The sequence below is a fragment of the Acomys russatus genome, chromosome 8, assembly GCF_903995435.1.
Source record: "Acomys russatus chromosome 8, mAcoRus1.1, whole genome shotgun sequence".
In the NCBI taxonomy this organism is placed as follows: Eukaryota; Metazoa; Chordata; class Mammalia; order Rodentia; family Muridae; genus Acomys; species Acomys russatus.
The window spans coordinates 70932001-71044222 of record NC_067144.1 but is presented as its reverse complement, the minus strand read 5'-3'; the positions used below and the strand labels follow the sequence as shown (position 1 = coordinate 71044222).

General features: G+C 48.9%; 1 protein-coding gene across 2 annotated transcripts; it reads left to right on the top strand.

Annotated features, from left to right (window-relative positions):
• The first annotated feature begins 30983 nt into the window (after window positions 1-30983).
• Rcan1 (regulator of calcineurin 1) lies at window positions 30984-104976 on the top strand. 2 transcript variants are annotated; one of them, XM_051150269.1, is made up of 4 exons: window positions 30984-31272; window positions 100376-100549; window positions 101556-101715; window positions 104375-104976. In XM_051150269.1, the coding sequence occupies exons 1-4, from the start codon at window positions 31030-31032 to the stop codon at window positions 104545-104547; spliced, it is 750 nt and encodes a 249-aa protein (XP_051006226.1). In that variant the 5' UTR covers window positions 30984-31029; the 3' UTR covers window positions 104548-104976. The 2 variants fall into 2 exon arrangements, with proteins under 2 accessions (XP_051006226.1, XP_051006227.1); XM_051150270.1 differs by lacking the exon at window positions 30984-31272 and adding an exon at window positions 97386-97574.
• The last annotated feature ends 7246 nt before the right edge of the window (window positions 104977-112222 follow it).

Here is a 112222-nt window from a genome sequence, read left to right as displayed (position 1 = left end):
GGATCACAGGTCTGAAAGGACAAACACCAAGTCTTCTCAAAACCATTCCTAGAATTGAAAGGTAGGGAGCTCTCCCAAACTTACTCTATTTCCCCCTTATGGAAGGACACGCCAGCTATTGACCAATATTCTTGAAGAATATAGAGACAAAACATCTTTTTAATTGATTTTTTATTTTTTACATATACATTTATATTATTAGATACAAAAACTCTTAACAACAGCATATCTAAAAGGTTATTCACTGCTGTCAAGTTGGCTTCCCTCCAGGTTTGCAATTATGATTCAACACATGCAAACCTATAGGTGTAATTCATCGTGTCAGCAAAATGAATGAGGTTTTATTACTATTATTATTATATGTGGAAGCTGGAGAGGTGTCTTAGAGGTTAACAGCACTGGCTGCTCATGCAAAGGTCCTGAGTTCAATTCCCAGCACCCACAAGGTAGCTCACAACCATCTGCAATGAGATCTGATGCCTCTTCGGTCTGATGCTCTCTTCTGTCATGCAGGCGTATGGGCGATAGAGAGCTTAGAAACATAAGATCGGTCTTTTTAAAATTACACATGGGCTGGAGAGAAGGCTCTGACATTAAGAGTGTCTAGTGCTCTTCCAGAGATCTGAGTGGGATTCCCAGCACCCACACCAGGTGGCTGACAACAACCTGCAGTTCAGGGGATCCAGTTCCCTCTTCTGGCTTCAAATGGCACCTGCAGTCACAGGCACAAGCCCTCACACAAAACTTACATACAAATTATTAAAAATAAAATATTTCTTTTTAAAAAAATATGTTCATCTCAGTAGTTGCAGGAAAAAAAGCATTTTATAATATTCAATATCCCTTCAAAGCCTTGACATTTTTACACAAAAGGATACTATCTCAACATAATAAAAGTTGGTTATTTGTGAGGCAGAGTCTCGTGTAGCCCAGGCTGGCCTCAAGCACACTATATAGCTAAGGATGACCCTGAGTTTGGACCTTCCTTCCTTTGCTGAGATTACAAACACTCATCACCTTGACAAGTCTTCATGAGATGCTAGAAATGGAATCCAAAATGTCCATGGTGCAAGCACCCGAAGGTGCTGCCTAAAAATGACGGGGCAGTGGGGATTCCAAACTAACCTGTCAGGGTCTTCCTGGTTTTCGGCATCACACACCCACAAAAGATTCTGTTGTCTTTCCAAGAGTGAGATAGAGCTTGAAATGGTCCCTTGGCCATTCACCTAAACTCTTCCTTCGGAATTGTTCATCGCTGGTGGATAACTAAGCTGTGGTTTGGATGCATCCCTGAAAAATCCATGTGTCAAAATTTTAATCTTTAACTTCAAATTTAATGGTATCTACAGGTGGACTTTGGGGAGTATTTACAGTTAGATGAGTGTGAAGTGAGGTACTTCATGGTGGCTTCAGTAGGAGGAAGGGGGACCTGTGTGTGTGTGTGTGTGTGTCTGTCTGTCTCTCTGCCTCTGTCTCTCTCTCCTCCTTTTTTTCTTTTAAAAAATATTTATTTATTTATTATGTATATAGTGTTCTGCCTGCACACCAGAAGAGGGCACCAGAACTCATTGCAGATGGTTGTGAGCCACCATATGGTTGCTGGGAATTGAACTCAGGACCTTTGGAAGAGCAATCAGTGCTCTTAACCTCTGAGCCATCTCTCCAGACACCTGTCCTCCTTTCTTGCCCTCTTAACCTTGCTTCCTATCTACGAAGCATCAAGAAAGCACTAATGAAACTCTGCCACTATGATATTGGCGTTTCCAGCCCCCAAACTGTAAGCAATAAATTTTTTGTCCTTATTAATTACTCAGTCTGTGATGTTCTGTGAAAGAAGCACAAAACCAAGACAATGGTACAGGAGCCCAGGGACACCCACATGTGCATGTCCTTTCTGTGAGAAACAGGACAGAAGCCACAGGCTTAGGTAGATGCCACAGAACAACTAGTCAACCACCTCACCCACACAGGTAAACGGACCTTCTGGGTTGACCCTATGTGGCTCTAGAAACCTAGAAAAGGAATCCCAAGGCATTCGACAGAGCCAGAAAGTGCCCATCCCTCATGTGTGTCTCTAAAAGGAGAGTGAAGGCAGCAGCGAGATCCTTGCAGCAAATAGCACATGTTCATATTCCTGTGTGTAAATATCTCAGACCAGATGTACCGCAGAGAACAGAATTCTGAGAAAAATGACTGTGTGATATATCATACACTGCTTGAGATGCATGACCAAATATGGACGTCGTTTCTCGGTATCACAGATGACTAGCACATTGTGTAAGGAAGGTGAGAACCAGGCAAGGTGTCTCAACATGTAAGAGTGTCTTCTGTGCAAGCATGAGGACCCGAGTTTGAATCCCCAGCGCCACTTAAAGTCAGGTGTGGTGGCCACACACGCACCTGTAAGCCCAGCTCTGTGGGAGACAGAGAAAAAAGAACTTCTACGGGTTGCAGGCCACCACACTAGCTTCTACTCAGTGAGACTCTGACACAAGAGAATAAGGAGGGAAGTGATGGGAGGGACGTGTGGGGTCCTTCTCTGGCCTCTGCATGTGTGTGCACACATGTGCATGCACACACATGCCTATACATTACATTGAACACACCATCACACACATGTAACACACACATGCATATGCACATATCCAAAAAGAAAAATAAATATAAAAACTACACATAACTTCAGATACACACACACTTTCAAGTTGACCCTAAAATGAGTTTCACTCAATTTTGTTTGCTTCAAGATTGAGTGCCCCCGACCTCCACCACCAAAGGCTTGCAGTGTTTGGGGCTGTTGGAGATTTCTGAGGGTACATAGGTACTGTGGATATGAGCCGCTGGACAACTGTAGCTAGGTTTCCTTGCACTGCGTTTTGAAACCTGTGAGCCTAAGAACATGGGAGGCTTCTTAATAACAAGCCAATATTCTCTGTGCCTTTCACAAGGCAAGGGAGTAAGGGTCCGTCCTCACATGAGGAATGGTAGCTAGTAAACCTTAGTTCCAGCAGCTGGCTGCACGTGTCCTGATAACAACAGGGCTAATACCTTAAGGGGACTGTTGGATTATTTGTGGAACTGGCTTGGCCCCGGGCGGGGCTGTTGCTGCCTGGATTAGTGTGAGTCTTGGCTGTGCCCGTGTAGAAAGGCAAAGTTAACGAAGCCCGTTCTGTTGAAGGAGATTGGCCCTGCTTTTACAGGGTACTTCAGCTCACAGACTTTGGCTTTGTTACTGCTGCTTTAGACAAGAGGTGTATAGCTCAACTCCTGTGCCCCAGCATCCTTCTCCACCGCACATCAACTCCTTCCGACCTACAGGCTATTCCACTTACTGTTCCATCCAGCCCATCTCACCCCAGTGGCACTGTCGCCATAACGATGAGGGGCTCTTATTTATCATTACCTAGACCAGAACTAGACACATATTAGGATCTTGGTAGAAATGTGCTGAATAGATAAATGAAGATGGATGAAAAGACACACGTGTCTCCAGATTTACGTGCATCAATCCAAACTAGCTTTAAAACCTTTTCTCCATTGGTTTCCACAATGCAGAGGACAAGATAAAGCGTGAAGTGTGCTAGCCAGAGAGATCTTTGCCTGTTAACTTTGGTGACTGCTTCAGCAAATATGCTAGTTATTTGCAAGGAACACGTGCTATAAGGGGCCACTAAAGAAACTCCAAAAACAGCCCTGGAGGTCATGTGGGTCCCCAGAAAGCCACTTGGTGATCTGGACACTGTTAATAAGTCGCCATCCCTAGATTAGCTATTTAAATACTAGGGAGCATTAGGCAAAGGTGGCAGTCTACCGAAGGGATAACGAGAGACAAAGTTCTGAGTCGCCATAGGGTCAGTAATCACAAGGCTACAGAGCTCCGAGATTACGAAGAAAACGTCACAGGCCTGGAAACAGGTCAGGGCTTGGTGGTTTCTGTTGTTTTTCCAGCAGGAACAGACGCAGTTTCATAAAAACTCCTTCCCCCCACCCCCTCTGTCACACACACACACACACACACACACACACACACACACACACACACACACACACACACACGAGACCTGCCCCTCTCATACATTATCTGTAATATTCAGCCACAAGGCTTCCTTATGGCTGAGCTAAAGTCCACCCCATGCTTTCTTCCCATTTCCCTCTCCTGCAGTGGCTCCCAAATCCCTTCTCTCTCTGCTCAGTTTGGCTCAGTGGTAGGAGACCTAGCATGCACAAAGCTGTGGGATCATCCCCTGCAGCAGCCGGTGGCAGTGCATAGGTGCATATCAGCACAGAACAGGCGTAAACTAGGAAGCAGGGATTGTAAAGGTGGCGAATCAGGAACGTCTGAATGAATTCTGCGATGTCATCTTGCAAGTTGATAAAACAAACAAACAAGCAAACATCAAGCAGAACAAACTGAAGTGATAACCGAGGCAAAATGGGTAGATTCTCTGGCAAGACTGCCTGGTCCGAATTACTACCTTCTTAGAAGCACCTCTCAGTCTTGATCCATCATTCCTCTGGGATGGAGGTAGTCCAGAAAGGATCGTTATCTTTGGGAGCTTTAAGTCTGATAACCTATCAGTTCTTTGCCTGGCACTTGCTATTGTTAGCGTTCTGACCTTCCTTAGTATTATCTCAGACAACAGAGCTATCACATCCTGACAGCGGTGTGTAATAAGTGCTAGGAAAGTCACATGGGACTAGGGTGACCCTTTGTCATTTACCCAGTAACACTCCTGGAAATGATGCCTGTAGCCTTGGCGACATGACTGCACTCTGTGTTCTTTGAGATGGTCACATGATCTTGTACTCCCCTCCCCTCAGAAGAGATCTAATTTTGAACAAAATTTTGGATGCTTACAAAGACGGGAAGAGGAGGGACAGAGAAAGATTCTTCTCCACAATTGTATTATACAACATTTCCTCGGAGTTCTTCTGGAAATACAACCTGCCACCTGGAGAGGAAAGAGATGGCTGCCACAGGCCGTACATGTAATGCAGCCAACAGCCCCAGGGAGAAGCGTGGGATGGAAACAGTGGACCCCTCATGCTGGACTGGTCCCTGCGGTCTGCAGTTGAAATCTCTCCTTCACACATCACCTTCCCTTTTGACACTGGAGCCAAGACTGACGACTCTTGTGCAAATTTTGCAGTACTAAAATTTAACAGGAACTCGGTTTAACCCTTCCACCCCCACCTGTGAATGAATATTTTGCTTCTATAACGATTCAGTTCTCTGACTTTCCTCCCTACTTCAGTTTCCTCAAAGTCTCCTTAAGCCCTTCCTGCTCCCTTCTCATTTTCCTGACAGGACTCTGGGATCCAGGCAGATGCTGACCTAATGAAGCTGCTGTGCGGCCATGTAAGAAACAGTCTTAGCCGGAGACACTTGATAATGTCTAGACACAGATTTTGGTTGTCCTAATTGGTAGGCACTACCGGTCCCTAGTGGGCAGAGGCCTGGAATGTTGTTAAATACCCTGAAATCCATAGACAGGCCAATCATCCACCAGATAAAAATGTCAATAGTTGTGCTAGAGCAAACCCTGCCCGCCTTTCAGGGCTCCCAGTAGAAATTGCCTTGATCTCACCAGCTTCAGAAATGTGAATGGAGGAGTTCATTTTGTGTGGGGAGGACCTGTCACCCATGAAACACCCGTTCTTATGAAACTCATATTTCTTGGAGAGCAGAGCAAAACACTGCTGCTCCTCATGGTAGGTTCTCTCATCCAAAATGAAAAGTAAAAAGGAAATACAGACACTTAAAGTTCATCTGCTCAGCCATTTATCAAACTTGCAAAATTTGGCCAAATGACTAGTTCATGCCCAGGTGGGACCGTGAAGTCACTCACCTTATGAACTGCATGTAACATCAAGATTTCAATACTGCCCCTTTGCTTAAAATATTTGCATATCTTTGCATGATATATTTGCATATCTTCCCTTTGGGTCTCCCCAGCAATGGTTTGCTCAGAACCGCAGGAGTTTCCTCAGGCAGAAACCACTGCCGCCCCCACCCACCCAAAGCCAATGTTCAAGTGATGAGTACGTTTCCTTTCTGCCGAGCTCGGAGTCCGCGCAGCTACAACCTGAAAGGGACATGTCACTGGCCTTTGCCTCCACATTGTCAGGAGGATGTTCCCTACAATTCAGCTTCAAGGACACCTGTCTTTGGGCTTCCTTCCTGCTGTCCTAACTGAGTCTGAAAGCCTCTCTTGATGAGGGACAGCTCCTTCATTGACACTCTATGTATTCATGGATAACAGCTTCTCTCATGAAAAATAAGTGTTCGTGTGTGTGTGTGTGTGTGTGTGTGTGTGTGTGTGTGTGTGTGGTGTGTGGTGTTTGTGTGTGTGTGATTAGTATTCAGCATACTGATCCTCTGAAAGGCTCACTATTTTTATTTATTTATTTTTTTTTTTGGTTTGGTTTTCTGAGACTGTTTCTCTGTGTAGCCTTGGCTGTCCTGGACTTAATTTCTAAACCAGGCTGGCCTCGAACTCATAAAGTTCATCCACCTGCCTCTGCCTTCTAAGTGCTGGCATTACAGCTGTGTGCCACCACACCTGGCTGCTATTCTTTACTTTATTATTTGTGCATGTATGTGTGTGTGGTATGTCCATGTGTGCATGCATATCTACGTGTGTAGGTGCATGTGTGTGTGTTCAGGTGTGTGCATGCTTACGGAGGGCAGAGGTTGATAACAGATGTCTTCCTTAATACGCCTTCTATATTGGGGCAGGATCTCTCACTGAACACGGGGCTTGTTCATTCATCTCATCCAGCTAGCCTGCTTGCCCTGGAGTTAGCCTTCCTCTGCCTCCCAAGAGCTGCAATTGCAGATGGGCCATCACAGCCACCTAGCTCTCTCATAGGTTCTGGGCACCGGAACTCTGGTGTTCACACTTGTGTGCCAAGAGCTTTACCCACCCAAAGAGCCATCTCCCAACCCAACTCCTGCCTGCATTTTCTTCATCTTCATCATCATCATCATCATTGGTTTTTCAAGACAGGGTTTTGTATGACCTTGGCTGTCCTGGACTTGCTTTGTAGACCAGGCTGGCCTTGAACTCACAGAGATCTGCCTGCTTGCCTGAGTACTAGGTTTACACTGTCCCAGGCTCAGACCGCATTTTTAAAAGCAGGCTATTTCCCATGCAAGCCCGTGCCTTTCGCTGACATTCACGGCACGTGCTAAGGCAGTGGATTGCTTTACTTGTCCACAACATTTCAGAAGAGGTCAAGGACAAGTGCAATCTCTCTTCTCTGTCATCTCTGAACTGCAGGCCTGGGCATCTTTGACTGACCCTTTAATACCTTCAGTCCTCAGTTTCCCAGCTTGTACTTGTTGGGGAAATGGTCCCTACAGTTGACCTCATATTTATTTAGGACCGAGCAAGAATTTGTGTGAGGAAAATCTAGACTGTGGACACACACAACGGGAAGGCATCGTTCACCAGACTGTTAGTGCTCAGAGGCAGGGCTGCCTAAAGCCAGCTGTACATCAGAATTGACAGGTGAGCACATCAGAATGGATGATGCCCAGGCCTAACCTGCAGGCACTCCTCCCCAGCTGGGCACCCTCAGGCCCTGAGGTATGTTTCCATGGGCTTTGTAGCAGTGTCCCATCCTCTTCCAAACTGAGGAAGACCACTCTAAGGACCAAACAGCCAACCATCCCTCCTTCACAGGAACTTCAGCCAATGGGAAACCACTCTGAATATTTGCACCTTTCTCTCTCTCTCTCTCTCTCTCTCTCTCTCTCTCTCTCTCTGATAAATAAAAGCTTCCACTAAAAACCTTAAGACATCTAAACATCCAGTGAACCAGTGAATTTTTTGTACATTGCCGGTGGCTGACAATATGCCATGCTTACAGAACGTACATGAGGTAAAAATCTTATCATTTATAATATAGAAATAACTAAGGCACCAGTACTCCTGAAAGTAACTTAATTATGTGATGAAAATATTTGGAAAAGCTCTCTTTTCTTGAAGAATGAGAAAGTAAGTGAATGAATATACTTTAAAACAATCCTACTTAGGTTAGAATTTGGTTGTTGTTGTTTTCAATGTATTTCTGCTTATAAGGTTGTGGTTCATAAGATGTTGCTGGCCTGTATATTTCTGGTGCTCTCCTATTCATGACATCTGAAGAAAATCCTGTTGGGCGAGTCTAGAGGCATTTGATACACATAGAACTCGACAGCTTTTTCTAAGCCCATCTGCAAAGCAGGAAGCTGAGTTTACCCAAAGCCAAATTGGCCCCTGTTTCAACAGAAACTCTGCATTCACAAATCATCACGTGTGGTTTCTACCCTTAGCTAAACGTCTTGCTTCTCACTCTTGCGGGTTGTGCCTTGGTGTGTGGGCACCGTGATAAACTTGGGCACCAGGTAGAGGTGAAGGTTCACATTCCACGCGCTAAGGAAAACCTCAGGGCTTTGTTCTTGTTTTCCTCCATTAGGGTTGAAGGCATCATTGTTGGGCTGTTGTAAGCTGAGCAGTTTCTGAGGTCACAGAAATAAGTAGGATTATGTATCTGCTCCAAATAGGCTGAGTCATACGGGTATGACTCAACAGACAAAAGGACCCCCATTCTATCCTCGGGGCATATACAGAAACCATCAAAAAGGAGTTTGAACTCCCCTTTAAGGTCATAACAAACGAATTATCTAAGTCATACCGCACAGAATATTTTTATTCAATTTTTTATAATGAATTTGACATCCATTCATGTTTTCACGTATATCAATAACTTACTTTTCATTTACCCATTATCACTGTCATTGATTGCTCTAGTTGCCATTGGGAAGTATTCTGTTATATGGATACGCCATGGCTTGTTTAATCACTCCCAGGTCCTAGGGCACTCAGGCTGTTTTCATTAACTCTATTATTTGGTAAGGCCAAGTTAACCCAACACCTGCTGGGTAACTGGGTCGTTTCCATTACACTTGAACCTGTGTGAGCCCAAGTCGGGATGATAGGATGGTCCATAGATCACTGCGAGCTCATAGATGCTGGCTCAAAAACCAGGGGAATGTCTTTGTTCTTGGTGTCTCCTCAGGCAATGAATTGTGTTCAGAAGTTTGGGGTCAGTTCCCCTCTGTGATGGTAGGAAAGAGAATGGCCCCATAGACTCATATATTTGAGTATTTGGTTCCTCGTCGGAAGGACTATGTTGGAAGGACTAGGAGGTGTGGTCTTGTTGGAGGCAGTGTGGCACTGGGGGTGGGATTTGGGGTTTCAAAAGCCCACAGCAACCCCCGTTCCCCATCCCCTCCCCAGCGTCTTGCCTATAGATCAGGATGTGAGGTCTTGGCCACTGTTTCGTGCTGTGCCTGAATGCCAGCCACCATGATGACCATGGACTGACCCTCTGAATCTGTAAGCGGGCCCCTAATTAAATGCTTTACTTTACAAACTGGCTTGGTCGTGGTGTCTCTTTCCAGCAATAGAACAGTAATTAAGATTCCCTCTCTACACAAAAATCCCAGAACAGACACCCCTGAGCCGACTTCTCTCTGGCTGAATGCAAGTAGAGGAGCTGGGATTTGTTTAATATCCTGTGGCTAAACATGGAATTAGAGATGTTTTCAACAGATTTAAATTTTCACTTCACCAAAATGCTTGGTGATGAGTCAAAATCATCCTGGTCTCACCTAACACACGGCCCCCTTTCCTAACGGATCCATCACAAGTCAGAGGGCTGGATCTTGAAATGCATGCTTCAACGAAGCAGTGACCAGATGCCTAGAACATTCTTAATGTGAGTCTTGATTAGAGAAAGGTCAGAAGAGGAGAAAAGAGAAGAAAGTACTGTACTCTCCTTTCATGGATCCAAAACTAATAATCCATCATAAATTCCTGTAAAATGATTGACTTTCCGAGATATTCTTACCTATGTCTCCATCTCTAAGGACCTGATGGTTTTTTAAATTCTATTATATATTTTCCAGTAATACATGGATGTATGGGTATCTTGCCTACATCTGTGTCTGTGCGCTGTGGCACTCAGTAGCCCTGAAGGCCAGAAGAGGGTATCGGGTTCTCTGGAACTGGAGTTTAAGACAGCTGGGAGTCACTTTGTGGGTGCTGGGAACTGAATCAGGGTCCACTGGAAGAGCAGCCAGTTCTCTCAGCCACTGAGTCGTCTCTCCAGCCCACTTCATGCCATTTGTGAGAATTCCAGGCTCTGGCTTTTATCTTTATCCTACTGAGGATGCCCAGCCTAGCCCGTTCCATTCCTTGCACCACCACAATCACCGATTATCTTTCCTCAAATCAAAAGCCTTGTTCTTACACCGAGGGTAATTTCTGTAAAGTATTTGGAAACTGTAACAAATTCTTTAAGCACATGGTGCTTAAAGTACTGTAAGTACACCAGCTCATGTGACTTTAATAATAATCTTTTACATGAATATTGTTATTGCTACCTTGCCACTAAAGACAAAGAACCAATGAGGTGGTTGTCCAAGGGCACCCAGTTGGAAAGCAACAGGGCCCAGGAACGTACCTAGACAGCCTGGCTCCAGAGTCTGTGCCCTAACCCTCCCTCACCTTTGAACAACAGCGCTCATTCCTGGCACTGAGATGTGTGTGCACACATTCAGAAGATATGCACGGGACCTGCTAGGGTACTTGTCACTATGCTGGGACTGAGGGCACAGGGTGACAAGCCCATATGGTTATTTCCTCATGAAGGCACATTCCTGGGAGACTTCACGCAGTTACATAAGTAGTAACAATATGTGGTAGTTAACTGTAGGGGCATGGAGGGCAGGGGCCCGACGGTGACCTGGAGCTGAGTACTTTGGAGGCTAATCAGATCCAGGGCCTGAGGCCTACATTAAGGAGGAAGAGTTTAACTGACACCCACACACACACCCCAAAATAAAAGGAGATAAGAGACAGCATTCGTTCTAGGTAGAAACAGAAACATACTTTGGAAAAATCCTTGCCACGCAAAAATATTTACCGCTCAGTTTGGCAGGAGCAAAGATGGAAGGGCCCAGGGGTTCCTGGAAAAAGGCAAGGTGTCACAAAAAGGTTGGCAGGATCTGAGGTCCACAGGCCCACTCAGAAAGTCTGGACTTTATCCAAACAGCGTTGAGACCCTGTGGTATTATCTGCAATGTATGGCACTTGAAAGAGATGAGCAAGAGGGATACAGCAGGGTCCCCGACAGTGGTGGTGACCACCTCCCTCTGAAAAGGCACGGAGAAGGTGGTGTCCGAAGCTGCCCACCCAGCTGCGGGTAGACCACTAGTTCTCAGCCAGGGTTGATTAGCCAAAGCCTGGAGGTATTTGGGGTTGTCACATCTAGGGGAAACCCAACCATCAACTTGGGGGTGCTGCTTAGCACTCTGTAATGCACAGGGAAGCTCCCGTTCCCAAACACCAGTAGTGCCCATGGCGAGATTCTCTGCACTCGACAGAGGCCCCAGGGAAGTACCGTGTTAGAAATTCTGAATAAGTTTCTGTGGGACAAAGAAGCAACAAGGCCCTCGGCAGTACATTAAACCCTTAAAGTAAAACAGGTGGGACCATCTTTCACAAACGGCTGAACAAGGGCTGGAAAGACGTTCCCAGCTCCTATGTCAGGTGACTCACAGCTCTCTTTACTTCCAGGTCCAGGAAATCTGATGCCCTCCTCTGGATTCCATGAGCACCTACATACACACGGGCACGGACCCACATATATGCACATGAATCAAAATAATCAATCAATAAATCCTTTAAAGTGCTACACAGTAAAACAAACAAAATAAGTCGAGATGTTGTCACACTTGTCTTCAAATCCACCCCTAGTTTCCTGACTCCCCACAGCAGGTCAGCAATGGCGGTCATAGCTGTCTGCAGCCACCAACCCACCTCGGATCCTCAGGTACTTGGGGTGATATGTCAGATGACCCCTGTGTTCAGGATATGAAGAGCTGAGAGTGAGTGCCTGGCTCATCACAGACACCCAGTTAGCACCTGCTCCTTGCACCCACTGCCTCCCTTAGCAATCTGCAACATCCAGTGATGGCCATCTGAGAAGATAAGGATCCAATCTAACATAGAACTTTACTCTCATGGATAGGGAATGTGGAGCAGTGGTCCCTGAAGGAATGAGGTACCCACAAGCCAAGAATCAGACCATGACCTTCTGAGAACATATTGAGACATCTTGGCTGCCAAACTCACTCTTACTACATTTTTTTTGTGTGTGTAATTCTATAGCACAAATGATATGCAAGCATAGAAACATCTTTACTAAAATATAAACCAAAACTAAAATAGATCTTAAGTATGTAAATATGTAGAGAAATTTGCTAATATATTTATAATAAATTGGGATACTGACAATACGTGCTTGATTTCTTTTCCCTGTTGATAACAGAGGCACTCAGTCAAAAGTTGTCGGCTCTGGAGGTATAGCCCTCCATGAAATCAATCCTACACACACACACACACACACACACACACACACACACACACACACATATACACATATACATACACACATACCCCCCCCCACACACACACACAACATCTACCTTGGCGAGGAAAACATCTTAAACACTGATTTGGGGATGACTAGATTGGAAAAGATTCTTCTATTTATTCCAGGGATTTAAAAACACTCAGACCAGCTGGCCATGGTGGCACGCACTTTTAATCCCAGCACCTGGGAGTTAGAGGCAGGTGGATCACTGTGAGTTCGAGGCCAGCCTGGTCTACAAAGAGAGTGCAGAATAGCCGAAGCTACACAGAGAAACTCTGTCCCAAAAAACCAAAAAACAAACAAAAACCAAAAACAAAACACTCAGACCAAAGGTTTCTAGCCTCCAAAAATTGGAAGTGGAAGGGACAGCACATAGCTGCTTCCTCGGAGAATTGTCTGTGGCTTCTGTTAACCAGAGCTTGAAGCAAATGTGTAGCTTTAACTTCCAACAACCACCGAGAGTTCTGGAACAGGCCCGCCTCTCCGTGGTGAGGGCGAGCCAGGTGGAAGGAACGGGGCCTGCCCTGAGCTGTTAATCCACGCGGGACTCTGACCAAGCCTGAACTCGGTCCACCTTTCCTTTTGCTCACCACAGGGGAAACCACAGTGATGAGCTTTCATGTTTCCCCAATGTAACCCTGGAAGAGCAGAGAAACCAGAGGAAGGTGTGAGGCTGGGAGTGAGCAGCCATTCTGACCGCCTTCTTAGTATGGCTTGACTTTGAAATCGTGTCATCGCCAACTGAATAATCATAATAACAATTAATCACTTAAAACGAGATGCGCAAGTCCAGTTTCCAAATTTCTATCTCCTTCTCAACTTCATATGTAGATCCTAGATTTTTCTAATGACCTTTCTTTTTCATGAGCCTGTGGCATCCTTGTTAAGATGCTACACTGACTATTTTGTACACTTCCTGAAACTGTCAAGTACACCCCGCTGATCTCCTATGGCATACCAAGCAGCTGAGCATCCTATGTCTTTAAAAAGGCTCCCTGTCCCTTTTAAACTCTCCTGGGCCAGCCACCTCGCTCTGGTTTCAGTGACCTCTGTTTTGTTCCGGCTTACCTGCTAAATGCATTTATTCCCCTGGGAAGCCTTTGAATGAGTCACCTGATCCTGCACTAGGACCCATAGGCTGTGGGAGGTCAAAGTTCCAGTTTTCTTCCTCGGCCACCATCCCATCTGAGGCCTTTTAAAGTGCTGGGCTGATGGTTAGGAGTGTGGATCATATGTCCAGGGTGTGTAAGTCCCCTTTCAGAATGCATTCACCTGGCAAAGAGATTTTGGCTGGTGATCAGCTTCCAGGAATATGAAGCCTTAACAGCTACCAACGCCCTAGATTATGGGCCCCAAGCTCCCTTATTTGGAGGACCAGCCTTTAGAATCTATGGCATGCCCAACTGTTCCAGGTACTTGGCACACCTCTGTACCTAGACCCCGATACCTCCTATGTTCCCAAGGGCTGGCCCTGTGTTGGCTGTCTTTGGAAGAGTTAAGGTCCTGGTAGGACCAGAGGGAAGACTTCATGCAGGGGAAATTGGACAGCTCAAGCAAGAAGGTATTTCCCCTCTCCATAGGGTTTAGAGGATGTGCAAGGCCATCGGAGGACATGTTAGTACCGGGTTCCTTCCCCCGATGACAGCATGAATCAGTTTGTCTGAAATAACTTTAGAGTGTGCAATAGTTTGTAGGTGTGCATATTTATGTGTGTACAGGTATATATGTATAGAAGAATGTGTCAATGTGTGAATTTGTGGAAGCTCCTTGTTAACCTCCGGCAGCATCCTAATGGATGCTGTCTCCTTGGGCTGCTGTTTGTTTGTTTGCTTGTTTGTTTGTTTTTTTCAGACAGGTTCTGGTTGTAGCCAGCAAGCACCAGGGCTCTTTTTCTCTTCACCTCCCCAGTGCTGAGATTCCAAGCCATACCTAGTTCTTAAACAAGGTCTCTATGGACTTTCACCTCAGCCCACTGTCTGTAAAGTTTTAATGAAATCAAAATAGCCAGCTGCGAATGATAGAAATACGGCATTATAGAGTCCTGTAAGGTAACTTGGTAGCCCAACTAGTCTGTTTCCATGCACCAATCAATGCTCCATCTCAAGGACACATTGAATAAAACTTGTGCTGAGAAGTGCCTTTATCTGTCAACATAAAGCTCTCCTGAAAGAGACCTATGCCAGAAAGTTAAAGATAAGTGTCTGGCTGAACAGTGTAAGAGAGAGACCAGCACACACTGTAAGCCAAACTATATTATTTAGGACACTCATATAACCATTTGCCCTTTGGCCCAGCAAACTTCCTTGTTTGAATCTGTCCCAAATATTATCCCAAAAATACAAAGGAGATACGTGCCCAAGACTAGTCAAAAGCATTTTATCACCACTGAGTGGGGACACGGATGCCCATCACCAGGAAACTGGGTGAATGAACTGCAGAGGTAAAGACGGCTGAGGACCTGTTCTGGACGGTACTAGGGGATGACTTCATGGATACGTACTAAGTAAGAGCTCAAAGAGAAAAGGACAGTGGGAGGGGGAAGACACGCCCACACACAGTGTTTGGAGTATACAGCCAAGGAGAAGTGTAAACCAGGAATGACAGTAAGACTGAAATTAAGCAGACCATTTTTATGTGGGGTGCAAAAGACTCACAGATAGGGAAAACAGAGGGACAGTTAGCAACCAGGTGAGTGCCCCACCTGGAGAAGCAAGCCCAAAGATTTCTAACCAAACAAGTGTCCCTCCAGGCATGCAGGCAGTCCTGAGGTTAACTCCAGCACTTGGAAACTGCTAACAAAAACACTAATACGATTTTCAAGTCTGTGGAATGATCCTATCAAGATGGCTAACTTAGTGTTTCTCAAACCTCGGGGAGTTACTGGTTCTGTTCACTGTCAACTTGGCAAATGCAACCACCCAAGAGACGGGTGACTAAGCATGCCTGTGGTGGGAGGGTATCGTGACTATATAAGCTGAGTTGGGAATGCATGCCCACTGTGGGTGGTGCCATTCCTAGGCCTGGGTCCTGGACTTTATAAACAGCAAGGAAGCAGAGCAGCAGCGCGAATTCACCTATCTCCTGTTTTGGATGCGATGTGACCAGTCACTTTACCTCCCTGCTGCCCTGACTTCCCTGCCTTGTTAGAGTGGACCCTGAACTGTGAGTCAAAATAAGCTCTCCCTCCTTCAAGTGTGACACAGTATTTTATCACAGCAACAGGAAAAGACACGAAGACAGGTTTCCTGACGTCATGTTTGTTGGCAACTCATCCTGTCACAAAAAATATCTAAGGCTCAAAAAGGGATTTTTTTCCTCTCTTTTGACTGCCTGAGATAATTTTGGTTTGGTGTTATCAGAGGGTTCTGGTCCCTGGCAGGTCCAAAGAAAGCACCAGAGTCTATCTACCTGAGTGGAGTTCTGGAGTTTCTGATATGGCCTTTTCCTGTGCTGTTTCCCAGACGCTGGGCTCCTTGACGGTCACCTACTTTGACCAGTGTGTCTGAGACTCTCTCATATCATTATTTATGTCACGGTGACATCATGCTGATCTTGGAGTATTGTAAAATGACCGTTGTCAGGCTTGTGAGAGGAAAGGATATGAACTGTTAACTGTTCAGGCTTGCTTGAGGTATATTTAAGAGATCCTAAGTGCTTGTGTAAAAGACACTCCAAAGATGAAATAAATGAATATAGGTAAAAATCCAGCCATTGTAACTTTGACACGGATTCACATGAGGCCAGGCTGGCCTCAAACTCCTTAGGCAGCCAAAGGGTGACCATGAACTTGGGATCCTCCTAAGTGCTGGGCTTAGAGGTATGCATCACCAAGCCTGGTTATGAGTTGCTGCCAATCAAACCCAAGACATCATCCAGCACACTAGGCCAGCTGCCAATCAAACCCAAGACATCCAGCGCACTAGGCCAGCTGCCAATCAAACCAAGACATCCAGCACACTAGGCCAGCTGCCAATCAAACCCAAGACATCCAGCACGCTAGGCCAGCACTCTCTTAGCTGGGTTTCATCCCCAGTGTCTGCTTTAGCTGCTGTTGAACACCCAACACTCATGTGGACATAAGTCCAATGCTTGCACTGACATCTCAGTATATTCTGCAGTCCCTGTGTCACCTCATATGACAAGGAGGCAGGAGGTGTTAAAACCTGGCTGAGCACAGAAGGCTCATGAGATGGGGGTTGGGGGTATCTGGTCCTTGGTCCTGTGTCTAGCAGTGAAACCTAGAACACCATATATCCATCTCATAGAAAGGCTGTGTCCAGAGTCTTATGGGAGGTAAGGCCGGAGCCCCAAGTTGGGATTTCTGGGATGCAGGGCTAAATGCATCCTGTTACAAGGACATCTTTGTGAACTTGATTCTTCTCTGGATGCTTGAAGTCCATTCGTGTCTCACCACAGATGATTCTTCTCAGCGGACCCACTGGGTGCGTCCATTACACTGAACCTTTGGGTCCCTCCATGTCTGTATGTCAAGTGGAGATGAACAAAGACGCAGAAGAGAACTCCCTCCTTTCCTCCGCCCTCTCCATGTTGCCCACTCTTGGAGCCCCTTTCTGGATCATCCATGCATTGATCACCTCCACCTGGGGGCTGAGCAGTCTGGTGACTGACATGTTTGCATCCATCTAGTGTGGTGGGCCAGGGCCAGGCTTTGCTATGACACTTCCTTTTTCCCTTGAGCCCCTTGGGGGTCCTCTACCACTGAAAGTATCTCATCCTTGGACTTTCATATCGATCCTGAGGTACCGTGGGCTGCATTTCAAGATGCTGTTTTCCTGTCTTCCAGGCACCTGGGAAGCAGGCATGTAAGCAGTGGGCAGCTTGGTAAATGTGGGTTCGGAGCAGAGAAAGACATTTATCATGGATCATTACTCCAGACCTAGAGGCTGGAGGAGCAGTGGCCTCAGCAGCCCCCACAGTCAAGATGTAGGTATCTGCCACCTACACACACACAACACAGACACACATAGGCATGCACACACAGAGACACAGAGGCACACACATACACAGAGACATACACAGGCACACACACATGCACACGGACACACACACATACTCATAGACATGTAAAGAGACATACACACAAAGACATACAAGCAGACACATGCACACACATACAGACCTACACACAAGATAGACACACAGTGATGCATATATAAACACATATAAATACATAGGTTTAACTAAAAGTTTTAAAAATAAGAAAATGAAGGGAGAACCCGACTTTTGTAAAATTGCCTATAGTTTTGGAGTAGGATGCCCTTGGGTTGAGCATGCCTAGGTTCCTGGGACCTATAAGGCGCTATGTGGCAAAGAAAAATTAAAGTTGTAAATAAAATGACCCATGCCAATCAGCTGACTTTAAAATGATCTGAACTCTCCTGGCAGGGGCTAATGTGATTATCTTAAATGTCCTTTAAAAATGAAAGAAGAGTCAGTATCTCTAGGGTGGGGGACCCTAAACCCGAGGGCGCAGGCAGCTCTTGGAAACAGGAGAGGCCAAGCGTGGCGGTGGCACAAGCAGAGGAGGCCGCTGAGCTAGACTGTCCACGAACACAATCCCACAGGGTTCTGCAGGTTAAATGCTGAAGAAAGAACTAATCCTTAATACCGGTGACTCTGACTTTTGTGACGTAATCAACTTAGACTGGGTCCTACTGATGAGAGGAGACTCGGAACCTAGTGCCTGGAATCCTTACGAAGAGTTGAAGCTCGGACACCAAGATAAATGGGGGAGATGGATAGAGACAGAGACAGAGATCAGAAGGATGGTCCGCAAATCAAGGAAAACCAGGGATGCCCCAAGCTGGAAGAGGCAGGGAGCAATTAGGCTTAGACCTCAAAAGGAGCCCCGTCCTGCTGAACTCTGACTTAAGACCGTCATCTCCAAAACTGGAGGGAAAAAATGTTCATTGATTTCAGCCTCCCCCACCCCCAGCTGGTGGTACGGGGTCTCCTGTAGCCTCAAGACACTCATATTGAGAGCTAGCTGCTTGGTCAGACCTCAGAGCTCAGGCTTAAGCCCTCTCAGAGTCCCTCTAAGACAGACAGCTTTGCTGGGCGTTGTGGCGCACACCTGTAATCTCAGTACTCGGGGAGGCAGAGGCAGACGGATCACTGTGAGTTCGAGGCCAGCCTGGTCTACAAAGTGAGTTCTGGATAGCCAAGGCTACACAGAGAAACCCTGTCTCAGAAAATCCAAAAGAAAAAATAAATACATAAATAAAAAATAAAATCCACCTGAGCTCCTAACAAAAGAGCCTGACTCAGAATAGTACCCGACAGACACCGCATCAGTCACCTCTTATGTGATCCCGCAGGGTATGTGGGCAGAACCACGTGACCAGACTCCAGCATTCTCTAGGGGTCACTCGGCTTCCTCTGCATTCAAAGCCCTCTTCTCCTTTACTCCTTCCTTCTCGCAGCTTTTCTAAAGGGACCGTGTGCATGAACCCAGTGTTAAAGATATTCTCACTGAAAATGAATGAGACAGAGGTAGAGAAACTACTTTCTTCTTTTGGAAGTCTTTCTTTTACCACTAGGGGGAGTGCTTGCACAGCTGGCTCAGCCCAACCCTGTAGTTCGCTGGTAAAGGATTTGAGTGAGGAATGAATTCGATTCTACACATATTTAAACGAAGAGAAAAGGCCACAGTTTGTGGCTGCAAGAGTAGAGTCGTTCTTTTGACAGACAGCCTGTGTGATCTGTGTGATCGTGAAGAGGTACACTTGGAGATTTAAAATGGTTAGAGCACGTCTCTTACCGGGCGTCCTCTGCTTGGTTTGTTCTCACCTGGGGAGCAAACCAGAGCAACTGCAGCTGTTGCCAGAATCCAGCAACCTCTGAATTTTAGATCTAAATCTTGTTAGAAAAATGCAGTAAGTTATGGGTCTCTCTCTGGCAGGTTGCTTTCCTGCATTGTTCTTGTGGGCACACTTTAAAGCTGCAGGCTATCTTTTAGAGCAGTTTGAGGTTGCAGAAAAACTGAATGAAGATACAGTGTTAACAACGGCTCGCCTACCTCCTCCCCCCCCCCAGCTTCCCCATAGTAACATTTTGCCTATGTTGATACACAATTATTAACTAAGCCGACAACTCACAATAAGGTTCACACACATACATACATATACACACACATGCATATGCACGCACACACACATTTGTATGCATGTGCATCTGCATGCACACACACAATCCAATTAAAACTTTAGAGTCACCTAAGACAACAAAACTATGACTTAAGGAGGAGAAATCCATGGGAAGTAACAGATGCTTTTACAAATTACACACAGACTGTTGCATTCATGTGTGAGAGGAGGAAACAGACCGATATATGTTAAGATATCTTTTATTTGCCTGATTTAATTGTCATCTCGGAGGCTTCCTGCCTCTGTCTGCTAACCTAGACCTAGTCTTGGAAGCTTCTAGCCTCTGTACAATCTTATCTAGGCCTAGAATGTTTTCAGCCTCTGAGACTGACTGCTGAATAAGCTCACTCTTTCTAGTTCTTTCTGAAATCTGGCTGGCTGGTTAAACTCAGCTGTTCTGGCTCAAACTCCTCTGCAAGCTGACTGATTCAAACTGGCTTCTCTCAGTTTCTGGGCTGCTCTGTGTGACCTCATAGATTCTAATCTTCTGGTTCCTTCTCATTCTCTGGCTCGTTCTGTCTTCACTTTGTTCTCTCTGCAACCTGTCTCTGTACAACTGTCCCGCTAAAACTGTCCCTCTTCTCTCTCTCTCTCTCTCTCTCTCTCTCTCTCTCTCTCTCTCTCCCCCCCCCCTTTTCCTCCCTTTTAAGTCACTTCTCCTCCCTCTCTGCTCTCTTGAGAGTTAAACGTATCCTATTCTGTCAAATCTTTCCCTGATTCATCACTTTATCTGCCTTTCAATTGGACAACATTTTCAAACATGGCTGTTTCCTTCTACCAACTAACTTTACTTTCATTGTTTGGGATTAAAGGTGTGTGCTAGGGGTGTGTTTATTCCAGACAGACTAGCGTCGTTGGTGGATTAACACCCCTCTACAGTGGTAGTTTGGGACTAGGTGGGAGCGCTGGTGGGTGAGGCATCTGAGGTGAGCTACGTGAGCAATGGTCCAGTCCAAAACTATCTCAAGTTCAAAAGGCCAAGAAGCAAGCCATCTTGCTCCTGTCTCAACATCCCTCCTGAGTGTGAGGAATAAGTGTATGCCACACCACACCCAGCTAAACTGTCTTAGATGCTTGGTGTCCAGATCATTCCTGTTGCCGGAATAAAGTCCCCAGCAAAGGACAACTCAGGAGAGGACGTGGGTATTTGGGTTACAAGTCCCTGAGCTACAGCCCATCACTGCAGGAAAGTCACAGCATGAACTTGAAGCTAGTCACCTCCACAGGAAGGAGGAAGGAGAACGGGTGCACGTGCGCATGCCCACTGCTCAGCTTGCTGCCTCTACTCTGCTCCTTTATAAACTCAGGGGACCACGTGGTCAGCTGGGCTTCCCACATCAATCAGTATGAAAAGAAAGTCCCCTGCGGACACACCCACTTGACACACCCACAGGCCTACCTGAGCCCTGCAGACACACCCACATGACACACCCACATGCCTCCCTGAGCTGGACAAGCCCTCACTGCCATCCTCTACATGACACACCCACATGCCTCCCTGAGCTGGACAAGCCCTCACTGCCATCCTCTTCCCAGGTGACCCTCCACTGTGCCCAGGTTGACAGCTACATCACAGTAAGTAAAGCACATTATCTCATTAATTTACTTAACAGTTGTTACCGGGACCCTATATGTGTCCAGAACATTCTAGGCTATACAGATAATAATTTGGACAATCATTGTATCTTCACCAAGCTTCCATGCTAGAGAACAGGGGACGTGCAAGAAATACTTAAATCTGTGGTCGTTGTCTTCCTTATGCTGTCAATACTATTATAATGTTTTATAGCAGGCATTAAATTTATCAATAGAGTGGAAGGGACAGAGATTGTTCATAATACATGTGTTAAAATTTTGCATTTTTAGTGTATACAACATAACAACATTATGATATGCTATCAACAAACTTCCATATGCCATATTGCATATAGTATATATAAGGTCCTCTAGGTAAAAACTGTTGTAAATATTACATATTGGTTCACTTCTATTAATGTGTGTATATATTACTGCTTTATGTATATAGTTACCTACTATATGTTAAATGCGCACATTTCCTAGTACACACAACTTATACCATATTTATGTGCATTAAAATGCTTGCTCCATTTACTATTTCAGGTTTCCAGAAGATTAACTACTTCACCATTTTTTCCTTCTCACTTTAAATACTCCAAACCCAATAATTTCTCCAAACTGAATTTATGACTGTGTTTCCCGTGAGTTAATCATATGATAGGAGATTATCAAAATTACCTGAGCTTTTAATGAGTTTTAAGAGTGACCCTGTGGTAGTTTGCATAAGAATGGCCTCCATGGACTCACGTGTTCGAGTGTCCATAGGGCGTGGCACTATCAGGGGGTGTGACCTCATTGGAGGACGTGTGTCACTGTGGGGGTGGGCTTTGAGGTCTTCTATGCTCAAGCTATGCCCAGTGTGTACACAGTCTCCTTCTGCTGCTGGTGGATCCAGATGCAGAGATCTTGGCTCCTTCTCCAGCACCGTGTCTCTCTGCGGACCATCATGCTTCCCGCCATGATGATAATGAACTAAACCTGTGAAACTGTAAAGCAGCAGGGAAATGTTTTCCTTATACGAGTTGCCTTGGTCATGATGTCTCTTCTCTTCACAGCAATAGAAAATTAACTAAGACAAACCTTAAGTAAGAAAAATGTTTCTATAAACTAAAGCAAGAAGCTGGGGACTTGGCTCAGGGCTTAAATTGCTTGAGTTGTAAGGATGCAGGCCAGATGTTGGGTCTCCAGAATCCACGAGTGGGCATGTGGCTACTCCAGCCTTGGAGAGGCAGCAGATCCCCAGAGAAAGCTGGCTATGGAGATTAGCAATATCTTCAACCTCTGGGTTTGATTGAGAGAACCTGCCTCAGAGAGTAGCCATACCTGCAAGCTCTGGGTTTGATTGAGAGCCCCTGTTTCAACAAATATGTGGAAGAACGATTGAGAAGGATTCCTAACATCAATCTTGGGACTCCACATGTATGGATTCCCGCATGCCTGTGGATCCATACAAATGTGTAGCTACACACATGTAACCTTCATATGTAGACACATGCACACTGCACATACTGCACACACACACACACACACACACACACACACACACACAGACTTGCTAGAGGCCAGCTCCAGCACATAGAGTAAACCAAGGCAGGTTGCAGCATCGGTAAATGACCAGCTGCTGGCTGATGTTTCTCTATATACTTTAACTCCTCATCTTTCAGGCTGGTAGCCTTGCTATTTACACCTTGTCAGACAAAGCAAGAAGAAACGCATGCACATGCACACACACACACACACACATACCACAATCAATAGATAAAACAAGGGAGGTCTCAAAGACACTATTCATCAGCATATACATTCATATCTGAACATTCAGATATATGCATACATACATATAGACTCTATACAGACAATCAGACATATAATCAGACAGACAGACACATTTTTTTTTTTTTTTGATGAAGCAGATGGCTTCAACAACTATTTAATTCTGTCTTGGGTTTTTTATATGATCTAATACAAAGTTTATGTATGGAAAAAATTACCTCATTCAAAAATAGATACAATCATTACATAAAAAGGAAGTTGCCATAGGAATGTTGATCCTAATATCTAACTAGATACTTTGTTTATTATAAGTTTAAAGCAGTAGTTTTATCTATATGCTCATTGTGAATTCAAAGCAAAAGTTTTATTTTTTTCTTATTTTAAATATATGTTATGTGTTCAAAGCAAGAGCTTTTTATGTCAATGTTTTTCTAAGGAACAGGTGTCTGTCTGGTCTTGCACAGATAACCATTTATTCATTGGTTCTGTATTCATGTGCTCGGTGTACACCTGGGCCTTATCCTTGGACTAAACCTAGAGCAAGTGTATTTCCTTGATTATTAATTTGTTTCAGCCTTGTTTTCCTTTTTGGTATAATTCACATGGAGATGGACAGAGCTCCTAACAGTTTTTGCTGTATTGCAGGAGGGTTTAAAGTTATTTGAATCAATTATAAATCATTGTCATGAATTATAAAATCATCTGTAGGAAATCTGTCCAACAGAGAGAGTGGCACCTGTGGAGGAATAGTATTATGCTACAGGCGGCAAGGGTCTCTGCCATGCCAGACGTATGAGACAAGCATTTTCTTGGGAAACAGGTAGTAGCCTAGCCTATATACATTAGGCACCATACAGCCTAAAAAAGGACATTTAGAACTATACAATATTGTTTTGATTTCAATAGGATGATAATTGTATGTTCATTGTTAATGGTGATGTAGTATTTCATCTTTGAAAGAGGTCAAAATAAAACAGACCTAAATAAAAAAGAGACGGCTAACTTAGGAAAGTCAGTGTTTACATGAATTCAACCCGCAGAACAAGCAGTTAACTTATCTTGCTAATCCCCCTGCATGGGAATAGCTCTGAGACTGGCTGAGACCTGTGCATCCTGCACACCTAATACATTCATAGGTTTAGGACTGTACAATGCTTGTGAGAAATTATATGTTTTCAGAATAAAAGAACCAGACACTGATGCTGGATCAGACCTGACAGGATCCATTCCTCTAGCATGCTGAGACGCTGCATCCTTCATGTTCCAGCCCCAAGTGCTTTGGTTACTGTTCCTCATCAGAAAAAGACAGCTTCAAAGAAGGCTCCTGATCCAAATTGGTCCAGCATCTCAGACCGTTCCACACAGGACTTAATATTAAGCCTGGAATTTCTCAACATTTAGAGACTGAACCACAAATACTATTGGTAGCTTGTTTAACCATTTTTTTTTTTCAGTTTTATATGGGCTCCTACATAGGTATTCTCTGCCCCAAATCAGCCTGAAGAAACTTTAAAAGAAAGACACCCCATTTCCCTTAAAGGCGGTTGGGTAGGTTTTCAGTTGTTTTCTTGGACTATAGATGTATATTGCCGTTGAGAGGTATGGTGATAGGGTTATAAAGAAATAAAGGGGTGTATAGAGATATGTAAGGATGATAAGGCAAAAAGTAGATTATTGAATCTACTCCTCAACTTAAGGCCTTGATTGTTCCTCACAAAGAAGGTTAATTTTAATTCATTGATATAGAATTTTGTATCTTGATACAAAATAAGTTTCATTTTGATACATTGAAATAGAATTCAAATTTAATATTATTCTTCACACATTGTATTTCTGCTCTGATATGAGCTATTGTACACATACAACTCAATTAATACATGGTTTGCTTCCAAGACTCTGACAGTGCCACTGTTGGCTGTTTAGAATAATTAAGTAATGCAAGTCTATTATTGGTCAATTCAAGGTCATGTCAAGCGTAGGAATATGCATGCTAGGGTTAACAGATATGATTCTATAGTTAAATAAGTTCTTCAAAAACTTCAGAGACCTACAAAATATGAAATGTAAAAAATTTTTTTTATTATTTTAAGGATTCTGTGACAATAAGACAGGTTAGCTCCTGGAAACACCCAGCCTACCATAAAGAAGATGATGAGCACTGAAGACCCTCCTTGTGGAGATGGCTTCAAGTGTGGCAAAACAGCCATGGGACAAAAATGTTCTCATTTCTCCCACAGACAGAGTTCTGCCTAAAAATGAGCAAACTGGGATGCGGGCAGAGTTGATTGCCAGCCTCTGCCAAGACAAGGTAAGCAAGTCCTCAATTGTTCCTGCTTCACAAATATGTCTGTCAGATATGCTGGACCAGAAGGCTGAAGATGATGCTCCAACGTTACAGAGAGTTTGGGGTGACTGTTCAGGCAGTAAACTTTCTATGTCATTTTTTTCATTTTGGAAGCTGCTAACCTGTACTTCCTGTTTACCCAGGTAATTAAATTTATTCCTTCTCAAGTCTCTGATGGGGTTGAAGACCAGTTAGTTTTAAAACTAAGCTTAATTGTTTAGGAGTTAAGAAGATACTTTTGGTCTAGAAAGATACTTTTAGGTTGATAGATTTCAGCTTTGATAGATATTGATTTAGTTCAAAACTTTATACTCACCAAGATAGAACAGATAATATTTTTTCAAAGTTGCCAAATACCTTTTGATTAGACATTATGTGCGTAAGTCTTACCTATTGGTTTTTATAATTTTTCATAATTGTTCTTACTGTATATTTTTAAAAAACCTTTTATTTAGACAGAAAAGGGGAATTGTTGGGGGGATGGTCTGATGTATTTTGATGCTAATTAATAAAAAGCCATCCCACCTGGGCAGGGCAGATGAGATAGGTGTGGCTAAGGGTCCTGAGAAGGAGAGAGAGGAATCCTGGGAGGAGGAAGAGGAAGAGGAAGAAAGACCGCCACTAGGAGGAAGGAGGAGACCTGAAGGGAAGAGAGCAGGCCATCATGGGTTAGATGAAGAGAAGCACATGGCCGGCGTGGATGGAGAATCCGGCCCAGATGAAGAACATTAGCAAGTATTTGGGATTATGGATGGGAGGTAGCGTGATAGAAATTGGTAGAAGCAGATGGCATGGGATTGGGGCAGGCATCCCATACCTGCCCCACTATGGGAGGCAATTCAGAGGATTAATGTCTGTTCTGCCCCAGGTTAACTAAGGCTGTATTAAAATATAACCGGTGTCAGTGTCTTACTTGATTGCTAGCTGGGCCTACTCACAATACAAGCATACATATGATTTTAAAATGACAGCAGTGTACAGCAATAAGCAATCCTGAGGCAAAAATCTCTGGGGCTTTGCCTAAACCAGGGATCCACCCATTTGTCAGCCGTGCACAAAAATGAATGGGCTGCCTCCAGGAAGCTCAGTCACTTGCTTGCTTTCGCCAATCCAGCCTGTGATTGCTCCTAACACGCAAACACACTGCGTGCTTGAGTACACACGCACACACAGACACACACAGACACACACACACACACACACACACACACACACACACACACACACACACGGAAGAAGAAAATGAATGAACAAAACAAAGCAAAATACAAACAAACCCACCTGCTATTTTGGCTTATTTCTGTGTAGGTACCAAACTAGGAAGCTCTGGTTGAGGTAGTTAAAAAGTCTGATCGTTTGAGCAACCTTTGGAACACCCAAAATGTCAGCAATTTACTGTAAGTAAAATTTGAAAACATTTGTAATTTTTTTTTTCGGACTGGGCAGGGTAGTGTCATCAGCTCGGTTAGCCAACATTCAACACGTGCCTTCCACACACAGCCCCCTCAGTTTCCAGAGCGGAGAGCACCTGAAAGTGTGGGAGGGTGAAACTTCTCACCTGGCAAAGGAGTGGTCTGGCTTAAGAAACGGGTGCTAGGAGCACATAAAACCAAACATGGCATCCTGATCCTCCTTCCTTTTACAGGGTAATTGTCATGGCTGGCATAAAGCAACATAGAGGGAGAAAAGAGTGGGAGGAACGGGGGAACATACTAATTAAAATACCCTCCACCCATCTGAATAAATGTGAACAGTTCTTCACTTCTTCTGGTTTCTCCCCCACCCCTGCCCCCCACCACCCACCCATCTGGATCAAATCCCCTGCAAGCACCAAGTCCCGGTGCCAACGAGAAAGGAAATCTCTACAGAGATCTACAGAGATCTCAGACACTAGATGGAGTTGAGGCTCTGTGGCTGCAGTCAGTAAAAGGCTACAGTTAACAAGACTTGAAGGGCACCCAGGGAGTCGTTCGTGATTTATGGTGGGTGGCACGCTCTCTACAAAGGTTGCCTCCGAGTTCAGTTGATTTCCCTTCAGAAATGGCTACAGTTCTATTTATTCCTTTCTGCCTGTGCTGTTGACAGCTTACGTTGTCTTTTTTTTTTTTGCCTCTTTGGGAGCAACTATTGATTGTTGCCACTGATAGTGTCACTGAAAGCATCAGGCACAGCTTAATTAAGCTTCGATTTAAAAGGCATGAAGGTTCCAGTGACTATAAAATGCTACAGTCTACGTGCAAAGAGAAATGGGGTATTTTATTATTCAACACGATGCCTGTGGTAGGCGTGGCGCTAATCCTATTTGTTCGCAGCGTTTTGACTTGGAATTTAGGAGGCTCTGACTTAACACACGCCCTGCCAGAGCTGGCTTAGGTGTGCCAGGGTGTGTCCTGTAGGGCAGCCCGCATGGAGAGAGGCTGTTTTCTCTTAGGATCATTACTCTCGCTCCCTACTTTCACTCACCCTCTGCTCTCTGTCTCTCCATCTTTTTTACCTTCTTTTTCTTTGCTCCGCTTCCTCCTTTCTCTACATGTTTTGCCATATTTCTTTGGACCCTTCCCGTTTTTCTTTTGCTGTGGAACCAAGGGCAAAGATAGCATGAAATTGGCCCGGCTCTGCCTTGCTGCCTGCTGCCTGTTTGCTTGTGGGAAAGTTGTTTGACAGATACATGGTGCCTCTGTTCTAAGAAACAGTGGGAGTGACTCCTGTCTTTGCAGCTGTGAGCTGGCTTACAGACACACCCATAAAACATTACATTTTATAAAATGCTGTTTGAGATTGAAGAGATTGCTTGGAGTTCAGATTCCTTGCGGCTTTTTCAAAGGACCCACGTTCAGTTCCCAGCACCTACACCAGGAGGCGCACAACCACCTGTCACTTCAGTTCCAGGAGGTCCAGCACCCATTTCCGGCCTTCTCAGGCATGCAAGCCACCCGTGGGACCACTGGAGAAATGGGCTTGGTTGAATCACCAGTCTCTCACTTCGCTTGGCCACCAGGGGAGGAGGAGGCAGTACTGACCCGCAGCACTCTAAAGTTAATTACAGATCACTTTGTCCTTGCCACTTGCCCTGAGGTTGTCCCTGATCCTCCTGCCTCAGAGCTGCCACAGAGAGCCAGCTGTGATGGTACGCTTGATCACGTCTTGGGTTTCTGTCTCCGTGGTGTGTTCTTTGCCCATCAGGCCCACTCTGTGTGCCACAAGTGGCTTAGAGTAAGCCAGCCATGAAACAGTGCCCCGTCCCGAGGATCAAAACAGCAGGCCCACCCAGCAACCGTTTGGCTGGGTGTCGTTTTTTCCAAAACTGGGCCTCACTCCCCCAGTTACCCTCTTCAGGGTGTCCAGCTGGGGCTTGACTCTGTGATGTCATCCTTCCTCTCTGCTGAACCTCATCTAATCCCCTATGGCCTTTATCAGATTCGATTCTAAAAATACTAGCTATGTCGAGGCAATCGCATGCTACATGACTTACCCTTTAAGGCACAACAAAGTGATTTTTCCAGTATACAAGGACTCAGGCAGACATCACCACAATCAGTTTTAGTTGTTCTTCTCTCCTCAAAGAAACATGACTCATATGCAGCCATTCCCTGCTTCCCTCCCTCCCCATCAGCCCTGGCAACTGCTTGTCTACTACTCTCTGTCTCTGTGTATTTGCCTAATCTGGACATTTCACATAAATGGAATATATGACATTTTGTGAGTGGCTTCTTTCACTGGCATCATGTCTCCAAGGTCCATGGTGGGGTTGACAGTATTAATACTTCTTTCACCTGTGTGCCAAACACTGTTTCGGGGTGCGGGGCCGCTCTTGGTGCACCCATTCACAGGGCACCATGAACTGTCGTGTGCAGGCCCTGTGGCTGTATGGTTTTATTTTTCTTAGGGTTATACCTAGAAAACGAACTTCTGGGTCCTGTGGTAACTCTAGATTTCCTTTTCCAGGAGACTGTCAAACTATTTACCAGAGTGGTTATGTCACTTCACAGATCCACCTGTAGCCCGAGGGTTCCTGTTTCTCACTATCATCACACGGTCTGGGATTTGTGAATTATTTCTGCATGAGCCCTCTTTCTTCTCTTGGACCCTTGGGGGGATCATAATGACAATCTCAGGGCCTTACGCAAGGCATACTTTGAATACATGTCAGCTCTTAGTTGGCTATACATTTTATGACAATGTGTGCGTACTTTAGGAGAAAACACAGTCCTAACCCAACATCCCCTTAAAGACCTAACTACAGGAGCAGAGGCGCCATTTACTGAGCTCATACTCAATTCTTCCCCCATATGATCTCATTTAATTAGAAATGAGGGGTCTGGGTTACTCTCTCAACCTTCCTAACGCTGCATAGTGTGGTGACGCCCCCAACCATAAAATTATTTTGTTGCTGCTTCATAACTGCATTTTTGCTACTTTATATGGTGTGCAGGCTATCTGATAGCAGACCCCTGTGAAAGGGTCGTTCGACCCCCATTGCTTGAGGTTTGAATGAGGAGTGTCCCCTATGGGTGGAGGCATCTGATGGTCCTCAGCTGGTGGCACTGCTTGGGGAAGGTGTAGAAGTTTGGCTTTACTGGAGGGAGGGCGGCAGGAGGGATGGGCTTTGCTAGTATACTGCCTCTCAATTTCTAGTTCAGGGTCCCTGCTTCACGCCTGCGCTTGAGACCAGATCTCTCAGCTTCCGGCTCCCGCTGTCACGCCTCTTACTTACTGCCGGTGGTCTTCCCACCACAATGGACTCTTATTCCTGTGAGGCTTATCTCAAACTCTAATAAACTGTTCTGTAAGTTGCCTTCATCATGATTTTTTTGATCACAGTAACAAAAGTAACTGATACGGTATTTTTTTTTTTTAAGACACCAAAGCAGGAAGTTCGTAGAGGAAAAAAAAGAAAAGAAAAGGGGCCAGGAGGATGGGGGAAGGGGGAGGGTAATGGGAAACAGCTGTGAGCAAAATACAGCATCTGTGTATACACACACATACACAATGTATGTATGAAAACACACGGTTGAAACCTATTATTTTGTGCTAAAATCCTTCTAATTATCTAAAAATTGGGCAGTGATATGATAACTAATAAGTTGAAGTATAAACATAAGACCATATCATGGTGTTACTCAAACCTTATTTATAATTCCGCGGTAATAAGTATCTAAGCACTGCAAACGGCCACCGAACGGAGCATCTAACTAGGTTTCGTTTAAGTCTTCCTTAGTTGGTATATGTGTTTTCAAACGTCGCCGCGTGGGAACCGCAGCCTCCTGGCTCAGCGTCCCACGGGCTAATACGGGGCGAGTGTCCTTCAACAGGCACCGCCAGCTGTCAGAAAAGCCAGAGGCCTCTGCCCCTAACAAATATGGCCGCCCTGAGGCTTCGGGTTTAGGGCGATGGAATAGGCCTCACGTGACAAAATCCTGCCCTGTTATTGGTCTAGTCTATGGGAAGGGCGGGACTTAGTGACCCGAGTAGGCCGACCTTAAAGGGAACGCACTTGGGCTCCGCGGGCTCTGCGACTGGAGGCCTGCGTGCGCGAGCCGGCCGCCCCTCCCGCGCGGGGCGGAGGCGTGCGGGGCGGGCGCTAGAAGGCGGCGTCCGGGCGGCGCGGTGACCCCCGAGAGGGTGAAGCGGGAGCCGGCGGCCGCGGAGCGGAGCAGGGCGAAGGAGGGCGCGCTGGGCATGGAGGACGGCGTGGCGGGGCCGCGGCTGGGAGAGGTGGCGGAGGCGGTCGAGAAGCGGGCGCCCACCCGGGTGACGCTGCGGCCCTTCGCGCCCTTCTCCGCTGCTGCCCAGGCGGAGGAGGGCGGCGGCGACTGGAGCTTCATCGACTGCGAGATGGAGGAGGTGGACCTGCAGGACCTGCCGAGCGCCACCATCGCCTGCCACCTGGACCCGCGCGTTTTCGTGGACGGCCTGTACCGGGTAAGGACCGGGCTGCAGTCCGGGCAGAGGGCGGACACTTGTTGCGGGGCGCGACCGGGGCGGGGACGGGCCGTAGCCCTGCTCCAGGGGTCGCTGGCTCTGGGGGCGGGTTTCCTTCTGCACCGCCTCCCCACTGCCACGGTTGGTTACTCACAGCGGCTCCGTCTACTTTCCAGAGTGTCAAAATTGTGTGGATTTGGTCGGGGAAGGAACAACTCCCAATGTACTGAGTGTCCCTGATGGTGGCATGTCACCCGTTTAAGGAACTAAATAGGTTAAAAAGCTTAGGAAAGGGTTCCTTTTCCCCTAACACCATTCAACCGCAAAACTGGCCAATCAACCGCAAGATAATGAGCAACCAGGAGTCTCACCCAAACACTGGCTTTTCTTCCAATAGTGCAGATTGAGAATGTAGATGGTAGCCCTATTTATGAACAGTGAGTCACGTCTGCTTCCTCCTTCCTCCCAATGAATGAGATGAACCCCTCCTCTACGGAGTAAGTGCAGAGCGCCAGGGGCCAGGCATATCACTCCAGGTGGTAATAGTTCCTGGAGCCTGGCACTTGCTTGTTAGCCCCTGAAGGCAACAATGCAATTTTAATCTCCGTTGAGTCCTCAGATCCCAGAACAGCCCCACAACAGAATCTTAATACATGTCGAAATGAGTCGCTGGCCAAATGGACAGAGCTGTAGACAATGCTGTTACGGGATCATTCCACAAAATGTATGAATTACCAGGCATCCAAACAAGTACAATCTCATGAACCGGATCTTGACTCAGGGAGGAGAGAGCCGGGGACCTCCTAAAAGAGGTTTGAGGTACTGACCAGAGCCTGCAAACATGAGGGGGCACTGGGCTGTGACAATTGTTGCTCTGCACAGGATGTCCGGAAGCTTACACGGCCGTTGTAAATCCTTTCTGAAAGTAAATGGGCGTATAAATTATAAATGACCAAGACACGGTGGTGTTTCTCTTGGCAGCAACCTTCAGCTACAGTTCATTGACGTATGGACCCAGCGCCAAGCGCTGAAAGCTTTACTGACATGTTTGATTGAGGGAAACAGAAAAGGCAAACATCAGATACAGCAGAAGGCGAGGATGCTGTGGGGAGGAGGGCGCAGGGACTAGTGGTCTGAGGGAGGGAGGAGTTGGCTGCTGTGCATCGAATGAACAGTGACAGTCTCTGGAGTGATAAGGAGGTTCTTGCTGATGGCGGGCGCTGGTTTCCAGACATGGTTTCAGGCTCAGAGGAAGGAGCGGTGAGCTTGCCACTTAAACAGAGCTTGGTCTCTTCAGGAAGTAAAGATGGACAGACCACGGGAGAGAAGCATGGGGATGAGATGTTTTAAAGCACCGCCATTCCTCCGTATCCGTGGTGGATTCTTGGTTCCAGGGTACCCCTCTGATACTAAAACCCATGCGTGGCAAAGTTTCCCATGTAAAACAATATGGTACTTGCACATATCAGATGCACATCCTCCTGTGTGCTTTAACTCATCGCTAGGCTGCTTATGATGCCCAGTAGGTTGTGAGTGCTATACATTTCTTATGTTAGTCTATATGGGTTTTTAAAAAATAATGACAAGAAAGGTGTGGGCCTATTCTTGTTGGTGCAATTTTTCTTTATGGGAAAAAATGTATTGTAAATTGCCCCAATATGTACCATGTGGCACCTGAGGGTATAGAGGGCTGGCAGAAGTGCTAGGTGCAATGCAAGACGTGAAACAGAAACAGGTAATAGTGACAGGTCGCAGGCTGAGTGACAGGCACCCACGTCCTTGCGGGGTTGCACACTGGTGCCTCAGGATGTTTGACCACACAACTGGCTAACTAGGCTGGCCTCCGGAGTGCCACAGGAGGTAGAAGCTATGAGCAGCCGCTAGAAGCTAGAGCTAGGAGGAAGCAGTGTGGTTGGAACCCCCGTGAGGCGCTGCCGGGCAGGTGCACTGCATATGAGGGTGCTAAAGCTCACAGGGAAGGAGCCTGGCCTTGGCATCGAGCCAGATCCATGGGCACAAGTCAGCCTTCCGGGGTCCAGAGAAGGGCTCTGGGGCCAGTGTGGGCATACAGATACTCCCTGAGGAGTCGGCTTGGGTGGCCTGGGTTGGCCCCTGCACAGGCTGACTGGCTCCCTGGGGAGAATTGTGTGTCTGGAATCCATGCAGAAGGAATAGCAGCGCTGATGTGCTGATGCCATGTTGAGCTAGGTGAAGGCCAGGAGGAGCTGGTGTACGTGGTGAAGGGGAGCGGGCCATGGGGCAGAGGTCTGAAGAGCAACCGGGAGAGGGTCCCCAGAGGGCTGGACTTCAAAGTGGGGTGGAAATGTCCCCTAGAGGAGGAGGGGGATGGGCAGGGGAGGATGCAGGGAGGCAGGCCAGGTAGGGGCAGATTGCAGTCATCTTCAGGGTTGTTGGAAAGGAACTCAGTGCAGAGGGATGGTACTGAAGAAGACACACAGAGCCTCTGGCCGATCCTCCCCTTTCTCTCCACCTTGAGACCTGGAGCTTGGGGACAGGGTGGGGAGTGTGATGCAGCATGGGTTGCCAGGTTGTGGGCCTGTGGATTCACAGGGATGCAGACATCATTCACCCTCTGGGCTAAGGGTACCACACCCCGGGCCTAACGACACTACATCATGGCAGGCCGGTGGAAGGCCTTCCGGCAAACTGATTGTCTCCCTGTTAGCTAGAACCATCCCTCTGAGTGGGAAAGTGTGGCTGTGGGGCTTCAACCTGCCCCCTGGGGTCACCCTTAGATGGTAGATTGAAAATGTGTCTGCTTCAGGTTGGTCATATCTACCCTGGGATGGGTGGGGTACTGACTGCAAAGCTGATGGAAGTCTTAGAGCTGGGATCCCCCTTTCTAGCCAATCCCCCTTTCTAGGGCCACGGCGGGGGGGGGGGGGGTGATAGCCTGCAGAAAAATACTTAGTACATGTGACTCTCCTGATCCAATAACCGTAATCAAAGTAGAAGAAACTGATCTGAACTAACTCATTTGTTTGAGAATTTCAGAAACATATACATTAAACATGTATATGTGTGTGTATATATATATATATATATATATATATATATATATATATATATATGTGTGATTTGCTTTTAGTGGGATATGTTAATTAAAGGTCTACATATACTATCATTGATGTAAAATAGTCTTACCAGAGAAATTCATACTGTTGCAAGTTAGCATAAATCTTTATTAAGATTATTTTCAATGTGGGCAAGTATTTGCCGGCACGCTCCATCTCACTAGCTGCTCCTTCTATGAACAGTTCTACTTAGAAAGCAGAGCTGTGCTTTGAACCAGTAATTACCTGTGCTTTGAGCTGTTGGCACTGGTTTGTTGTTCCCTTTGCTCAGTTGTCACCGACAGCTCCAGAGTTCCCATCCTCCTGCTGTGCGACAGAGCTCCAGATGGCAGCAGAAGGGCACACTTGCCTGACTGTCTCAAAGACCATCGTGTATTTGATGGACCGAGCTTCACCCGAAGGCTATTCCAGGAAGTCATGCAGAATCTTCTTGTTCCTACTGAAAACACGTTTCTTTACAAAATAATTACAATTCATGGCAGCCTTTCTGTGGTTTTCTTGTAATAACATGTACTCTGATCTGCATAAAAGGATCTTAAGCCAAGGTCCTAAACTCTTTACGTAAGTGCCCCTCCCTAAGCAGGGAGGCTCCAGCTGTCCCTGCACCTTGGAATCTGTTTTTTAAAATAGTGTGGATGCGTCTATGTGTGTGTGGGAGGGGTGCATGTGTGACGGGGTGCATTGTGTGTGGGTGCATGCATGTAGGTGCATGCATGTGAGGTCAGGACCACTTTTGGGAACCTGTTCTCTCTTTTCATCTTGTTTTTGAGGCAGAATCTCTCCCATCTCTTAGGTTCTGCAATTGGCCCGAGAACCTCTCTGTGCTCCTCCTGTAGGAGCCCTGGGCTGAGATGTGAGGCTCCGCATCTGTTTTCCTCACTAGGGCTCAGTGTTGACCATCAGACACGCATGTAACAAATGGTGGCCTGCTGAGCCACCTCATCTCTGCTCCCCGAGGCCCTGAGGTCCCAAGGGAGGTTTGAGACATTTTCTTGTCCTTAGGCACTCCACACCAATTCCATTCTCAGGTGTGGGGGCTGGGAATGGCCTGTGGGTGGGTCTTTGTCAAGACTGAGAAGCAAAGCCTCCTGCTTAGCTAGAAGGGGGTTAGTCTGTGCCAGATATGGTGGCTCGTGCTTGTTAGGTCAGTGCAAAGGCACCAAAGCACGAGGGTTGTCTTTCGCTTGAGACCTGGGTTACGTAGCTGTGCTCCAGGCTGAGTGAGACCCTGTGGAGAGAAAAGATGGCTGGGAGAAAGAGGCAATGCATAGTTTACAGAGAACATTGAGCAACTGGCCCCACACCTGCGCAGATACCCAGCCTGCCTGGGTCTTGGTTTCCTTGCCAGTTTGTGTGACTTTGAAGCCTAAGCAAGAGTATTGGCTATCAGCGGGAGAGCTGTGACTCAGTTTACTCTAAGGACAAGGTCCCCAAGGACAGATTGTGGACTTGTAGGCAAGTCCACATTCCATGGAAGTTTGATGGCTGAGATGTTTTGGGGATCTGGAGTGTCACAGCCAATGTCCACAGATTCCACTGTGAACACCCACAGCCATGTTTCTGCCTGTGTCCATCCCAAGTCAGTCTATGTAGTGCGCTGGAAACATGCGCTGGAGAGGAAGAGGTGGGCCCAGGTGGTCCTGAGTGGTTTTCACTCTTCAGCCTACTGCAGGGGCAAAGCCTGTGTTCTCTGAGACTTACATCTCGGGTGACAGTTTCCCCCTCCATGGTTTGGCTCAGGTGTGGTGGGTTCAGCTTGTTTGGACAAATTTGGAATGCTGTGTTAGCTTGTAAAAACCCACATTAAATAGGCACTAGGTTTGGCTTACAACTTACCAGCTATTTCCTTGGTTTTAGAGTGTCGGGTCCTTAACTAAATGAGATGCTTTTTATAGCCACATTGTTTTCCTCTTCAAATGTTCAGTCAGTCCACAATAGAGCTTACTTACTGGCTCTCTCCATAGCCTACAACTGCAGAGCTGTCAAGCCTCAGGACAGTTACGTAAGGTGACAGAAAAATAGGCTTCGTGATAGAGCAAGAGAGGGGAGGCTGTTGCCTCCTGTGTTTGTATTTCAGGCCGCGTCCTTTTCTCTGTGTTTCTTTCTGTTTTAAAACTGTCACCAGAAAACACAATAAGCTCGTAAGTACACATCCATGAGGGGCCGGGTTCCTTAGCCTCATGAATGCTTTGCTCCTACGCAGCGATGTGTGTGTGTGTGTGTGTGTGTGTGTGTGTGTGTGTGTGTCTGGTCTGTGTCTGTGTCTGTGTGTGTGTGCCTGAGTGTGTCTGTGTGTGTGTCTATGAGTCTATGTGTGTTTCTGTGTATATGTGTGTGTGTGTGTGTGCCCGCATGCTTGTGTGTGTCTGTGTGTGTCTATGTCTATGTGTCTGAGTGTGTCTGTGTGACTGTGTATATGTGTGTGTGCCTGTGTGTGTCTGTGTATATGTGTGTGTATGTGCGTATGCATGCTTGTGTCTGTATGTGTCTGTGTCCATGTGTGTGTCCTTTTGTGTGTGTGTGTGTCTATGTGTCTATGTCTGTGTATATGTGTGTATATGGGTAGATTCATGATTGTGTGTGTCTGTGTGTATATGTGTGTGCTTTTGTGTGTGTCTGTGTGTCTGTGTGTGTGTTAAATAGACCCCTGGGCTATTATGGGTCATACACAGTTATTAGGATCCATGTTCAGAGCTGTGGGGCATTCTGGCTTTTTGAAATCCAGTTCTGTTGTGTTCCCCTCTGTAAACACTAGTGACTGTCAGAACGTGCAGATCCTGAGGCAGTGAGACACGGAGTGATTCTGTGTGTTCTGGAAGCAGGAGCAGGCCCTCACTGGAGTCCCAAAGAAGTGGGTCCTAACACCGGTGTAGGAGTGGATCAGGGTAGATGAGCCTGCCAGCAAGAGTGAGGGCAAGCAGGCAGGAAGGGCAAGCTTCTCTCTCCGCTTCCTTTAAGAGGGCTGCCACCATAAGGTGTGGCCTAGATCTAGGCTGGGTCTCCCACCTCAAATAATCCAACCAAGAAAAGTCCCTCTCAAGCAGGCTGCCCAGCTACTGGGGTTTTACTTAATTCCAGATGTAGTGAAGCTGACAATCACGATTAGCCACCTCTGTATCTCTTGGGGAAGCCGAATACATCAAAACGTAGGACCCAGGGACTATCAGAGCTGGGAGCATCAGTGCGGGAAGGCTCTGAATCCTGGTGTGGCCCGTCCACAGGAGGCAGTGTGCCTGTCCTTCTGCCTGTGAAGTGGGCAGGCTAAGAGTAGCTACAGATAGAAAAGTGTGGCTGACTTGGATGTAGCAAAGGTTTAGTGTGAATTACTGTATCAGCCTTCAACCGCTGTGTAGCCACCACCTCCAAAAACATCTTACTGAGAGAACAGGGCACGGCTGTGGGATCCGGGAGTTGCTGCACTTGCCCTAAAGCTCCCATGGTCAGGCATCATCTCTGGTGCCACATGAAACCTGGCCCAGGTGGTCTTCCTGTGAGCTGTTGCTGGGCCCTCAGGCCTTTGATGGCTAAAGACTAGAGGTGTCTTCTGTTCCTTGCCTCTTGGGCCTCTCCAGGGGGCAGCTCGCAGCATGGCTACTGGCTTCCTTCAGAGCAACAGAGAGAGAAAATGTAAAAGTGGGTGGAACCCGCAGTTCCTCCCCAAGACTCAGAGTGCTGGGAGAGAGGCACAGGTGCAGGCTTGGTTTACAATCTACCCAGTTTCCCTAATGTTAGAATTCTGCCCCTTAAGTCAGGATGATAATTACGGATGCACTGGTACTGGGAGATGGGTGACCAGGAGCAGGGACAGGCCGCATAGCAACACCACAGTGAGCCCTCTGTTGCCCTGTTTACTTTCTTCAGACAGACCTCAGGAAGAGCACAACGGCCTTGAACTCCATAGGTAGCTGAGAATGACCTTAAATTCCTGATCCTCCTGCTCCACCTCCCAAGTGCTGGGGTTTGGGGTGCACACCACCACACCTGTTGGATTTGTTGTTGTGGTTGTTTTTCATATAACCCTTTTAGGCTTCTGTGGAGATGCTAATGTTTGGAAATGTTTACCGACACAGGCTTGAGCTAGAGCTCAGTGTGTAGACCTCTTGCTTGCCGTGCTCAAGGCCCCAAGTTCAAGCCCCAGCAGAGGAGGAAAAAAAAAAAAAAAAAAAAAAAGTTTTTCTTTTGAGGTTCAGCTCCATAAAGAATGCACTTTTAGCCTCCACAACTTCCATAGACTGCCTAGTTAGTGAGCCATAGCCACATTGTGGAGCACCTGAAAATCAAAAGCTGTTAGGGACTTTCTGAAGGAGTCGGGGAAGCTGAGCCTGTGGATGGCCGCAGTGTCCTGACCACGGCTGACCTCGGAGGGTGAGCAGGGCCAGGCCTGGTAACTTGCACAGGAGAAGCTGAACCCTCGCTGGCATGGGAAGGCCCGACACTTCTCCTTTTGTTGCTAATTTTGACAGTTAAGGTATGAAGTTCCTACCACAATCGTAATTAACCCAGTAGAGAGAGGTATTTGAGGATGGCCCGAATTTAGAATTAGAAGACAAAAATGTTATTTAGAGAGCTAGTTTTGGGTTTTTACACTCAGGATTACAGTAGCTTACCTTTACTTTATCACGGCATCAGTCGGCCAGGGCTGCCTTTCCAAACACCACAGCTTAGCTGCCTTCAGAGACTCATTTTCTCACTGCTAGCAGCTCGCGTGTGGAACCAGGTGTAGGTTCTGTCCTTGGCCTGCAGGTGGCGCCTTCTTACTGTGTCCTCAGAGGATTTTCCCAGTCCTGTGTGGGGACTGGGAACTAACTCTTCCATGGCCTCTTACCAGGACGTGTGAGGTCATAAAGGCCCTCATCCTTGGACCATGGGTGAATTACTTTCTTAGAGACCTTACCTCCGAGTCCAGCCACACTGGCGTTAGGGCTTCAGCAGGTGAGTTTGACGGAAGGGGGCAGGGCGGAGACGTTTGGTGCCTGATTACCAGCCTTTGCATTTCTGGGTCATCTTTGTCACAGTGTTTCATTAACTCCCACTTGTTTAGGACATCGTTTCCCTTTCTAAGAGCCGTGTGAAGTAGGCACTGTTGGCGTCACCCCCACTGGCTCACAGGGCTGGGTCAGTGTTGTGAATCCCAGCTCACATGGCTGGATTCACTGGTCTGGACTCCCACCCAGCTTTCACTCAGAAGTGCTGGATACTCACCCTGTCACAGTGGGACAGCAGTGCACATGGAGGCTCTATACACCGTCTACATCTCACTGAGGTCCCAAGGAGTTCCGGGAAGGACGTGTCTCCGTACATAGGGTGCAGATCGGCAGGTTACAACTCTCATTCCCTTTGCTGTGCCTTTGCTTTGAACAGATGCTGGGTGATCCTGATGGGCCAGGCACAACGGCAGCCTTTATGTCGCGTGTTGGGAACGGCCAGCGCCTGGACACTGGGACCAGGCAGATCTGGGGCCAGTGCTTTGTCCATTCGCTGCCGTCATTCAACAAATGCTTGTTGGGTATCGCTCACATTCTGAGCATTACATGGTTCACAACTAGGCATGGGAGCCCAGTCAAGTCCTACACATCTTCAGTTGTACCCAAAGTCTAGGACGGCCAGTGGAGGAAGGCTCCTGCCCTAGACGCTTCACAGCTCTCCCTTCACATCATGAGACAGAGGGAGAAAGATGTAGAGCTTGGTTTGGGATGTTGGTCACGCCGGGTAACTGATGAACTGTGTGTGTAATTCGACGAACTCTACGTTGTCTTCTTCCTGACAGCCGAGCAGGTAAGATAGTCTCTGAGGCCACCCCTAGCTCCAGAAGCACAGTGTGCTATTCTCCCTGTGGTGCCATACCTCATCCTTCCTACCTTGCCTCCCCCTTCTCTGCTCCCCAAACCCACAGGTCTAAACAGACTTGCCCCAAGCAGAATTTGCTCAAGATGAGATGTCTTTATGTGAATTTTGGAAACTCACATAAAATTCATCAGATGATCTTGCGCCACTGAGGACTTAAATGCCCTCAGCACTGGTCATTAAAGGGTCCAGCCACCATCTGACGAGTCACCAAAACACAAGTGACGTTTGTTTAAAGTCTGACAGCAGAATTTTCCAAATGTCCCACCAGGTTTACCTCCCTGAAAGGGCAGCTGGTACCTTGCATCCACCTGATGTATGCTTATTATCCAGGGAACTTAGTTCTCTTTCTCTTCCTCCTCCTCTTCCTCCTCCTCTTCCTCTTCCTCTTCCTCTTCCCCCTCTTCCTCCTCTTCCCCTTCCTCCTCTTCCTCCTCTTCTTCCTCTTCCTCCTCCTCCTCTTCCTTCTCTTATTTGAGATGAAGTCTCACTGTGCTGGCCAGACTAGCGTCCAACTCCTGACCTCAGATGGCTCTTGCTGCTTCAGCCTCCTGAGTAGCTGCGACTGCAGGCACACACCACTGCTCCGGGCTAGTGGTGTGCTCAGTAACATACCTTCCACCCTTAGGTTTTGGTGGTAAAGTATAAAATTAGGAATTCCCAAACTGACTGTAAGGACATGGGTTAGCCTTGTATAACTTGTGCCAACTCTGTGTGAGTGTCATCGTTTCTGGGCTTTCTGTAACCTTATAAGGAAGATGCTGCTATTTGCTGTTTTCTAACAAAGGTGTCTTCTCTTTACAAAAATAACAAGCATCATAGAATCTCATAGCCCCTGGAGGTTTGGTTCTGGGGCTCTCAAAGCCTGTGGGAAGAAGGGACTTGTGAGCCTACCTTGCATTTCCCTAGTGAGTAGAAACCCAGATGGGTGATGGTGTGAACTCAGGAGTGTTCATCAGATGGGTGTTGGCAGAGCTGGAGCTGGTGTGGGCAGCTCCATCAATTCTGGGTCCAGTGGAGGCTTCTCCGTTCCCAGTCTACATTAAGTGAGCTTAGATGGAAGTCAGAGCCGATTGTACCTGTGCTGTTCACTGATTACCACCAGGGAGCAGTAGCTTCCTCTGTTCTCCATGGATCTGCTGGTTGACTTAAGACTGCTGTTCAGGCATGCCTCTCCCTAAAGGAAGGGAGGAGCAGTCGCTGCCAGAGCTGCAGACAAGTTTGTAATTTCAAAGGGGAGAGACACCATCCATCTCCTAGCAGAAACCAGGCTGGTAGGAAGCCTTCCCTGCTGGAGGCTGCAGGAGTGGGCTGCCGCTCAGACAGCTAAGTGAGAGAGCAGAGTTTGTCTGAAGTAATGCCCTCCCTCTGCTCTAGCTGTTCCCCTGTACATGTTTATAAAATTTCTTTCAGGGAAACTCTGATTTAGTACAACGTGTGTATGTATGTATGTGTGTATGCGTGTGCTTGTATACATGTGTATATATGTATGTGTGTGCGTGTGTGCGTGTGTACATATAATAGAGCCTAAGTAGTCAGGATAAATGACTAGGCCTGGGTGTACCTGCATATTCAGGCACTTGCCTGACGTGGGCAAGGCCCCGGGCTCCATGCCAGCACCATGACCACCATGGTAAAATGTAGAGAAATGCTCCCCTGTGAAAGCTCACACTTGTTTGGAAACTCTAGGGCAGTCTGAGCAGCGTCCTGGGTCACGTTCCCAATGAAGATTTACAGAGGGAAAGCTAATGCCCACAGATAAGTCACCGGGACTATGTGCCTCTGGTGGGAGGCCTAGAACATCCACTGCTCAGGCCACATTGTGACATCACGATGCTGGGCGGGCCTGAGATCTGGGAGGCACAGGTGGCCTTCAGCTTCCTCCATGCTTCCTGCCTGCGAGTCTCGGGTAGGCAGCATCAGCAGTCCGTACAACTTGGCAGCTCCTACAGGCAGGCCACCACCAGAATCCATCCCTCGGATGCCCTCAGAGGCGGGGGTTGGAATAGGTGAACCTAGACGGAGCACTCACAGCAGATGTGGAGTAAGGCAGGCTGTGGTAGAGAGCTGTGTGTCAGGCAGTGAGCTGTGCACTTAGTGCCGAGGACAGCAGGGAACCAAAGAAATGCAGAGTCCAGGCCCACCACACCTGTGGCCTGGAATGAAACTGCAGCTGCTCAGGGGTGGTGCCTGGGATCCCAAGCAGCTCCCTCAAGTCTCTCTTAGCCAAAGAGCTTGGGACCAGAGATGGCTGTGGCAGCATTTCAGATTCTAGGTTAGGGAGGCTCAGCCTGGATCTGGTGAGAGAGCCAGTAGGGATGGTGTGTGTGTTGTGTGTGCTCGCTGGGATGCTGTGGGAGTAAGAACTATCACGGTGGAAGCATTTGTGATGACCTCGAAGATAGGGGCCACGTAAACCCTGACCCAGGCTCCACCCCCGCTCTCATGATGGTGGCAGTGTGGCTCCATAGTGGGTCACCATTGGGTGTTTGTTTCCTCATTCATTTTCTGGTCAGATGCTGTCTTTCCCTCCTTTGTCCCTTAATTAGTGCCAGGATCGCCTCAATAACATTTCCCATATGGGGGCTTCTTGTTGCATTTTCTTTTTCTTTTCTTTTTTAAAGATTTATTTATTTATCATGTATACACTGTTTTGCCTGCACACCAGAAGAGGGCACCAGATCTCATTATAGATGGTTGTGAGCCACCATGTGGTTGCTGGGAATTGAACTCAGAACCTTTGGAAGAGCAGCAAATGCTCTTAACCTCTGAGCCATCTCTCCAGCCCCATTGCTGCATATTCTTAACCTGGCTAATTTTCATAAGCTCAGGAATATGATAGAGAGGTCCATAAGTACAAGTGTCAGAATCCACGCTTCCTTGTACTGGAGTCCCGACCTCAGCCAGACTCGTACGTCCGGAGGGCCACACTGGGGAAAGCAAAACAAGAGGCTGAACCTGTGAGGACTCACTGGCTGCTGCCTCTGTAACTTGTGGGGGGTAATTTAACTTCTCTGTGACAGTCTCCTGGGGTTACTGAGTATGGAGGGAGCTAGTAGAAAAAACATAGAACAGTGCCAGACGCACAGCAGATGTGCAGCATGGATTAGACTTTTATGATTACTATTATCAAAATGCAAAGATGACTGCTGCTTGCAGGCAGTCAATACGTTTTTTTGTTTTGATTTTGTTTTTTTATGGACCTATGGGAGTAAAAACACCGCAAGAATGAAAACTGTCACTCCCCTTAGACAGGGTCTTACTATGTAGCTTGGGCTGGCCTGGAACTTGCTACTCAGACCAGGCTAGCCCTGAGTTTACAGAAGTCTGTCTGCTTCTGTCTCCTGAAGGCTGGGATTAAAACCTGTCCGCCACACCCAGTAAGTATCTCATTTAAGGTCTATTAAGTGGTAATGCTTATTTTCCGAGGACCGCCCGCAGCTCTAAGGGGGCGTGTGAGGTCTACTTGTTTCCAGACACCCGAACGCTGTAAGAATAATGCTAGATGCACAGTCCTCAATCGCTTGTCTCTTCCTTGCTAAGTCCCTAGAAAGAGCTGCAGGCTGGGGCTTTGTTAGGCATCTATTTAATGCGAACTGAGCTTTGCCACTGAGTTGAGAGCATCTTGGGAACTGAACCCTGCTTGTAAAACACTGTGTTGGGAGCACAGTGGCTGTGAGACCCCCGAACCGTGGCATCGGTCAGGACGGCAGAGCTCAACAAATTTTATGGTCCCCGCAAGTTTGAAAACGAATCTTCTAACTGAAAAATAAACACTGGTGCTCTGTGGAGGGTTTTCTTCTTCCCCTTTGCGCCTTTCTTCCCTGCAGCCCTTTCTTTCCTTTCGTCCTTTCTCTCCAGCAGACTAACATATTCTGAGCTCTCTGTTAGCTCCACCTCCCCTGCCAGCCTTTAGTCCCACTCTGGTCCTTGGAGGGCCAAAGCAGCTGTGACCCTTTCATCTCTGAATGCTGTTCAGATTTGCAAGAGGCTGCGCTGGGCAAGGCGACTTCCTCGTCAGTGCTGCCTTCATAATACTCAAGGCCCCTGCTGCGCCTTTAATTAAATGAGCCAGTCTTTTCAACTCCAGTCTTTCCCCTGCAGCACTGTCACCTAACAGCCTGGACCTATTCAGTACTGCAAGATGACGGCATCGGGGTGCTGGAGGGGAAAGGGGGCTTTGTGGAGTGTGATCCACACTCAGTTCTCGAGGTTCCCATGATTCACCCATCTTCTGGAAGCTGGAGAACTCAGCTAATGTAAGCTGAGTTCAGCAGACAGTTGCCCCAGCTGTTAGTGCCGCACGGTGCTGGCTGCAAAGCTGATGGGGAGCGCTAGTGCGGGATGTCTGGAGAGCCCACCTCATCCACGCCCTGTGCCAAGTGTCAGCCACAGACTATTACATTTGTTTAGATTGCTCTGTGAGTCAAGGGTAATTACAGAAGTAGCTGTAAAAAATTACAATACAAGCATGTACTAAGACCCTGCTTCGCCTTCTCTCAGCCTCCTCCTCAGCGGTGGTGTCTGGTTGTCTCAGAGTCTGGCAGGTAGAGATAAATGCAGGTGACGTGCACCGTGGGCCATGTTTACACAGTGCAGTGCTGAGAATGTTTTGCTGCCTGCCCCTCCGTGGTGTGGTGGGCCTGGACTCTGCATTTCTTTAGTGGCCTGAGGTTCCACTGTGACATAGCCAATTTGACTAGCCCTGCCACTGAAGAGCAGTTAGCTTCTCTGGGGAAAAATCTTCACACTGCAAACAGTGTTGTACTCAGCATCCTCCCACACACATCTCTGTTTATGTGTGTAAATACATTCCTTAGGCAGGATGTACGGGTGGCTGCTTAGCAGTCATTGGCAGTTTGCTTTCCACCATGTTACCATATGGCTGTGTTTACATTGCCACCAGGTCTGTGGAATCCTGTCCTTTGTCGGCTTGGGTCTTAGACATGTGGAAAAGACTGCTTCCTTGTTTTAAGTAGACTGTGGTTAATTAGGAACAGGGTCGGCCATCTTAACAGGCTCCTTGGGCATTTGTTGCTTTGTTTCTGTAAACTGCTTATTTTGGCTACTGTTTTTCTGGTGCATTTTTGGCCCGTAACTAAGAATTTGTTAAGAGAAAACTGGTACTTCCCACTTATCTTGCAGATATCTCTGCAGCTGGCCTTTGACTCACTGGCAGGCAGCCTCCCAGAACATCTTCATCTCAGGCAGGGTTCAGATGCAGACACTGCTTCCTTCACTGCCTGTGTGCAGGGAGCAGTGTCTTCTGGTACTTCCTGTTCTTAGTGTCTGCTTCTCTACTTTGTTCCTCAGTCCCATGTGACATGTTCCTGTCCTGCCAACTAGGCACGCAGGCCCCTTGCACACTTGAAATGCAGCCTGAGTTACTTTTGCACACGACTGTCTCAGAGCCCTTGTTAACCCCATTGTCCATTTCTCAGCCATCTTTGCACTGATTTTGACTGTGGACTAGATTAGCCTTGTACTCACAGGGCTCAGTCTTTCCCGTTTTCCTCCTTTGTCACTTGTTCATCCTTCTGTCACTTACATAAACTTAAATGTAGTAAAATGAGATCAGAGCCATTGAGATGGGTAAGAGCGCTTGCCACCAAAGCCGATGACTTAAGGGCCACATGATAGGACAAAAGTGATCCCTGCACATTGTCCTCTCACCTACACACACACACACACACACACACACACACACACACACACACACACATCATGTCATGTGCACACACCCATATCTGTATACACAATAAGTACATATGAAAAGTAAAATGAGAATTTACTACTTATCACCTTGATTTTACTTCCCCATAAAGGAAGTTCCTGTTTCTGTTTTGACTCTGTAACCTAATGCCTCCTGCTGTTTCTCACAGTCAGAGAACCCCTGAAGTGCTTGGGACAGTCTGTTCTGGCCCTTGTGTGTTTTGAGACTTTGGAGTCTTTCCACACATACTGAGATGCCTTGTGAGCAGGCCTCCAGTCAAAACACGCGTCACTTAATGCTTTTTGTACATTATCATACATGTGGCGCAAGGGTAGGATATTTTTATTGTATCCGTGGCTTCACATCGACCCTTCACTCCAGTGTGGAAGTCTCCATTCAGCATTCAAAAGGCTTTGGCTGAGACGCTGTCAGATCTCCGAGTTCTGGAACACGCGTGCTCGACCTGTGGATGATTCCTGGGCATGGTCACCTGCAAATGGTGGCTCTGCCTTTGTCTGTAATATACATGCTTTCATCTGCTGTGCAAGCCATCCCTCGACACTAACTTACGGATGTCCTGCTTTACGGAAGCGTGCTAATGTTTGCCCATGGACTGAAAGCGTGGGGCACCATGGGGTAGTTCAGCCTGCCCATCCGTCTCTGGTGAATAGTCCCTGCCTTAGACCTGCTGCAGGCTGAAAATGCTGTGGCTTTCTCCCCAGTGTCTTATAAAGGTTCTCACAGGCGCACAGGCCCTTAGAAGGTCCTTCAGCAATGTCTAAGATGGTCTATGAATGGTGCTTCTCCACCTGCAGACTCAGCTACCCAGTGAGACTCCGCACACAGACAGTAAGGCACGTGCCTGTGCCACCCAGGGCAGCAACCACGAGCCAGAAGTGGCTCCCAGGGTTTGAAATGTGGCAGCTGGGACAAGGGAACCAGATTTATAATTTGATTATACTTTAAGTCATTTTAATTTGAATTGTCACATTGCACTGAGCACTTATAGCTGGTGCTTCTGAGAGGAACTGAATTTTTAATTTTAAGACTAGTTCATTTTCATTGCAATTGACATGTGCCACCAGGAGACATTAGACTGGCCCAAAATCACACAGAAAATTCATGATTGAGCCCAAACTGGAATCCTGGCCTCTTATTCTTAGTCATGAGATCCTCTCTCATGTCTGGCCCCCATTTTTCCACTTCCACTCTGTAAATGCTAACCCAGCCCAAGTGTTTGCACACCAGCAAACAGCATGGTTAACCTGCCTGCGCAGCGCTGACTTCTTCATGAAAGGTGCGGTGGCTGAGGTGTTTATGCAAGTATTAGATTTTGGGTTAAGGTCACCTCACTGTTGTCCTGGGATAAGGCTGGGAAGCAGAGTTTCCTGGCTGTGGCTCAGGTCCTATGTCCTGAGGCCCGTGCTCCTGCTCCAGGGGAAATCTGCCTCCTGGGCCCATCGGTTCTGAATCTAGGGCATCCTGTGGCAGCAGGCGTTTGCTGATAGAATAGAGAGAGGGAACCCAGTAATGATGGTGCGTGCTTGTAGTGGGAGCTGCCTAGGCGCTTAGGTGGCCAGAACGGTAAGTTAAAGAGCAGCTGGGCTGCATAACAAGACCTGCTGTCCAGACTGGGAGGGGCCTTCCAGAGAGTGGCTGCGGCTCCGGTCAGTGCAGGGTGCTCAGGAGTAAAGATGCCAGGACCTTGCCCACACAGCCCTTCCTCAGCTTTTGTTCTCCTTAGCACAAGCAGAGGGAGCTGTCCTGTAGGATGCTTAGCCTTGCATGGTGGGTAGGAAAGACCACCTCGGATCTGAAGGTTGGAGAGAGGGGAGTGCTGCCTGCAAGGGTCTCACTCAATTGCCCCTCACAGTGGGCTACGGGGACCCTGGCTTGCCACTGTAGGGCAGGGAGTTATATTTTAGATATAAAATGTCCCCAGAGGCACATGTGTTAAAGCCTTGGTTAGTACTGATGACTTCATCATTTGATGTGTTTGTTTTAAGGTGGAGGAAATATGCCATTGAGGATGTGCCCTGAAAAGATGAAACTTGTCCCTGCCTCCTGGTATAAACTCTCTCCTCCCACCCTCCCTCCCACCCACCTTACGTCCCTTCCCACCCTCTTCATCCCTCCCTCCCCTCCCTGGCTTCCATGACATGAGCAGCTTTCTTTCATGGTGTCCCTCCTCATAACAAGCCCTGACCTGAACCTCTGACCCATCAGCTCACACAAACCTCTCCTGAGCCCATGGGCTCACACAAACCTCTCTTGCCTTTTCTAAGTTGACATTCTCAGGCTAACACGTTGTTCCTCCTAGCTGCTAGCAGAGCCTGCATGAGGTCCTAGCTGTGAGTGTGAGGAGCCCGTGAGCCTGAGCGAGCTAACGCAAACTCCCTTTCTCAGCACCAGCTTCTGCAGAGGCTTAGAAGGCAGTAGCCACCTGCAGAGGGTGCTGAGTACGTGAGCTGTCCGCACGCTTGGCAGCATGGGTGCCGCTGAAAGGTCACACACAGCTGGGTTATGGTCTCCCAGCAGCTGTTGGATTGTTTTGTTTTCATGAACAAGGAAAAGTCTTGAGGAGCATAGAGCTTCAACACTGAGTTATTTTTCCTTCTTCTTAAATGACCCCTTTTGTTTCCCGTTTCCCAGCACATCCTCCAAGCTTTCCCCAAGTCTGTGGGTGGAGCAGTCTAGGCCTCTAGAGGAAGAGACCCTTGTTTGGTATTGCACAGCCAAGTAGTGGGCGGCAGGTGTGACCCTTGGTTGTCTGAGGTGAACCCCAGAGTCCATGTTCTCACCATCCCTGGCGGCCAGCCTGCCCTGGTCTGTGCTGTGCACCCCGGGATCCCTGGGCACTGTTATTTCCTAATGAGGACCCTGGAGCCTGAGGAGTTTGTCCACAGCACCTGCGCCGTTCTGCACTGGGCCACCTCTGTGACTGTCCACTTCCAGTGCCTTGCACTCCATCCCGCCCCATGCCTTCTATGATGGTCAATGTTAGCTGCCAACTTGCGATGGTTCTCTAGGTCTGCTTGTGGGTGGTTATCTTGACTGTGTTAACTGAGGAGAGACGGCCTGGCCACTGTGGGCGGCACCGTCCCCAGCTAGGGTCCTGGACCGTGCAAGTGGAGACAGGGTTGAACAGCAGCTTGTGTCCATGGCTTTCAGCTTTCAGTTGTGGCTGTGACGTCAGCAGCTGTTTCCAGCTGCTGTCACCATGGCTTCCCCACCATGTTGGAATATACCTTGAACTGTGAGCCATAATAAAGACTTTGTCCCTTAAGTTGCTTTTGTCAATATCTTATATAGCAATAAGAAACTAAGACACTCCCATGGTATACTTTAGGGACCCACAGGCTCTCTGACGGGCAGCCACTCCTCTGTTTCCACAGAACACTGTATTTCTCTGGCTCCAAGATTGTCCTCTTCCCATGTGCTTGCTTGTAGGGTGTCTTGCCTCGGGGGAGAGGGAAGGCAGTTTGGGGCCTTTATCTCTTCAGCTTCTGGCTGCTTGTTTTAGGAGGTCCACTTTCTGGTTCAAGGGCCAGGAGAGACACCCCTCTAAGATCATCAGTCTGTAGGGAACACCTCTGCCCCCTCTGTTTTACAACAGCTCCAAACATACTCACTTGCCAGCGATGCTGACTAACACGTCAGAGCACACTTCACCCATCCCTTCCTTTCCAGTTCCAGAGTTTACTGCGAATTCTGGATCTGGTTGGGGCATGGGTCACCTGGGACGTAATCCACTGCTCTGGCTGACACCTCCATCCGTGTGGGCAGCTGGGAACTGGCTCGACATTCTAGACAGTGTGCCATTCAGTAAGCAGAGTCCCCTCCTCTGGAGATAGTGCACATCTCTCTCCCTCTGTGGTGGGCCTGGTGGCAGAGCCGTCCCACTGGTCCTGCAAGTTAGGAGGTCATTCCTTTCCCCTACAGATAGGCCACTCTCAAGAAGCAGGCTTAGTTAGTGCAGGCTGCAGAGGGCCACTATTGGTGTTGGGGAAAATGGCCTGTCTGGATGACTCCCCAGAAGGAAGACTGAGGACAGCCCGGCCAGGCACCACTGACTGTGTGGAGTCTTAGGGGACTCCTGACCTGCAGTTACAGGCACTGTCAACAGGTGGCAGATGGGGCGAGGGCCAGCCCAGTATTAAGCTGAAATACTTGAACTTGCCAATACATGGCATTTTTACCAGGAAATGTAAGCGGATCCCTGTTGTGCCTCCCTCCGCCTAGGTTTCTCAGAGATCACCCTGTGACGAGCTTTTGGGACCTAGCCAGGTGGAGACCACCAGCTGTAGAAAGTGGGCGGCAGGTTTTGTCGTAGGGGAGGTTTGAGCTCACCTCCAGGGAAGTGCTTTAAACACTGGCCAGCAGAAAACAGTCCCTATCCATGTTCCTGCCCGTGGGCCTGGGGACAGGGCCCCATCCCATGTCCTCCACACTAGCAGGGACTAATTGTGGGATGGCTGCTCTGCCTAGCTGAAAAGCCACGTGCATGTGCATGCACATCCGTACTTCGAGCATTCAGGAGGACGTGCATAGGTAATACAGATGCTACAGCACTGTACATAAGGGGCCTGAGCCTCCAAGGGTTTGGATCCTGGAACCATTTCCTTACAGATACAGAGAGATGGCTGCACGGGACAGATGTTCTAATGCCCTTGTAACCTTTCCTCAGGCACAGAGCAGCCATGGGCTCCAAGAGGACACAGTTGTCGCAAAGCTCAGCAGCTGGGGACCAGAGCCTGGGAAGGTGCCGGCTGCACTGCTTGCTGGGATGGTCAACATGTGGAGACGGCTCACAGACAGATGCAGTTTAGAGGGGATTCAGAGCGTGCTGCCCTGTCACTGCCTGGCTGTTGCTCTCTTTTGCATTAGAGTGCAAGCACTGCATTCACTAACGCATTCAACAGGTACTTATGCACTCATTCTGGTAGCAAGCACAACGCCAAGCCAAGTGTGTCCTCATGGAATGTGCATTTCCATGAGAGTCAGATGCCAGTTTAGAACATATTGCTTACATATGACCACTGTCATGAGTCAAACGCAGGAGGAAATGGAGTTTAAACTCAGGTCTGAGGGATATGAAGGGCCAAGCAGAGGGAGTGATGGACCCCAAGAGCCACTGGCCGAGCAGTCACGGTGAGTTCACACAGGTGTGAACAGAAGGCAGTAAACAGGCTAGTGTGCATGACTAAAGAGACTTAATAGTGTGCACCTTGGACTGGAGTTCTCCAGAAAACAGAGCAGATCACAGAGATAGGCGAAGAGGCCTATGACAATGTGCCTGGTGTGGCTGTGGGGCCGAGAAGTCTCACCACCTGCCACCTGCCACCTGCCAGCAACAGGGTTGGTATGAGTCAGCAAGAATCTGAAGGCCTGAGAGCCAGCGGGGCTAGTGATGGCGATGTCAGTGTGAGGACCAGACAGCTGAGATTCCCAGTGCAGAGGGAAGCATGTGCAGACTCCACCCACTGTCCGAGTGTGGTTATTCCCTCCACCCCACCCCACTGCTCTTCCAGCTTTGCTTTGTGTCTTCCTGAAGCTATAGATTCACCAAGTACCTACAAACTTAGAATTGATTTAAAAAAAAAAAAAAAAAAAAACCCTTTTGGTTTTTGTATTAAACATGCCTGTTAGTCAGCTTTGTGTTACTATAACAAAATACCTGAAATACTCAACTTGTGAGTAGAAAGGTTCACAGTGGAGGGAGAGGGAGAAGAAGGGAGGGGTGAGCAGGGAGAAGAGGGAGGGGAAACCGCTGTCATCGAGGAAGGTGCTGCACTGCAGAGGTGGGTAGTGCAAAACCATTCACCTCCAGGTGAGGTGTACAGGAAGCAGCTGTAAGGAAGAGGATGGGGCCTGGGTTCCACCTCTTCCAGTAGAGTCACACGCAGGCACCACGTCTCTAACACATGGCCTTTGTGGGGCACCAAGGGCCCAGGCTGGGGCACCTCCTCTTTGCTAACAATCCTTGGCGCTGAGCCTGTCCATGCCATGGGAGCATGGCCGTCCCAGGGCTCCATTGATTGGTGGCCGTCTGTCACTCTTGCCCCTTACTCTCCATGTGTCACCTGTTTCCTTTCTGGCAGTTCTGTGCAGTCTGTGCAGTCTATGTTACTGTTCTTCCTTTGGAGTTAATGTTTTTGAAAACTCCTTCTTTCCCACCTCCAGTAACTTGGCTCTTAGGAAACCATGTCTTGGTTTGAGCGGCTTCTGCACGGTGATGTGTCTTGCTGTATGCACATGTGTACGCTGGCACAGTGTCGTTGGCAGCTCTTGTTAGCTTCTCTAGCTAATGAATGATTCCGAAAATGCATGTAAACTCTGTTGGTGTCTGTTTGTTTGTAGAAAGGGTAGAGCCTGCAAAGACCTCCTGGGGAAGTGATGTAAATAATCTCCGGAGTGAGTCAGAGGGACTCGGTTGAAACGTTGGTGGTCATTAGACACTGCCTGAGTTCTTCAGCTTCCTGCTATCACTTTTCCTTTTACATAAGAATAACTCCTTCGTGATTCAATAAGAGCGTGCACAGTGTGTATAAAATATTCCAACAGAGCTCGCGTGACCTTCCTTTGGTACTTGGTTTAGTTGTTCTCTGAGATGAAGCTGTTAGGGACCCTGATGCTCCTCTGAAGCCTGGTTGGGTTGGGCTCAGCAAGGAGAGCATGTGTGGAACAGGTGTAAGGGTCCGAAAATCGCTGAACGCAGACCCCAGACTCCAATAGTATGTAAAAGCAGAGAGTGTTTATTCTACAGAAACAGCCTGCATTGCAGGGGTCAACCACCCATACAAAATGGCGGCGACCCTGACAGGGAGTGCACAGGCTCTTTTAAAGGCTGCTGGGGAATCCTGTCTGTGGCTACATGACTCTAACTGGCTTGGCCAGTGCTCTTGGAGGCTACGTGACTCTAGCCACAAGCCTTTTAGCAATGTCCAGTCCTCTCAGGTTAATTTACGGGCTGCCCAGGGCTAGCAGGTACATGCTTCTGCAGCGTCTGGAGCACTGGCCGCTAAAGTAAACAGGTGACCCAGCGATGGTCTTTGGGTATTTTCCTCCTTTGACTGACACCTTCCGCATCCTTAGTAATTTCCCCCAGTACCCCTAATTATACCCACTCACCTGGCAATTTGACCGAAAGTGTAATCGGTGCTGCAGCAACAGGACTGCACTCAGCAGCAGAGCACGGCTTTCCACAGCAGTCAGCAGTGCCTGAAAACCCTTTGTCAGAGGCCTGTGTCTCAGGCGCCATTTGCAAGAACAGAGTATAAGTCTTGTTCTTAGGGGCACCATGTTACCATTTGAACGCGTGCACAAGACTTGGTAAATGGGCAGACGTCCGTTCTGTGCAGTTAAGTTTATCAGCCTGTAGACATAACAGAATGCCAGAAACTAGTGGCTTAAACAACAGGACTTTCTCTTTATTTTGGAGGCTGGAACTCTGAGATCAAGGCATCAGTAGGTTGCTTCCTGTTGAGGCCACTTTCTACTCCCTGTATCCTCCTAGGCCATCCATCTGTGTGCACACCTTTCTAGTGTACCCCAGCCTTTTCCATCTTTTAGAGATAGCAGGTTTAATTTGGACCCATTTAATGACCCTATTTTAGCTTTACTCTGTATAAGACTGCAGTCAGTCAGTCTGTAGCCCTGGATTTGAAGCTGTGTAGTAGCCGTGCGTGTCGTTGTGCTAACAAAATACCCAGCAGACAAAGCTTAAGGGACGAGGACTTGTTCTGGCTCATACTTTGGGGCAGTGGTGGGGACATGTGACATGGCTTCTCAGGTCTCAGCAGGTCAAAAGCAGAACGCTCTGGCTGGAATATAAAGTGGCCGTTGCCTCCAAGGCCTACCCCTAGCCATGCACAGGTCCAAGCCAGGCCACCTGTCCCACACCCTCCCCAAACACTGCTAGCAGCTGGGGACCAGGTGCTCAGACATGAGCCCTGTGGATGGCCTTTCACAAGGCAAGCTCTAACTGGTGACATGGGGACATGTATTGAACTCAACTGTGATGGTGCCAGTCAGGACACCTGTAGGACTTCAGTAGCAAACAGTGTCTGGTGAAATAAGTAGCAGTGGTTCTCTCTTGAATGTACTTAAAAGCCACTGCAGTGTCCACATAGCCGATACTTAGCTTCGCTCTGCACACCTCACCCAACTTTCCATGGGGTGTGGTGTCTAAAGAGTCCCATGTCCCCTGCCTGCCTGGGCATAGCTGCTTTTTTTTTTTTAACTTTAGTTTTATTCTAAAAGTGTGTGTGTGTGTGTGTGTGTGTGTGTGTCTTGCGTATACACTGAGGGGGTTGCTGCTCATGAGTGCAGTTGCCCACAGAAGACATTAGAGGGTGTGACGTCCTTTGGAGCTGTTGTTACAGAGGTTGTGAGCTTTGTGATGCTGGTTCTGGGAGCTCAGGTCCCAGCTCTGTAAGAGCAGTGCATGCCTTTAATCACAGAGCTATCTCTCCTGCTCCCAATGGCCTCAATGTAGTTTTTAAAATATATGTATTTATGCGTGTGAGTGTTTGCCTACATGTATATATGTGTGTATACCGCCTATATGCCTGGTGCCCAGAATGATGAGACGTGGTCATCTGATTCCGTGAATCAGGAGTTATAGGCAGTTGTGAACCTCTGTAGGTGTTGGATATTGAACCTGGGTCCTCTGTAAGAACAAGTGCACTTAACCACTGAGCCATCTCTCCAGTTCCTCCCACCCCTCAACCACAGCCTCTAGATGGTCTCCTGCTTCCTAAGGTGCTGTTCCCATAGAACCCAGGTGGTGCCCTAAACACCAGACACGTGTGGCTCATCACATGGGCCCTGGAGCCTCTGTGACTGTGTCTGTGGACCAGGTGCTGGGCCCTCCAGAGCCTTCTCCATTCCTTCAGCTTCTGCCTCCCGCTGTTGCTCCACTGTGATGGGCTCTGTCTAGAACTCCTAGAGAACTCCTCACAGGCACACTCTGTCCCTGACACCACCTCAGGCAGGTCTTCCCAGGCCGCTCACCAGCAGCACACTGTCCCCCGCCTTGACCTTCTTAGCTGTCCTTGTGGCTACGGTCACTTCTTGACAGCTCAGAAGATGATCGCTCACCTGTCTTTCTTGGAGTGCCAGCTATGCCCAGGACATTGTCTTTTTTTTTTTTTTTTTTTTTTTTTTTTTTTACCACCAAGCACCTAGCTCCCAAAACAGCACCTGGTTCATGAATAAATGTCACCTGTAGCTCCATTGAGCCCAAGGAGCCCTCTCCTGAGGCGCAGCTGAGCCCTGAGCTGGGAAAAGCTGGACACACCCAGGAGAACTGGGTCTGGCCTAAAAGTCAGCCCTGTCCTTTCTTACGAGATTCCTAGCTGGGGGTGGGGGTGGGGTGGGGTGGGGTGGGGTGGGGTTACTATTACTCAATTCTGGGTCTATGTCCCCTGCTACCACTTTTGCTTGGTTTTCTTCCCAGTTGATGGCAGTGATCTCTGGGGGGACTGCTGCTGCTTCGGGGTTTATCTGATGGCCTAAGCAGTTGACTGAGTGGAAGCAGCGAGTTCGGGGCTTCAAGGCTGGGACTCTCTCCTCTCCTCTTCGTCCTCCTCCCCTGCTGTCGCTCCACCCTTGTGGAGGGATGAAGGCTGACTTCTCTCCTCCAGGCTTTACTTCTGGTTCTCCCTGGGCTCTCCAGCACAAACGCTTTAAAGTTTTGACCTGAAGTTGTTCTCTTTCTCTCCCCTAACTCAGTTCACAGCGTTGCGCGTGCACGTGCGCGCGCGTGTGTGTGTGTAAGGGGTGGTGGTTGCAGGCCATCACGTTCTGGAGACACCCTGCCCTGTGCAGTCTTGAGCCAGCTGTTCTTTCCTCCATAGAGTGGGACAAAGTGACACAGTTCTGAAGACCCCAAGGTGGGGACAGTAGGAAGTCTCTGCTGCCTGCTGCTGGGTGTTTTGTGGGTACTTTCACCAGCAGCCACCACGCCCACTGCTCCCCAGCCCCAGTGCAAGGAGCCTATCCCTGCTGCTTTTGCCAGCGTTGCCTCAGCTCCCAGGAGCCCAAGGAAGGGCATGGCTGGACTCCAGCCAGCAAAGTGAGCTGTAGTGATATTTTAGCACAGCTCCGGGCTGATTGTCCCTTCAGTCATTGAACCCTAAGCAAGGGTGGATTCATTCTTTCCATCACTGCCCGGCCAGCCAGTTTCCATGTCAGCCAGGCCGCAGGAAGGTAGGACACGTTGTCATTCTTTCCGTCCATGCCGACCCTGCTTGCTGTCAGGCCTGCATGCCAGCAGGGCGAACTACAGGAAGTCGCAACTCTTGACCCTGCCCTGCAGCCTCGCCCCTGTACATTTGATGACAGATAAGATGGCTTGACTTACCCACAAGAGCAAAACGCCAGCCACCCTTCTCCTTGCTAGTCCTTGAGTGTTTCCCTTTTATTTTAAGACCCCGAGACAATTGGTGGTTGTGGACATTCTGGGTCTGACAGAACTGTGTGGGCCATTCTCCCCTGGGAGCGCTGCCTGCCAGGCTGATAGCTGATGACATATGTATTCCTCTCAGCTGCCTGGGGGACAGGGTGCAAGAAAAGAGATGACGATCCCAATGGTCGGGCTCACAGCTTAGCCAGTGCCCTCAACAGAAGCTCATACACCCTGGGCTGCCCATCTCTAGTCCACCGCCTCCAGCTCGGGTGTGTGGGAGCTCGGGGTGTGTGGGAGCTCGGGTGTGTGGGAGCTCGGGGCGTGTGGGAGCTCGGGGCGTGTGGGAGCTCGGGCGTGTGGGAGCTCGGGTGTGTGGGAGCTCGGGGCGTGTGGGAGCTCGGGGCGTGTGGGAGCTCGGGGCGTGTGGGAGCTCGGGTGTGTGGGAGCTCGGGTGTGTAGGAGCTCGGGGTGTGTGGGAGCTCGGGGTGTGTGGGAGCTCGGGTTGTGTGGGAGCTCGGGGCGTGTGGGAGCTCGGGTGTGTAGGAGCTCGGGGTGTGTGGGAGCTCGGGTGTGTGGGAGCTCGGGGTGTGTAGGAGCTCGGGTGTGTGGGAGCTCGGGGTGTGTGGGAGCTCGGGGTGTGTGGGAGCTCGGGGCGTGTGGGAGCTCGGGGCATGTGGGAGCTCGGGTGTGTGGGAGCTCGGGTGTGTGGGAGCTCGGGTGTGTGGGAGCTCGGGTGTGTAGGAGCTCGGGTGTGTGGGAGCTCGGGGTGTGTGGGAGCTCGGGTGTGTGGGAGCTCGGGTGTGTGGAGCTCGGGTGTGTAGGAGCTCGGGGCGTGTGGGAGCTCGGGTGTGTGGGAGCTCGGGGCGTGTGGGAGCTCGGGGCGTGTGGGAGCTCGGGGCATGTGGGAGCTCGGGTGTGTAGGAGCTCGGGTGTGTGGGAGCTCGGGTGTGTAGGAGCTCGGGTGTGTGGGAGCTCGGGGTGTGTGGGAGCTCGGGTGTGTGGGAGCTCGGGTGTGTAGGAGCTCGGGGCGTGTGGGAGCTCGGGTGTGTGGGAGCTCGGGTGTGTAGGAGCTCGGGTGTGTGGGAGCTCGGGTGTGTAGGAGCTCGGGTGTGTGGGAGCTCTTGTTCTGGTTTTAGAAAGACACTGGAGGAAGATGGGGGATGGGTCTTATCAGGACCCCCGGACTGGTTCCTTGTGCCCTTTGTTCAGTCAAACAAGCGGGAGTTCTCAACACAGGCAGGGAGCACCTGAGGAGCTGAGCCAGGCTTGATTCTAGGTGGGTACTAAGTTGTCATGAGGACTTGGTAAATACATGCATGCAGTCACGTGCCATGAGGAGTAGAGGGGACTCAGGGGACTCAGGCACTTTATGTAGCGTGTCAGAACTACATAAAGATCTTATTCAAAGGTCAGATGCTCTCAAACATTTGCACTCTATCTCTACCATTGCACTGTGTGTTGGGTGTGTGCAGGCCTCTGTGTGTGTGGGTACATGTGGAGGTCAGAGGTCAGCCTCGGGTGTCATACCATAGGCCACTCACCTTTTTTGATTTTGAGCTGGTGTCCCTCACGGACCTGTAACAAGTGGCTAGGCTGGCCGCCCAGTGAGTACCAGGGACCCCCTGGCTTCTTTTTCTTTTGAACGTGCATGTGAGGATCAAGCTCATACACACACTTTTATCGACTGAGCAACCTCTCCATCCCAGCCATCGCACTCTAACAGACCTGCATGTGGGTCCTAGCCAGCGAGCCAGAATCTCTCCCGGGACCCACCTTTAAAGAACAAACTACTAAATACAAACTGCCATTCTTTAATCAATTAATCACTTACTGTTGTTACCTGATGAGGGACCAGACCACTTCTGTGACCTGCCTAGGGCTCCTGCAAAGTTGCGCCATACTGCTGGGAAGAGCAGTTCGGGTACAGGGTGGCCACAGTGTGGGGTGGTACAAGTGTGAGCCCGAAGAGCTCCGGACCTGGTTACTACACTTACCTGGCAAAGACAGTGCAACCCTGTCTCATTTAATCCCTAAGTTAGCTCTGAACCCCAGGAGTCAGCAAGTAGGACTTACATGGGTCTAACTAAACAAATACACAAATCCTCCACAGTGTTAAGCCAGCACACTCCAAATGACGTAGTTTCTCAATACTGTGGTTATTTGGTTGTTGGTGGTTTACTTTTGCTTTTGTTGTTAATTGAGACAGAGTCTCACTGTGTAGCGTAGGTTGGCTTCAAATCTCCCTCGACTCTCCTGCCTCAACTCGTGTGCTGGGATTATGGGGGTGAACCACTGCACTCCTCCCTCTTGGAAACATCTTAAAGTGCGTGTGTTGGGTCTGCTGTACTTAAATCATCCACCTGTAGAGTTCCCCTAATGAATGGGGGTTGGGGACTTGCTTGTTTGACGGACAGAAGCCTGAGGTCATGCCCCTGGCCCCTCTTAAGGCATCTCTCCACCTTGCCATCTCTTGACATCTCCTGTCTTAGTTCCTTTAGTCCAGAGGAACTTTTAAAAGTTTTTATGGTCTCCCTTTTCTTCCTTTCTTCTGAGGGATTCCTGGTAATGCTGGGCCTCCTGGAGAGGTGCCCTGCAGCCCTGGCACTGCCTCCCATCTGTGTGCTTTTAGCTGTGTGGTCATTTAGCTGTTTTCCTACAATTGGGAAAGCAGTGTGTTCTGTACCAGCCATAACAGAAACAACAAGTGAGAGTGAGTAAAGGGTGAAGCGGGCCTTGGAGAAGAGAGGTGCTAAGACAGGAGAGAGAACAGGGGGGCTTCTCTTGGGGGAGGAGGAAGCAGCAGACAGGAGGGTTGGTGGAGACAGGATAAGGTGTTCTCCTCTTGAGAAGGAAGGTGGCTGCTTCTTCCACACTAGAGAGAAAGCAGGCTCAGATCAAGATGAAATGCTGTGCATTGCTGGCTAGCCCCTGGGAGTCATATCTTAGTGTTGAGGTCATCTCTTAGGCTGATGCTAAGAGTGATAACAGTGAAACACTTGAAAAGCCAAACGCTGATGCGAGCCTGACCCATGTGGCGTTCCACAGGACGGGTTTGTGGAGAGGCCAGTCAGCCTGGTTTTGGTACTAATGGAAGAACCCATGACCAAGAGCTTAGCTGAAATTTGGCCCAGTCATCATGATGATGGGATGCTGATGAGGGATTCCATCAGGCGCACTGTTTCCATCACTCATGGTTACCATAAGAGACTAGCTAAGGGATCAGAGCTGTGTCCAAATGTGTGACTTCATCCCTGAGTCCTCCCTGCTGCGCTGAATCACTGTTTCCATGCCGGTGCTTGTCTGAAGAAGCAACAAGAACAAATGGAACCTGGAAACTTTGGGTGCCGCAAGTCAGGTCCTCTTCTGAACATCTTTCTGTGTCCATCCAAAGAGCAAATACACAGCATCTTTCTGACAGCATCCTTCCATGTCCATCAAAACACCGCTGAGCATCTGTCACAGCCACGCAAAGAGCACACAGACAGCATCCTCTGTGTTTATTCAAATAGCACTCAGGCAGCATCTTTGGATCCCAGATGTAAAACTAAACCCTAACCCCAGAAAGTGACCCATCTTGCACTCAGAATTTCTACTGATGTTTGCTGGGGATGGGGAGCAGATGAGCAAGGTGCCCCCACTTGCATGGACGTTGGAGCTGGCCGAACTGGAAGCCTTAGCTATCAGCTGCCTCAGTGATTATGAAATAGGTTCGTTTCACCTTTTGATGCTCCTCTGAATGAAACATTTTTTCAAAAGAATTCTCTTACCTCGTCCTGACACAATAATAAATACCGAGCTGCCCCACTCTGAAGTGGAGCCAGCCTTGGAGCCCTACAACAAGCAACCCTGTGCCTACTGGATCTTAGACTGTCTCCTTAGTTTACGGCTGAGGGAATCACGCCAGGAAGAGGGGTTGGAATGCCTCCATGTTCTTGCCCTCGAAGCAGCAGCTCCCAGGACCGGCGCCGGGTGCTTGGATTCAGACTCCAGGCGTCCCAGCTCCTCACTGAGGCAGAAGAATGACTTCAGGGCTGGGTTAGCCTCATTACCTTGGGCTTGAGGGAAGTCTTCTGGTCATAGGCAGTTAGTAGCTTTGGTCTTGTCTTGGGGGCCTTCTCTGTGTCCCTCAGATAAAATGCAGATGAGCTCTGCCTGTGTTCCAGTCTACGGCACTAAGTGACAGGGACCGCCTCAGAATGGTGCAGCCACCTCGGGATATACCGCTCTCATATCCATGGAGTCAGACGTCTCTTTATGTAATTATGTTCTAAACAATACTATTTACTAACAATCTAAATCACAGTTGCCTCTTAGCTATTTCAAGCAATCAGAGATGACATAATGTCTCTGGAAGGCCATGTATAGATCCTGAGAATCCGAGGGTGCCTGGAGCTAATCTATCATGAATACTGAGGGGCAACTGCTGTTTCCTTGGTGATAGAAGAGGACATTTCTCACACTGAGAAGACCAGTGTCTTGCTTTCTTGGTTTCCAATTATGTTAATGATTGTTAAATTAGGGCTTAGGTAGACATGAAGCAAAAGCGGTTTGCTGTAATTTACCAAATTAAGTAATTTAACTTAATGATGTGTTTTTTTAAAGGTATATTTTTATTCTCTATGTAGTTCTAATTTAAAAGTACCTAATTGGTAATATTAAGGAAATTTAATTTCCTTACAGTACCTTCATGTTTTAACAGTACTGCTTACTGTTAAGAAGTAGGTATGTTAATTTGTTTAAAGCTTTATTATGTTTACAGTTTCTGCCCACATGTACACCTGCACACCAGTAGAGGGCACCAGATCTCATTATAGATGGTTATGAGCCACCATGTAGTTGCTGGGACTTAAACTCAGGACTTTGGAAGAGTAGCTAGTGCTCTTAACCTCTGAGCCATCTCTCCAGCCCTGCTATGTTAATTTTTATTAGATATATTTAGCTAGTTTTTTAAGTGGTGATTTTTGTTTGCTTTTTATCTTCAGAATAACTTAACAGCTGTGACAGGAACACAATGGCAGTGTGGCCCATCCAGCTGAGCTCTCCCCAGTGCAGCTGCTCTCATGGCGGTGTGGCCCATCCAGCTGAGCCCTCCCCAGTGCAGCTACGCCCATGGCGGTGTGGCCCATCCAGCTGAGCCCTCCCCAGTGCTCCTTGCTCTCACGCACCCTGCTCTGTGTCTGTGGGTCTTCGTTAAAGGGTGCACCTTGCAGTCTGTGACTAGAGAAAGGGTTTGTTTAAAAAAAAAAATGCCTCCATGTGTGTTTGTGCCTACAGAGACCACTGGATTTCCTGGAGCTGGAGTTACAGATGGTTGTGGCCACTATGTGGGTGCTAGGAACCAAGCCTGGGCTCTCTGTAAACACAGGACGTGCTCTTAATGCTGAGCCTGCTCTCGGCCAGTCTATTAAGCCAGTGTAAGATAACTGTAAGGAAACAGCCGCTTGACACTGCTTTTCAGGCTCCTACACAGCCATTCTTCTGCATCAGAAACATAATTCTGGAAGCCTCTGGGAGCCCACTGCTCGGTGCTGGTAAGGTCTTCCCACCAGCACCTGTGTGGCCAACAGTGCAGCCAACAATGTAGCCAATGTGGTCAAAGGCTAATCCAGAGCCCACAGGAAAGTGCTAACAGAAAGCAGTCCCCAGGGTTGGAGAGACGGCTCAGTGCTTAAGTGCACTGTCTGCTCTACCAGAGGTCCTGAGTTCAATTCCCAGGACCCACATGGTGGCTCACAACCATCTATACTGGCATCTGATGCCCTCTTCTGGCCTGCAGGTGACCTCCAGATAGAGAACTCATGTATGTAAAATAAATAAGTATTAAAAAAAAAAAAAAAAAAGCAGTCCCAGGAAAGGAGACCTAGGCCCTTGCTCCGCCACCCTGCCCTACTGGGAAGGCAGGTGTGCCCTGTGCCTGTGGTTCTGTGGGTCATAGGCGACACACTCCCTCACACAGACAGCGCTCCCGCCGAGCAACGCTGGCTTCACGTGCACCATCTCAAACCCTCAGTAGTTCCACAGTAGCTGCCAGGAAGCTGCAGGGCGCCGGCACAGCCTGGCTCCAGGCTCCAGGCTCCCCGCTGCTGCACAACTTTCAAAGTTAACCAAAACCTTAAAACACATTTGAAATCAACTTCTAACAGCCATCTAATTATACAGCAAAGCTCTTTGACACACAGGGGGCCGGGAGGAAGCGCTCTACCCAGTGCCAAGCGCCTTTAGTCTCCTTTTCCCAGAGGAACAAAGAAGCCTGGCCTTCAGGGCTCAGTTCTGATGGCAGGGGGCTAATGAGGGAGCCTGGTGCTAGCCGGTGGCTGCAGAGCTGAAGCAGGAGGATGGCTTTCAAGAGAACCTGTTGCCCTTCCTTCTCCTTCAGAGCCAAAACTCCAGCCCTTGGGGGGAGACTAGTGGAAGCTGCTAGAAGTATACAGCCACCCTGGTGTGCCTGCTTCTCCACGGTCCAGAGCCCCTTGAGACAGTTGTAGGAGCCATGACTGGACTCTGGATATAAAAGGCCCCTCGTCTTCTGTTAGTCCGTCATGATGGCAGCCATAGCTGCAAGCAGAAAATTCTCCCAAAGCCCCCTTCGCTAGGCTTTCTTCCCGGTAACTAATCCTACAGAGCTGCCCAAGTCTGCTCAGCCACAAAGCCGGGAGCTGATTGGAGCTCACCCTGAACAATTACGGTTACCGTGCAAGGTTGTGAGCTCAAAGCCATCCAGCTGGAAAATGATGGGATGAGTTCACTGAGAGTGCTCCGCCATTCTCTGTGTCTTTGCAGGTGGGATGTGTGTCTCTTGAGCTTCTGATGAGACTGGAGCTGGTACCACCGCACACCACACACACGTATCTACATATACATATACATGGCACACCTATGCATGTATGCACAACACACTTACACAGTCATTCATACATACACTGTACATACATGCACATGTATAGACTACATACATATCCACACAGCACATATCCACAGACACAAACATAGCCACATCACACACACTACATATGCATATGTATAGACTACATACATACACACGCAGCACATAGACACTAGACACATACATAGCCACATCACACACCTACTGTACACATAGATACATACCACAGGTACATGTGCTGAGAAGGGAAAGGAAAAGGAACAGGGAGATTGTAGACTGGAACTGGGAACACACTTCGAAAGCCCTTTATCCAGAAGCCATTTGGCACTGTCACCCTGCCGGTCCCACCCCAGTGATGGCTCAACCTCTGCCTGTGTAATGCAGAACAGCCCCTGAGTCCCCAGGCAGCCAGAAATGCCCCTTCACTCTCCAGTGTTATCTGGTGCATTCCAGTGTGATGTGCAGAGCAGCCTTCACTGCACAGGAGCCGCAAGAGCCTGGGGAGGGAAAGGCCCAGCACTGTCCTGTCCCTGGGGGCTGGGTGGTGGGGAGGTAAAGCTATCTCACACAGGAGCTCAGTCAAGCATATGTACAGAGTCAGTGAGAGACACCAGAAGCCTTACAAATCAAAGAGTGTACATTTCTTTTGTTATCTCTTTAGTTTGGGTTTTGTTTTGTTTTGAGGTAGATTCTCACTATGCATATAAGCAAGGCTGGCCTTGACCTTGGATTCCTTCTACCTTTTCTTCCCATATGGATTGCATTACAGGTCTGTGTCCCCCACAGCCAGCAGAGCGCACTTCCCATGTTATCCTGTGGGACAGGTGTTCTAGTTGCCTTTCTGTTGTTGTGAGTCACTGGGAGCAAAAGCAGCTTAGTTTCTTCTCAGAACTCCCAGGCCACAGTACATGACTAAAGGAAGTCCCCGCAGGAGCTCAAGGCAGTGACATGAAGAATGCTGCTTGTGGCTAGCTCTCTGGCTTAGTTTCTGCCTTGTTCAGGCTCATGTTCCTCAATTCCTAACACAGTTCTGGACCCCTTGTTTAGGGATGGTGCCGCCCATGGTGGCCTGGGCCTTCTGCATTGTTATCAACCAACACACCCCCTCATGGACAAGCCCACAGACCCCCTCAAGGACACACCCACAGACTGCCCATGCTTCTAGGCTGTGTCAAGTTGACAGTTAATGGTGACTAAGACAATCGTCATGAGTATTTGTTTGTGCATTGGAAGGGACTGAATTCACCCAATGCTGCCTTTCCAGAGGAGGAAGAGGGGCCAGGGGGAAGAGCTGTGAGCCACAAGAGGCTCCAGGCCCTTTCTATGCTAGCAGTGCCTTTCAATCTGTGAGACAGTAAGTCTTACACTGATATCCACATGCATGCCTGTAAGAAGTCATCAAAGGACACGTGTTCAGCCATGGCTGTGCTACTGCATACCACAGCTGTCTTCCAGCAGTACACCTCCTCTATGCTGAGCATCTTGCTAGGGACCACAGCTCTATTTGGGATACAGGATGTGTGGGAGGCACTGCTTCTGTCGAGCATGGGTGCATCAGGACCACCCCAGCCCAAGAGCGCATGCTTCCCTCACAGCCCTTGTTGCTGGGCTTTCCTCACGTGCCTCCCATGTGCTGGGCGCCCCTAGGCAATACAGAATTATTTGCCATGTCGTAGTCACCCACACACCGATGACAGAAGGAAGCAGAATGCTTACCAGAGAAGGTGAAATACAGAGTATGGCTGCCCACCGTGGTCCCTGTGGTCCCTGTGCTATCAGACCCAGGAGGCGCTCCAGAACTGTATGTAAACTCAACCGTTTGCACATTGCCCTGCACACTTTCAAGCACCTGTAGGATGTTCACAGATGCTGCCATGGAAGCGCTGCACGCAGTCACTGCACTGTGCTGTTCAGGACAAAAGGAGAGTCTGCACGCGGACGCTGCTTCCTTCCGGAGTTTGTTCCACAGTCTGTGAGTCATGTGGCAGTACCATGGATACGGATGGCCGGCCGTGTGCTAATGTGCACAAGTGTAAAGACATAGAAGCAGTGTCATTAAAGATGTCATTTTATTGACACTTAGGGTTTGCCCTGGAGAGAAGTGGAGTATACTGACTGCTGTACAAACCCTCCCATGGAAGTCACAAAGCACTCAGCGGGCTTCCTTGAGGTGCTTTGCTCTGTATGACCTCACAGGAAACATGAGGTCTGTGGGGAGCGCCCCGCCTCAGCCACTGAGCTACATGGAAGAAAATGTACTCGAGTGTGGCGCTGGGGCACGCGAAGGATGACTGACCTGGGATTTCTGGGTAAGTGTCTGAATTGGAAGGACTGGGACTTTGAGCCTTTTGGAACCAAATCCTCCAGTCCTGTGCCTGGAGCAGAGCACAGCCTGTATGCACCGCCTTTCTGACATAGCAGCGGGACAATTGTGATCTTTCATGTGCAGCCAATATTTTAAAGTAAAATGAAGATTATTTTAAGTTAACATTTAGGCTTTGGAATTCACTGTACAGCCCAGATTCACCAGGGCCTCAGGCTTCCCAGGCAAAGATCACCACAGTAGGCTTAGAAGTCATGTTTTTTTTTTTCTCTCATAACTGTTTATAGATTCATGTTTGACTTTTTCATAAATACATGTCTGGTGTAACTTTTACTTAAAATAATCTGGGAAGGAAGCAACACTTTCTAAAAATGGGTAGTTTCTACGATTCTGCTTCAACTGGGGCCAGGGAAGCGGCTAAGTCATTCTGAGCACTTGGGGTCAGTCCCCAGCACCCACTTGGTGGCTCACAGACATCTTTAGCTCCAGATCCACAAGATCTGATGCCCTCTTCTCGCCCCCACAGGCACCAGGCATTTACACAGTGCACTTACATGCACACAACACATACAATTAAACAAAAATGTTTTAAAATAAAAAATGAAGCATTTCCGCGCCCCCCCCCCCCCCCCCCCCCGCCAAAAAAAACCCTAGTGCTGGAGAAACTTGGCTTGGAAACTGTCTCCTCTGTTTATGCTGGTCATGATTTCAACACAGATCAGCTCTGGTGCAGTCAGCTGGCTCTATTGGCATGGCGCTTTCCTGTCTCCTGATTGACCACTAACTGGCCTCACTGCCCCTGCCCCAGACACCAAGTGGCTTCCTCAACAGCTGTGTTGCCCTTCTGATGACATCTCTCTGAAACCATTTCAGTATTTCTGAGTTCTAACACAGTTTTCTTTTTTGTTGTCACTTCAACCAAATTTTGTTCTGGAACATTCTAGATTATTCTATTAAGCATTAAAAGTATTAAAGAATTGCAAAATAATTTCCATTACAAAATCCTGCTTTCCTCATTTGCAGCTATCTTTGTAGATATTTCCAGGAAGTGGGTTTCCCACCAAAGTCCACAGCCCTAAGATGTCAATTCGAAAAGCCTCTGTTGACGTCTCTCCTTGCTCCTCAACTTTGACTCTCATTCCCTGCCACCTCCATGTCTCAATGTAAAAGCTGGAGGAAGGAACAGGGTTGTCCGACTGTCAGTCTAACAGAGAGTCTAGGCAGCTGTGTGGCCCAGGTGTGCTGTGGTACTGCAGAAATTCATATGGAGGTTTTATTCCCTGGAGTGGTGCCGAAATGAGGAGGACACTGTGAGGGGTGGACGGCCTGGGCCTCAGAGCCACTTCGGCCTTTTTCCATGGCCTGGGCTAATTCTCAAGGGTGGATGGCTTCCTCCAGGAGTGGGTTGTTCCAGGAGTCTCGCCTTCACCCTTCAGCACACACTTGCTGCACCTGTCTGTCTTGTTGTGAAGTGAAGGAGTGCAAGGCTCTCAGTAGCTCCAGGCCCTGGGAACCCCAAGTGTAGAAAACATCCTCATAAATTACCAAGTCTTAAAAGTTTCATTTTACACACACACACGACTAACACACACTCACACACACACAACTAAGATAGTCTTACATGGAGGATTCAAGGTTTTAAAATTAGCCCTTTTGAAGAGACTTCCAGCCCCTTCACTGTGGCACACTGATCCAGTGCCAGTGTGTGTCTGCAATCAGGAGTGCCTTCAGCCTGACCAGTACAGGCTGCTGGAGCTGTACATGCACTCTGGAGTGCTAACCAGGGCAGGGTGTGCAGCATAACTAGATCCCAGCCAACACTGACGGGACTAGTATAAGAATCTTTTTTCATCCTGGATACTTACTGCTCTCACTAACTCCTGAGCAATCTGAGGATCTGCCAGCATTCTTGTTTGCTCTCTGTTGCTACAATAAACCCCACAACCAAAAGCAGTTTGGGGAGAAAGGGTTTATTTAGTTTACATGCCACACTCCATCATCCAGGGAAGCCAAGGCAGGAACTCAGGGCAGGTACCAAGAGGCAGGAACTCAGGGCAGGCACCAAGAGGTAGGAACTGAAGGCAAAGCCACAGAGGAGTGCTGCTTACTGCCTTGCTCCCCATGGCTTGCTCAGCCTGTTTTCTTATACCCAGAACCACCTGTCTGGGGTGGCAGCATCTACAGTGGGCTGTGCCCTCCCACGATAGTCATTAAGAATGTGCCCCATAGGCCAGTCTGAGAGAGGCAGCTTCTCTACTGAGGTTCCCTCTTTCCAGGTGACTGTAGTTTGTGTCAAGTTGACAAAAACAACCAACACAGTCAATATACATGAAGTAATATAGGAGCTAACTAAAGGTTCCAGTGGGGGAAAAGTGCTGGAATCCAGTCATACTAGATAACAGAGTCAGAGAATGACCTCTATGACCTTGGGGCAGTCAGCCACAATTGGAAGCTCTTTTTAATTATTACATTTAGTTAGCATACAAAGTAATGGTTTTCCTTGTGATATTTTCATAGCATGTGATATGAAATTATTTTTAATTGTCACACACACACACACACACACACACTTCCCTCCCTGCCCTCCCTGCCCCTTACTGGCACCTCTTCTCACAACAGTCCTTCTACTCTAGGCTGCTTCCTCCTTCCTCCTCTTATGGTCCTTTTTCCCCCTTCGTGTCATGTATGTGTACACATGTGTGTGCTGAGTGTGTAGAGAGAAAAGTGTAGGTTGTGCACACAGAAAAGAGCATGTGCATTTGTCTCTGAATCTGGCTTATTTTGTCATGTCACATTCCCCAGTTCCATCCATTTCCCTGAAGATATCAGAATGTCTTAATGAGCGTGCACATGCAGGCCAAAGGGTATCGCCAGCTGCAACGCGCAGGCTGAGTGTCACTTGGACATGTTGGGCAGAGCCTGCCTCATGAACTGGAAAATGTGAGCTACGTTCAAAAGAATGTCAGGCCCTTCTGTGAGACCTGTCCAGACATCCTGACTGACCTCACCTACTTGGAACAAAGAGATATAGAAAGCATGGTGTTTGCAGTCTTACTAGACGATTGCCAAAGGGCACCTTTGTCCCTCATAAATGAGTTCTTTATCTTATACCTTCGTCCTGCCCATGAAAACTAAACAGGCCCTTTTAACGGTGTCCCCTGAGACTCCTCACAGGGCACACTGCAGGATTCTGCAGTGTTCAGACCAGTGCCCAGGATAGACAGATTGGAGTTTGATGAGGGTGCTTGCTACAGGCATCCTGTGCTGAGAGTCACAGAGCTTCCTGACACCACCTAACAGCTTGACATGCTTTCTTCTGTTTGTTCCCCCAGTGTAGCCCCGTGCTTTTCCAGCTATTCCTGGGATGAGCAGGTGGCATTTACCCACCTTTGCCTTCTCACAGTTCCCAGCCGCCCTAATGGGAGTCCCAGGCAGCCAAACTGACAGCATTTATGGTCTTTATTACCATTAGGAATTCATGGAGCCTATTTCTGGTATTTGGGTGAAACATCTCTACAGTTTCTGCTAGCAGTTTCTCCCTCACACTAGGTCCAGTTAGCAAAGCTACGTACTAACAGGTGATAGCTTTCAATGGCAACCCTGTGGAGTCCTTTGACTCTGAGCATCAGGGCTGAAAGGAATCCTAGTTGTATCTCATTGACAGACAAGACTGAGGTACAGGGTCAGGATGTCAGACCCCACATAGCCTGTCAGACTCATAGAGCCAGGGCACAAACCACAACTCCAGACTCCCAAGGTACCACCATGGGTCTTTGGAATAAGAGACCCAGAATAAAACTTTATCCCCATCCAAGAGCCTTAGAAATAGTCATCACTTTGCACACTGGTTTTGCTGCAGAGCTGAAGGTCACTTTGGATGGGTGTACACTACTACAGATGTGACCATTTGGGCACCATGTAGGATGTGAGCACTCTGCCTCTGCCACCTTCTTTTGTTTTTTGTTTTTTTTTTTTTTTTAATACTATTATGTATACAGTGTTCTGCCTGCATGTAACACCTGCACACTAGAAGAGGGCATCAGATCTCATTATAGATGGTTGTGAGCCACCATGTTATCGCTGGAAATTGAACTCAGGACCTTTGGAAGAACAGCCAGTGCTCTTAACCTCTGAGCCATCTCTCCAGCCCCTGCCTTCTTATGTGTATGCCAAAATTTTATTTTTTTAAAGGAAATTATTACAATTATTATTTGGGGCAGAGGGTGCACACTCATGTGTGCTCAGAGGGCACCTGTGGGAGTTGATGCTCTCCCTGTACCAGGTAGCCTCTGGGGCTTGTCAGCAATAGCCTTTGTCCACCCGAGCCTTCTCAATAACTACCATCTGCTTTCTTGGTAGTTCTTAGTAAGGCCTCTTCTGTCTGTAGCTCCTGTAGCAAGGCCTGTGACTGAAGTTGGAGCTCCCAGGGACCAGTGTCCCAGCTCCAAGTCTGCCTTTCTGGAGAAGGTGACTGAGCTGGAAACCCTTCTTTCACTTGCATTTTTTCCGTGTGTGAGTGTATGTTCCCTCCTACCCCACCCCCTATGTGTCTGAGGCAGGGTATGTGTGCTAAGCTGCCCTCAAATGTCCAGTCTTCTACCTCAGATGGAGTGCTGCGATGGTGCCCAGAAAACCAGTCATTCTCATTGTCTCTTTGGGTGTGTCTCTCTGTCTCTCTCCCTCCCTCCCTACACCCGTCTCTCTGTGTGTGTGTGTGTGTGTGTGTGTGTGTGTGTTTTGTGGTGCTGGGAATCAAACCCAGAGCCTTGTGAGCAGTCAGCAAGTTTTCTAACCACTAGGCTAAGCCCCCAGCTTTCTCGCATACCAGTTAGTTTTAGTTCAGGACTCCTCACAAGTAGCAGGGTGCCTGACTGTAGAGCTCCAGGGATGAGAGTCTGACTTCTCTGACCTGCAGAGCCCTTCTACACAGCACCCAGGAGTGGAGGGGGCTCCTGTAGTATTAAACAAGACAAGCTTTTCCTAGTAGTGATGCCTGGGACCATGGGCACCACCGTGGCAGCTTGAACTTGTCAGCATAGTTCGTCATGGGGTTGATGGATCATTCTTCACTATGTGAAGAATTTTTGTCAGGCTGGGTACAGTTTCCTTGTTAAGTTGATTTAAGTCCTGATTGCGAGTCAGATATCCAAGAGACCAAAGCTCCGCAGGCAGCCTTACTTCCGAGTCTGCAAATAAACCTGCCTGTCTCGTGGTGCGGAGGTGAAAGGAGAGTGCCCCTCAGTCCCTGGCAGGTGCTGTAAGGTCTTCCTTGGTGGTAGCCAGTGTCCCACCAACCCTGTCATCACCATCGCTGGGTGCTGCTAAGTCCCCAAGGTCACCTGTGAGCAAGGGGCACCAACATTCTCATCTTGCGAGTATGTCTCGTGTGAAACTTATCCCCGTGTTTACTATTTATTTATTTATTTTTGATCTTTCAAGACAGGGTTTCTCTGTGTAGCCTTGGCTGTCCTGGACTCACTTTGTAGACCAGACTGGCCTCGAACTCACTGCAATCCACATGCCTGTGCCTCCCAGGTGCTGGGATTAAAGGCATGCACCACCGCATCTGGCTGTGTTTACTATTTTTAAAACTTACATCAAAAAAAAAAATTTTGCCCTATGATACTTGTTAATATGTATTTGGATGTGTCACTCCGTTTATCATCTTCCCTGGGCTGGCGCAGCAACTCAGGTAATCAACCTGCCTGTTGGGGGTCAGTGGCACCAGCTAGGTGCTTTTTGGCCCATGACTCCTGCCCTGCCCTGAGCAAACACATCATCTGCAGCAATGTCTACCAGGCTGCTACCCACACACCTCATGGAGCTGCCACAGGAGCTGGGAGTTAGTGTTTTTAAACAGGTAGCTAGCATGAGTCACAGGGGTACAAGGCAGAGTGGTGGCTGGGTGATTTCACCATAGTTGGCAGCTCCCGCATGATCTTCAGAGCCTTGAAAGTGCCTACATGTGGCCAGATGTGTCTATCAGCAGAACAGCAAGAGTTCCTTCATAGCTGGTGCAGTCCGCTAGACCCCAGGCAAGACAGGGAAAGGCACCTGTGCCCTTGGTTCTTGTCCCAGGCAGACAGGCTCACTGAGCTGTGTGCCAGTTTACCTCTGCACGCTGTTCTCAGTGTGTCCGCTGCCTGGCAGTAGTACAGTGATTGCCACCACTTATAGTGACTGTACAAAGGAACCGTCTCTAAGAGAGTCATGGTCTCTGGAAAACCTGTTAAAACTTGAACAGCACTTTTGAACTTTATGGAGCATCCATCTTCTTATGAAAGCTGTTAGATGCACGTTCGTTCAGAAGCAGACTGCTGAAGTGTGGGCAGTGCCAGCCGTGTTCTGAAGCTTATCAAGTCTGTCTGTCTGTCTTTTAAATGTTTGAAATAGCTTTTTACTATGGAGATTTTGACAAAGGCAGGGAGGGTCTGCGGTAGCCTGTCTGCCCCCCAACCTTAATCCCAGGTAAAATGTTGGCTCCCCTTCCCTCCTTCCCTCCCTCACGCCTGGAATAATCTTGTACATACGCCAGGCAGCATTATATTCCATTGTACACAGCTCTAAGATGTAAGCATTCTTACAATCAGTGGGGACCTGGGAGTGATCCCCAACAATGGAAAAAACAGCAGCTGCAAAGAAAAGCAGTAGAGAACTGCTTGTAGTTAGTTTACTGTCTATAAGTACCAATTAAACGTGTGTGCAGCTCCCAGAGAGTGTTTCAGAAAGAAATCACAAGTAACTTCAAGCCCCTCTCCTCCGTCAAGTCCAAACTCAGCAGGCAGTGTTCCTTTGGTAATGAAAACATATTCAAGTGACCCTTCATAAGGCCCCTCGCCTGGCTGAGCAGGAGTGCGTGCTGTCACTTAGCCCCTTTGTCTCTGGAGGACTCTAACTCTGGATTCCAGCCTCCCTGCTTCCAGCAGCCTGCCAGTAACTGACTGAGGGACTGAGCGAGTCTGGGTCTCGCATGCTGTGCTCTGCTCTAGGCTCTTCCACTGCAGCTGATGTCGCCCTTAGGGCCCAGAGCACTGAAAGGCTTGGGGTCTTCGAACCTGCCATTCGCTTCGCACTTTGACCCTGGAGGTTTTCTTGTGTGCCTGGATTCCTGGGTCTTCTGTATCATCCCACTTTTTAAACATGGAATATGCCTCATCAGAATCACTCAGGAGATGAGAGGAGGAGGACATGGTTGTGAGTCAGCCTTGGAAACTGAAACATGGAATGAATTAGTCAGGAGAAGTGGCCGCTGCTCGGGCTGTGTGCTATCAGGAAGTAGTGTGACTTTCCATGGCTTCATGCACCATGAGTCACGTGGCTCCAGGCACCTGGCTGGGCGTCCTGTTTGATTTTTCCAATCCTAATTTTTGAGACAAGTGCTGATTTAGCAAAGGCCGCCAACGGCTTTTCCACACCTGCTTGTCCCAGCGGGGCCAGGGCGTCTGCCACACACACACACACACACAGCCCCAGCGAGGGCTTGGCTGTCCATCTGGAGCCACACGGACGCTGCTGGGTCAAGTCTGAGATGCACTTAGTGGTGGCAGAGCTGCTGTCATAGAGCTTTTGGTCCTGACCTTTTTCCCAGAGTCCTGGACCAGCAGGCTTTAAAGCCATTGCTCTTGTGGTCTAGAAGAGAGTTCCGTATGCCCAGCCTCGGGGAGCTGAAATTCAGAATGAGGCTATTCCAGGCTTCTCTCCACCTTAAAGAGAAAAGGAAAACTTGTGGGAATTAAAAGTTTGAGTCATGTGACGTCTATAAATCTGGTCTCTAGAGAAAAATGCTGGAAATACGGCAACCACTGGAATTGCTCATGGATGGAAAAAAGTTTATTGCTTTATTGGTCGTTTTAAGTCAATTAAAATAAAGTCCAGCCTGCTACCTCTCCATCTTCATGGGCCAGCGCACACAGCCCTCCATGATAGCAGGCTGGCATGTGTCACATGTGTTAACCAGCACATCAAGTAGAACAACTCAGTTAAGAAAGCTGCATATGCTCATTTTCTAGTTTGTGGGGACAGGATCTCACATGTCCCAGGCCGGCCTTGAACTCACTGTGTAGCCAAGGTGACCGTCCTAAGTGGTGGGATTGCAGGGTTACACCACCAGTCCCACTTTATACACGTGCTCTGACACAGTGCTAGCTACATCCCAAGCCCTGGTGCTGAATACTGATGGAATTTAAGTTGATCCTAGCTCCCTTGGCAATGTTGGGTTTGCAGTGTATGGAGGTTTGCAGTTGGACAGGACCCTGGCCATTTGTGACAGTGACTACATTGCCTATAGAGAAGTGAACTCTCGCCACACAGCATCACGTGGCCAGGAGATGCTAATGCCTACGTGTCCCCCTCCCTGCCTCCCACAGAGCAGTGCTTCTCATACCTTACAATGCATAGGAGTCCTCTGGGGGCCTTGGGGCCCAAGATTGTGTGGGGACCCAGACTATATAGCAAGCTGCATCTGTAGTATTACCGAGAATTTAAGCCAGAAACAGGATCATGGCTTGAAAAGAACGCTGAGCCTCTGTATGCCACAGTGGGGTTACTTTCCCTAATAGGACTTGTCCACACACATTGTGTCCAGTAGAGATACAATGTAAGCTTTACCTCTGGGAAGCCTAGCAGAGCTTTCTACCTGTATCCTAAGCCTGCAGCCTCCTATATACCAAGTCTGCATCCTCACCGAGCACCAGCTGCCTCAGACCCTGCCAAAGCCTAGTGAGGAACTGGGTGTTCCTCCCTCTCAACTGGAGTCTTAGCAGGACTGTTTCTAGAGCCCTCAGCCATCCTGTTCTTCTCACACAACCTGTGAGCCATGTTCTAAGTCTTCTTTCTATGGTATTTCTACAAGCTCTGTGCCAGTGTCAGGCCAAGAAGCCCTCCAGGGGGCTAGCTGTTGACCTACAGGGTGGGACCTGAAGCACTGCCTGGGAGCAGGAAGGAGGCACCGGACTTTGATAAGGAGGCAGGAGGCCTACAAGCGTTTGAATACTGGCGGGGAGAGTATCCGCAGGCTTACCCTCTGCCAGAGAGGGGGCTTGTGACCAGATGGAGAGGTCAGTCGCAGTAGCAGACCGCCACCACTCCTTCCTCTTGATCGTTCCACTGGAAAGCGGCAAATCAGCATCATATTAAAGTCCAGGCAACATGATTCAGGCTTTGCCATCCCCTTTTCCAGGGAAGACACATTGTTGTGACTTCCACCTAGGAGCCAGCCTGAGGAGCTTCCTGCTCACCACTGGAAAAGGAACAAATAGCACCAGCATAAAGCCATCCTTGTGTCTCCCCTGGTGTGACAGGTGCCTGTGAGAGTCTTGGAGACCACTCTTGAGTCTCTCCTGGTGTGACAGGTGCCTGTGAGAGTCTTGGAAACCACTCGAGTCTCTCCTGGTGTGACAGATGCCTGAGAGTCTTGGATACCACTCTTGAGTCTCTCCTGGTGTGACAGGTGCCTGAGAGTCTTGGAGACCACTCTTGAGTCTCTCCTGGTGTGACAGATGCCTGTGAGAGTCTTGAGACCACTCTTGAGTCTCTCCTGGTGTGGTGGGTGCCTGTGAGAATCTTAGAGACCACTCTTGAGTCTCTCCTGGTGTGACAGATGCCTGTGAGAGTCTTGAGACCACTCTTGAGTCTCTCCTGGTGTGACAGATGCCTGTGAGAGTCTTGAGACCACTCTTGAGTCTCTCCTGGTGTGACAAATGCCTGTGAGAGTCTTGAGACCACTCTTGAGTCTCTCCTGGTGTGACAGATGCCTGTGAGAGTCTTAGAGACCACTCTTGAGTCTCTCCTGGTGTGACAGATGCCTGTGAGAGTCTTGGATACCACTCTTGAGTCTCTCCTGGTGTGACAGATGCCTGTGAGAGTCTTGGAGACCACTCTTGAGTCTCTCCTGGTGTGATGGGTGCCTGTGAGAGTCTTGAAGACCACTCTTGAGTCTCTCCTGGTGTGGTGGGTGCCTGTGAGAGTCTTGGAGACCACTCTTGAGTCTCTCCTGGTGTGACGGACGTCTTTGAAAGCCTTGGTGCCATTCTCCTTGGATTCATTAGGGCAGGGGACAGACTTCTAGTGGCTGCCAGGAAGGTGGCGTGTGGGGAGTGAATCTTATCACTCATAGTTGCTTGTTCCCTTCATGTCATGGGTGAATGGTGTAGGTCTTCATGCATGAATTGCATCTTGGTGTTGGATGGCAGAATACGAGTGCCCTCAGCTCTATGGCAGAGTTATGCACCCGTCCAAGCAGATCAGAAGGTAGCTGGTGCTCCGGGGTAGGCATCCAGAACCATTGCTGTCTTGTCATTTTGGAAACAATAAAAGTGTAGATGGGAGCTTCTGTGTGTACGGTAGTTCCAGATGGGCATTTGTTACACAGTGGGAGATTGTATTAGGTTGTTAGGGGAGCCCCAACACAAATCACAAAGTGTTGACAGCAGGAACTTTCCTTCCCGTTCCTAGAGGCTACAAGTTCAAGGTCAACATGTGGGTGGGACCGTCTCCTTCTGTGGCTTCTCCCTGGTGTGTAGATGTTTCCTTCTTACTATCTCCTTAGATGGTTTCTCTGTTTGCTGGAACACCTTTGCAGCTCCACGTCTGCCATAGTGACACCAGGCAGACAGCTTCTTTACCTTAACCATCTTGTTAAAGACCTTCCCCTCAGGTTCAGTCACATGGAACATGCTGGATTTGGGGGTGCCATTCAGCCCATAACAGTGGCCATGGAGTCCATGGTGAATTACAGAGCTGGCTCTCCCTTGAGAATGCTGCCTCCATCTAAGCAGGCAGATGGCAGATTGGAATTCTCCATACCACACTCCAGGCCACTGGAGAAGGCTTGACGCCATAAGAAGACTTCTTGAGAAATTCTGGAATGGGCCTTTGCCACTTCACAAGTGTAGGTCATAGCTGGGCCTATGATACAAGCCTGTAAGCTCTGCTACTCAGTAGGCTGAGGCAGGAGGATCACAAATTTAAAGCCTGCTTGGGTTGCAGAGTGAATTCAAGGCCAGCCTTGGCAACTCAGTGACTTTGTCTCAAAATACAGAGTAAAAGGGGATTGGCGATACAGCCCAGTGGTCGAGCTTTTGCCTGTTCTGTGTGAGCTCTGCATTCAGTTCCAGATACCTTAAAACCAGGACTGGAGTGTCTCTCTGCCTTACCTTCTAGGGCTCTTTAAAGCTGCCAGCCGCAGCTGGAACATTGGGTCTCTGTTCAGTGGCCCCAAAAGTCTTTTGGGGTGGTTATGCGTGCCCTGTGGAACCATCAGCTGCTCAAGGAAGAATTGTCCCAGTCAGGCCCAGACCGTGGCTGGTGTTCACTGGACAAATGAATGGCGCAGTGAGCACCTGAAAGAACTGGTAATGGTGGAAAATCACCTCCACCATTCACTACTCTGAAGTATTTGACAACTGTCAGGGAGCTTCCTGATAAGCTGATGACTTCTGCCTGCCTGTTCACGCCTTGAGGGCCCTCCTGTGTGTGTCACCAGTAGAGCTAAGCTCCTGCTCTGCGTCACACAGTGGAAAGAATCCAGGAGCCCTGCAGCCTGTTTGACCCTGGCTGGAGGGTCGGGTCACCAGTACAGCCCTGGTTGTGAGCACCAATCCTCTAAGTTACTCTCCATGACTTGTCATCTTAGGGTCTTAGGTTCTCACCACTAATACTAGTTTTAAGCAAACACAGTGACTCAGTTGACAGATGTGTTTTTAAGCCCCAGAGCATGTTAGACCATCACCTAATCACCAGGTTAGGAAGTGAGCAATTATAAAAGAAGTAAAAATAATATTTAGATCAAATCACAGGTTACGTTCTGGATGGTGCCTGTGAGGATCCCGCATCTTTGAGCTCACCCTGACCCCAGTGTGGCTCTTACTGCCTGACTCTCCTTTTACTCACTGCTTCCGAGGGCCACCAAGGGCACAAATCACAACACACCAGCACTCAGGCCAAGCATGTGTGGGCACAGCACCTTAGTCATGGACCAAAGGCTGACCAACCTTCATAGCACAGGGAGGCATGAATGAGGAAAGCAGATGTCTGAGAACCGGAACATGAGGCTTTGGTCACAGCCCAACACCCAGCAGCTGAAGATGCAATCGAGTCCCAAGCCAGCATTCCTTTCCTGCTGTGTGACCACAGCCAGTTCAGCAATCACAAGCAGCGCAGTCATCAAACCTGCCCAAAGGAAGCAGAACGTGGACAGTAAGCACACAGGAGGCACAGACAGCACTCTGCCATTGCTCCATGCTCTCTCAGCCATAGCCCTGTGCCTGAGTTTTCAGGAACGTGGAAGAATAAGGTCGTGTGTGTGTGTGTGTATGTGTGTCTAAATGTGTGTGCCTATGTGCGCTTATGTGTACCACATGTGTGCAGGACCATATAAGACCCAAAGAGGGCATTGGATCCCCTGGAACTGGATTTACAGAGGGAAGAACCACCATGTAGGTGCTGGAAACTGAACACTGGGGCCTCTGCAAGAACAGCAAGGACTTCTAGTCACTGAGCCATCTTTCTATCTTGGAAGAATAAGATTATTTAGTTGGCACGTAGGGAGAATTTAATGTTCCTGCTAACTTGTTTTAGGTGGTAATTTAAGTGATTTGCGGGGAACTAGAAGTTCACAGCCTTTAAATTTTTCATGAGTAACACTTTTCAGTTAAAGCAACGCTTATGGGCCAGTGAGATGGCTCTGTGGATTAGAGTGCTTGGTGTGCAAACACGAGCTCAGACCCTCAGCACTAAGGTGAAGCACTGGGCCTGGCTGCCCATAGCTGTAACCCCAGCGTTGTGTTGTGGTAACAGATGGGTCCTGGCAGCTGGCCTAGCCGGGACAGCTCTACCCCTCTGCTTCAGCGGGAGACCCTGCCTCCCGGGAATAAGATGGACAATGATGGGAGACACTTGATGTCATTCGCTGGCCTCACATGCGTGTGCACAGAGGTGAGTGCATACAGTCACGTGCGTGCACCACACACACCACCCCAAAACAGCAGCAACCATAAACCCCAATACTTATGATCTCAAGCGATATGTCAGGTACATCTCAGGGTCTGAAGCTATTGAGTGGACTCCACGGTCATAGTCACTCAGCGCAGTGGTTAGAGCACAGTGCTCCTGGTCAGAGCCCTGTCATCCTGTTCACGAGCTGCTTCCCCTTGTCACGCTTCCTCGTGGGGATAGAAAGAAGCCTTTTCAGCTGTCTCAGTTCAGAAAGATGTTGAAGAGAATTGCCATTTGACTAGAGCAAAATCTCCATTCATCCAGCTTATAGCCAGCTTTGCATATCTCGATTTGAAAGCAAAAAGTGTGCTGTAAAGACTTGGAAGATCTTACTCCATTGCTGCTCAGTAAATCAGGAACATAGGCTTGGAATCCATAGACTGTTAAAACCCTAGTTTTAAAGCTCAGTGGCTGAGTGTAGCTTGGCGCAGGCTCCCACAAAGCACCATGGGCTGGCTGGCTAACACAGAAGACCTCCCTTCCAAATCCCCTTCCTCAAGCCTCCCCCCAACTTCCTGATGATGGGAGGCAGAATTTGGTCCCAGAAGTGGGGAAATTAATGTCACTTACCTACTGTCTGTGTCATAGGTCAAGTCTCCATGGATCTCCTAGGATGTCTTCCTAGGGAGCAAGGGAGAGGTAGAAAGAGAGGATAGCAGGCCAAAGTGAAGCTCCAGCCCTGAGCAGCTCTGGCTCTGGTGGAGAAGCCTGGCCTGGAATGACAGAGGTCAGAGGTCAGAGTTCCTCGGTGACACGCTTCTGCTGCTGGTGGTAACAGCTGCCTCATGGCACCCGTGTCCTTTGAGGGATTGTTGCTATCTTATCATTGTCTGCATGCGTGTGCGTGTGTGTGTGTCTGTGTCTGTGTCTGTGTCTGTGCCTGTAAAAGCAGGTGTGGAATGTGTAGAAGTCTCAGGACAACCGTGGATCAAGACTTGCTTTGATACAGTCTCTTGTTGTTCAACCCGTGTCCCTCCAGGTTAGCTGGTCATCAGCTTCCAGGGGTTCTCCTGTCTCCAACGCCCATCTCACCATAGGAGAGCTGTGATTACAGACATGCACTACCATGTTAACTTTACATGGGTTCTGGGGTCCTTCTGCATGTATGACAAGTACTTTACCAAGTTAGCCATCGCCCTCGCTCCCTTTGTGAAAAAAAAAACCTACAAAAATCACTATCTAGTTTACTGTGTCACCCTTTCCTATATACAGATCCACAAACAGTGTTTGAGCTGTGTTCCCCGCTGCTCAGCCACTTTTCCTATGCCCTCATGGCTAGTCATTGGCTCCACTGTTGTCAGTTTCCATTTAGGACACAGTAATAGGTCAAGGGCCGCTGACCATTCCTGTTTCCCCTCTAGGTGGGAAAAACATGCTCTTTCCACATCTGAAATGGAAACAACCATTTCTTGTAAAATATACATCTGTAAGGGAACCCATGGCTCTTCTAGCCCTGCTTCCTCTTTTGCTTGATTGAGTTCCTGGTCTGCTGCCTCCCGACTTCCACTTCTGCATTGCAGTTAACTGTATACTCAGTGCTGCTAGACAGCACAGTTAACTGTATACTCAGTGCTGCTAGAGAGCGCAGTTAACTGTATACTCAATGCTGCTAGAGAGCGCAGCTGCAGAGACAAGGGTAGTTCAGCTTTTGAGTGCAGGTTTCCTCTTTTGTTTTTCCATTGACTTTTAGAATAAACAAGGATGGTGGTACTTTAGCATTTTGGTTCTTTTTAAGTAATTTAATTATAGCAGTAAATATTTGTCAGTTATAGCCTACTTACTTTGAAACAAAGTTTCTATACTTTTTTAAATGACTTCTTTAATTTTTTTTAAAAATAAGAAGCTGTCATTTCCTCTTAGAGCCACTGTGTACAAATTCTCGGCCGAGGAATGAGCAGGGGTGGAAAGCTATTCTGAACTGGGGTTTTATTAACGAAAAAGAAAAACAACAACAGACAAGCAGCAACAGCAAAAATCCTTTGGCCTAAAAAAGAGTTAACTCTTTTGTTGTTATTGTCTTGTTTTGAGACAGGGTCTAGTTCCTTGAACCCCCTTTGTAACTGAGGTTGGCCTTGATCGGCTCTCCTGTCAGCAGTCACTGCACAAGTTGGGCCACATCCCCAGGCCCTGGATGACTTCCCAGATCACTCCCTCTTGTCTTACTGAGCCCCCTGTCCCCCCACTCCCTCTCATTTTAATGAGCCCCCTCCTGTCCCCCCACTCCCTCTCATCTTAGTGAGCCCCCTCCTGTTCCCCTACTCCCTATCGTCTTAGCCCCCTCCTGTCCCCCACTCCCTCTTGTTTTAGTGAGCCCCCTCCTATCCCCCCACTCCCTCTCGTCTTAGCCCCCTCCTGTCCCCCACTCCCTCTTGTTTTAGTGAGCCCCCTCCTATCCCCCCACTCCCTCTCGTCTTAGCCCCCTCCCGTCCCCCCACTCCCTCTTGTTTTAGTGAGCCCCCTCCTGTCTGCGTCTCTGTTGGCCAGAGAACATCTTCTGAGTCTGAGGAGCTCACTTAAGATCCACCAAACCTTCCACCACATCTGCCTGCGTGTGGCAACCCTCCTTTTGAGTTGTGGACAATAGAGGTCTGCCTGGGACCTGTTTGAAATGACACATTTCAAAGGTGTTCTATATTAAAAGAGGTCATTCCTTCCTGTTGAATAAGAAATTAAATGAGTGCATTTGGTGTGCTGGGGCTATTCTTGGACAACCTGCCTAATTTTAGATTCCAGCGTTATTATTCTTGAGGGTTGCCCTCCTGGGGAGATCTGGCAGTCGCCTTGAGGCTTTGCAATTGCAGGAACAAATAGAGGACAGTGGCTGGGCTTCCGGACAATGGGGGGCCAGCGGGGGCATGGTAGAAGAAGGCGAGTGACAGGGTCACACGGAGTTTGTTTCATCCCAGATGGTTTTTTGTTGAGAAACACTGAACGAAAACAGGGCTTTCAGAATATTAGGACACTGGGTCCTCTTACCCAGTGAGCTCCCTGCTCCTCAGGCACACACAGCCACCCTGCCTCTGCCCCTGCAGAGCCCACCACACACTGCCCCCTTCCTGAAATGGCCAGTACACTCTCCACAGGGACCAAGGCTCATGTTTCCAACAGCACGGTTATTTCTTAGCAAGTGCCAGGTATTCAGAGAGCCTTCTGACGGAGCTTTGAGAGAGAGTGTGCTCAGCCCTCCATGACTGCCTGCTTTGCTCTGCTGTATGTAATCTGCCCACTAGGGCAAGAAGCAAACTGAAAGGATCATGTTGGCTCAAGACCCCCAAGACCAAGTTCTCAGCACAAAGGAGATTTATTTGCCCAGAGGGACAGAAGACAGGGAATAAGAAACAAAGACAGGAGATAGAATACAGTTCTCCTCCTTCCTGGGCAGGGGCTGTTGGCCACCATCCCACCAAGGCAGGAGGAGAAGAAGGGAGACACAGAGCTTGGAAGGCCCTGAGCATGACAGAGATGGCACACTCTGCGAACCACTTTAAGAACTAGTTCAACTTTACTCTGGGAGAACAAAGGCTATATAATATATAACTCTTGGGGAGTGAGAGGGGCTCCCAGGACAGAGGTACATAATTGCTTGAAACCAGGCACTTTAAGGATGCGTGTTTTGCATTTGGCTACATGCTCCAAGCATATGAGCAGGAACAGTACCTAAGCATCCCATAAGCACAGGGAGGGGAGGGCTAGCAGGGAGCTGTGTCAAGGGCTATATGTCAAGTGTGGTGAGGGGCATCTATGTCTAAAGACTCTCCAGATGGAGTCAGGCAGAGAGCAGGAGGCCTTGCTGGGGAGAGGAAGGCCTAATGGCTACATGGACTGGGAGGACTGCAACTTCAAACAGCAGCATCCTTCCAACACTAGAAGACACGTGGGAGAAAGGATGAGGGACGGGGATATTTGTCCCATAGGGACAAAGGACTGCCTCTGGATAGACGGGAGACAGACTTGGCACATAGGAGAGTGGTGGTTTATAAAAGTACAAGGGGAGGACCCCATGTTAGGATGAGGTGTTTAATAGGGCGTGTTAACTCGGTGAGCCAAAGGGGGCTTTTGACTACTGGACTTCAATACTTCCATAGCTGGACCTTGGTAGTCAGTCAGCAGGAAATGGCCAAATAAGGGATCAGACCTTGGTGGCTTCTTTAGGAATGTGATCTAACAGTTTTTACCAGGCAGAGGGGTGAGGAAAAAGAGCAAGGCCAGCCAGAACCATGTTTGCCACACTTGCCGTGTTCAGGCCAGCCAGAGCCATGTTTGCCACGCTCGCCATATTCAGGCCAGCCAGAGCCATGTTTGCCATGCCCGCCGTGTTAAGGCCAGCCAGAGCCATGTTTGCTACGCTCGCCATGTTCAGGCCAGCCAGAGCCATGTTTGCCACGCTCGCCGTGTTCAGGCCAGCCAGAGCCATGTTTGCCACGCTCGCTGTGTTCAGGCCAGCCAGAGCCCTTCATGACCTGAGGTGGCACTGAGACTGGGAGTGGGAGAAGAGCCTGAGCCTGGATTTGTAACTTGGCCTTGCTACTGGACTTTGCTGTAGTTTCCTGAGGGGATGAATCCCATTGGAAGCACGGGATGCTGAACTGTAGAGGCCTATCCAGCCCCACAGCCTGAGGGTGTCACCATTAAGTGCTGTAGCAAGTTCCAAAACCCCAAGATGTCACACAAGTCTCTGCCTCACTGTCCCTGGTCTTCAGGGACAGACCTTGATGTTCACATCCTGCAGCTCATGGCTCCCTGTGGCCCAGCCAGGGACCTCCCCTCCCCTGCCCACAGGAGGCTTTCGCTTCCTCTTCACTACCAAATCAGCTGCTTACTGTTCTTAAGGACTTAAGGGGTGGCTCCTGTGCAGACCGTGACCCCAGCTGCCAGAGTTGGCCTTCCCTCACAGAGGTCAGCAGGCCCTTCCCACGAGGAAGAGGCTCTAAAACACTGACGGAAGGCATGCTAAGAAACTTATGTCCAAAGATCAGAACCCCCTACAGTCACTTTTAAAAACTCAGGGATACCTCCCCGCCCCCGCACCTTTAGATTTAAACTGTTGTGAAAGGTACAGTCTGTCTTAGCCATTTTTCAGTGTGTTTGGTTGTACAGCACTCATTTTTACTTTATAAGTCAATATTTTGAAGTTCACAGCTAACTGGACTGTTAACTCATACCAGCATTCTGTCAGCAGTCAGTGAGCCATCTCTTGGGTGCCCAGAAATGGGCTAGGAGTGAAAGTATAGGTATTTGTTTTCCAGCCCTTGGGGAGTCTCATGGAGAACCTGGGTTGTTAAAAGGACAAACCTGGACCCATTGCCATTGTCATCAGGGCCAGAAAAAAAGGAGGGCCAATAGGGCTCATTTACACACAAGGTCTTGGCCTAGGCCAACAGAGGGCCCACTCACACACAAGGTCTTGGAATGGGCCAACAGGGCTCACTCACACACAAGGCTGGCTTTCCAAGAAGAGTAGGGCCATTTAACCTTAAAGTAGGGATGGGCCTGGAAGATGCAGGAGATACTCCCATGGAAGAGACTTGGATTTAGGGCACCACACATGAAGACAGCCTTAGGACTCCCTAAGTGATCCAGGACAGTGTGGCCAGACTAGTCACACAGGACACACCCTGAGAGGTAGCTGGAGCTAGCTCATGGTCCAGAGACTGGGTTTCCCCCCTAGAAGCACATGGGAACCACAAGAAGGCTTGACCCTCCTCACTGCGTAGGGGACCGTCCAGAGGGGTAGTTTGGTGTTTTCTGGGTGTCCAGCAGTGGTTCTAAGTATATATGTAAGCACAGTTCCAGTTTGGTAGGAATGTACCAGGTGGGGCCATTATCCGCACCAGTGCAATACTAGTCACCTGGAAGGCTTGCTAAACAGTTTCCGAATCAGTAACTACGCATCTGTTTTCTGTTGCTGTGGAACAAGTTACAACAGATGTGTGGTTTGCGCCACCAGTGTCTGACAGGTCTGGGGGTTGAAAGACCAGGCAGGCTCACAGGGTGCTCTGCTTCTGGGAAGCTGGAAGCAGGCTCCTTACTGGTCTGCACTTCTGTCGGGAATCTGAGGAAGGGGTCTGTCTTGGTATGGTCAAGTCCTTCTCCTTGCTGCGGGCTGCCTGCTCCATCTTTAAAGCCAGCATCAGAGAATGTTTCCTGTCCCTTTTGTTTGCTCTTCAGACACAGTCTTGCTTAGTTGCCCAGACTTCTTCACTATGAAATTCAAGCTAGTCTCAAACTTGGAATTCCCCCATCTCAGTCTCCTAAGTGGTTGAGACTACCCGCCCATGCCACCCTGCCCAGCTAGCTCTTCCATTGAGTCTCTGGTTTCAGGAAGAGCTGGGTCCCTCTAAGGGGATCCCTACATTAATATCCTGGAGTGATAGCAAGCCATCCTAGTTACAGCTCCAGGAAACACAGACCATGACACAGGGGTTCTGCCTACTGCAGGAGATGGGACATAAAGTGCATTTCCCAAAGGCTCCAGGTGTGTTCCTGACGCTCCCCGGCAGCTGAGATTGGAGAAGAACCTACTTCTGCAGACTGTGCAGGCATTTGGCCTACACTGTTCCTGCCTCACAGAGACAGAGACTGCAGCCGGGAGCACTTCAGCTATAATGGGAGTACAGGGTAACGACTACCTCATAAGCAGTGGACAGTCAGGCTGGTGATGAGCATGCCAGAGTCTAGCTGTGACTCTCACTGTGACCACCCTGGAAAGCTGCAGCTGACAGGGCCTGCACGCAGGAAGGGCTAGCGCCATTGTTCATGTCCAGGCTTTGGGCATTCAGTATGCTAACACTAAGAGTCACCCATCTGACACGGTGACACACACCTTTTATCCTGCACTGAGGAGGCAGAGGCTGGCAGATCTCTGTAAGTTTAAGGCCAATTGGGGCTATATAGCAAGACCCTGTCTCCAAAATAGGAGTAGGTGGGAGTGCAGAAGTGATGTCTCAGCCCCCAAGAGCACCATCCACGGAGGCCAGAAGGGCTGTTGGATCCCTGAAGCTAGAGCTGCCAAGGCTGTCAACCACCATGTGGGTGCTGGGGACTGAACCTGGACCCTCTGCAAGAGAAGCCAATGCCTTCTTGCTGGTTCCAAAGGCTACCATATCCCTTGGCTCATGACCCCACCTCACTGGGCCCTTCGCTTCTGCCATCCAGTCTCCTTCCCATAAGGCACTGTGATTATATTGGGCCCTCCGTGATAACCCATCATCCCCCATATCAAGATTCTTCATGTACAGTCGTGTGAGGGGCCCCTGGTCAGCCTACCTGAGAATCATTCTAACAGGACGCTCTAACAGCCAGCACACTGGTAGGGCTCCCTAGAGCTCCCTGCCTGGTCATTAGGGAGGTTGGTAGTGCCACCGCCACTTCATGAGCCGGGTTCTGTGACACTCCTTCCTCACAGGTGAAAAACGGAAGGTACCTGAGAGTTGAGAACCCAGCCCAGGCCCCTCGGTTAAGGAGTGGAGTGTCTGCCAGGGCTCTCTCTGCCCAGCTCTGGGTCCCTACAGTCCATGCCATGACCACTCTATTGTGTACCTTACACGGTAAAGACATGTGCCCCTCCCCCACCCACCCATGACTCCAGTGTTCATCACACTTCTGAAAATGTAATGAAATGCCTAAGGTCGTTTAACTCTTTAAAACCAAAAAACAAAAAGCCCAAAGGTTTGTTTTAATTCACAGGTTTGGAAGCTCCCTCCTGTGGAAACGTGAAGGCGAAGGGTGCACCATGTTAGAAGCACATGGGAAAGTAAAATGCCAATGGCCTAGAAGAAAATGCGTATACACAGTGGAACTTTCCTTCATCCATAGAATATAAAGTATTATCGTTTTCAAGAAAATTGAGTCAGTCTTTTAAAGACAAATCTTGTATGCTTTTTCTCATATATGATTTCTAGATTTTACATTAGTACACAAAGTCGTGTGTGTGTGCACGCGTACTTATACATGTATGCCCATGTACGTGTGTGCATGTGTGTGCATGTCAAAGTAGACTGGGAACTGTCTAGGAACCAACGGGTAGGCAGGGGAGAGTAAAGAGAGCAGGGTATCCAGCGTGAGCGTACACTTGTGGGAAACGTCACATTTAACACAGTGCTGTATGCATTGAAACATACAATGAAAACTAAGAAACAAAGAGAGGAAAGGGCAGAGCCCTACAGTTACCTGACCTTGGGGTCTCCCAAAAGGCCCAGCCCCCTAAAGGTCTCACCACCTTCTGATAGCTCCAAACTGGGGACCAAGCTTTCAACCGGGCCCTCGGAGAGCCGTTCACACACAAACTGGCAAAGCCTGCTCTTGTATTTGCTCCGGTAGAAAAGCAGGTGATGCCTGACCCTCGGTGCTCGCTTCCTGGTCTGATTAGCTGCAACTCCTGCCGCTAGTGCACATCTGGGAAGTGTTCCCTGAGTGCTGCTGCAGGAGGATGAAACTTCACAGCTTAAGGAGTTTCCATTCCGCAGAGGCCTCTCTCTGTGGAGTCTACTCGGCTTTGCTTGACCCACATCCTACAGACCCTCCATTCAAGGTGCCACACATGGCGTGCATCCTAAGTGTCCTGAGGCCGTAAGGCAAATGCGCATGGCCTTTCAACCTTCCAGAAGCCAGAGCGTGTCCACTGGAGCCGTCATACAAGCTGTTCCCATTCCAGGGCAGGAGACACCGTCTACCTGTTGATGGGGTGATGACCAAGGTCACAGGACTATGTGGATGAGGGATGGTGTCAGCTCTGTCCTCACAGCTGCCTGCAGCTTTGCATCCACCCAGCACACTCAGAATGCCGCATACCCTGTCCTCCAGGCCCAGATTCTGGCATAAGGCCCAGTAAGAGATTTATCTAATATATTCATTTATTTATGCTGATATTCTTACCAAAATATTTTCAAATGTAGCTTTATGTATGGATTTTTAAAATAAAGTATACAGAGCTAGGGTGTCCAAACATACTCAGGACATAAGTAAGGGATCCCCACTTAGCCACGGCCGTCCAAGACTGCATAACTCAAGAGTGTCCCAAGAGAGTGAAGTGGCCAAACCCTTCCAGAAAAGCAGCTGGCGCCTTTGATTCTGCATGAAATATCAACTTTTCAGATAGGCATGAGAAAAGCAGGGTACGTTTTCCCCACACATTTGAAATCTAACCCTAGTCTCAAGTCTTTTAGCAACAGAGCATCCTGTCATTGAACTGGTTGGTTACTGAGATTGGATCATCACCTCCTGGGCTTAGCCTTGTAGACCACAAGCTCCCAACACCTGTCACCTGAGCCCTGAACACCTGTGGATCTCTTTAGATTCTCTTGTGTGTGCATGTCTGTGAAGGTCAGAAGTCAACCTTGGACGCTGTCTCATAGACACTGTCCACTTTTTGAGGCAGGGATTTTCATTTGCCTTGCACTTTCCCAGTGAGCTGTGCTGGCTGGACAGTGAGCCCAGGGACCCATCTCTTTACCTCCCAGAGCCGAGATTACAAATGTGCATCACCATGTCCAGCTTCAAAAAATAAAACGGGTCTTGGGATTGAACCCTGACTCTCACGCTTGCAAAGCAATCACTTTATCAAATGAGCTGCTTCCGCAGCCCTCTCTATTCTCAGCACCCAGCTTTCAGTCCGGTTTCCCAAGCGGCAGTGGAAAGCTTCTGTGTGAACAAGAATTGTGCCTCAGGCATTTGGAGGCCCTAGTAGACTGTTGGGTGCTGTTCTGCGAAGAGCCTGGGGTCCCTTTACAGGATGCGTGGCTCTGACCTGGCGCACTCATTAGCTTTTATTGTCAATTTGACACAACCTGAGTCACCTGGGAAGAAACAACCTCAACTAAGAGCTGTATTGATCAGATTGGCCTGTGGTCCTGTCTGTGAAAAACTGACTTGATTAATGGTAGCAGTGGGAGGGCTCAGCCCACTGTGGGGGGTCCATCCCTATGGAGACCCGCCCAGGCTTCATAAGCAATCTAGCTGAGCAGGAGCCAGCCAGCAAGCCACTAAGCATCCTCTGTGTTTTCTTTCTTTCTTCTCCATTTATTTAGGTATTTAATTACCTTACAGCCTGCTCCCAACCTCTTCCCTCTTCTCCTCCCAGTCCCACCCTCACACACCACTCCCCTCCATATCCCCCTCTCCTTCTCAGAGAAGGGGAGGCTCCCAAGGGGTACCAACCCACCCTGGCACCTCAAGTCACAGCAAGACTAAACCTATCCTCTCCCACTGTGGCCCGACAAGGCAGCCCAGCTAGGGGGAGGGGATTCAAAGGAAGACAGCAGAGTCCCATTGTTAGGGGACCCACACTGATGACCAAGCTGCACACCTGCTAAATATGTGTAGGGGGTCTAGGTCCAGCCTGTGCATGATCTTTGCTTGGTGATTCAGTCTCTGTGAGGCCCCATGGGGCAGGTTAGTTTACTCTGTAGGTCTTCTTATGGCATCCTTGGCCTCACTGGCTCCTCCAGCCACTCCTCCCGCTCTTTCACAAAACTCCCTGAGCTCAGCCTATTGTTTGGCTGGGTCTCTGCATCTGTTTCCATCAGCTGCCGGGTGAAGCTTCTCAGAAGACAGCTGTGCTAGGCTCCTGTCTGCAAGCACCGCAGAGTATTGTTAATAATATCAGGGGCTGGCTCTCTCCCATGGCGTGGGTCTCAAGTGGCCGAGTCATTGGTTTGTTATTCCCTCAGTCTCTGTTCCATCTAATTCCTACACTCATTGTAGGCAGGACAAATTTGGGGTCAGAAGTTTTATGGGTGGGCTGGTGTTCCCCTCCCTCCAACCGGAAAGTCCCACTGGCTGCTTCTGTCCTTGCCTTGGCTTCCCTCATTGATCGACTGTGACCTGGAATAAGCCTTTTTCTCCCCAAGTTGCTTTTGGTCATGACATTTATCACAGCAACAAAAGAGCAAACTAGAACCCACAGCAGATCTTTAATACGTGATAGCTGGGATGGACACATTATCATTCTTTGAGACCTGAAAGCCTAACTGATATAAGCACTGGGCTTTGTGGGACCTGGGAGTTTCCCCGTAACTGATGTCTTGCCTGGAATTTTCCCTTTAGCAATACATTCCTTTGGGGTTGAGACTTTGATCTCCAGAATGTGCTGATTAAATACAAGTTCTCTTGGAAGGCCTTGCACATTAAACAGCTGTTATCTTTAGTGCTGTAATGGGGAAAATTTGTTGGGTCACATTCCAGTCTTGTTAGAAGGGTGATTCCAAGGAGGGATGTGGGGGGAGGGGAAGAAGAGAAAAGGAGAGGAGAGGAGAGGATATGAATGAATATACCTGGCCTGACCCCCGAGAAGTGGAAACAGATGAGCAGAGAGGGATTTAAGCACCATGTTCCTCACAGGAGACCTTGCAGTGGGTGTTGGGTCCTCACTGCTGGCCCCACATTGGAGTCTACAGAGGGAGCTCTGAGGTCTGCTCCCACTAATGTGGAGCTTGGCCCAGGCACCTATGACAGGCACATTACAGGACAGAACCAAATGACTGTCCCCTGGCACATGGATGGTCCTGAGTGTACTGCAAACACCTCAGACAACAGCTCATTACTTGGGTATTTCACTAGAGAGGGTTGGCAGAGCAATTTTGTGTTTGTTTGTTTTGGTAAAATGAATAGTTCTGTAAAATTTGGGTTTAAAGGGGGATTTTAAAAGCCAATGACTGACAATACAGAATCTCACTATCAAGAACAGTAGGCACGAGCTGGGGGAGAGCTCGGTAAAGCAACTTTGCAAGCATGAGGGCCTGAGTTCACTCCAGAACCCAAGCACAGAAAGCTGGGTGTGCTGATGTGTGCTTGTGACCCCAGCACTGGGTGGGCAGAGCCAGGCAGGCTCTCTGTGAACCAGAAAGACCTACTTAGTGAGCTGCAGGCCAATGAGAGCCCTCGTCTCATGAAACCCAGGTGGACAGAACCTGAGGAGCTCACTGTAGCTGGTACTTGTTCTGGTCATCACACGTATGCATATGCACCCATGTGCATACACAAGACCGAAAGATCACCAAACTGAAGAGTTTTGGCTGATAAATACAGTATAAAATTAATGGCCATAATACCAAATCAGTCTTCTAACCTTGAACTTTATGTAGCATATCTGTTAACCCTGACTATTGATAGTATCAAGTGGGGGGAGGGAAAAAAAACAAAGCTTTTAATTATTCAAAAGTAGTCAGTATGCACTGAGGAGATTCTGTGAATCCAGTAAGCTGAAAGAGAAACACAGCAGTCTTCCTTATTGTATTTACTGTGTCACAATGATACTATTAATAGTTATTATTACCAATAATGACATAAATCTTAGCATGCTTTTATATTAAACATCTCCAGTGCCTTCTGTGTGAATGGCTGCTGCCTGAGACGGACAAAGCAGCCGATTGAGCTGAGGACTGTGGAAGCCACTTGGCACCTGGGTGAAGGAGGGCAGCCATGCCGGAGAGCCTGCCGGGTCAGGCTCCTCACAGGCAGCGGCCCAGGTTTCGTGAGGTATCAGCAGCTGTCTGGGTGAGGGCTGCATCAGAGCAGAAGTTAAAAGTGGTCTTCAACCAGTTGATCCTGGAGAGAGCTGAACAGCAGTGACTAATGGCAAAGCTCTGGCCTCGTAATCTCTAAATCGGCGCTGCCTCCTTAATCCTGAGTGAGGTCTCCAGGTTGTTAGCAAGCACTCTGGTTTGCCTTTTTCTGTTTCTTAAACTTTGCAAGCAGTGCTTTTCCAAGAAGTTACTAATGGAAGGTCATCTTTATGTCCTCAGGAAAGATGGCGGTAATAGAGAAACAGGCGAGAATAGGATTCTGAGCACAGGAGGAATTTAGCAATCCAAGAGAAGGGAGATCTGTGATCAGGGACCTCTGACCAATGCCTTAAGTAGGAAATCTCCCCTCCTCCTCCTCCTCCTCCTCTCCCTCCTCCATTCCTCCTTCTCTCCCCTCCCTTTCCTCTTCCCCCTCCCCCTTCTCATCTCCCTCCCCTTCCTCCTTCTTCTCCCCTCCTCCATTTCTCCCCCTCCTCCCCCTCCTCCCCTTCCTCCTCTTTCCCTGCTCTCCCCTCCTTCCTCTTCTCCCTCTTCCTTATTTGTCTTCTCTCTTCCCCCTTTCTTTCTTCTTTCTCCTCTCCTCTCCCTCCTCTTCCTCTTGTGCCTTCTCCTCATTAGAATTCTCTCTAGTTATAATTTTTATGCCTGCTATAAGCTTCAACTGGCCATGAACTTCACTCCGCTAAAGTCTTTGCTCATCATTTTCCCCTTTAACAGTATGGACACAGGGCACACTTGCACCCATCACTTTGGCACTTCAGAAACAATTTCTATATTAATTAGCCCCCAATGCAAAACAGTACTCTTTCCCCTTGACCACACACATAATTTTACCAGTAATAAAACAACAGAGAACAGCAAGTCCCTGAATCCACATGTGGTCCCTGGGCACAATTCCCTGATTGCTCCTAAACTTGACCCAAAGTAGAAGGTGCTGGAGAGATGGCTGGGTGGGTAAGGGAACCTGGGTTTGAATGCCAGCACTGACATGGCAGCTCACACTTATCTGTGACACCAGTCCCAGGAGGTCCAACGCCCTCCTCTGGCGTCTGTGGGCACCAGTCGTTCACTTCCTGCACATAAACACACAGGCAAACACTAACACATAAATTAAAATCTGCAGTTGGGGGAGGAAGACGCCAGAGACAAGAAGAGCTCTTCTCCCACTTGCATGTCTTAAGAAAATGAGGGGGTGGCCTCTGTTAGAACACAAGCCAGACTGCTGCTTAGGCCAAAGCTCCTGCAGCAGCCCTCCCCTCCCCCCCCCCCTCCCCACAGCTCCTGCAGCAGCCCTCCCCTCCCCATAGTTCCTGCAGCAGCCCTCCCCCCTCCCCACAGCTCCTGCAGCAGCCCTTCCCCTCCCCACAGCTCCTGCAGCAGCCCTCCCCTCCCCACAGTCCCTGCAGCAGCCCTCCCCTCCCCACAGCTCCTGCAGCAGCCCTCCCCTCCCCACAGCTCCTGTAGCAGCCCTCCCCTCCCCACAGCTCCTGCAGCAGCCCTCCCCTCCCCACAGTCCCTGCAGCAGCCCTCCCCTCCCCACAGCTCCTGCAGCAGCCCTCCCCTCCCCCTCCCCCTCCCCACAGCTCCTGCAGCAGCCCTCCCCTCCCCACAGTCCCTGCAGCAGCCCTCCCCTCCCCACAGTCCCTGCAGCAGCCCTCCCCCCTCCCCACAGCTCCTGCAGCAGCCCTTCCCTCCCCCTCCCCACAGCTCCTGCAGCAGCCCTTCCCTCCCCCTCCCCCTCCCCCTCCCCACAGCTCCTGCAGCAGTCCTCCCCCCCTCCCTATAGCTCCTGCAGCAGCCCTCCACTTCCCCCTCCCCATAGTTCCTAGAGCAGCCCTCCCCCCTCCCCACAGCTCCTGCAGCAGCCCTCCCCCTCCCCTCCCCACAGCTCCTGCAGCAGCCCTCTCTTCCCCCTCCCCACAACTCCTGCAGCATCCCTCCCCTCCCCCTCCCCAGTGTCTGGGATACTGACAGCCATCCTACCTGGAGCACTGCCTGTGAGTCTGTAGCTAACAGGCTTCCAGGTGCCCTGATTTCTCACTTCCCTAGTGAGTGTAGACTGGCAGGCCAGAGGTACAGGACACATCAAGAGGCTATGGGTACCATGACCACCACCACACACACACACACACACACACACACTTTTTTTTCACTCTGCTGGAGAATCAGAGTCCGTCTGTCTGCAGGCTCCTATGAGACCCTATAGGAAGCAGATCATCCTGGAAGCCCCCACCCCTCACCATGCTGTGTTCCGGCAACAGTCTGCCTCAGAATCCCCCACATCCAAGACCTTTCTGTCTCCAAATGGTTTTGATCATAAATAAAGACACTCTGCTAGCCAAAGATGCGATCTGTAATTCCGTACATGGGATGCCTTATAAAGGAGGCCACTGCCACAGCCCTGTGAACACCTCCATCCCATCCCTAGCCGGTGCTGCAGGCCACATCCTTTTAGCCCTTGCCCAGTAGGGCATAGGAAGCACATCTAGGAATGCCCTGCCCCTCACTGGGCAATCAGTGCCCTTGCCTGCCACCTCAGTGCAGCTCCAGCTTCGCCCTTTGGTGCTCTTACCTGGAGCCTGTGGGTCCTCCCTGGTGCACTGCTGTGAATGCCAATCACTGACCTCCCTGAGGAACTGTGAGGTGACCAACCTAGTCCACAGCTTTCACTATACCTGGAAGGCCGCAGCATAAGAACTTAACCAGGATGCCAGGGAGACATGAGAGCTCAGCGGTGATGAGGTGATGAGGGTTAAAGGGCAGAGGCCATTGTGAGGGGTTTGAAGAATGAAGAGGAGTTTTCAACCTGAGTCAGTGAATCTTCTTACAATCAACTAACAATGACTTTTATCTCCTAACACTAAAGATGAGTAAAAGAGGGGGGCAGTTTCCCACTAGGTTGTCTAAAGAAGGGCCACAGATACTAAATAACTCTAAAGGGTTGAAACATAACAAACAAGTAAGATGTGAATGACCTCAGCCTTCAAGATAGAGGTGCAGTGACTGGAGAGGCAGCTTTGTGTGAGACCCAGGTTTCCATTCCCAGCCCTCCGTGCTTCCGGTGTCCTGCACAGAATCTCTTGGAATCCAACCCGCTCCATCCCCGCCCGGCCCTACATGGTGTTTTCACACCCTACCCAAGCTCAGTTCCTCTCTCAGGTTGTTTTTCTGACACCTTCCTTGGCACTATGTTCAGCTGCTTGGGTTCTCACAATGGGTTCTGAGGCTCCCCACCACCACCCTGCACTCCACTTCCACAGTGCTGGGCTGGACCGGACTGCCCAGGGGGAGGCAAGCTGGAGAGGCTCCTTTGGGGAAGAGCGCACACAGCACAGAGCTTTGGTGACTTCCTCCAGCTTCCGGCTTCCATCTTCCTGTTGGGAGCGCAGCATTCTCATGTGCTTTTCATGAGTCCTGGTGAGCTTTGCTGAGAGCACTGTTGCCCCGTCCCTCCCCTTTAACTAGCAAATAAGGAAGATTGGGGATGGCTGGGGTCTTGCTGAGTTGGTGCAATGCTTGCCCATCATGCAGGAAGCCCTGGCTTCAGTCGCTCGCCTGCATAAACCAGCACAGTGGAGCAGGACTCTAATCTTAGCACTCTGCAGGGGACGCAGGATGATCAGAGCTTTAAAACCAGCCTGGGATACACAAGACCCTGTCTCAAAAGAATGCAATTGTCTCCCGAATCACAAGGAACATGTAAGCAAGAAAGTGCACCTTCAGAGTACATGCATTGACCAGCTTTCTCTTGGTAAGGAAGCGTCATGCTAAAAGGTAATTCATCTTGTGCGGGAGCTTTAGAAATCTAAGTTCACGTGGAGACAAAGAGTGGATGCAGAGAAGAGACGTGTCTGTGAAGCCAGCCATGCTGCCTCTGGGTACAGAGGTGGGTGTTCCTGGAGCTCCTGTGTTCTACCCCCTTTAACAGACAGGGTGCTCCCCTGGTGACACAGAAGCCCTCTGCCAGCCCCACTTTCCTGTAGTTGCAGCCAAGGATACCTTCTCTGCTGACAGATCCTAGGTGCCCTCTCTCCTCTTAGGCTGGAGTTCTAGCACACTGTGTGATGAGTGATTCCACTGTTAGATCTGTCTCCCTGCATGATGCCAGCTGTCCCCAGAAGCAGTCCTATTCCTGAAGGAACCGGAAGTCTCACATTCACTGAGTGAAATTTGATTCAGACACAAAAACAGAATAACATGTGGAAGATGGGTCACCTCTCTGAGAAAGAGTTGAACAATACCTTACCTTGCTGTCCTTCCCTGTCCTCATTCATATAATGAAATCAGCCCAGCTCTGCCTGCTCAACTTCACTGTGGCATTACTACAATAAGAAAAGGTGAGGGCTTGGGAGGCAGCTCAGTCAGAAAAGTGATTGCCTTGCAAGCTCCGAACCTAACTTTGATCCCCAGAACCCATGTAAAAACTCTGGGGTAATGGCAGATGTTAGCACCCCAGCACTGCAGGTGACAGGCAGATAGATCCCTGAGCCTACTTGGCAAGCTCCAGACAAGCAAGAGACCTCGTCTCAGGAAATTTTTTTTTTTAAGAAACAATACCCACCATGCACATGTGCATATATACATGTGGACATGCGCGTGTGTACACACACACACACACACACATACACACACTATGAAATCAGGCTCCTTGTCCTCCTGTGGTCCCCTTTAACTTTGCCAAGATGAGCTCCAAGGATAAGACAACAGCAGGAAGTAGGGAGTTAGTCAGAAGGGGGCAGCCTTGTCTGGACTCCTATAAGGATTGGGGTGGAGTGCTGTGCTGTGCCTCACCCACTGGCTCCTGCGGCCCGAGCATGACTCTGCCCCTACTGTGCTCCACTCAGAGCTGCCATTTCTCCAGGTGTTTGACACACACCTGCCGCTCAGTGTTCCAAACATTTTTAGTATAAAATGCATTTAAGTTTTTGGCTTTGGCAGCCCTGGGTAATTTGGCAAAGCAAACACCATAACTGGTTTCTTACATAACCCCAGTTGGCAGCTAGGCACCGGGCTTTGAAGTGAAGCAACACTGGCTCATCTGAGAAGGCTTGGCGCCTTTTTTTTTTTTTTAAGGGATTAATGTCCTGTTTGTTCCGGCTGCATATATTCTTCATAATGCTTGACTGCCTCTGACAGTGCTTTGAATAAAGCTTTCAATGTGTAGGACTTGGTTTAACTTCTGGACACATAAAAGCTGACTGCACCTCACCTAGGGCCAGTGTCAGTCCTTGAAGGCTTTCAAGTGACAATGAGCTTGGGGCAGGTGGGAAGGACTGATTATCCAAGACTGCGAGGTAGGGAGTGGAGCTCTTGGACAGAAGGTTTGGGGTGGGGGCCTGGCACCCCTGTACCCTGCAGTGAGCACTCTCCCCCTGCAGGCACAGGAGGCCGGCCTGGCATGCTCATTGGCTCGGCCCTGCATTCTTTCCATTTCTTCCTCCTTTGCTGATAAGAAAGAAAGGAAGAGTATTCCGTTGTTCTGTTGGACCTTTGTTTCGATGGCAGTGATAGTCGACTTGAGGGCAATGCCTACCATCAGCTTTCTAGAACATTCTTTGCATGGATTTTTGAGCCTTTTGGAAACACCCACATATTGCCTATCCCTGGCCCTCCAACTACAGTAAGGAAGTTTTTCAAAGGAGGCTCCTGGGTGCTCTTCCACTGTCCCTCTGGGAGCTGGGACATTTACCCAATAAAGTACCAGGAGGATGGGGTAAAAACACTGCATTTCAAAATAAACCCTATTTTCTTCCTTTTTTTTTTTTTTTTTTTTTTTTCTTAAAAAACATAGCTTAATGACCAAGACAGATTTCAAAATTTTTCTCTGATGCCCAACAAGAAACATCGATTGAGGTTTTTCAGGAAATAACAAAGCTAGCAACTGGGCCAACGGCATGCAAGCTTCCAGTCCTCCCAAAGCCTGAGGCTCCCTTGAGGCTAATTGCTGTTTACAGCCGCAGACCTCCATCCTTTGCCTTTGTAACATTTTCCATCCTTAGCAGGGCCCGCCCCATTCAGCCCCATAAGCAGCTGAGTGGAATTACTACCAGTGGGGACTATGCCGCAAGAGAGGCGGTAAAGCTTCGAAGCTGAGCAAACCTCAGGCGGGCGGCCTTTTCCACCCTCAGAGCAGAGGTAATTAGCATAAGGAAAATGACTAACGTGTTGACGTCACCTCTTTCCAGTAGAAACTTACACTTTGTCCTGGTCTGCCTGCGAGCAAGCGGGACTTGACTCAGGAATTTGCTGTCCAAACAGGATGCTCTAGAAGCCAAGCCCTCTCCACCCCCAGGGGGCTGGCCCTCCGAGGAGCTTTATAAACAAACCCCAAGCTGGAGGAAAGGACCCGCGGTCTCTCTCTTGCCAAGGAACCTGCAGCTTGGAGCTTGACTGCGGAGTGAGTCGTTAGCATCTGCCCTGTAAGAAAGCAGAATGCATTTTAGGGACTTTAACTACAATTTTAGCTCCCTGATTGCCTGTGTGGCTAGCGATGAAGTCTTCAGCGAAAGTGAAACCAGGGTAAGGCTTTTGACAACGTGATCTCTGAGCATTCCCAAGCACGCCGCTAATTGGGACAATTACTCGAAATTCTCAGCGGTGGGTGGCTCTCTCGTGGGGTTTATTAAGTAACCCCCCAAAGTATTTAGAGCCTTGAAAATTAGAGGCCATCACCTGAAGAACTATCTGAGATAGGATCTGGGTAGAGTGCTGTCTTTGAATGTTCCCAGGCTCCTTGCGCGGGAGAAGCAGACATTGTGTGTGGCCACTCTGAGCTCGTGTGGACATTGTGTGTGGCCACTCTGAGCTCGTGTGGACATTGTGTGTGGCCACTCTGAGCTCGTGTGGACATTGTGTGTGGCCACACTGAGCTTGTGTGAACTCTGGAGGGAGGCTGCTTCCATCTCTTACTCGTGGAAAATGAGTAACTGTGAGTGGATTGTGGATTGTGTGTTTGCAGTAATGATGAGGGGCTGCCTCCAGCTCCAGATCCCTCTGACTAGAGACAAATGCAGGTAGAGCAAATGTGAAACTCCGAGTGGGATGAGGTAGCAGCTCTCCCGAAATGGTCATTGGAATCACTATGCATTTCTTCTCCATTTGGTAAAAATGTAAGAGGGTTTCTTCCCAGTTACTACCAAGACGTCTAATTGATTTTTAATAAGAATCATAATATGAACAGATAGTGACTATGTTCTGTTTGTGGGGATGGTGTTTGTGTACTGTGCTTTATTTTCTTTCTTTTTTTTTTTTTCATTTTCTTTTTCTATGCTTTATTTCAAGCCATATTGGGGCGTGTAGAGGGTTTAATCATAGCTAGCTAATTGTGTGTGATGTTGGAGAGACTGGGACATAGTTTTGAATTTGACTGCAGAACACATTGGATTCATAGACTCAGGCTGAATATCAGTCTGGGACATGAGATCATTCACTCGCTGGTTAGTTAAGCAGAGATTCTATTCAGCAGCTGGAACCGCTGGACAACTACTGTTAGAACAAACACCATAACTTCATAAGTGCGTGCTGGCGTGGATTTGGCAATACTGTGTATGCTCTGGTGCTCTGGTTCTGAGCCCTGACTTGCATTCTAAAAATATTCACCAAAGTCATCTCTCCCAAATTCTGAATCATAACTTCAAAACTACACCGGTTAGTCACACTGCCTATTGATGAGGTCATGTGTAATCCCAGCTTTACCAAGAACACTCATGCCAGAAGCTCGCCCAGTGCCTAAGAGATGGCAGGGAGGAATAACCCGGCTGGTGACATCCTGGTCCAATGTCACCTCCACACCCACCTCTGCGCTGGGCCTCTAGTGGGAAAGTCACAGAAATGCCCCTGAGCCGAAGAAAAGCCAAGGAATGTACAGAGCAAGGCGCGGAGACATCTGGGCTCCCCTAGCCACCCGCTCAGCGAGAAGAGACCTGGAGCAGGGCCACGGCCACCAGGCCTTTATCCCCAAAAAAGGCTGACTTGCAATTCCCTGCTCCCCTCTCCCCTCCCCTCTCCTGCAGCACCTGGTGACCTGTGCAGGGGTGAGAGCACCCTCAGGATCCAGGATGTCTGCCAGCTGGCCCCTTAGCACCTCACCTTCCAGAAGCCCCCACAAACTGTCCTGAGCACTTAGCCTATAGAAAGGAACTCAGAAACCACCTGGCATTGAAAAGCCCCCAGAATCCTCCTGGAGTCCTCAGGAGGTATGGGCCTTCCCGTCCCCACACACTGCTGCAGGAGAGGGTGGGGCTTCCCAGCCCTTCCCAGGAGGCTGATGAGGCTTTTCCAGAAGCCAGGAGCCAAGCTTGTAATCCCTGAGTCTGGGCTTTCCACATTCAGAGCTCATGATATTTCCTGATTCTCAGCAGCCCTTACCACAGCAGAGCGAAGCGAGGCGTGTGCCTACATGAAAGCCACACCTCATGTGCGGATGGTCCATTTGCGCCACATTAAATCATAAACTAGTATTCTTACAGAGAGTTAAAGAGTAACAGACTGAGATACCCCAGTGGGACTTCACAAAGAGGTCCCTGTTGGGAGTGGTAGGACTTCGTTTTAAGGTCATTGTCCCTTCTTTTTCTGTTTGTTTTGGGTTTTGTTTGTTTTTCGAGACAGGGTTTCTCTGTGTAGCTTTGGCTGTCCTGGACTAACTTTGTAGACTAGGCTGGGCTCGAACTCACAGAGATCGGTGTGCGGCGTGCCTCCAATTCCCAAGTGCTGGGATTAAGGAGTGTGCCACCACACCCAGTGTTCTTCGGTTTTTAAAAAGGTTCTTTCCCAAAAAAAATAAATAAATAAATAAATAAATAAATAAATTTAAAAAATTAAAATTAAAAAACATAAAAAATAAATAAAAATAAAATAAAAAGGTTCTTTCCTCCCCTCCAAATGTGCTATAGGGCCTCGAGCCCTAAAGAAATACTTGAAGAACACAATACCCACTCTGGATGGCTAGATGGCAGAAAGTCACGGCACATCAGCCTAGGACAGTGAGCGGCCTGACTGAACCTCCTTGGAAAATGCTCATCGCTCTGTAAAAGGGTTTTGTAATTGTTCTTCGGGTTAGATGATTTTGGTATAGTAGGTTGTGTCTTCCTCCCTTCTCGTACGATAACCTGAGGGAGCCTGTGGTGACGCATGTGCTCCCATGTACAAGGCCTCCCAGCTCCAACATGAGCAGACAATGAGGCTTCCTTAGAAAGGGCGGGCTCTTCTCTAACACAGACATCTGGAGTCCTCGAAACGACTGATAACTCATTGTTTCACCAAGGACAGCATCAACTAAGGCCAAAAACGGGTGAATTTTAAGCCTTTTTATTATTTTTCAGGCCAAGTTTGAATCCCTCTTCAGGACGTATGACAAGGACATCACCTTCCAGTACTTCAAGGGTTTCAAGCGGGTGCGGATAAACTTCAGCGACCCCTTGTGTGCCGCCGATGCCAGGCTGCAGCTTCATAAGACCGAGTTCCTGGGAAAGGAGATGAAGTTATATTTTGCTCAGGTAAGTGTGTTCATTGCGAGGCAGGCTCCTCCCTCACAGCCCTTCTATGGCAAAGCACCTTCTGTGCTGATTACATTACATGCTGGAAACCGAGAGCCCCAACCCTGAGTTCCCAGGGCCTCTCACCTGCTCTAGGAAGGACTCAGGTGGCTGTGAAGACAACCTTGAGGCAGTAACCCTGGACCTTCCTGGGTTAAATCACGAATGAGGACGAGCAACCCCTCTTGTTTACTGAGGGAGCCCTGGGGGAGGGGCGTTGCTGCTGCTGCTGCTCTGCACATCTGGGTTTGGGTGAAGTTTCTCAGGGCTCTCCAGCTGCTGCAGGCTCTCAGGTTTCCAGCAGCAGCACCTTCACTTTGTAAACCTATATGCAAATCAGCACAGGATCTGGGGGGTCGGGGGTGGGGTGCTGAGATGTTATCAGATGGTGCGACCGGACCCTGAACTGAGGTACTAAAAGGAGGGCTAGGGATAGGTTGTCCTTTGTTCTGCCAACCTCGGGTATACCAGCTCCCAACTTCCATCTGGCTAGTAGATTGCCAGGGGAAGAGAAAGAAGCTTCTAGAATGTTACTCCCAAGATAAACTCAGTCTTTTTGTCAGGCTCCAAGCCTTTTCCTCATGCCACCTCCACCCCCAGAGATGTATGTTTCTTAGCCTTTGGGCCTGACAGAAGTCGATGCTGAGATCCCTCTGACTTCAGTGGTAGTGGCTTCATTTATTCTAAAGTTGTCTTTGTTTACTTACTGCCAGTGTAGGACAAGATTCCCTCCAGTTGTTTTCATCCAGCATTGTTGTAGCCACTAGAAAAGTTTGCCCAACACAGGTACCAAACCCAGAGCTCAGTCCTCAGCTAGCTCCTCACAGGTCACTCCACAGTCTCCTCTTGGAATCATACCTGGCCCCCCTGCCTGGCCATTGGTCTGTCCTCGTATACTTCCCCTTCCGGAAACTTTCATGCACTGCTGTGACCCACTGTATAATGCGGAACTGATTTCTCTCCTCAGACTTTACACATAGGAAGTTCACACCTGGCTCCACCCAATCCTGACAAGCAGTTTCTCATCTCTCCTCCTGCCTCTCCACCCGTTGGTTGGAAACAAGTGGAAGATGCTACCCCAGTCATAAATTACGACCTTTTATATGCTATCTCCAAGCTGGGGCCAGGTAAGCAGTGCCCTCAGGTGGCCAAGGGTCTGGGAGGTGTGGGGAGGTTGTCCCAACACAAGACGGTCATTTATCTGTGGTCCCTTTAAGCCTCACATAGCCCACTGCAGATGTGTTTTGTGGACCCCTCCATATTGCTATAACTGGTGCTAGAGTATGTCCCCCTGGACTGTGGTAGCCTGTGGGTTTGTGCACCACCATCCCAAGTGTCCCCTAAGTCTGTCTCCTCACCCACCAAACACACCTGTGTGGCTCACTCCAGGCTCCAGATCATCTTGTTCCAGGTGGGATGAGCAACTGCATTTTGGAAAGGGAAAGCAGACCAACCCTCCAGGAAGTTCATCATTAGTATTATTCTTGCCTGACTTTCTTAATGGGTGGGAGATCCACAGGATGTGGTGAGGACAGAGCCTCAAATGAATCTCACCCATTGGAACTGTGGACCACAGGTCAGCCGTCACCCAGGAAACAGCACTTTGAATGGTGCCTGGCCCACAGTCAGTGTTCAGTGCTCAGGATGTGAGTTTGGGAAACAGCCAAGTATTGGTGGCTCCTGCCCTATGGACAGGGCTTGGCAGAGGAGTGGATGAGAGGAAGGTCTGAGTGTGACTCCTGCCCCCACACAGCAAGCTGAATAAACACTGCCCGTCAGCTCCTTGCTTCTCCTTGACCAGATATCTGATGTTCCTTTATGGAAAGGGTTTTATTTTTAGGGTCCCTCAGCAGTTTCATGCTGAAAGATTACGTTTCTGAGAACATGGAAACGGAAATTCCTCCTGTGCTTCAAAGAGAGAATCACGTTACTAGTGCTAATTGTGGCCTGAAGGTCAGAACTGGAATTGGCTTGTGTGAGCAAGTAGATGGCTTGTCATGGCAGCTCCTAGGGAGTCTGTTGGTGCTTTACACATGGGAGTGGTGGAAAGCGTCATCTGCAGCGGGGACCAGACTGTGCAGAGGCAGAGAGTGAGGGGAGCCTTCTGCCTCTGAGAACCCAGACCAGGAAGGAAGGGGCTGAAGTCTGCACTGAATGTCCTGGAATCTCGAGTAGCAGTTGCCGGCCAGGGCCATAGCTGAGGTCTGCACACCCGAGAGTCAGAGCACAGTCAAGTCAGCCTTCAGGGCTGAGGAGAAGGTTCCTACAAAAGCGATCTGCCCACAGCAGGTTGGCTTTCATCTGTTTAGCAGGGAAGTTAAGTCTGTTTCTGTATTTTAGTTTTTGTCTCAGTTGTGCTCTCAGGAGTGCAGGGCTTTCACAGATGCAGCCTCCAGTCCCGAGCCTTCTGCACTTGGGCCAGAGTTAGATACTCAAGGAAAACCTCGACTCCCAACTTTCCCAGCAACTCCCCACTTCCCTGGCAACTCCCCACTTCCCTGGCAACTCCCCACTTCCCTGGCAACTCCCCATAGCTGGGGGAGCTGAGGCTCCTCTGCTTTTCAGTCAGAGCAGCATCTTTGCCTTGCTGCTGGTGTAGCAGCCAGGCTGCCTCCTTGTTCATGAGAGCCATACCCAAGGAACATGCTGGAAAGCTGAAGGCCCCACCCAGCCGCTACATCAGCTCGGAACTTAGCCGACTCAACAATAGGGTTCAACCCCAGGACCTTAACTTACATCTGCTGGCAAACACTTCTTGTCTGGTTTACATCTCCAGCACCTTCCTTTTTAAAAACACAACTCTAGGGTCTGGAGAGATGGCTCGGAGTTAAGAGCACTGTTCTTCCAAAGATCCTGAGTTCAATTCCCAGCAACCACATGGTGGTTCCCAGCCATCTATGAGATCTGGAGACTTGGTGCCCTTTTCTGGCAGGCATACATGGAGGCAGAATACTGTATAAATAATAAATAAATAAAATCTTTAAAAACAAAACAAAAAACCCCACAACTCTAGATGGCATTTGTCAGACGTGTGTGTCATGAGCCCACAACTAGCTGTTTTTAATATATTCTCTCGTGGAATTGGCCCATTGTTGCCCCATTTGGAGAGGAGGAGGCGATCGGCACAGAAGTGACACGTCTTATCCACCAGCCCTGGGTACAAGTGCTTCCACTCGCAATCCACAGTGGTCACTCCTCCCTGCTGCCTCCTGTCAGCCTCCAGTGCAGTGCAGACCCCCTCAAGGGATGTCACAGACCCTTCCTTCCCTGCTAGGCTTCTCATGACAGAGCTCGCCAGAGTGGGGTGTAGGTGATCGTGCCTGGGCAAGCCCAGATGAACAATGAGGGAGCACCCCCAGTTCCAGTTTATAGATGGATGAAGGGTGCTGAGGGCGTCCTTCTCATCCCCGGGGTACTCTGCAGCCCCAGCTGGAAGCCTTGCAGGGGAAGCACAGGACATCTGTCCCAGCGGTGGGTTTTACCCATCTTTGCTCCCTGTGCCACCCTTGGAAGATGCTGGAGAGAGCTCTCTGGGTGGACAGGAGAAGGGTAACTAGCAATGCACACTGTGTTCTCTCTCCCTCCCCTGCCTGACTGGAAGCAATTCTATACTGGAAATGTACAATTTTGTGAGGGAGGCACAAATGCAAACTAGATCTGACCAAGTCTCTCAGTCCGTCGAAGACAGGCAGAAGTGGCCAAGCAAACCCTGGGGTCGGTCCTGCCTAGCATCCTCAAGGAATTGCCCTAGTTACCGGTTACCATGCAATTGTTCCCTTCCCCTAGGAGAAAAGTATGAGCTGCATGCAGCAACAGATACCACTCCCAGTGTGGTGGTCCATGTGTGTGAGAGCGACCAAGAGAATGAAGAGGAGGAGGAGATGGAGAGGATGAAGAGACCCAAGCCAAAAATTATCCAGACAAGGAGGCCAGAGTACACACCCATCCACCTCAGCTGAACTGGCGCACAGCCCGAGACGGCGCGTTCTGAATCCCACTCCTGGGAAGGAATCTTTAATGCGCAGGTGGCTGATCATAGCTTTGGCAGTAACAGCCGTGACCACTGTGGCAGAAATTCCAGTTCATGTCGCTCAGAAGAGAATCAAGGCTTCATCTCCTTGTTCTGAGACTGCACCTCAGTCCATGTCCGTGGCACCTGCGAATGTCTTGGGCCATTCACTGAGTTTGTGGTCATCATACAAGGACATTTGGGGACATCTTGAGAAAAGTCTAATGATAGTGTCTTGGACTCGCTCTTTTCTAGGTTCTGGTTTTGCCAAGGACAGGTTGACTGGTGGCCAAGGGAGAGGTTTCAGCATTCAGGGTCTAGCCCCCACTGGTAGGCTGAGGTACCCCTCAAAGCCACCAAGTGACCGATGCAGGCAGGCTGAGGAACACTCCAGCACCGTGTGGAAATTGTCCTCATCTCTTCCCTCATGTTCTAACGTTCATGCATGTAGGTTGCTGGGTCCCAAGACTAACCTTTGTTCTCTCATGATGTCACGCCATGTTTTCCACCTCGGGAAGGTAGGAAGGGCGGTGGAACACTCTTTCCACCTCTCCTGGTCCCGGCTCTCTCTGCAACCGCACCTGGGGTCGCACCTGGAGTCAGCCACACGTCACCCTGTCCAGTGCGCCATGTCACTGTGCTTTCTGGCAAAAGAAGTTGATCTGGAGGTCCCCTGTAGAACTTAGTGTATCGGGTGGAGAGAGCCGCAGTTGGCTGCCAGCTGCCGGTGGGTGGGAAGGCTTAGTTTAGGTGTTTGGGTTCAGGCATCAGTTTCCATGTTTCTTTCATGTAGTGGTTTGTGCGTGAATTTCAGCCAAAAACCTCCTTGGGAACTATTGGTTGAGACAGTCTTCACTCCATTGAAACATGAAAATCAAGTTGTAAATAAGCCAAGAGCATCTCTCAATCCTTGCCATGCACCCGGGTGAACATAGAAGGCAGAGGCAGTTTCCAGCTACCTGTGACTTGTGTGTGGTAGAAATTACTGTCACGTGTTTACTGGGATGAATTCAGAGCATGTGAAGCATGTCGTAGCCATGTGTGGCTAGAGGGACGCAGTGCCTTTCCCCTTCCATTCCAAGTGGACCGTGACACTCGGTGAACATGTGGGAATCTCCCGTTCCCAGCCTCGTGTGTGTGTGTGTGGTAGATAGATAGTATAGTTGGTCTTACAATGCCATTACGAAGTTTGTCACTCTCGAACACCCTAATGCTAGTTAACAAAGTGTGTGCTTTGGAAATCAGAAGGTGGTTTCCTCTGGGCATCAGATCCGTTGGCATTCAGTTTTCCGGTAGTTTGCGATGAGAAATAGATTGAATGTTCTCCAGACCCTGTGTCCAGCACTCAGGGAGAAGGAGCCAGGAGGGGAGGCCATCGCCTAGCCACCGAGTGTCTCTAGTCCAGCACCTTTGAACCGGAGAGGCAAACCTCAAAGATATTTTTTTTTTTTAGCTGCATTCTATAATAAATCAGTACAACATGCTCTTCTGGAGAAGTTGTTTGTCATTTTCTTCCTGAGATGAGTCATAGGAGGACACACTCACCTGTCCACGCCCACTGTCTTGTTACATGTAATGTAGTGATAGGCGCACATCAGTCAGGAAAGGCCCAATGGATAAAACCTAAAATATAATTCTGAGCCTCTTCTCTGTACAGGGGACAGACAACATTATGATACCAGCCGTGTTCACCAGCACTTTCACTGAGCTGTCCGTCCGTCCATCCATCCGTCCATCCGTCCATCCACTCATCCATCCATCCATTCATACATCCATTGCTCCAGTAATGCCTATTAATTTGAGGGCTTCCCTACTAAAAAGAATATCCACAGAAGATAAGTTAAACTGCTTCTTAAACATTTATTTAGTATAGATGTGCATGTGTAGTCACACTGCGTGTGTGTGAAGGTCAAAGGATAGCTGCTGCTATTCTGTCCTTTGACCCTGTGGGTCCCAGGGATTGAACTCAGGTCGCCAGGCTTGGCTGCAAGCATTTTCACCTGCTCAGCCACTGTACAGGCCAGTTTTGTTCAGAAGAAAAGAAACTGCTCGCCTTCTCCCTGGAAAGGCTTGTGACGCCCCTGCCTGCAAAAAGCCCCCAGTAACAATGTATTTGCTGAAATATGAAAAAGACATTAATCTTGATCATGATTAACATTAAATATTCCTCCATGGAAATTTACATGCTATTCTTCTAAATCCCATGGCTCAGAGCTAATTATTGAACAGATTGGCTGACTAGGAATCTAGCATGAGGTTCTCCTTCATTATTCTAGATGATTCCGAGACCATGTGGTACGCCGGCCCCGGGGTACTAGTTCATAAACAGTCCTAGAAGAGAGCTAGGGTGTTACCCAGTAACTAACTTTGAGCAGACTCCAACACAGCTGGTATGGAAAGGTGGTAGCCTTGCAGCCGAAGAAGCTAACCCCAGTACAGAACTCACAAGTCATTGAACACCCCCATGGAAGACCTCTTCAGTGTCATGGTGGGCATGGTCGCCTGGATCTGAAGGGCCCCAAATAATAACACGCCCAAGACTCTCACATGCCTTGTCTGAGAGGGGCTCCATAGAGTGAGGGTGACATATGCAAAGTGGGCAGGTCATGCTTACTTTGCTGTTGATTGAATATAATGCTTAAACAGTATATGTGTCACGTTTTGCTGCTGTAGCATACCTGAAACAGTTCCAAGGAGGAAGGATTCAGCCCGTGCTGGTTGGCTCCATTCCTGGGCCTGGTAAGGCAGACCATGGCGCAAAGGTATAATGAGAAGCAAGGTTGCTCACTCACAGCAGCCAGACAAGGGAAGGGCTAGGAACCAGACACATGGACACACACACACACACACACACACACACACAATGCACACCCCACCTGTGACCTACTCCCTCTAGTTATCCCTCACCTCCTAAAAATTCCACCACCTTCCAAAACAGTGTCATTAGCTGAGATGACATGGAGAGGACCAAGCCTCAACACATGGTATGTAGAAAACAGCTACTGTTCAAACTAGATGTCTCATGGGTGTCTTACGAGCTGGGATCATCTCAGCAAACAGTTCTTGGACCGAATGCTAAACCAACCTACTGTTAGCATGCAGTGAGCAAGGTGTGGTGCTGCTGCTGCTGTGGTGGCTCGGGGGCTGGGCAGTGACTTTTGCAATCAGCAAGTCTACACAGCACGTTAGGAGGGGACACTGTCAGGATGCCCTGTGAATTGGTGTCCACAGGAGAGCTGGTTCTTTAGTGTGCTTTAAGTCTTAGGTAAAACACACAGAAATCACTCACGTGTGGGAAGTGTGGTAAGCTTCATCAATATTCAATCACAAAGAATAAAACACAGCAGGTGGACCTGGTGTGGGCGGAAGTGAGCAGGAGCTGGGATCCATCCTGGCTCACAGGAATATTCGCTTCCGTTTAGTTAAGTGTGTTCAGCAGGTCAGATGGAAACCACACAAATAATGTACCTCAGAATTACTTAGAAGAAGATCCTCTGAGTTCCAAACTCTCTTCCTTCCCCAGCCTCTGGCCTTCCACCTCTGAAGTAGGCCCTGGAGGATTTTCTTTGAAGTGAGCGTCTATGGGCAATTGGTAATTCACACTGGAAATGCTGACTCATCATAGCCACGTTGTCATCGGATGGACAGATTTTCTTCCCACACACCCCATTTTCTCCAGGAGGCCTTCTGTGCTGTTCCTGAAAGGTCATCTCATCGTGGCGCACGTATGAAAGACGGAAATGTTCTGCAAGTGATTGAGTTGTGGTGCCACAGCTGGCATTACTTTCCCTCTGCGATTCAGACTAGAGCTTTGATCACCGTTCCTCAGGGAAGAGAGTGCCAGGCAGATGCTGAGCCTCCAGCCAGTCGCTGTTGGTTTTCTACCCCATGCACCATTTCTCGTGCACTTTTCCTGTAGAATTCTGCCACAACGCCCCAACCCAACAAACGCCACCTTGTTGTCTACCCCATAAGAACAGACCTGTGTCCGTCTGTCCTGCTCTCCTGTGCCCTAGTCATGGGCAGTTATCACAGTGCCAGGGCCACACTGCTCTACAAATATTGGTGAATAATTAGCCAACTCCCTGTTGTCCTACAAATCTCCATCATTAATGCTGCTCTCCCCGAAAAGTCAATGCTAGCTGCTCTCCCTGGGTCTCCCATTATACCCACTCTTCCTTGTAGTGTGCATCATCTTTTCAGCATAATTGTTTGCCTTCCTTATTTGAACATAATTTGGGTGGAAACTGGACTTTGGGTAGCCAGCTAATGGCTTATAGTAGACATTAAGCATACTTAATGGATACTAAATTGGATAGAACAGTGGACCCACGAATCAATGGATGGATAGACCAGTTGGTGGAGAATTAATAGGACCAATAGGTAAATGGGTGAATGGGAAAGTATGTGGTTGCACAGGTAGACTGGATGTTAGATGGAAGGGTTGGGTGTTTGGGGTAGGGATGGGTGGATAGATGGGTTGGTGAGTGGGCGGATGGGTGGATAGATGGGTTGGTGAGTTGGTGGATGGGTGGATAGATGGGTTGGTGAGTGGGCGGATGGGTGGATAGATGGGTTGGTGAGTTGGTGGATGGGCGGATGGATGGGTTGGTGGGAAGGTGGATGGGTGGATGGACAGATAGACAGTGGGATTTTGAAGAATGAGAAATGAGTTTCTGCTGAGAAAGAATAGAAAAATAATGAGACCTATTCCTGTCTCCCTGGTCAGCGAGTCTGTAAGCAGCCCAGTGCTTTAATCCGGCAAATTGTCAGGCTGCTGATGCAACAGGAAACTAAAAGCAGGGGTTAGGAGACATGACTGTGCAGGGCAATCACTGAGTAGAAAAGCTTGTTTTAAATTGTCTCTTCTAAGAAAGACTGGCTGGAGGGTGAATGACGAGGAAGGTCTTGAAGGAACTTTCTTCAGTAACGAGGTTGTTTGTGACTGAGTGCCTAGTGATGGAATCGACAACAAAGCAGCAGAAACACAGGTCTGTGCGTCTTTGAAAAAGAAACGCCCAAATGCATGCAAGTGGGACTTCGTTAATGCACGCCTAGCCAGTCAAGGTGATTTGAGTTAAAAATCAGCAGAGAGGGAGAAAGCCCAAATCTTGGACAGTGGATGAAAATTGAAGGCAGGTCTTAGTCTCCATCATCTACTCCCAAAGACGTGCCAGAGATGCAGAGACCTGGCAACATGCTGTCACACGGAAGAGTGGATCGGTGGCCTGTGTCAGTGGTCAGTGTTCTAGACATTTCCTATGTGTGCGCGCGTGTGTATAATCAAACCCAAAGCCTTGTATGCACTCTGGAAGCACTTACCACTGAGCTACACTCACTCCCAGCCACAACCTAGATCAACCTGGGCGGAGGTGGGGGGGGGGGCTGGGGAGGTGATGCGGGGGTGGGGAGGTGATGTGAGGGTGAGGAGGTGATGCGGGGGTGGGGAGGTGATGTGAGGGTGGGGAGGTGATGCGGGGGGTGGGGAGGTGATGTGGGGGTGGGGAGGTGATGCAGGGGTGGGAAGGTGATGTGGGGGTGGGGGCTGAAGGGATGATTCTGCAGTTGAGAGCACTTGCTGTTCTTGCAGAGGACCTAGGTCCATTCCTAACATACACATGGTGGCTCTCAACCATCCATAACTCAAGTTCTGGGGCACCTGGCAAACACACGGTGCTCATATATACATGCAGGAAAAACACTCATACATGTAAAATTAAGTAGAAAATTAAAGTCAACTTGAACCACTCTTCTGCGGCCCTGACAGATCTTGTGAGGGGACAAGAAGGAAGGTGTGCTCATGGCTGACTAATGCTAAGACAGCCCTCCGGAGTCTCACTCCACCCCCAGAATGGACAGGCCCCGCAAAAACCCCGCTGAGGATGGTGGGGTGGCTGGCACCCTTGCATTGTGTCTTCCCGTGGGGGCCTGTGGCGAGAGGGGGGCAGTTTTTCAGAAGTAACTAAGATATCAAGCCAGCTGGCTTCATCAGAGGACTGTGGAGTGGGCCGGCCAAATCAGTCTGGCCCATAAGGGAGACCAGGAACAGCAGCGCCCCCTGCTGGCCAGAAATACACAGTGGCTGTTGTTGGGGAGGGGAGCCTGTGGCCTGGGCTTGGGGGGCTGCACCTCTGTCCCACCTCCACAGGAAAACAGGGTTGGCTAGCGGAGCAGGGGCTGACGGGAGTCTGTGCTGCTGCGTGCCTGATTTGTTTTGGAACAGCTCCCTTTAAACACACTGTGATATTTTTCCCTCAGGTAGCCCTGAGAACCCACCCACTCCTCACAGGCCAAGAGGCTTCTTGCGGTCTGCACCAGGGCCTTCTCATGGCGGCAGCCAACTCAGGTTCCCTGACAACCTACACGCAGTGCTGCTTTGCCCTGTGCGTAGGGACCCTGGATCTCAGTCGAGACCATAGCTCCCGCTGCCAGCTTGGTTTCAGTCTGGTGAGACCCTGAAGATAGGAACCATACCCGAGAGTCTGACTCGTGGAAATAGAACCGGTCAACGTGTGTTGTCTCTATTAGGTGATAATGTAAAGCTGTTAGAGACATGGTCCTCACGGGAGGCCTGCAACTTCGCCGTGCAGCCCAGGCTGGCCTGCAACTTGCACAGGTGCTCCTGCCTCCGCCTCTTGAGTGGTGAAATTACAGATGTGTACTCCCACGTGAAGGCGGTGACTCGAATGCTGTCGGGCTAGCCATCGCACTTCAACACCTGGATTTTGGAAGGGACACTTTCAAACAAGGTCTCACTCCCTAATACTTTTACTTTGGGTCCTTGGTTCCAGCACATGAACTGGGGTGGGGTGCGGGGTGGGGGGGTGACCTGCGTATTCACATCAGAGTATGGTCCCTAAAGTTTCAAAAGCTTCCCTTTGGCTCTCCCAAGGAGGTGCGACTGGCACACTTGAGACCATGCATGATCCGGCAGGGAATTGAGAGCCACTGATCACAGTTAAGTGGCAACAGCCAAGTCTGGGCGGTAAGGAAGATGGGTGGCTTGACCGTCCGTGGGGACTTCCAGGTAAAGCTGTTAGAGATCATCCCAGTTTTACCAGACCAGACGTAAAGGCAGTATAGAAAACTGAGTCTTGGGCCTGGAGAGATGGCTGAGTGGTTAAGAGCACCACTTCCAAAGGTCCTGAGTTCAATTCCCAGCAACCACATGGTGGCTCACAACCATCTATAATGTAATCTGATGCCCTCTTCTGCAGATAAAATACTCATATGCAATAAATAAAATAAATAAATCTTTTAAAAATTTTATTTAAAAAAAAACTGAGTCTTGCTGTCTTACATCATATTCTCACATTTCCTACTACTGGCATGAATTCTCCTGTCTCGCCTTTGGGCTGCCTGCATGATCTAAGATAATATTCCTATCCCAAGATCAATATAACTATATAATGTAGTAGAATATATAAGTGTAATTAATTTTTAATAAATTACTCAAAATTCAATTTATTCAAATTAAATTTATATATTAAGTTATATTAAAAATTAATTTGTATAAAATATATCATATAGAAGCTCTAAACCCTCTTCTGGTCTATACAGGTTATTGCACACACATGGTGCACAGGCACCATACAGGCAAAACACCCATAATGTAAAATAAAAAT

Bases quoted from the DNA above. Each gene is read 5' to 3' on its own strand.
- Rcan1 (XM_051150269.1), top strand. From the start codon at position 31,030: ATGGAGGACGGCGTGGCGGGGCCGCGGCTGGGAGAGGTGGCGGAGGCG. The intron at 100,550-101,555 runs GTAAGTGTGTTC...TTCTCTCCTCAG, and splicing joins TGAAGTTATATTTTGCTCAG to ACTTTACACATAGGAAGTTC. The intron at 101,716-104,374 runs GTAAGCAGTGCC...CCCTTCCCCTAG, and splicing joins TATCTCCAAGCTGGGGCCAG to GAGAAAAGTATGAGCTGCAT.